Source organism: Loxodonta africana, chromosome 1 (assembly GCF_030014295.1).
Source record: "Loxodonta africana isolate mLoxAfr1 chromosome 1, mLoxAfr1.hap2, whole genome shotgun sequence".
NCBI lineage: Eukaryota > Metazoa > Chordata > Mammalia > Proboscidea > Elephantidae > Loxodonta > Loxodonta africana.
Window position 1 is genome coordinate 151,131,891 of NC_087342.1, and position 121,896 is coordinate 151,253,786.

Genomic DNA, 121,896 nt, shown 5'->3' on the forward strand with positions numbered 1-121,896 from the left:
TCACTCCCAGAGATTCTGAGTCAGGAGGCTGGGGTGTGGCCCAGGAATCTGCACTTAACCAACTCTCCAAGTTATTTTTGCCCATGGAGTTTGAGAGCCCAGGTCTAGATTTTACTTCACCTGGGCCAACTTCCAAGCACCATTTGTATCACCTCCAGCTCCTGCTACCACCCACACAGGCACAGCCTACACTAACAAGGCCCCACCCACACCCCAAGCTCCCACAGGATCTCAGCCATAGGATCCCTCCCTGGAAGCTGCCCTGCTCAGGACTCTGCATACCATGTCCACCTCAGAAATGCTGTCTAGGCTCTCCACCTGCACGTCCACACCCACTGGAATGGCAGGGCCTGCAAAAGAGCAAAGACAGCTGGTTAAGACACATTCTTGCTGGTCACTGGGCTAGGAGAGAGCCCCAAACCCCTTCTTGGGAGAAGCCAGGCCTGGAGCAGGGGTGAAGCAGTGGTTCTGAGTTTTATGAGGGTTTTCTTGCCAGTTTCTAACATTTTGGGTGCCTGAACTTTCTCCATGAAGGGCAGGGACTATGTCTGCCTTATTTGTCGTTTCTGGGCCAACATGAGTGTTTAGTGCATGCTTGTTGGATGAATACATGAGCTGGATTACTACTTTCTACATCCCAGGGCTGTCTCACGGCTGTAGGATAGAGGAAATAATGTTGCTGTTAGCGCTTGAGTATCCGTGGGTGGTACAAATGGTTAACACACTTGGCTGCTAACTAAAAAGTTGGAGAGTCAGTCCACGCAGAGATGTCTCAGAAGAAAGGCCTGGCAATCTAGTTCCAAAAAATCAGCCATTGAATATGCTATCAAGCACAGTTCCACTCTGACACACGTGGGGTTGCCATGAGTTGGAATCAACTTGATGGCAACTGGTGTTAGTGCTTGAGTGGAGACCCTGGTCATTTGTGTTACTGTGACATATAAAAAGGACAGAATGAGGCTTTAGAGCTTCTGGCCTGCGGCTCGGACGCCTGCATGTCCAGGCCTGGATTCATTCAGTGGTTCAACCTATACTACAGAGTACCTAGCCAGAAACCTTCAACTAGCTGGGGGACAACATCTTCTTTGTACAAATTTACATCACAGTTAAGACAATAAGAGATTCTGAAACCTCTTCATGACAGGTCAGGTGAGAAGCATAGTTGATAGCGAACACAGAAACTCGGCACTCAATTTCATCTAGCTCACTGCAAGATTTCCAAAACTGTGTTTACCTGTGGGTTCCTGTTCTGTTTCTTCAGCTGGATTATGGTTACATTGGTATGATCACTTTGTGAGAATTTATGAGCTCTACACTTATAATTTCTGTACTTTTGTGTATATATGTAATGCTTCAGTAAAATGTTTTTTAAATTCATATATACATACATATATGTGTGTGTATATATATACATATATAACATATATAAGTTTTTTTTAATGTACATATAAAGCTTAGAATGGGTAGAACTAAAAATCTGTGTCTGCCAGGCATATTAACAAATGCTATTATTCACTCAGTGACAAAAATATTTCTGGACAGATTCAGGTGGCTTCTAGGCTGGGCTTTCTGGGGAGAAACATTTGTTAGGAAGCCAGCCCAGAAGGACCTGGGTCTTCTGAGGCCCAAGCAGGGAGTGCAGGACCACAAGGACGTTCTGACCCACGCTGGTCTGAGCAGGTAGACCTTACAGTGGCAGGGGCGTCTAGGTCTTGGGGAATGTGGAAAAGGCTTTGGCATGGGGCAGGGCAGGAGGATCAGAGGTCCTGATGTGAAGTAGGAATTAAAAGGCTCAGTCCTCTATCCCAACCCTAGTGGGGGGTCTTCCTCGTGGAGGTGGCCCAGGGCACCTGACTCCTCCTCAACCTCCCCCATAGGCTTGCTAATACCTGAAATTCCACCATTAAAGATTTGATTTTTGGCAGAGCCCAACAAAATGCAAGTATTTTATTTACTACTGGTGGGATTTAGTGAATCTGTTTGGTGTTCCTTAACATGAGAGCAAATAAGTACGATGTTTTGTTTATTTCTTCTCACAGATAAGTCAGGGTGTAAGCTGATGTTTTTATTTTCCTGTGTTCTTCAGCCACTGGCATACACCAGTGGCCCATGAGAAATCTCCACTCTAACATCCATATCCTCTTCTTAGTCCAGGCTCCAGGAGTATTTCAAAGGTGCCAGAAGTAGAATGTTCCATGTGACAAGGGGGCCTCCTCCTCAGGGCTGACAGCCTCTCCTGTGGGGCTTGCAACATGAGGGAGGGTCTGCATGAAGCCTGACTGGGCCCCTAACCCAGACCCCTGCACAGCCCTAAGGGGCTCCCGAAACTACCACCAGGGGATGAGGGGCTAGTTAACCTCCTCGTCCTCCAGGCCCTTCGTTAGTCTGAGACGTTAAAATGGCCAAAGAGTCCCAGCTCTTAACCCCTGGGCAGGGCTGCCTCTCATGGAAGGTGCATTGTTCCATATCCCGCCTCCCGGTTCCCATCTCTCCCTTTCTCCAAAGTGCCAAGTGACATACTACATACAGTAGTTCCAAGAGCAAAAGGGAAGAAACAAATAGAACGATCACTTGCTTTGGACCCACTTCCCAGTGGCCTGGTTTTCAGATAATGTGTACAGTGTTTGAGCAGGTGCTGGTTTGGGCTAAGGACATTTTCCAGAAAATATATCAGTTGGCTTGGTGTTTTGTTACTGTGTTTTTCTGTTCTCAGGGCCTGGCTTATTCTCCACAGCTCCAGATGCCCCTCTAAAGAGAAATTTGTTAAAACCTGCAAGGGTTATATCAGTGTTCCAGAGCTATTGCCCACGTGAGAGGGAAGGTCAAGTTCTCAGGAGACCTGGGCTGTTGGAGGCAAACAATCAGCGTAAGGAGGAGGTGCCAGAGCTGCAGGCAGCAGGAGTCACACTTCAGACTTGAACAGAGACCAGGAGCCCTGCCCTCCTTGGCCTGAGCCACGAAGGAGTTGAGCTTTGTCTTTGACCCATCCCACTGCCCTAAGTGAGGGCAATGATGGTTCAGTGGTGGGATGCTTGCCTTTCACGTCAGAAACCTGAGCTCAATTCTCAGACGATGAACCTCACGCACAGCCACCTCTCCTCTGTCAGTGGAAGCTTGTCTGTTGCTCCAGGGCTGTCCATTATGTATTTCGTTCTGTTGGTGACCCACTCAATGGCAGCTAACAGCTGCCCAAAACTCAGGCTTTCCTGAGTTTGCCATTTTGTAGCCCTTTCCAAGCTGGTTTTGGGAGAAATGCTTCCAAATTCCTGGTCTTTCTCCACTTCCTTCCATGGCCACTTTTATGTTCTGAGTGGGGCTGGGCCCTACTAGGTTTTAGGAAGAAAATACTCTAGTTAAACTAACTAGGTATGTTCATGATTAGGCCCTTTTACACTGCTTTAAAAGAAAGGTCTGGTGAGCCAAATACAAGTCCATGGTGGGATTTCAGGCAGCACAGCCAGCAAGGTGACAAATTCAAAGCAGTGTGAGGGAAATACACGTTTAGGCAGTGGCTCTTCTTGGTTCTAGCCTTTCTGCAATTTTTCCTCATGGTCTTGGAAAGCATACATTAGGGATTTCTTGATTTTTTACATATGTAAAGACATATGTCATTTCTTCTCTACCAACTCTTCAAAAGGTAGAGACATTTTCAGAGAAACTAAAATGGAGAGAATTTTCCAACAGGCAAGCTTGCCTTAAATGGTGTGATTCAAGCAGAAGGAATATGATCCCAGAAAGAAAGCCAGAGAGACAATAACTAATAAGGAATAGCAAAAATGATAATAGATGCATAATTCTAAGGAACATTGACTATGTAAAGCAATATTAATAATGTATTGCAGAGCTTAAAACACACACACACAAAAAACTAAAATAACACAACAAAAATAACACTTCAGTAAAGAAGGTTATAATTGACTGATTGACTCATTCATCGAAACCTGTACTGACGGCATACACTAGACCAAGTGTTGAGTGGGGTGCCATCAGGAGTATGGAGATGAATAAGGCACAGTTCTTTCCCCAGGAGCTTAAGATCTATTAAGGGAGGCAACTAACTGTTTCAAGACACATCATGAAGTGATGTTAGAAGTATTTACAAGATAATGCAGAAACCCAGAGGAAGGCTCGATTAATTACAACCAAAGGCATTGGAGAAATGTTCACCAAAGAGACAGCTTTTGATTAATTCTGGCTGCAGGCGCTGGGAAAATTTCACCAAAGGGACAGCACTTGGGCTGGGTCTTGAAGCATTAATTACTTTTAACAGGTAGGAAAGGGAAGAAGGGAATTTCAGGTTGTATGAACAGAGTAAGTAAATATAATGTAGAAAGGTGAATAATTAACCCACACCTCTCAGATGTGGAAAAAAAAGAAAAAGAAAAAAAGGCAGCTTCTCTGATCTTTCTTACAAGTCCTTGTGCTTCCTAAGTGTGGAAAAATCTAATAACCAATTAACAGTGGCTCAGTCCCTCCTACCTCAGGTGACCTTGTAGCAGAGGGGAGAAGTGGTCCTCGAATCCATGCTGGTTGGTCTCTGCACTGAGCGCTTGGTATGGACAGGCCCTTAGACTGGTGACTGTTGAATTACAGCAGAGCCCATCTGTCTTTTGGCAAATCCATGGTCCTGGCCTTTGGCCTCTAGCAGCAAGATCCCCCACAGTGTGGACTCTGTATCCAGACCCAAAGCCTGTGCTGTTCTGCTGGTCACCTCAGCACTCTGCATCCGCTCACTGAGCCTGCATGAACTTCCAGTCATTGGGAGCTCAGCCTCAGGCTCGTCTGACCAGCCACCTGGCTGCATCACCACTCTGTCCTTACTCTCAATGTGGCGGCACATACATACACACACACACACACACACACACCCTTCCCAAGCCATGCCCAGCCAGTGGACCACCCACATCCACAAAGTTTTTGGACTCCTTCACACCTATCTGCATAATTCTACTGAGGCCCACACCCTGCAAGGGGATTGAGTAGACGTGCATTTGACTTCTTTGCTCTGCCCAACTGTCTTCTCCACCCTACAACTTACCAGGTAGGAGAATGGGCTTTCCATGTCCTCCACCTGTCTGGGGGACATGTCTACCTTAATGTCAGAAGTGGTGTCCTGTCTTCACAACGAAAAACCTCTCTGGACTAAGTTGACACAGCTCTTGACATAGGAGCCCAGGATGATTTGAACAAGGGATTACTAAAAGTGAAAAAAATCTGGATTCATTATTGTGAGAGTTAATGTTATGTGTCAACTTGGCTAGGCTACGATTCTTAGTATTACGTAATCATCCTCCGTTTCATGATCTGATGCAATTATCCTCCATTTTGTGATATAATGTAATCATCCTGATGATGTGATCCGAAGTAATCAGTCAATCATTTGTAAGGGGAGTTTCCTTAGGGGTGTGATCTGCACCCAATATATGTATGGATGTTCTTACAAACCTTGTTTGCTTGCTCTGGATTCTATTTCCAGCTCATCATCATCTGACCTCTGGTTCTTGGGACTTGAGCCAGCAGCCTGTCACCTCATCTGCTAACTTTGGGATTCACTCGTTCCGCAGGCCACGAGCCAGCTGCCTGAGGTCTGACCTACTGATTTCTGGGTTCATCAGCCCCTGCAGCTAAGTGAGTCAGAAGAAGCCTCAGTCAACGCCTGACCCACAGACTTTGGGACTTGCCAGCCTCCACAACAGCATGAGCCATTTCCTTGAGATAAATCTCTCTCTTTTTTCTTTTCTCTCTCTCTCTTTCTCAACATATATGTGTATATACACACTTCACTGGTTTTACCTCTCTAGAGAACTCAACCTAAGCAATTATCAAGCCACAAAAAGACACGGAGGAACATTAAATGTATATTGCTAAGTGAAAGAAGCCTGTCTGAAAATGCAACATGCTGTATGATTCCAAGTATATGGAATTCTGGAAAAGACAGAACTATAGAGACAGTAAAAAATCAGTGGTTGTCAGGGATGCAGAGGGGGGAAGTGTTGAATTGGTGGAGAGCAGGGCATTTTTAGGGCAGTGAAACTATTCTGTATAATACCATATGGTGGATACCTGACAATATGCATTTGTCGACATCCATGTTGTTACTAGGTGCCAACTCATAGCGACCCTATGTACAACAGGATGAAACACTACCCAGTCCTGTGCCATCCTCACAATCGTTGTTACGCTTGAGCCCATTGTTGCAGCCGCTGTGTCAATCCATCTTATTGAGGGTCTTCCTCTTTTTTGCTGACCCTCTACTTTACCAAGCATGATGTCCTTCTCCAGGGACTGATACCTCCTGATAACATGTCCAAAGTGTGTGAGACGTACTCTCGCCATCCTTGCCTTTAAGGAGTATTCTGGTTGTACTTCTCCCAAGACAGACTAATTTGTTCTTTTGGCAGTCATTGTATATTCAATATTCTTTGCCAACAAAGGCATCGGTTCTTCTTTGGTCTTCCTTATTCATCATCCAGCTTTTTCATGCATATGAGGTAATTGAAAACACCGTGGCTTGGGTCAGGCACACCTTAGTCTTCAAGGTGATGTCTTTGCTTTTCAACACTTTAAAGAGGTCTTTTGCAGCAGATTTGCACAATGCAATGTGTCTTTTGATTTCTTGACTGCTGCTTCCGTGGGTGTTGATTGTGGATCCAAGTAAAATGAAATCCTTGACAACTTCAATCTTTTCCCTGTTTATCATGATGTTGCTTATTGGTCCAGTTGTGAGGATTTTTGTTTTATGTTGAGGTGCAATCCATACTGAAGGTTGTGGTCTTTGATGATCTTCATCAGTAAATGTTTCAAGTCCTCTTCAGTTTAAGCAAGCAAGCTTTTGTCATCTGCATATCCAAGGCTGTTAATGAGTCTTCCTCCAATCCTGATGCCTGGTTCTTCCTCATACAGTCCAGCTTCTCAACTTATTTGCTCAGCATACAGACTGAATAGGTATGGTGAAAGGATACAACCCTGACGCACACCTTTCTTGACTTTAAACCATGCACTATCCCCTTGTTCTGTTTGAACAACTGCCTTTTGATCTACGTACAGGTTCCTCATGAGCACAACTAAGCATTCTGGAATTCCCATTCTTTGCAATGTTATCCATAATTTATTATAATCCACACAGTTGAATGCCTTTGCATAGCCAATAAAACATAGGTAAACATCTTTCTGGTATTCTCTGCTTTCAGCAGTGGAACATTGTCAATACCCATAGGACTGTACAATACAAAGAGTAAACCCTAAGGTAAACTTTGGACTTTAGTTAATAATAATGTGTCAATGGAGCCCTGGTGGCACAGTGGTTAAGAGCTCAGCTGCTAGCTGAAAGGTTGACAGTTCAAACCCACCCAGCAGCTCTGAGGGAGAAAGATCTGGAGATCTTTTTCCATAAAGATTACAGCTAAGAAGGCCCTATGGGGCAGTTCTACTCTGTCACATGGGGTCTCTGTGAGTCAGAATTGACTCAACAGCACCCAATAATTCTTTGCCCATTTCTGTACTGGAGCTCATTTCTTCTTGCTCGTTGATTTTCAGGAGACCTTTGCTTGTTAAAACGAGTTCATCTATGAGCACTCTGCCCTTTCCCACTAACTTTATGCTTAACTCTTCTGGGAAACATCACAGATGTTTTTCCTCACTGATAAAGATTAGAAGGGCCTGAGCAGATGCTGGCTGGGTAGAGATTTGGGATGCAGAATGCCCTTTCCCCACCTCTGCTAGATTGTAAAACTGATTTTTGTTTCCACAGACATGCAGTCCCTGCTGCTGGCAGCTGGGCTTCTCACCCTGGCACTGCCCCCTGCTCCCATGTCTGCTTGTGCCCTGAGTGACCAGACTGGGCCTTGCCATCCTGGGCATTGCTGGAGCAGGCAAATTTGCCTCACTGAGGGTTGTGTGGCTTGACTTTGCATTTCCTCCATGTCCTTAGCCTTTCCTGGGGGGCTTCTTACAAAATTTGAGTAAATTTGAAATATTGGTTATGAGAATCTTTTTACCTCATTGGTAGGTCCAATCAAACATTCGAACATTTCAGTTTTAAAATAGCCAGGCCTGATTTTTCTCATGGTGTGCGCTACCTCCCAAACAGGTAGCGAGCTCCACGTGACCTGGAATCTAACCATCCAATTCACGGCTGATATGGAGGAGGCTGGGTTAGATCAGAGGCTGTCATCTGGACTAGCAGCTTCAGGATCACTTGAAACGCAAATGTTCAGGTCCCACCCCAGGCCTACTAAATCAGCAGCTCTGGGGGTGGGGCCGGAGTCTGGGTTCTCACAAGCGCCTTCAGATGATGCTGGTCCACACTGAAGTTTGAGAACCATTGAACTACTGACCTTTAAGGGGACCTTCGGGATGGAGATTTTACAATTTCTCACGTCCTGATGGCCACTTTGCTTTTGCTGTCAAACACACCAACTATCCCATCTCCATTAACTGTCTCCACTTTCTACCAATCAAGCGCCTCCTCCTCACTGCACATGGTGAGTTGAAGAGAATTGGCCTAAGCCTCAGCCTCCTCTACTTCTCTCTGTTGGCTGCCTCTTCTTTTACAAACTCCATTCTGGGGTGGGGGTGGGGGGGGTTCTCTGAAATAGTGCTCTCTTTGCTTGGCTTTGTTCCCTTCTTCTCTCCCTCCCTCCTGAGGTCATTGGGCCCCTTCTATTCCCAGCAGACACTCAGCCCTCACACAACCAATTCTTGCCCTGTAGCCGACAACTCCCATTCCCCCTCCAGAGCCAGATCTCTGATCCAAACTCCAATTGCCTAATTCCTTTCTAATGCCTAAAAGATGTCTCCACTGGCTATCTGCCAGCTTCTTACATTTGACCTCCAAACATAGACTTGTCTGGTTGGGACCCAGACCTGCCCCACTGCCCACCGTGGTGCATGGGGCATGGTAATCTCGCCAGTTACTCTGCTCAGACCAGGTCAAGAAGAACCAAGCTGGGGAAGGAGCAAGATTTCCCCAAGGCCGGCTGCACAAGGGGAGCTGCTGGGACAGCGGGCAGGAAGAGAAGATTAATTTTAGGGAAAGGAGCAAGTAGGAACAGTATGTATGTAGCAAGTTGGGGTTTGCACTCCAGAAAGGAAGGGCCAAGGAGCTGAGGAAGAGTTCAAGGGGTCTCTTTTGAGGGCAGTGGCTTCTGGGGAGAAGCCTGCAGGAGCCCTGGAAGGCCAGCTTCCGCCCTAGTTCCAGCTCTCCAACTCATTTACCCTAAAATGTAACGATGAAACCCTAGCTTCACTCAGCATGGAGCAGAAAGAAAGAAGGAGAAGGCAGAGCCAGTGAGGTCCAAGAAGGACTAGAAAGAAGAGGCCATAAAACCCACTGCCATCGAGTCAATTCTGACTCATAGCGACCCTATAGGACAGAGTAGAGCTGCCCCACAGAATTTCCAAGGAGCGCCTGGTGGACTTGAACTGCCGACCTCTTGGTTAGCAGCCGTAGCACTTAACCACTACGCCACCAGGGTAGTGCGAGCACCAAAGAAATACTCGACTGCCATGATTTGCCTTGAACTGGTTCCATGGGCCTCACCTGTGTCAAATGATAGACTTCGGGGCCTTGGTGGCCAGGATCCCTGTGGCTTGGAAATCCAGGGCGTGAATCCCTTGTAGGGAGGAATATGCAGAGTATATCACCAGGAGAGCCCTGGGGACACAAGGGAGTATCTCGTACTCATAGTCTGGGTACCCCAAACACTGAGAGGTTGTACCTTATATGGGAGTAGTTCTAAAGTAGCATGCAAGATAAAAATCATATGTCAAAAAGACCCTGCAAAATTCCTTAAGAAAGCATCACATTGGAGACAGGGTAGGCGGGAAGTAAGTAGGCAGTGACCCTGAGAAGTGGCATAGCAGGACAAGACTTTACCCAAGAGAGGCCATAAGGGAGCATGTGATGTGTGTCAAAGAGGCACTGGCCATGAGCTGCTCAGGGACAGGCACCATGTCTTTATCATGTTTGTACCCCAGTGCCTTTGCAATGTCTGATGCACTGTCCCCACCGTCATCTGCACTCACACTGACTATGCTGGGTCAGGCTAAGTGCTTCATGTGGGACATCTTATTCCATCCTCACAACAACCCACTGAGGCAGGGTACTGATATTATCCCTATTACAAAGGTGAAAACCTGAAGATTAGAAAGGAGGCTGAAATCTCCAGTAAGAGGTAGGCACAACCACAACCGTAAGTTTATCCCAGGTGGTCCACCTCCAGAGCCCCACTCTTAACCACCACATTGTGCTGCACAGAACGGCATTAATAAATAAAAAGAGCTAACATGTATGGAGCACTTCCTATGTGTCAAGCACCTAAGTACTTTACACATATTACTCATTTGACCTTTGAACAACCCTATGAGCTACGTACTGTTATTATCCCTATTTTAAATATGAGGAAATTGAGAAACATAGAGAGGTTCAACAACTTGCCCAAGGTCACACAGCTAATAAGTGGCTGAAGTTTAGACCCAAGACATATAGCCCCAGTGTGGTGGTTTAAAAACATGTTAGTAAATTCTTTAACACTCCTCCTATAAAGAGGTGGAGTCTGATTCCCCTCCCCCTGAACCTGGGCTGGCTTTTGTGGCTGCTTCGTTGAATAGAATGCAGCAGAAGTGATGATGCAGCAAGACTTTAAGACTTCTACTGGTTTTTCTCAAGCTGCTATGTGGAGAGATCATGTAAAGAGACCAGAGAGAGAAGGCGAGAGAGTGTATGATGCCTGAGGAGCCCAGCTGTTGTGCCCCTGGCATTGAAGTCTTCCCAGCCCAGGCACCTGATAAGAGAACAAAGAATCTTTGAGATGACCCCAAGCAGCCAACATCCGACTGTAACCCAATGAGAGACACCAAGTAAGAGCTGCCCAGCTGAGCCCAGTCAACCCAATTTGTGGGCAAAATAAATGCCTGTTAACTCTTTGAAGCTACTGTTTTGGGGTAGTTTATTGTGCAGTAGCAGATACCAACCAACAAACAACCAGTTGCTGTCAAAGTCAACTTCAACTCATGGCAACCCCATGTGTCAGAGCAGTACTGTGCTCCATAGTGCTTTCAATGGCTGATTTTTCAGAAAGAGATTACCAGGCCTTTCTTTCGAGGCGCCCCTGGGTGGACTCAAACCTGCAACCTTTCAGTTAGCCCACAAGTGCGTTAACTGTTTGCACCACCCAGGGACTCCCTTAGTCACAACACTGTAAATAAACTAGCTAATTAATTAACCAGTAAGTGATTGAAAGAAGGAATCTGTACAACGATTTTAAAGGAGAAAAAGGCCATGTGGTTTGAAGTAGCCAAGAAATGCTTCATGTGAGAAAGGAATTAAGCTGGTTTATGAGCATGGATCGGAGGTGGACAGGCTGCCAGAATGAGGGGAACAGCACAGGAGGAGGATGCTCAGAGCAGGAACAAGTAAGGATGTGCAGGAAGAGACAGAAAGCATTACAGGAGAGAAGAGTCTGTGTCCAGAGGGGAGGAGAGTGAGCTGAGGGGGTAGCTGGGCCAGATTATGGAGGTCTCAGGGTCCAGCTGGGGAAAGGGGGGAGGCTACACCTCATCGTGTAGAATTTGGGAAGCCCCTGAAGTTTCTGAGCGAGGAGTGTCAAGGAGGGGATGTTTTGGGAAGAAAGGTGAACCTGCCTACAAAGGAGGTGGAGAGAGCCAGGAGTAATGTTGGGGGATGAAGGCCGGGGTGTTGGTGTAAGGCAGTGTTTTTCAATCTTTTTATCATTATCACCCCTAAAAGAGAAAAATTAAGTTGAATTTAAATTTCTTAATTTCTATTTAACTCAATTTCTGTCATTATAAGGAAATTAAGTACTAAGAAATTAAATACTAAGAATTTCGTTGACTAGGAGGGCCACAAACCATTGTATATCCAAGATTTTTTTGACCCCCAAGAACCCACTGAGAATGAATGGTGTCGGGGACAAGGGCCTGGACTAGGGCAGAGGTATAGGAAGGAGGGAGCCAATTTGAGTGACAATTTGATGAATGAACTGATATAACTTGATTGATTTGGATGGTCCAGCAAGGAAAAAAAAAAAAAAAAAAAGGAGGAGGGCAAAATCAACAAGTGAAAAGTGTCCAGCCTGAGTCATCTGAGAAACATTTGACTGAAAATCGGCAGGATGACTTGGTGAAGGCATGAAGCACCGGGTTTTGCAAATTATCTCAAGGAAGCACCTGAGCCAATGTTTCCTGCCTCCTTCTCTAAATCCAGCCCCTTGTTGTGTGACTTTAGTGCAGGAAGAGTTCCCCTGTGTTCCGGAAACTGATCTGGGGAAGGCAGTACAGACCTAGCCAGTGTCCAGCCTGCCCCTGGTCACAGGCTCCTGTTAGTCTTCCCCGGTCTTCCTTGACTCATGTGGAGGTGCCATGGGCCCCTCAGAGTCACCCTTCTGGAGCTGGCCTCAGCGTTTGTGCTGAGGAGTCTGGGTTTGCCTGCCAGACCTATTCTCTGCTTTGCTCTGTGCATCAACACTTGCAGGCCCACCCCTAGGCAAGAGTACAACGCCATATCTAAAGTTTATAAATCAGACTAAGTAATTGCAAAATTAAATATACCCCATCGCACTTCTTCAAAAAATATACCTTCACAACAACCCAGAAGTCCAAGTCCAACTTAAGAATTCTCAGACTCCTCAGAGTTCTAGGCTGGAATGAGGCAGCGCAAGGAGAGTGGGACCCCAGTACACAAGCTGCCTTCTTTTTTCCTCACATAGCAGCACCCTGTGCAAAGGAAAGCCTCCTGTGCGTCTAAGCTCCATCCACATCTTCTTCAAACAGCCATCCCTTGGTCACTTCTTGAAACTAAGTGTGTGCACACGGCTGGTGGAGTCCACCCTCAGAGCTCAGACCTGGGCAAGAGGCCTGGGCAGGCCCTCAAAGCAGGCTCAGGGCTGTGTGGGCAGGTGATTCTGAGCTCCAGTATTCAAAGTGTAGCCTAGAAGGGAGGGGGCACCAGGTGGACACATTCCCTTGGCTCCAAGAACCCCTCACCCTGAGGGCAGGTGCGTGGCCAGAGGGGGCCAGAGCAGGGCCTTCCAAAGCCCAGGGTCATAGCAGGGCCCCTCTTGCTTGGGCCTAAAGCTGCCATTGACCACAGGCTCCTTGTCCTCTGTCTTCTGGTTGAGTTCAGGCAATGAGGGTGCCAACAGTTATCAGAAGGCAGGAGGGGAATGAGAGGAATAGGTTTTTCCAGATCACTTGCTGCCAGGCCACCAGCTGCACCCGTTTCCCAGTGGCCTCAGATCATGTTGGGCAGCTCTTTTCTGCAGCTAGAGCCCTTTTCCAGGGCCAGGTAACTGCTCCCCCTCTTACCCTTCAGGCTTAGGCCTAGTGATGGCCCCCAGCCTCAAGGTGCACCACCATAGCTTGTTGGTTTCCTATATCCCTGCCCACACCCCATAAATAGAAAAAGAAAAAAAATTTTTTTTTTTTTTAAACTTCATTAAATTAATTGCCCGTTCAAGTTTGCCATCTGTTTTCTGTTACTATATCTTTTCTCAGGAAACCCTGGTGGTGTAGTGGTTAAGTGCTACAGCTGCTAACCTAAAGGTTGGCAGTTCAAATCCACCAGGTGCTCCTTGGAAACTCTATGGGGCAGTTCTACTCTGTCCTATAGGGTCGCTAAGAGTCGGAATCGACTTGACAGCAACAGGGTTTTTTTTTTTGTGATCTTTTCTTAATTGCTTTTTCCTCTGTGCTCCAACTCAGTCAACAGCCTTACCTCCAACTGGTCACCCAGGCCAGGCACTTAGGAGGTGTCCCAGATTCCACTGGTCCCATTAAAACCAAGACTTTCTCCCTCTTTAGCATCTCTCAGATCCCTCTGCTTCTTTCTGTGGCCTTAGCTTAAATCTTCATCATCTCTTGTCTGGACCATCACTAAAGTGCCCAGTCAGGGTCCGGCATCCCTTCTCGGCCCCTCCCACCACACTCCATACAGGCCCATGGGAATCTTTCTGATGCGCACATGTGATTCTGTCACTCCTCAGCTTAGGCTGTGCTGCTGAGAGCCTAAACTCTTAGCAAAGCCTTCCAAGAGGTGGTGCCTGGCCCTCCCTCCAGCCTCATCTGTCTGTGTGTCCCTGCCCTGCATCCCACCTCTACCACCCTCACCCCACTCAAGATATAATCCAGCCTTATGAGGTGCCTGCATTCCCCTGGCAGGCTTCCTTGCTTTATGCTCTGGCACCTTTGTCCATGAGCATCCTTCTGCCAGGATTGTCTCCCTTCTTTCTCCTTGTGGTCACCCACTGTACAGCTCTCAGCACTCACTGCAAGTGTCCCCTCTCTGGCTTTTTGGATACTCTCTCTGGGTAGAACAACTGCTCATTCCCTGGTTCCCCCCATCATCAGAGTCACCTGCGTTGCTTCTGTGTGATTTGACTGATCACACTGATTCACTTATCTGTTTCCCAGTAGACTGCCAGCTCCTTGAGAACAAAATATCATTTAATGTAAAAATGTAAAGGTAATTTAATGTAAAAGAACTCCACTAGTATGAGCTTCCCACGGAAGGCGGCCCCTCGGTGTCCCTCTTCGCTGGCTCCTCCAGTCAGATTATGGGGCACCTATATTAGCGGCCGCCAGGGGCTAGGCTTAATGCGGTGCCAAATTCAGTAAGTATCAAAAGATTGAGTTGACTAAAATATTACCAAAATAAACGTAATACCTAGTAGCTAACGTAACTTTATATGCCAAAAGCCAAGCCCATTGCTGTCGGGTTGATTCTGATTCAGAGTGACCCTGTAGGACAGAGTGGAACTGCCCCATAGGGTTTCCAAGGAGTGGGTAGTGGATTCAAACTGCTGATGTTTTGGTTAGAAGCTGTAGCTCTTAACCTCTACGCCACCAGGGCTCATAAATTTATATAGATGTTCTCAAACAATGCACCCATGGCACAGTGGCTTAAGTAGGGGACGCAAAAGCCCTCTGTAGAATACGCTCTGGTATCTGAGAAACTACTTACCGTTCTAATCCCTGACGAAAAGTTCACCACTATGCGAGGACGACTCCAGATAACTTACAAAGCTGCATCACTGTGAGGGGCCCTGAAAGTAATTTGGACAGAGGCCGGTATGTCACCGGCTGTGCCAGTCAGGTGGCGGAGGCTACCAGGAAGCTTTACTTGACAAGGGTCTGCGTATGTATTTACTACATTATTTTCCTCAATTTGTTACATGAAATAAAGTAAATAAATAGACCTGACACATGTGTGGTTGCCATGAGCCCAAGAGGACTAGAAAGCAATGGGATTTTTTGGTTTTATTATATCAAAGAGCACTGCCAAGGCCCTCTCGCTGGGGTGTGACAATGTCTCGTCTTGTGCACCAGCTGAGCACACCCACAGCTCCTGGGACTCTACTTCCCAGCAGCTCTCACAACTTGACATCCAGAGGCTGTGACCTATACATGTCTCCCCAGCTAGAAAGGAACTACTAGCACTGTGTCTGCCTTGCTCATCACCAGGTCCCCAGTGCCAAGAACACTTGAAAAACATGGTAGCAGCTCATAAATTACATATTTGTTTTATGAGTGGAAGCATGTTGGTCGGAGAACCGAACCCACTTCGTTGCCACCGTTTTTCCTGACCATTCTGACATACTCCTTGGATGCGTTTCAAAACAATCTATGATGACACTATTCCAGTTGCTGTGGAGATGACTCCAGCCCAGTGTGTCAGAGTAGAACTACTCCATAGGATTTTCGATGGCGGATTTTTGGAAGTAGATCAGCAGGCCTTTATTCTGAGGCACCTCTAGATGGACTTGAACCTCCAACCTTTTGGTTAGCAGCCAGGCACATTAATCATTTGCACCACTCAGGGACTCCCTACTTCTCTCCTTTACCCCCCGTCTATGCAGTTTGAACTAAAAATCAGCACTGCAACACTTGTACAAACGAAGGAGAAACCGCCGGCCTCTGGAGGTTCTTCTAACCAGGGCACGCTCCCAAATCAAGCTGCCGGTTGCTTTGGTATTTTTATTTGAACTGATCCCCGGGATTACCAGGAAGCAGCTAGATTTTTAATCTTTTCTCTTTCTACGCTAAAAAGGTCATTCAAGGAGTATCTAGTCTTTGACAAATTCACCTCCATCGACTACTTAACATAAATTGACAAGAAAGTCCCTCTTAGAGAAATAAAATAGGAAAGAGAAGATGAGAAATAAGAGGACACTTCCCACAGGAATGTAAGCTATCTAAAACGTCTTTGTTCAAATGCTCTGCTCAGTGTGTGGTTGTAACCGGAAGAAGGTGTTAGACAGCTGAGCTCGGGGCTTCCCCCAGGGTTTAAGGCAGATTGGGGCCTGGCACAGGTGTGCCCCTGAGAAAGGTGTGCCTTCTATTATCAGAGTTTCCTAGATGCTGTTTGCCTACCTCCTTCCTCGAAGAGATCCACCTGCCGCCTGGGCAGTGCCCCCTACCCAGAGATGAGGTGCTGGGTGGAATGGGGTCCCTCAGGAGCACCTGTAGGGAAGGACTCTTGGCTCAAAGCCAAACCCCATGCTCTCAAATATTGTTATTTGCCGTCGTCTTGTGGTGACCCCATGTGTGCAGAGTAGAACTGCTTTATTGGATTGTCAAGGCTGCGACCTCTCAGAAGCAGATTGCTAGGCCTGTCTTCTGAGGTGCCTCTGGGTAGGTTCAAACTGGCAACCTTTTGGCTAATAGTTGAATGCTTAACCATTTCCATCCAGGGACACTTTCCCAAAGACTAGAGATTAGTAAAATCATTGACACTGCAAGGGACAGGAAGCCCCCTCCTATAACTGTCTTATCTCCCCTGCTTGTCCAGGAGTCCCAGTACTGCCTTCGGTCTCTTCCAGTAGTGACAAACCTTGTCTTCTATGGCCTGGTAGGGGCATGGAGCCCTGGGACCTCACCATATGCTTCCCTCCCCCTGTTTCACCCAAGTGACATCTGGACATCCAGGAAAGCTGTGCAGGGGATAAATGGGGCCCAGAGGACCAGCTGCCTTGTGGGGGAGGGCAGGCTGGAAGGAGGGAGGAGCAACCCCACCCTGTGCTTTGGTGACTGAAATTTTCACAGCTGGTGTATAGGAGCTTCAGGTCTTATCACACCTACTGGAGGTGGTGCCTTCTTCCCCTGCAGCTTTCCCAAAGTCAAGGCCCCTTCCCCAGGGTCAGAAGCTTACACAGACAGGAATAAGACTGTCCTGACCCTCCACACTCTGGTGGCCCCACTGAGGGCCCTTGTATGTGGCTTGAGGAAGGAGCACCTCCGACTGGGCTGCAGCCCTCCAGTGATTCTGCTCGGAGCTGGGTTTTCCAGGCATTCCTCAGAGCTTGCTCCTGGCTCTCCTGGCTTTCTCCCAGAGCTGCGGAAGGACACCATCATGGGTCTGTCATCTGTTGCCTACTTTTCCCCTTCTGCTTGGCAGGTGTCAGAGCTGAGGAAGTTTAATGGGAAGCTTTGAGGACTTTTAAAATGCAAAGGCCTCTGGAATCAATTAAATTTCTTAATCCCCTGAGAGTCACACAAAAGGAAGGACCGACAGCTGGGTTTTACTGAGGGGACTGGACCAATACGTGCCACGGGCTTTGCATACATTATCTCATTTAATCCTCACAACACCTCCATAGAGATTATTATCCCTGTTTTACAAACAAGCAAATGGAGGCACAGAAGGTCACTCCTGTGTCTCCCGTCCCAGGAGAATATTGGTTTATAAGAGATTACCAAGGGCAGAGAAGAAGGAGAAAGGGAAGCCAGGCTGCCTGGCTCACAGCTGAAATGCTCTGGGCCTCGGTTTCCCCACATGCATTGGGGGGGAACTGGCCCAGGAATCTCTTGCTTCTGCTATTCTCACCCCACTCCCTGCCTGGTCACAGCAGATGACCGACCTGTTTCCAGGCCCTGCTGTGGCATTTCTCCAGCTCCTGGGAGGACAGCCGCCGGCCACATTCCAAATCACTGACCCCCAAGCAGCCACACTCTTTTAGGAACAGGGCTTCAAGGAGGTCTTTTAATGTATTAAATTGCCAGTATTGCTTGAAAAGCAGATAGCCCCTCAAAACATAAAATTCCAGACCTCCCCAGCCTGCTCTTAATTTTTTTTTTTTTTTAGGCAAAGTAAGTTGGCAGCAGCAGGGCAGGTCTCCATTCTGAATGTAAACCGCTTAGTCACTGGTCAGCTTCTCTTTAGTCAACAAGACTCACTCTTTTCTCCTTGGAAAACTGGTAACTCCGGAAACAGAGTTGGGCTTATTTGACTGTAAGTGGGAAGATTGCACTGCGTAGGAAGAGCTGTGCCTGAGAGAACCACACAGCCAGGGCAGCAATCACCCAGCCCTGTGACCAGACCCCCACATGGCGGCCAGGGAGGGCCTGTCCTACCTCCAAAGGCAGGCCTCATGGTGAAATCATGGTCTTCCACTCGGAGAAGCGGCTGAGGTTTTCCTTTTCGCATTTTGGTTACATTGAGGTTCTTCTTATATAAGTGACTGCAAAGATAAGCAAGAAACGTTTTCCTTCGACCCACAAAGGTATTGAGTTTGATGGTTTAGGAAGATTACACTTTGTGGGATCTACCTATTAGGCACCCTTTCTCTACCCTGCTATCCCCTTTTCAGCCAAGTGGAGGGTGAGGGCTGATCACTGAAGGACACCTTTCCCAAGTCCCTCACAGACAGACCTGAGGACCAGGTATTGCCAGAACCTTCCTAAACCAGATGTCCTCCCAGACAGAACAGCACTCTTCCTTGGGCAAGTTCTTAAATGTCTTTCCAAAAGTTATGATTGGACGAAGATGGTTGGGTTGAGTTGTGGAGGACTGTGATTTATTTCTTTTTAAAAATTCCTCTTGTGTTGCTATGATATTGATTGTGTGACAAATAAAATTCTGAAACAAATATAGTTAAAGTTTTAAAATGCTGTTTTTTTTTTTTTTTCCTAGCCAGCCCTCATGTTCCTTACATCATCCAGGTGGCCGCTGTCTGCAGAAGCTACCCTGGCGACGAGGCACAATCCCCAGGAAAACCAGGACAACCCACAGCCATTGGAGCTCAGAGCAGTGCCACACACCCTCCGAGCCCCATCGATGCCAGAGTAGGGGACAGACTTGCTCCAGCCACCCAGCTAGGTGGAGGAAGCCAGAGCTGAGCTCAGGGTTGTGGATCCTGGTACAGTCCCTTTCCCCTAAAGCAGATGACAAAGGAAGAACTCTTTTCTCTCACTTACACTTATTTCCAGATCATTTTCTTCACCAAAACCATATGTAATCCTATTACCCAGAAAGCAGTCAAGCCCAAAATATTCTAATGCAATTTTCTACTGGTAGGGTTATAATTAAACAACAAGAAGAAAGATGACAAGGAAAGGGAAGGAGGAAGGAAGGAAGGGAAAGTTCAGCAGCCACGTTAATGCGTATGCCTTATCGGTTCCTCTTATGATGCTTTTTGTTTTGTGCCTGGAATCTGAGTTGTTTCATATACGTATCTTATTTACACTTCTAAAAGTTAGGTCTGAGTTTAATCTCTGTTATTCGTTGTACACAAGGCCTGTCATACAGCAGGCGTTCAAAAAATGGGAGCAACCTGAAAGGACAAACGGCCAACTTCTAGAAGAAGTCTAAATTGATTTAATTTTAAGCATATTTGGTCAAAGATATCTCTAAACCAGATATTTCTCAGCCCTAACTGCACATTAGCATCATACACGAACTTTTAAAAATTCCGAGGTTCAGGCCATACCCCAGGCCAATCAAACCCAGATCTCTGGGGCTGGGACCCAGGCATCAGTATTGTTTAAAGTTTCCCAGTGGATTTTAATGTGTAGCCAAAGCTGAGACTCACTGCTCCAAATTTAAATTGTTAGGTCTCTCAATACCTTAACAATAACGAACTCCATCTAGCTTTGTGTTTCGTTGGCTAGGCCAGTGATTTTCAAACATGGCTACAGATTGCAATCACCTGGGGAGTTTTAAAACATCCTGATGCTTGGGTCCCACCCCCAGAGATTTGGATTTGATTGGTTTGGAGGGGGATCTCAGAAGTGGGATGTTTTAAAAGCTCCCCAGGTGATTCCAGCGGGCAGCAAAGTTTGAGAACCACTGGACTTAATCATCTGCCTTTGGCAGAGTCCCGAGAGCTACCTGAGTGCTTTTTGGTGCTGATGATTATGGTATAGGAGGTGAGAGGGCTGCTAATTTACACAATAGGGGAAGGGTTGGTTGAACCAGATGCTGTCTCAGGGCCTTTCTGTGATTGTGGCCATTAGACCCAACAACAAGCAGTCTTTGCCATGACAAAATGGCACAACAGCTGTAACTGTTTGCCAGCATTCCTTGCGCTCCTGCTGTGGATAGGCTCTGCACCCAGTGATTTGCACACATCACCTGCTTCAACCTTCACACCATCCCTGTGAGGTAAATGCAGTTCTTAAACCCAGCAGAATAGTGCCTGGCACAGAGTAAGCCCACAAAAATGTTACCTCTACTAATAACTATTATCACCTCAGTGTCTCCTAAAACCAAAAAACAAAACAGTTGTCATGGGGTTGATTCTGACTCATGGCGACTCACATGTGTCAGAGTAGAACTGTGCCCCATAGGGTTTTTGGTGGCTGATTTTTCAGAAATAGACTGCCAGGTCTTTCTTCCAAGACACCTCTGGGTGGACTCAAATCCCCAACCTTTTGGTTGGCAACCGTGTGTGTTATCCATTTGCACCACACAGGGACTCCCCTTCTAAAACCAGTCCACACATAAACCCAAGATTTGAGAAAGCAGTGATGGGAGGGTTTGTGAGTATTCCTGGCCTCATGCCCCAGCCAAGGGCAGGAAAGTTTGGGGGAGAGAGAAAGAAAGGTGAAAGGACAGGAGGGACGCCACACATGACTTCCCCCTTCTTAAAAGTGAAGAATTTTCATGGATTTAAAAGCTCCAAGAGTAGACCTGAAACACCCCTCTCTACAAGCACCGCACAAAACTTCAATTTTGTCTCTCAGGTGGTGTAACCGATTGATTTCTGCTCCAACAGTGCGAAGCTGTGCCAAGAAATGCTTCCTGGAAGGATCCAGGCTTTTGAGGCTCTGCACACCCATCCCAGTGGCACTTCGCCATCTGTCTCTTTCTACCAGTAAACCAGTTGACGTTGAGTTGATTCCAACTTAGGACGATCGCATTGTGTTAGGGTAGAACTGTGCTCCACAGGGTTTTCGATGACTTAGTTTTTGGAAGTGGATCACCAGACCTTTCTTCTGAGGTTCCTCTTGGTGGGCTTGAACCCCCAATCTTTCAGTTAGCAGCCAAGTGTCTTAATCATTTGCACCACCCAGGGACACTGATGTTTTCCTTGGTTCACTGAGGACTAGTGGATCGTTCTAAGTAGAGAATTATAACAGCTTCCATCTCTCCCAGGTGTTGAAGGAAGTCTGGGAAACGAGCCAATCAGAAAAGACTTTTCTGAACATTTGGGTCTGACAGGACATAAGGTCTAATTCCTGGCAGAAGAAAATTACCCTATAAGCAGTCGGTGTTATTATAGCTCCTGTTACATACAGGATGTTGGGGGTTTTCATACATAAATGAAGAGATGTTTGTTTTGGGTATTAGTTGTTCAATTCTGTATACCCTTGTTTTACTCTCAGTGTTCTTGTCACACTTGATTCACTTTCGAGAGAAACGGATATTTTTCCTGTTTAAACTCTGTAAGAGGGAAGTGAGATCCTGTTCTTTGAGAGGTTTTCCTATGAAATCCTTCTTTCATTCTCTACTAGCTCTATCCAGATGGTATGATTAGGTGGGAGGTCTAAAGCTGCACCAACCAATAAACATGTGGCTGTTTAATTACAATTAAATAAAATTAAAATTCAGTTCCTCAGTTACTCTAACCACCTTTATGTGCTCAATAGCCGCCTGTGGCTGGTGGCCATTGTATCTACCACTGTGTTGGACAGAGCAGCTATACAATATTTCTACAATCGCAGAGAGTTCTGTCGTTCTAAAGGCTGGCCTGTCCTCCTTCCCCGCCAAACAGCAGATTCTCCTATAAGCCAGGACTTCCCACCTTCTAGCATGTGGCCAGTTTATCACGGCTCCAGACCTCCCAGCCATTCCCTCACTTCTGGTGAGGGCTCTGGCGTCACCTGCTTCTGTCTTTGCTCCTTTCAGTTCCTCGCATCAACTTTGGGGGCGTCAACAACCGTGTGGATAGCCACCCCATGCTCTGCTCTCACAGTTCCTCAATTTCTGAGTCAAATTCATTTGCTTAACATATTTCTTCTGAGCACCTACTCTGTCCAGATGCTGTTCAAGTCATGGGAATACACCAGTAAAAAGGCAGATGAATTCACCACACTTACAGGCTTATAACCTAGTGGTGGAGATAGATAATACATCAGGGGAAAGATAAATAATATAACCTCAGAAAGTACTAAGTGCCATGAAAAAATAATAAAGCAGAGTAAGAGGTAAGAAGAGAGAGATGGGTTGGGGTGGAAGGCTGTTTAAGTAGGGTGACTGAAGAAGACTCTCAAGACTTGGAAGAGCCGAGGCAGAGAGTGAGCCATGAGAAGATCTGAAGGAAGCATTTTCTGAGAGAGGAAATAACAAGTACAAATGTTCTGGGGTGAGTCTGGTTTGTGTGAGGAGCAGTAAGAAAAACAGTGGGCTGGAGGAGAGCAAGGAGGAGGAAACCAGTGAGAAATGAGGTCAGGGACCAGATCATGAGGCTCTCATGGTCATGACACAAATGGGGAAGCCCACAGGAATTTCTGAACAGGGGAGTTGCAAGGTCTGGTTTATGACTCGAGAGGATCACTTGGCTGCTGTGTAAAGGAGACTGTAGGAGAGCAGAGTAGAAGCCAGAGACCATTTGGAAACTTTTGTTGAGAGAACTCAGTACCTCATATTAGTGGTAAACCAAAAACCCAGTGCCTTCAAGTTGATTCCAACTCATAGCGACCCCACAGAATAGAGTAGAACTGCCCCATAGAGTTTCCAAGGAGCGCCTGGCAGATTTGAACTGCCAACCCTTTTGTTTACAGCTGTAGCACTTAACCACTATGCCACCAGGGTTTCCAGATTAGTGGTAGGGGGAAGTAAAGAGAAGTGGTGAGATTCAAGGCAAGTAGCGCAGATAGGTCTTGCTGATGGGTTTGGAGTGTGATGGATAAAGAGGGGGTGAGGATGCCCCAGGTTTATGACCTGAGCACCTGGGTGAGTGATGGGGACATTTGCTGCCATTGTAAAGACTGAGAGAGTGGCAGGTTGGCAAGGGTGGGAGTGGATCAAATTCTTATGAGCCACACTTATTTTGAGATAGCCGTGAGACTTCCAGTTGGAGAAGCCAGGGCCAGGGATATAACTTTGGAAAGCCTTGGTATATGGACAGATTCAAAGACATGGAATTGTATGAGGCCACCACAGGAGAGAATGTTGATAGGGAAGACAGGAAGGCCTAGGCTGAACCCTGGGACACTCCAACATTTAAAAGTTAGAAAGAAGAGGCAGATACTTTGATGAGTAGAGTCTGGGATCTTAAAAGCTTGCGAGTGGCCATCTAAGATACTCCACTGGTCTCACCCCGTCTGTAGCAAGAGAGAATGAAGAAAAGCAAAGACACAAGGGAAAGATTAGTCCAAAGAACTAATGGACCACGACTACCAAAGCCTCCACCAGACTGAGTGTAGCACAACTGGATGGTGCCCTGCTACCACTGCTGACTGCTCTGACAGGGATCACATTAGAAGGTCCCAGACAGAGCTGGAGAAAAATGTAGAACAAAATTCTAACTCACAATAATAATAAAAAAAAAAAAAACCAAAAAGACCAAACTTATTGGTCTGACAGAGACTGGAGAAATCTTGGACTCCCTTTTAACTCAGTACTGAAGTCACTCCCGAGGTTCATCCTTCAGCCAAAGATTAGACGGGCCCATAAAACAAAATGAGATAAAATGCACACACCAGCCAAGGGGCAAGGACGAGAAGACAGGAAGGGGCAGGAAAGCTGGTAATGGGGAACCCAAGGTCAAGAAGGGAAGAGTGTTGACATGTCATGGGGGTGGCAACCAACGTCACAAAACAATATGTGTATTAGTTGTTTAATGAGAAATTAATGTGCCCTGTAAACCTTCATCTAAAGTAAAATAAAAGGAAGGAGGAGGAGGAGGAGGAGGAGGTAGAGGCAGCAAAGGAGACTGAGAAAGAGCAGCCAGGAAGGTAGGAGGAAAATCGGGACAAGGTGGTGTCTTTCAAGCACCTGGAGAAAGTGTTTCAAAGAGGGTATGAGTTGTCAAATACTGCGGAAAGCTCAAGAGAGATGAGGATGCCCCTTGCCCACTGGACCCTCATCTCCATGGCTGCCTTGTCATGCCCCAAACCACTCATATGAAATTGTAATTCAGTGCACCAAGTTTTATCCCTACCTTAGACTTTTCTTCTTCACTCCACTGCACTGGCTTCTTGATGTCATGAGCTCTCCTTTTGGTTGCCTCCATCCTTTTCTCCAAGACTATCAGCATCCTCTTGCCTTCATTTCCTTCACTCTCCAGCCCAGACCTCATTTGCTTCATTTCAGCACCTCTTGCTGGAAACTCAAGCTCCTGCTCTCCTTGCCTTTTCCCTTGTCTATCAACACAGTCACCTACCTTCTTCCTTCCTTTACTGCAGACAACTTGAACCCAGGTCATCCAGAGCTAAACCCAGGAATCTCAGCACTTCTCAGCTCCTTGAGCTTCTCAACCTCATGGACTTTGCACTCCACTTTAGCCACCCCTCCCATGGCCAAAAGGAGCCCTGGTGTCGCAAACAGTTAAGCACTCGGCTGCTAATCAAAAGGTTGCCTGTTCGAGTCCAAACAGCAGCTTCACTGGAGAAAGACCTGCAATTTGTTTCTATAAAGATTAAAACAAAACAAAAAAACTTGGCATTGAGTTGATACTGACTCATAGTGACCCTATGGGACAGAGTAGAACTGCCCCATAGGGTTTCCAAGGAGAGGCTGGTGAATTCAAACTACCAAAATTTTGGTTAGCAGCTGAGTTCTTAACCACTGTGCAACCAGGAATCCCTGTAAAGATTACAGCCAAGAAAACCCTATGGGACACTCATACTCTGTCACATGGGGTTGCTTTGAGTTGAAATAGATTCAGTAGCACCTGACCAAAACCCATGGCCGTACCTAGGATTTGTCATCGTCCAAACTTCTCTATCTCTGAAATATTAAAATCTCATTCTATTAGTGGTTACCACAGGCAGGAAGGAAAGGAGAGGAAAGTGGGTTTTTTTTCATAGTATGTGTTTAATATATCCTAAAGGTGGTGGAATAATTTGGAAACAGATAGGGAGAATGGTTGCACAATTGGAAGAATGTAATCAATGTCACTGAAGTGTATCTGTAGAATTTTACGAAATGTTGTATGTTTTGTTGTATGTACATTGCTATAGAAAAAATATCTCATCTTCTGATGGCCTCCTATTTGGCAGCCACCTCACCCGGTCTATCTCATGACATCTAGCTTCCAAAGAAGTCTGCCCTCTAGTCCTTTAACCCTTCTATTACTACCCTCCTCATTGCCCCCACCCCATTTTTGCTTCCTTCTGCTTTGAATCCATAGCGATTGCCAACGTCCTCAACTTCCTTGCATCGGTGACCTTCTGCTTCCTCTGCCCAAAGACGGAAAATTCTGCCTTCTGCCTCCGAGTATGCACCCAAATACCTGTTCTAAGTTCAATGAGCATAGAAGCACACATGGTCATGGCTGGAGTGCTTCCAAGGATATTCCTGGGCTCACTGTCTTCTTCTCCAAACTGCCTCCAGAAATCAAGTGGAATCAGGCCTGGTTCTTTCAGCATCAATTGTGTGAGGGGCCAAGTTCAGAAGCCCCAGTAAAAATGCCCCAGGAACACTGATGAAGAACTCAGCCCAAGGGCTTAACAGATCATAGCTATTAAATTGTGAGTCCAGCCAACTCACTGCCTCTCTGGCTGCAGAGAGCAAATCTCTCCTCGTCAGCACAGTTTCCACATCCACTTAGAGTGATTAAAGGAATGGAAGTCCCAGAATGCCAGCACCTCAGCAAGAGAGGGGAGATTTAAATCCTGGTGCTATCAATGAGGGCCGAGATTTTTTTAAAGAGACCAGTTACAGGATAACTCAAGTCACTAATATCCCAAGGCTTGGGCTAACTGCATGAGCTGGGTGCCCTCAGGGCATCCTCACAGCAGATAGTGGGACCGTGCTTAAATGACTGCCTCAGTCCTCTGACCTCAGACGCCAGAGGCAGTATCTGGAGCCCCAGCCCTAGGTTGGGCAGTCGACCTCCACAGGACTTCAAACTCAGCTCTTGGGAGGTTGAGAGAAGGAGAAAAATGTGTCCATTAAGGCTTTGAGAAGCAGGGTTCATGTCACAGTGTTGTGGCTTATTTAGAAGCAATAACAATCGTATTAAACATACTGTTATGTAACTAAACATACTGTTAATTATGGTGCTCCCTCTCTACATCAGGCCCTCAACTTGTACTTTAGACTTAACACACCCAGTCCTCGCATTAACCCAGTTTCACCACCCTTCTTTTCAGTTGGAGAAACTGAGGTTCAGAAAGATCAGGAAGCATGGCCACTCAGCCATGTGAGTGGCAGAATCAGGGCCAAAATTTGGTTTCCCTGACTTAGGGTCTCTTTTCCTTCCCTGGTCCTCTCTGGGGAGAAATGAGGGTCACTGGGTTTCTTGGGTTCAGCAAAAATGTGGGCCATAATGCACATAATAAAATCTATTAAGAAAATATTCTGCTCCCACTTTGAAGGGTGGCGTCTGGGGTCTTAAACTCTAGCAAGCAGCCATCTAAGATACATCAATTGGTCTCAACCTACCTGGATCAAAGGAGAATGAAGAACACCAAGGACACAAAGTAAGTACAAGGCCAAAAGACAGAAAGGGACACATGATCCAGAGACTACATCATCCTGAGACCAGAAGAACTAGATGGTGCCTGGCTACAACCGATGACTGCCCTGACAGGGAACACAACAGAGAACCCCTGAGGGAGCAGGAGAGCAGTGGGATGTAGACCCCAAATTCTCGTAAAAAGACCAGACTTAATGGTCTGGCTGAGACTAGAAGGACCCCAGTGGTCATGGCCCCCAGACCTCCTGTTGACCAAGGACAGGAAGCATTCCCAAAGCCAACACTTCAGACATGGATTGGACTGGACAGTGAGTTGGAGAGGGATGCTGGTGAGGAGTGAGCTTCTTGGATCAGGTGGACACTTGAGACTATGTTGGCATCTCCTGCCCAGAGGGGAGATGAGAGGGTAGAGGGAGTTAGAAGCTGGCAAAATCGACACGAAAAGAGAGAGTGGAGGGAGAGAGCAGACTGTCTCATTAGGGGGGAGAGTGATTGGGAGTACGTAGCAAGGTGTATATAAGTTTTTGTGTGAGAGACTGACTTGATTTGTAAACTTTCACTTAAGGCACAATAAAAATTAAAAAAAAAAAAAAAAAAAAAAACACGGGCCATAATGCAAACTAAGAAAAGGATGACCAAGGGCAGGAGGCACCAAGGAGAAAGCAAGTGGGAAAAGGAAAAATTAAGGGGACATCAGGCTCCAGGATTGGGAGGGGGCAGATGGTGTTATTCAGGGCAAAGCCCAGAATATGATGCCCTGGAGTTTGGTTTGCTTTTCAGATCACAAGTGGGAAGGGCCTCTTAGCAGAAAAGCAATCACGTGGTCAGGACCCTGCCAGACAGCAGGGCAGGGAGGAGTTGGAATAAAGCTGGGAGGCTAAGAGGCAAGAAGAGCAAAACAAAGCAAAAAACAACCACAAAGAGAAAACAAGCTCACTCAGCAGCAATTGTACACCAAGTATCAAAAATTGATAGCCATATTTTAAGAAGCTGCTGGGCAAAATAATTGTTTTGTGTGGGTGCCTTGGTCAGGGTGAGGATGGAAGACTTGCAGGAGATTAGAAGAAGTCCTAACAGTGTGTGTGAGTGCGAGTGTGTGTATACGTGCACTGTGTGTGCGTGTGAGTATGCATGTGGACTGTGCATGAGTGTGCCCATATGATTATACGTGTGGGTGTGAATGTGTGTAAATATATGTAGCTGTGAGCGTGTGACTGTGTGTATAACCCATGTGTGATGAGTGTGTGACTGTGTGTGAATGTGTGACCATGTGTGTTATGCATATATATGAGAGTGATCATGTGCGTTGTGTGTGAGCGATTGTGTGAGACCATGTGTGGGGTGACTGGAGGGTGTGTGTGTGTGTGTGTGTGTGACCATGTATGTGTTTTTGTGTGTGAAACACAAAAATCCTAAAGAGATAAAGATCTCTAGGGCTATAGTCAACAAGGGCCAGGCCATTTTATTCCTGTTATTTATTAGTACAGCTTGCATGTCAACAATGAAAGTGATTTTGAAAAAATAAACTGCCAGATGCTTGGCTGAAATTTTTCACTGAGAGATTGTCTGATTACACGCATGCCCTAGTGGATGCAGAAAGGGCCAGAGCCATGTTCCCTGATGTGATATTTCCCCTATCCTTTCTCTCAGCTTCAGTTCAGTTTCTTTGGATACATATGTTGATCTTTTCATTCACCTCATGGAATGAATTTTGAAGCCCTGGTGGCACAGTGGTTAAAAGCTACAGCTGCTAACCAAAAGGTCGGCAGTTCGAATCTACCAGCCACTCCTTGAAAACCCTATGGGGGTTCTGTCTTATAAGGTCTTGTAGGGTCACTATGAGTTGGAATCTGCTCAAAGGCAATGGGTTTTTTTGGTGGTGGGAGGGCAATGAATTTCAAGGAATTCTCCTCACTCCTAAGAGTTTCAACCTGTCCACAAGCTCATGCCAGTATCTGAGAATGAGAATGTGGGGTCTCCTGAGGAGAGGTGACAGAGCCGTGTGACAGCCAAGGCCGCCGGGTGGGTCCCTGAGGATCCCCGAGGGCTCATGCTGAATGCCAGCCAGTTCTCAGGGGAACAGTTTTAGACAATACTCTTTCTCCAGTCTGAGTAAATTGAGAACCTATGGTCTAGTTCTGCTGAACCACTAGCAAGCTGTGTGAACTGCCCATGTCTCTGAGCCTCCATTTCCACAGCTGTAAAATGAGCTGATGTGAACAGCATTTCCCAACATGTGCTCCATGAAATATGAGTCCCACAATGTATCCCCCAAAAAGTGTGCATTTTTTGGATTTTCTTTTAGAGAAGGAAACATCGCATAATTTATCTCCCTCTTCAAGATTCAGAAAGTCATTTGTAAAGAAATCTGTTTAAACTGGCCTAAACTGGTGTCCTAAGCTTTTTTGATCCTCGAACCGTCTTTTCACCTAACAGCTATCAACATCTCACAGAATTAGAACTCGGAGGAATTGCTGGATCAGGTGACCTCTAAATTCCCTTCCAGTTCAATGACCTGTGATTCCCGCAACATAACTAGGAGGAACTTCCAGAGCAATACCTCTTTCCCATCATTCTGGAGGGTTCTATCTGTTTGCTTGCTGACTGAGAAGCAGTAGACCCTACAGAATATTGACATCTCTCAGAACTGCAGCTTCCAAAGCAGGGGCAAGCACTTGGGGTGCTCGAGATGGCCCCTGAGGTATGAGAAGTAGAAATTTTAACTTTTGTTTATATTTAGTTTTTATCTAAAAATAAGGAAGCAATCAGCTTTTATTTCATATACATCTTTATAATATGCCTATAATTTGTCAATAAATACGCTTCTATTGGAGGTATAGTTTCAAAAAGTTTTCCCTGGTAGTGGTGCATGATTAAAAATAGTTGGAGACCACTGACCTAGAAAATGTGGCTGAAGAAAATATTAGTTTATATTCGAAACCACTAGTTCACTCAATGCTTAGTAGAATGGAAAACAGGTATGTAGCATCTCACACATGGCATTTATATTGTAGCTGTTCGTTCTTTCTTATCTTCATGTATTTACAGTTCTTATGTCTACATCAGGCCTGGAGTATCATGCTTGGTACTTCAGTTTAAAACAAATTTATTAAGAGACGTACATTTGTACGGTAATGATGTTGAAGGCAAATTCAGGGCCTAACCAATATTTCTCGGAAATGTTCCCATTACAACATGAAATAGCATTTCCTGTTGTCTATACACATATTTCTGATAATCTAGCAAACTATAAACACCTTTTCTAAGATTCAAAACAATAAAATGAAACCTAATACCAGTCTAAGATTGTTCCCAATCAAATATTTAAGGAAGGTTACTCTGGTTACAATTTTTCCTAATAGTTCAGGCTAAAATCCTATATAAAGTTCCCTAAAAAATGCTTGGGTATAATCGCTTTATTACAGATGTAATATGGCCATCTATGGTTGCTAGGGAGTCCCTGGGTAGGACAAACGGTTAAGCGCTTGACTACCAACTGAAAGGCTAGCGGCTCAAACATACCCAGAGGTGCCTTGGAAGATAGGCCTGGCAATCTCCTTCTAAAAGGTCAGAGCCTTGAAAATCCTATGGAGTACAATTCTACTCTGACACACATGGGGTCACCATGAGTTGGAATCAACTTGACAGCAACCAACAACAACAACGACATGGTCCCTGCAGAATATAATCTTGAGAAACAAAGCAGCATAATTGGGAAAATACAGAGCATTTTTTAGCCACCAAGTCTTCCATGAGTAGATTTCTTTCATCTGCCTTAAAGCAAAATGCTTTGGCTGAACACAGGCATCAGAATGAAAGGTTCAACCTAGCCTAGCTTTGCTGTCTCGCTACTTTGGCACAATGAAGTATTTGTGCCCAGTAAGAGGCTGTTTTCACTGAGGTAGAGGCCCCCTCTATCCCCAGAGGGAAAACGGATTCCCGTAAGGATGCTGTAACCCCTGGCCCTCCAGGGAGCTGTCTCACTGTGCAGCACTGTGAGAAGTGCCCCCGCCCCCCGACCCCAACTGATGACTTTACCTTGGCCTGGGCATTTCCAGCTGCCCTGTCCATCTCCTCCTCCTGGGCTTTCTGCTTTCCACAAGAACCACCAAGCAAAACAAGAATAAAATGAGTCTTGTAAAATAAGGCATTTTGTGGATGTCTGTGATGCAACACGCTGCTTTCCAGTAGTAACCTGCGGAGGGGCAAATCCCCCCTGGCTTAACCATTGATTCTTCCTGCTGCCCTGCGACGGCACTTCTCAGAGAGACCGCGAGGGCTTGGTGAGCAGGACTGATTGTCCCAATTTAATATCTGGTACTGACGCTTTCCACATAAACACCACCACCCCCACTACCACCCACATCCATGACACATCCACCAAGACTTATCCCTCCCTGCTGCTTAGCGATTGGCCATTAGTCAAGAAGTTTGTTTTCCTGCTAAACTCTGAGTCCTAGAACAGCTTTGGTTAAAACTATTATATTCAAAAAAAAAATTTAAATCTCTTGAACATGGCAGCTTGTTGGTGAGGTCATTAATCCTTCTCTGGCTGCATAAAACCAGTCTGTCATATCCAGCAGGGAGTCAGCTAGGATTCTGAGTGGATTTGCAAGGAAGACTTGGTGGACATGAAGATGAGTGCATGAATGTGCCCAGGAAACGTTGCACCAATGACCTGTTTTCCCAGGGCGACGTTATTTCTTGATCTAAAAGACTATGCTTTGCCTATGGCCCAGGATGTTCGCTTTTCCCTGGATATACAGAAATTGTGTGTGTGTGTGTGTGTGTCTGTGTGAAAACACATCAAAGATAAAACTAATATTTTGATTTGAAGGAAAGCATAAACCAAAGGAGAATTCATGATTATGTAAATTCTTCTTCCTACCATGAGTATTAGACTAACTTTGGTCTTTACCCCAAAATGTATACAGTCTAAATCAGGCTTGACTCCTATCCTGGGATATAAAATTATGCACATTAGAATTACAAAGATACATGTGGTTATATTCAACTTGCTGAACAGAATAAAACGTATTTGAAAGCTAAGTATTGCTTGCCTACTGAGTCCTGGAAGTAGGAGGTAGTAAACTTCTCTCCGGAAGTTTAGCGTGAGGTAAACACAAGGAGATAGGGATGGGGTCAAGAGGAGGGATGCCAGAAGTGAGACAGAATTGGGGTTGTATTATGTAGGAAAGAGAGCATCAAAGAGCCTCTTTTGATTTTCTTAAGCTTTTTTAAAGAAATTCCTAATTGGGATCAGTTGGAAGGATGAACACACAGGGAAGTTATAATAACAAAGAGGGCGAGGTCACATTCTAAGGCAAGGGAAGAGGGAAGAAGAGGAGAGAAAAGGAGAGAAGACAGAGGAGTGAGGGACCCACATTCAAGTTATTTCTGAAGTGGAGTATATTTGGTGAATGAATAGAATAGGAGGTAAGAGAGAGAATGATACCAATATTCTAGTTCGGAGATTTGGTGATGGCACTGATATCCATTAGAAGTAAACAAGTTTGGTGGGGAGAAATGATACATTTTGAACTTGTGGAGGTTGAGGTGCCATGATACCTCCAGACGCCCAACAGGCAGCTGAAGTATAAGCCTGGAGCTCAGAAGAAAGATCTGGAATGCAGAAACAGATTGGAACCATCAGTGCATGGGTGGTAGTTTAACCTCAGCAAAGGATGAGATCCTCCAGGGAAAAAGAAAGAGGTCCAAGTCCAAGCATAGAATACTGGAGAATCTACACTCTTAAAGGATGAATGGGGCAGCCAGAACAAAAGCATAGAAAACTAGAAAAGAGATTGACTATGAAAAGCAAAAGAAGAGAATCTCATGGAGGAGGAGGTAGTTAACAGTTAACAGACCTCTGTGAAGAGGTCAAGTAAGGTAAAGGGAGAAAATAGGTTTGTGAATCTGTACACCAGGTCACCATTCCTGACTTTAGTAAGTGTACTTTCAGCTTTAAGATGTTGCAGGAAACCTGATTATAATGGGTTGAAAAGGAACTGGAGAGTAGGAATAATTCAGTATGGAGACTAACTCGTGTTTCCCAAATCAGGCCACTCATCGGAATTATCCCAAAAAGTTCCACTCCCCTCAAAAATTTAGTAGGGAGGGGCGGGACCTATTAAAGTTATTTTCCATAGATTTTGTTCAAAAGATCTCTTTTCCTTTCTTTCATTTGAAACAGATCTATAATGGACTGGCTGGAATCCTAGAACTGTGTTTGGATATTGCTGGGTTTTCAAGAAATATTTAATACTATGAAGAACTGTAACAAATTTGAAAACCTAGAAGAAATCGACAAATTTCTGGAAACACTCTACCTACACTAACACGAACTGAGGTAGAAAATGTGAACAGACCCATAACAAAAAAAATTGAAAAGTTCATTAAAAAAAAAAAAATTCCCAACAAAAAAAAACCCTGGCCGGACTTCTAAGTTAATTGGCATAATAAACTCTATTATGATAACATTCTGCATCCCACTTAGAAGTGTGGCATCTGGGGTCTTAAATGCTAACAAGCGGCCACCTAAGACGCATCAATTGGTCTCAACCCATCTGGATCAAAGGAGAATGAAGAACACCAAGGTCACATGATAACTATGAGCCCGAGACAGAAAGGGCCACATGAACTAAAGACTCACATCATCCTGAGACCAGAAGAACTAGATGGTGCCCAGCCACAACTGATGACTGCCGTGACAGGGAGCACAACAGAGAACTCCTGAGGGAGCAGAACAGTGGGATGCAGACCCCAAATTCTCATAAAAAGACCAGACTTAATGGTCTGAGACTGGAAGAACCCTGGCGGTCATGGTCCCCAAACCTTCTGTTGGCCCAGGACAGGAACCATTCCCGAAGACTACTCATCAGACATGGAAGGGACTGGACAACGGGCTGGAGAGAGATGCTGATGAAGAGTGAGCTACTTGTATCAGGTGGACACTTGAGACTGTACTGGCATCTCCTGTCTGGAGGGGAGATGGGAGAGCAGAGAGGGTTAGAAACTGGCAAAATTGTCACGAAAGGAGAGACTGGAAGAAGGGAGCGGGCTGATTCATTAGGGGGAGAGTAAATGGGAGTGTGTAGTAAGGTGTATATAAGCTTACATGTGACAGATTGACTTGATTTGTAAACTTTCACTTTAAGCACAATAAAATTAAAAAAAAAAAAAAAAACCCTGGCCTACAATGCAAGAGCAACACTGATATCACCTTTTGGCTATTTTAAATAATGCTACAATAAACATTCACCTACAAGTATTTGTTTGAGTCCATTTTCAACTTTTTGGGTATACACATAGGGGTGGAATTGCTGGGTCATATGGAGCCCTGGTGGAGCAGGGGTTAAAAGCTTGGCTGCTAATCAAAAGGTAAGCAGTTTGAATCCTCCAGCTGCTCATTGGAAACCCTGTGGACAGTTCTCCTCTGTCCTATAGATTCACTATGAGTCAGAATCAACTCGATGGCAATGGGTTTGGTTTGGGTTTTTTTTTTTAAATGGTAATTCTATGTTTAATTTTCTGAGGAACCACCAAACTGTTTTCCACTGTGGCTGCACCATTTTACATCCCCACTAGCAATCCACAAGGGCTCCAATTTCTCCACATTCTCTCCAGCACTTGTTTTTTTAATCAGTAGTCATCCTAGTAGGTGTGAAGTGGTGTCTTGTCATGGTTTGGATTTCCATTTCCCTGATGCCTAATGTGGAGCATCTTTTCATGTGCCTATTGGCCATTTGTGTATCTTCTTTGGAGGAATGTCTATTCACATCTTTTGCCACTTTTTAATTAGGTTACCTTTTTATTATCGAGTTGTTAAGAGCTCTTTATACATTCTATATTTAAGTCCCTTATCAGATACGATTTGCAAACATTTTCTCCTAATCTGTGCTGTCTCTTTACTTACTTGACATTAAGCACAAGCTTTTTATTTTGATGAAATACAACTTATCTGTTTTTCCTCCCCCTTTGGATGCTTGTGCTTATGGTATTGTATCTAAGAAACCACTGCCTAACCCCAAATCACAAAGATTTACTATAAATTCTTCTAAGAAACTCTTCCTCTTCTAAGAGTTTTCTAGCTTAAGCAATTACTTTTAGGTCTTTGGTTGATCCATTTTAACTTTTGTATATGGCATGAGGCAGTGGATGGTATAACTTTAATATGCTCTCATTTCTCACAGGACTAGGGGAACAGCCCCAGCAGCTCAAACTCAGAGGAGCATTTGCTGAGGTCAGATTAGGCCAGAAAGCTAGTAGGGGTGGAGGGGCAGGCTCTGATCACCAAGAGCCTTGTGTCCTATTTTAAGAGCAAGTAGAGATGGGATCAGATGTATCAGAGAGGACTCTGGGTGCAATGTGAGGAATGGGCAAAACTGAAGACCTGTTAGGTTGTTGCATTAGTTCAGATTAAATAATGGCTAATTAGGATAATGGCAGTAAGCATGAAGACAGCATGAGAGAGAGGTGTTCAGGGAGATAGAACACACTGGAGATAAGATTGAATAACAAAGAATACAACCTTTGGTCAAAAACGAGGTATGAATAAAATCACTGGTTTTATTGAGCTGCTCAAACTAGCTCTGAAGGCAACTTAAAGAGGTGTCCAAATAGGTTTTAAGAATGCCCAGCCTCACACAAAAGTTTTAATAGTACATATGTTAATGTACGCATTGTTCTCTTTGTTAAAAGTCAAGTTCACTAAATGCTTTCGCCCTCTATATATACTTACTTGCAAGTAATAAAACAATATATGTTTGTCAGTACTTCAGCCCAGGTTTCTGCCCAAATAAATCCAAATGTGTGAGGTCTGCATGGTTACTGATTCTGGTCTACAAAAATCAGAGGTCTCAAGATGTCAAAAAGTTTATTCATAGCCAAAAATAATAAAAACATTTCCTACTCTTTTGAAACAGGAAATTTTATATTTCCATAGCTGAAAACGATAAACAATTTTTAAGGTTTAAAAAATTAGCTGAGAATATTGATGAAATTCATTTATTTCAGTAGAATAAAACAAGCAGCATGAAAATGTAAAGTGCTACATAAAAGGCCCACATTATATAAAATTTGAAAGGTTCACTGGCTTAAACAGTTACAGGTAAGACATTTATATATATATATATTTCAAGCATGCTATTTTAACTACCTTGATACGTAGTTATGTGCTATGTAGGCCAAAAAAAAAAAAAAAACCCCCAAAACAAACAAACAAACAAAAAAGCCATGAGCTGCCTAAGTCTGAGGATTGGGGGTACAGGGGAATCCCCTAAGCTTTCACCCACCAGATCAGACATCCAGTTTTGGCCTTAGGATAGCACAAAAGGGTTAAAATGGGGCTTTAAAAATAATAGTTTTCTGAGAAGTCCCTTCCCATGAGATTTGAGTAAGAATGGCCTCAAAGATTAATTTTGCTCATTAACTCCATAACGGCAGGTCAGACTGAGAACTTAAGGATTTTAAGGGAGCATATATAAGGTGAAAGTGGAGCAAAATATGCCACTTTCAGGTATGTGTATGTGATTCAGGTGCTAAAAAAAAATCCCAACACAAACAAGAAGGTGGCCTGAAGGTTCGAGCATAGAGAGACAAATCATTAGAGAAGGGTCTGCACAATCTTGGCTTAATGAATTTTAAAGTATAGATACACCCCACAGCAACATGCAACTTAAGATCACACAATTCAGAAGCTGGCTCATGTCTGACTGAGAGGACATGGGGCCTCACCCTGAAGCAGAAAGACTGTTCCTAGCACACAATCTCAGCACAGACTGCGGGTATGGGAATTTCCTTCTTTTTATATGTAACACTGGAAACCCTGGTGGCATAGTGGTTGAGTGCTACAGCTGCTAACCAAAGGGTCGGCAGTTTGAATCCACCAGGCACTCCTTGGAAACTCTATGGGGCAGTTCTACTCTGTCCTATAGGGTCACAAGGAGTTGGAATCGACTCAACGGCACTGGGTTTTTGTATATGTAACACTACCTGTCTTCCTAGCTCGGTCAGTGACCTCTTGATAAATCACAGAACCAATATTTCTATTATCTTGTGTTCTAAACCAAGACTTCAGGGTATATTTTCCCATGGCAATAAAGTCATAAAACAGTAACCTACTGTTTTCCTGGCATATGAGGTCTTCATAAAGTCCTTAGGTTTTTAAAACTTCATCAACATCAGCAGTAGAAATAACAGAAACAATCTGTAAACGCCTTCAAAATGCTAATTTATTAAAGTCTGACAACTATGTATTATATAATGGTACATAATATGTTATTATAGATGTGGACATAAAGGAAAACTGGCTACCAGATGAAAACAGAAATTGTGTCTGATGGCTAATATAAATTCTCATATTGGGAATAGTAATTAAATTTGACTTTAAAATAATTTTATAAATTGTTTCTACCTTGCCCATAATTTCAATTAGTTAAAACTACACAAGGACTTTACAAATACTCTCCTCCAAACGATTCAAGCTACAATACAGGCTAATTTATATGGACTGGTCCAGAATCTAGACACCATTTGCAACATTGTTTGAGTCATAGAAAAAAAATAACTTACCAATACACTTTTAGAACACAACCCGTTTGAAAGCTGAGGACTGCCTATATTTAAAAAATAAATCTTCATTAACAATACCCTCAAAAGTGCCCTCAATGCCACTACTAAACACGCTGAAGGGAATGTTTTTCTGTGATATAGTCTCACCAGGTATTATGATAAAAAATCATCTGCTAGGCTCTGTGGAACCAGGTAGCAGTAAGTTACATATTGATTTTGCACCAAAAATTATTTCTTGGGCTCCGATTAGATGGGCAAGTCTAAGGTTTTTCTAACATCTATCACTGTATTTGGGCCCTGAGCTTTTATATTAAAATGGTACTTGAAATATTTGAACATTATGCATATTCCTGAAACAACTAAAATTTATAGGGATCACAAAACTGGGCATATAATACATCTCGAAAGACATATAATTCAAAACAGAGAAAATGTTCAAATCACTTAACTTCTCAAAGACAACTAAGAGATTTCCTGGCTTGAATTCTTTCTTCCTTAAGAGAAAGATCTATGAATCATAATTTTCTTTCTTTTTAAATTCTGTGTGCACGTGAGGGGCAGGTGATAACAGTATATCAAAGTGGTTACAAAGCATTATTCTCTCTTCAAGTAACATCCAATAACAAAGATGTGATCTCATTTCCTCAAAATTTTTGACTGAGATAAAGTGACTTTCACTGAAGAATGTTTAGGACACAAACATGAAGTCACAGAATGGGCAATCCTAGTATGCCTCCTATGAATGACATTTTAAGGAAGCTATTTGAGGAGTTTTACTTCCCCTTTTCAACTTTTCTATCACTATATCATTCTACATAAGTAGAAACAAAGAACTCAATAAAACGGTATTGAGTAACTAGTAATACTCACTGGAACTTAAAACACCATCTTTTATCCAAAGATTTCAAAGGGCTATACAGAAAAGCATAAAAAATATACACAAAAAGCTGAGGCATGAGAAATGACGGTAAGCTATTTCCCTGTAAAGCAGGTCAAATAGTGAGACAAGGGACTTTTAACTTCTAGTCCCTTAAAGTAGGCAGGACACACTGCTGGACACAGTCTGAATGTCCACTATACTTCTACAGAATTAATAAGGATCAAAAGAGGAAGGAAGGGTAAATACAAAATAATCTTTTTGTAAACAATTCTTAGATTATACCCAATGCAGAATGTTTAATGAAGCACTCAAGTCACAGCTTTTAAGACACAAAACAATGTTATAACTCAAAGTCAAATATGTACTCATTGGCCAGATATATTCGTCGGAATATAAGAGCTGCCAATGCCAAAGTCAGGATGACAATCAGTACAGCTGATCCCCCATGATCAGTATGGTTGTCTCTTGGCTGCTGGCCCTGGGTTATATCTGGCGAAGTTGATGTCCTTCTTTGACGCTGCTCCTGGGCCCGACGCTGTCGCGGACTCATGGAGGTACTCTTAGCTATAGGCTGGGTGGGCTGCTGGAGGGATGCTGCCGAGGGGTTCTGTATTCCATACTAGAAAATTTTAAGAAATTTTGTTTGAAATTGTCAAAGAAAATTTGTATACATACTTGTTCAAGAACATACAGAGTCAAAAAAAAAAAAAGAATACACAGAATCTCAGAGCACTAAATATGGCTAAGGGAACAACTACCAAGAATTATCTGAGTGCTGAGACTAATAACTCACCCTCCTGGATAAGCCAACAACACAACTTATTCTGAGTACTCACCAGGTGGAGGAGGAATTTACCAACAATACAGAAGAGGGCAGGGTTGACCCACATTTTCTAGAGATGGGTTTCTACTATCTCCTGGGCTGCAACCTCAGCAGTATCTGCTGAGCATCTGGGGACCTCCCTTCTTTCAGAAGACCCAAAGAGGGAGACAATTTGATTTCCATCTTCTGCTTGAAAATTTGCCATTCTGAATGGTAAAAAAGGCAACTCTCAAGAGTGTGCCTTTCATGAATCAGGCTTTTTTCAGTATTATCTCACTCCATCAACATGTTTCCACCAACAGTCACAGAACATAGGAAATAATTTCAAACTGTACATTTTTCACAGCAAAATTGTTGTAAAAATTAAGTGTGGTTTTCAAACCAGGCTTAACTTTTTCCACAATTCGTATTAACTAAATTGAACACAAGTCCAGAAGTATCCTGTGCTGGATACTCTATTTTGTAAAGAGTTCCCTGTTTATGTGCTGAAAACACTTTGGAGGTAGTTGTGAACAACTCAACGTGTATCCTCTACTTTGGCACACTGCCGTTCCCCACAGAGCACTGAATGGCAGGTCCCTCTGTCTCCGTTCAATGACTGATCAGCCAAAGAATTGCCACGATGTAATACGAAGTGATTCAAAATCTTAACATGATTGATAGACAAATGCATATTCAAAGAAGCTCTACAAATATAAATTCCATTTTATTTATACAGATACCTTAACTCTATCTCTAGCAACCCATAGCCTTTAATTCTTTTATTGAAAGCAACTTTATCTACTTATTATGTATTACTGCTAATACACCTTCTTTCAAATAAAAAATAAGAATACATGCTTTATTCAGAATAACAACAAATTAAGTATAAAACATTTAAAATACTTTCCATCAGAGACATTTCAAAATTTAGAAGAAAAAATAATCAAATAATACAATTCGAATACATTTTTTTTAAAGGTAAGAGGATGGGGTTTGCACTGTCAACAGCTACAAACATTATGGAAAAGGTTGCTGATCTAAGTTACCTGCAGAAGAAATTCCATTCTAAATCTGACATTCATCTCAAGATTAACAGGCTTACATAATCTGAAATTCTTAAACCTATCTCTTTGGAAGCACTCAAATGTAGTAACACAGACCCGTAACATGTTGCTGTAAAAAAAATTAGCATAGCGCTAATGGGGGGGCGGTTGGCTAACAAACTTAGAACAAGTGCATTATTTGTGTAAAAATATGGTACTAACTTTGAGTTAAAAATAATAGTGTTGATACTGAATTAAAGTTGGATGACCTTGGACTTCCATACTCCAGGACACCCACATAACACTGGAGCAATCTGCTCACTGAAGAGAGCAGATACTCACAGCTGCAGCATTTTATCAGATGTCATACAGTGACTTAACATTCATTGAATTAAACTGAGTTATAGGTGCTAATATTCCATCATTCCATTTGAAAATGATGCTCACTCAAGAAGATACAAGTGTTTGACAGAGCAAAAAGTACTTGAGGTTTAAAGGGAAACTGATTCTTAAGGAAACTAGCACAAGCGATTGACTCAACTTAAAGCATTTATTTTATACTTGTCATTTTTTCCCATGAGTTTAAGAAAAGAACATTATTCTGTCCATAAACCTGGTCAAAACAGGGAGCCTTATCATTGCTAGCCTCACTTTGCCACTTAGGTGATGTGTAACCTTAAGGAAATTACTTAACCTCTCTAAGACTCAGCTCCCTCATCTGTAAAACGAGGGTAATATCCAATTCAGTTGTTGTGAGGATTAAATGGGATAATGATATAAAGTACTCTGGACATATAACTGCTTATTAAATTGTAGTTATTATTAGCATTGTTACTATTGGTATATCCTTTTGGAGGAACCTAGGTTTAGGTTTAAAACAAAGTCATAACTTTCCTTAGAAGGACAGCTTTTCGAACCTTTACTAGTAAGATTAATGAATTTAGAAAAGCAATCCCTTAAAACACTGATTTCAGATGATATTTCAGTATGCGTACTTAATGAAGTATTTGCATAAATATAGTGCTTAATTAGGTTCCTGTGTTTCAAATGCCTTACAGTTGATATATCACTTGCTAAAACCTAATGCTTTGATATTATAAAATTCTAAAATTTTTCCAACTTAAAAGAATCAGTCAATAAGTTAAGTCCCTAGTAGTACATATCAATTTTCTTTAATAACCTAGAATAACCAGCATCTGTGAGGGAGTTTTGTTTTTCTTTTTAATACAAAATGGAATGACTCATTCAGAACCTCAATCCCTGGGAAGAGGAGAAAAATCTGATAGACTAGAAGAACATAAAGCTACCATCAGTATTTTTCCCATTTTTACACAGCTAAAAAATCTGCATCAAAAAGCAACAGATGGCCTCATGTTATCTGTATTTAGACTTTTGACAATCTCTTGCCCCCTCAAGGCTAAAAAAAAATAAAAACTGTAGCTTAGCTGGGATTTGATGTATAACATCTCAGTGAATTTACATTACACTTACAGCCACCCCTAGCCAAAATCAGGTTTCAATTACTTTCATAACAGTCAAATTACATAATCACACTCTGATGTTATTTATATGTAAATGTAGTTAAAAATTTAACTTGCAATTGTACACAGTTTATTGCTTATCAGTGTTTTAACCAAAACTGGTCAATTAATGAATGACCTATACTCTATGAGAAAGAATTCTAAGTTTTATGTACTTTAAAATCAAAATAAACAAGAGTACTATAATAATGACTTTTTTATTGTATATGCTAATTTACTTGAAATTCTTAATTTCATTACTTGTATTCTTAGTATTTTTTAAAAGTGCCAATCCAAAGATTCTTTCATTCAATCAACAAATACGTATTGACCACCTGTTATGTACTATGCCAAGCAGTGAGGACAGAGTGGAAAGGTAGAAAGAGAGCCCTGATCCTCAAGAAATTTACATTCTGGGAAGCAAGATTGGCAATAAATAATAAATTACAACTGGCATAAGTATACGGAATATGTAACAGAGGGACGTGACATAGTGAGATGGAAAATACATTAAAGACATTTAAATTCATCACGAATATTAGGAGAATGCCCTAAAAAGTGAGAAAGAGATTACCACCCTTCTTCCTAATAGGATGGCTCTATTTTTTTAAAACCATTTATAAAATAAAAAACAATTGGAATGCTAAAGATGGAAAATCAATAAAGTTATACTGACTTCCAATTTAATCCATTATATTCCTCTACAGTTCACAGAATTACATTTGGATCATGTGAAAACAATTTAAACTCATCAGCATATACTTTTATACTTCTTTCTTATACCTGTCTCCTCCATCCTCCTAGTACTTCCTTCACAGCACCCGCTCTCCTGCCCTTCTCCAGCATACTTTTCACCGTCCAGCTCACTGAGCAGGAGAGAGCTACTCAAGATTCTATTTGGGTCCCACTATGGACATTCGAACCCACCAGCGGCTCTATGGGAGAAAGATCTGGCAGGCTGGTTCCATAAAGATAACAGCCTTGGAAACCCTGTGGGGCAGTTCCACTCTGTCCTATAGGTTACTATTAGTTGTAGCCGACTCAACGGCAATGGGTATTCCTGAGTAAGGTGTAAATCTGTACTTGCCCAGCTTCTATTTCTATTTTCCTGACCCTTTGTAATCCTCTATAAACTGAAGGGAAAAAAAAAAAAAAAAATGCAGCTACTCAATCAAGTGATTTATCACCAAAAAGACCCCAAAACACAGATTACTTTTCGTACATAGCAAGTCATACTTTTACTCAAATTTTAATAATTTAGCATCAATTCAGTCTCAATTTTTTAAATCTGTCTCTCTGATGACCTAGGCCCACCAATTTTTTAACAGGTAAGGGTACAACTAAAAACACCCATAGTATTCGTTCCTTTGTTCGTATAATAATTATTGGGTACTTATTATGTGTAAGGCAGCACAGAATATTCCATGCTGATCGCAATATTCTACATTTATGCCATCCAATATGGTAGCCACTAGCCACAGGTGGCTAAGGAGTACTTGGAATGTAGCTAGTGTGACTGAGGAACTGAATTTTTCATTTAATTTAGACTAATATAAATTTAGATAGCCACATGTGGCTAGCGCTTACTCTATTAGACAAAGCAGATGTGAAAGCTTTGCAGCTTCCGGTAGGCCTTAAGTCACTGTGCCTTAATGCAGCTTAACAAACCTGCCAAAGATAGTGTCTATTTAGAAAGTGAGTAATGTGCATTATCTAGCACTATATTGAAATTAACTTTTCAAAGAGTCAGAGAATTCTGGAGGGCAATGGGACTTCAAGATTATTCACTCCAGCCCCATATAACAGGAAAAAAAAAACCTGAGGCCCAGAAAGAATAAATAACTTACTCAAGAAAACACAATTCATTAGAGGGACCAGGTGGGCTAGAATCCATTATTAGGAAAACCAAAATTTTCAAATATTTGATTTAGGGATCTTCTCCTATGCCAAATAATGACAATAATATAGATACACACACACATATAAAAGACAAGAGCCATACCGATGTACTGGGCGTAGCACCCTGGAATGTTGTAGGTATATCGTCTTGTAAATCATTTAATGAAAAAGAATGGTTTAAGTCTGACTCAGTAATAGCTTTTCCAGATGAATTGACTTCTGCCTATAAAAAATACACACCCAAGAGCAGTGTTATAAGAAGAAAAGTACAGAAAAACCCACAGTCTTAAATTTCTTAAATTAAATTTCTTCTCTTAGATTTATTTTAATTGCTAGTTTAGTATCTATTACCCACTAGTTAAGCACGGAACATGTGTATATCCCACACTGTGACAGGTATTATAGGAAGGGGAACAGAAAATCCCTGTTCTCAAAGAGTTGTTCCTTGGTGAGGGTGAAAACCAACACCCACAGTTCACAATCCACAATTCCAAAACCCAAAAATTACAACTAAAAATTATTTTGTAATTTTTCAGGCAAAGCCTGACATAAACTGATGTGAGGCTATTAATAGTCTTTATCCCACATTAGTGTAAATAGTCCCAGGTCTGCTGAGAAAGTATCAGTGTGTTTGATTATGGGGTGCAGTTACTGTCATAGCAGTCAAATGACATAATCCCACTGCAGGTGTTAATAGATGGCATCCAAACCAAAGCAAACCTGTTGTCGTTGAGGCAATTCTCACTCATAGTGACCCTACAGGACAGGATAGAACTGCCCCACAGGGTTTCCAAGGCTGTGAATCTTTCTGGAAGCAGACAGCCACATCTTTCTCCCATGCAGCAGCTGGTGGGTTCAAAACCACTGACTTTCAGTTAGCAGCCAAGTGCTTAACCACTATGTTACCAGGGCTCCATAGATGGTATCTGTACCATATTTTGTAAAATCTAAAAATATGATATACAAAAAAATCTGGCCCCAAGATTTTCAGATAAGTGATTTAAGTACGAAAGGAATTTTCAGAAGGAAGAAAGTCACCAACACCTACTAAGCATCTCTTCTTCTGGGCACTATGATAAACCAGAAGGAAGAGCTTCTCCCAAGAACTGGACCCTGAAGGATACTGTGTTCCAGAGTCCAAGCTTTGAATCACTGTGCTATAAAACCTTTGTGAATGCACATTATTACTTTTTAATAATAAAAATTATTTTTAAAAACCTAATTACAATAGAGCTATGTAACTTTCTTTTATACCCAGAATTCCGCAGTAAACAAAAGGGCCACATAATTAGCATTTGCTTATGTATTTATAGTACCTTGAAACTGATTTGTCTAGCCAGTTCCTTGGCTTCTTGATCAGCCTGGCTCGAATCACTTCCAGATTTTAAAGGCAAAAGGACATCCTTCATGGCGGAGCCGCATCCCTCACAACAGAAATCTTGTGATCTGGTAGAAGTCATTTTTTTATGAGTATATATCAAAGAGTTGAACGGTAATTCCCTCTTATAAAGACACTGAATAAATTTAAGTTGGACAATTCCACATCACATATACCCACATGCTCTAAGTTTGAAAATTAGGGCAATCATTACAGTTCTGAGATAAATACATTACCCATAAAACCAAACATTACCGTGGAGTCAATTCCTACTCATAGCAACCCTACAGGACAAAGCAGAACTGCCCCATAGGGTTTCCAAGGAGTGGACGGTGGCTTTAAACTGTTGACCTTTTGGTTAGCAGCTGAGCTCTTAACCACTGCACCACCAGGGCTCCATATGTTAGGTTGGTGTAAAAAAAAAATCTAGGGCTTAGATTCCATTTTCTTTCCTAATATATCATCCATTTGTGCCATTTCTGTTATAGCAGCACTAGATAGCTAAGACAAGAAATACATAAACCAGTGAAGAAGCCAGCTAAAAACAGAATTTACTTAAGAATTAAAACAACAAAGCTTTTAAAACACAGAAGTAAGGCTTTGGGACCTAGTTTTCAACAACAGATTTTTAGATATGACACCAAAAGCATGAGCAACAAAAGACAAAACAGATAAATGAGCCTCCATCAAAATTAAAAATTTTTCTGCATCAAGGGACTTTACCTACAATGTGAAGAGACAACCTACAGGAAGAGAGAAAATATTTGGGAACGATGTATCTGATAAGGGTTTAACATCTAGAATATATAAGGAACCCCTACAACTCAACAAAAAGACAACCCAAGTGAAAAAATGGGCAAAGGACTTGAATAGACATTTCACCAAAGAAGGTATACAAATGGCCAATAATCACTAGATTCTCAACATCACTAGTTATTAGGGAAATGAAAATCAAAAGCATAATGAGATACTACTCCCACACTGACTAGGATGGCTACTATCAGAAAATAACAAGTATTGGCAAGGATGTAGAGAAACTGGAGCCATCATCCATTGCTGGTAGGACTGCAAAATGGTGCCGCTTCTGTGAAAAACAGTATGGTGGTTCCTCAAAAAGTTAAACACAGAATTACCTTATGACGCAGCAATTCTACTCGTAGACTTGAAAGCAAGAACTAAAACATCTGCGTACACCAATATTCAGTGCAGCATTATTCACAATAGCCAAAACGTAGAAACAATACAAGCATCGATCAACAGATGAATGGATAAATAAAACGTGGTATATACATACCATGGAATATTATTCACCCATAAAAGGGAAATAAAGTTCTGATACACTCTATGACATGGATGAACCTTGAAAACATTATGCTGAGGGAAATAAGCCACACACAAAAGGACAAACATTGTATGATCCCGCTTATATGAAGTATCTAGAATAAGCAAACATACAGAGAGACCAAAGTTTATTAGTGGTTACCAGAGGCAGGTGAAAGGGGGAAATGGGGAGGTATTGCTTAATGGGTACTGAGTTTCTGTTTGGGGTAATGAAAAAACTTTGAAACGGATAGGGGTGATGGTTGCACTACATGGGGAATATAATTAATGTCACAGAGCTGTACATGTAAAAATGGTTGAAATGGCAAATGTTTTGTTATACATATTTCATCACAAAAAAATTTTTTAAAGCAGAATTTATAGATATTTTCAGGGGAAAAAACCCACAAGCCCTATTAATGTAAATAGCTACTTATTAGCAGTACAACTTGGAGGACAGAGAATCTGCAGAAAATCTGAAGACTCTGAATCTATCACTGGCTATATTAAGTGGACTAAAAAAAAACTAGACTATTTCCTAAGATTTGTTTTTCCATGTTTTAATTTTCCTCTTTGTATTATATATGGCCAAAACTGCCCTAAAGCAGGAGGAAATGGAACGTTTTGTTTTGATTTTTTACACCTCCATGAGCAACTGCCTCCTTTGCCATGAGACAGAAGAATTGGATGGTGCCCAGCTACCATTACTGAACACCTTGATCAAAGATTCTATAGACGAATACTGATCAAAAAGGGAAAAAATGCAGAACAGAACTTCAAATTCTCATAGAATCCAGACTTTCTAGAGCCACAGAGGCTGGATGAACCACCAAAACTACTGTCCTAAGGTAATTTTTAAACCTTAAACTAAAAATATTCCCTGAAGTCTTCTTTAAACTAAACAACAGTTTAGCTTAATTAGTTAAGAATGTCTGCTTTGGGCATTGTGCTCTTTTAAAGAACTATCTATATGGGATCAAATTGGCAACAGTAACTCAAAAGATTAGATAGCAAACTTAGGAGGCAGTAAGACTATGTTAATGAGGGAGGAACAATTCAGAAAAGGAGGATGAGAATGGCTGTACGACTTGAAGAATGTAATTAATCAATGTCACCGAATTCTACATGTAGAAACTGCTGAAATGTATGTGTAGAAATTGTTGAATTGGTGTATGCTTTGAATAAAAAAAAAAAAAAAACTTCCCTAAAGCTATGATATTCTATGAGTAAAAGTAAATATTTATAAATATAGAAACATATATTGTTACATTGCTAAACTTTTTTTTTCTATGCATCATAGATTTTTACCTTTTTTTTAAATTGTAGTTTAGATGAAGGTTTACAGAGCAAACTAGGTTCTCATTAAACAATTAATACACATATTGTTCTGTGACATTGGTTGCCAACTCCATGACATGTCAACACTCTCCCCTTCTCAACCTTGGGTTCCCCATTGCCAGCTTTCCTGTCCCCTCCTGACTTCTCGTCCTTGCCCCTGAGCTGGTTTGCCCATTTACTCTCGGTTTGTTTTATGGGCCTGTCTAATCTTTGGCTGAAGGGTGAACCTCAGGAGTGACTCCAGTACTGAGTTAAAAGGGTATCCAGGTGCCATGCTCTTGGGGTTTCTTCAGTGTCTGTCAGATCAGTAAGCCTGGTCTTTTTGCTTTTTTGTGAGGTAGAATTTTGTTCTACATTTATCTCCAGCTCTGTCCAGGACCCACTATTATGATCCCTGTCAGTACATTGCTGAACTTTTTAAATTGCTTTTTATCATACTTCTAGTTCAATGTAATTCAAAATCCTTAGGTAGGTCTTAAGAGTATAAAAACCCACCCAGGGCCTTCAAGTCAATTCCAACTCATAGCCACCCTATAGGACAGAGTAGAACTGCCCCACTGAGTTTCCAAGGAGTGTCTGGTGGATTCGAACTGCTGATCCTTTGGTTAGCAGCTGTAGCACTTAACCACTAAGCCACCAGGGTTTTATAAAATAGCATCGAATAAAATATATGTAAAAGCAGTATTAATTTACTATTTATTGATGAATATTTGTTTCACCAAAAGCAGCACTATCTATATCTCCTTGAAAATCACTTGTATCCAAAATTATTTGCCTCAAAATGAGTTCACTTTTAACTGAGAAGTCTGATGAATGTAAAGGCGAGTGTAACTTTTAACGCATGCACAAGGATAGTATGCTATCATGGCTGAATGCAAAATCATTGTTTAAAAAAGCCTCTATCATAGGCTAAGAACTAGACTATACACACTGAGAAGTCCAACAAGAAATCAAGTTTTTTTTTCACTATAAATTAAATCAACTGGGTAAAAGAATCAAGAGAGAAAGCCACCTTAGGAAATTAAAAAAAAAAAAATGCTATGTATTCAGAGTAAGTATTGTAGTCCATGCACAGTAGCTGTGAGATGAATTCTCAGAATTTGGGAATACGGTTTAAAAAGAAAAGTTGTTGAGGAGACTAGGGAGTCTACCAGATCTTCCAGACACTAAAGTCTGCTTAATTTAACAAACGTATGGAGGGCCTACCCTGGGCTGTGCTAGGATAAGACATACAATAATTTAATAAACATAATATGTCTGAAGGGTGGAAAGCAGCAGAGCACCCAGATAAGGAAAATAATCAAAATTAAGAATTGTATCTCAGCACTCCCAAGCAATAGACACTTTGAATCTAATGACTGCTGCTGTTCCTGTTGTTAGGTGCTGCTGAGTCGCACAACAGAATGAAACACTGCCTGGTCCAGCACCATCCTCACAATCACTGCTATGGTTGTGCGCACTCTTGGAGCCACTGTGTCAATTCATCTCGTTGAGGGTCTTCCTCTATTTCGTATGAGTTGGAATCCACTCGACGGCAACGGTTTTGTTTTTTTTCTGTTTTTGGGTTTTATACTTCACTAAGTGTGATGTGGAAACCCTGGTGGCGTACTGGTTAAGTGCTACAGCTGCTAACCAAAGGGTCGACAGTTCGAATCCATCAGGCGCTCCTTGGAAACTCTATGGGGCAGTTCTACTCTGTCCTATGGGGTCGCTATGAGTCAGAAACGACTCGACAGCACTGGGTTTTTTGGGTTTAAGTGTGATGTCCTTCTCCAGGGACTGGTCCCTCCTGATAATCTAAAGTCTAATCTGGGTTATACAGATAGAAATGCACCTGGACAAAATAGAGAAGGAAATACCTTTGGGCAATCACTAGTTGATTAAGAAAATATAACTTTTTTTGCTTTGCTCTAGATCATTTACTGGGCACCTGACATGAGTTTGATACTGTAGATAATAAGATGGACAAAGTGGATTCCTTCTCTACCCTCAAGGAGTTTTCAATCTTGTGGAAATCTACATATAAATAACTCCTCTGATTCTTTTCCATCTGTAAAACTGCCTGAGTGAAAAAAAATAACCAATGTTGTTTTCCTGGAGGATATATCACCCACTATAGGTTGATATTATCAACTACTTTTAAAAACTAGATAATACAAAATCAGTTCTCTGGTTACTCCAGGAGAAGCTGGTACAACTGAATTTCTGGAATAGCAAAGGTAGGACCAGATCCTATAGCCAAGGTAACTCACAAAGAGACACAGCCTATTTCCGAATAGTCACCGTCCAGAATAGTATTTGGACCTAAATCAAGAATGAATGTAACACTTACTTTTTGGCAAGTGCTCTTCTTTCCTCAGGAGTGTAATCTAGAGACCCTATGGCTCCTTCTCCTTTTGTTGGCATAAAGCCAATGATGGCTAATAATGCTGTTCTTACTGAAATAAAAAGTAAACATCAATGTAAGTCGCTTTGTAAAAGGAACTGGGTTTACTCTGGAAAGGAAAAAAAAAGGCTTTCAACAGAAAGGGTATATAGGTAGGGGGGCTGTCTTAAAATGGTCACAAAATCTAGACATGGAAAAGCATTTTTATTACTTATTCGACAGTATAAAATTACTTATCCAGGCCAACTTTAATCTCAAGAAGACATTATACTCCTAACTATGAATTGACTAAAGTTGCATAAAATTCATATTCTGTATAAATTAATACTCACTACTCCATGAAGGCTGCCAAGTTTCAGGGTGATGTCCTGAGATGCTCAAACAGATTTTCTTGCCCACTTCAAATCGTCCATTAGCCTTAGGAATAAATAATACACTTAAAAAATTATGTATTTGTGTTTATTATACTTTCTATAATAATTTTAAAATAATGTAACCTTCAAGGGAGCCCCTCTTCTGGACATTTCACAAATGCTGAATGAATAATTAGAATGTTTTTAGAAGTTGTTGCAGTACCTTTCTGAAACTGAGCTGTACAACTGAAATTTAAATGATACATAAAGATTTACTGAAGTTCTAACTCTGCCTGCTACAGTGCTAGGCTCTGTAAAGGATCTAAAAGAGAACACATAAGGCAAGAAGGTAACGTAAAATCTAGCATGAAATCTAAGGATTCAGTACCACCTAACTAGTTGTTGGTGGGGAAGGGCATGGAGAAAAAGGTTCGGAGCTTAGAGACAGGAGTGATTTTAAGAGAGATAATGCTATTTAATAAGATACGAATACAGGAAAGGAAGGTCAGAGATAATTATTTCAGTTTTGAGCATGGATATTGACAACCAGCAGGCAGGTAGAAAAGCAGGTAGGTTGACATCAGATCAACCTGCTGGTCATCATCAATATCAAGACATGGAGCCTTAGTGGCGCAGTGGTTAAGAGATTAGCTACTAACCAAAAAGCTGGTAATTCGAATCCACCAGCTGCTCCTTGGAAACCCTACAGAACAGTTCAACTCTGTCCTATAAGGTCACTATAGGGTTACTGTGAGTCAGAATCAACTCGACGACAATGGGTTTGGTTTTTGGTAGCTGTGTTCACAGAGGTGATTCATTGAAGCCATTTCATAAGAATAAGAGACAGCAGCTAAACTCCGAACTTGTAAAATATTCACACTTACATGAAGGGTGAGAAAAAAGAGGCATGAAGTTAGAATATAAGCTCCACATGAGCAGACTTTTTACTTATTCTCTGCCACACCAACAGGGCCTGGTACATGACATGAGTCTAATAACTACTTGTTGAATGAAGATTGGAGAAGACTTTTCAAAAGAGAAGAAGAGAACAAGAGTACCATATTGAAAATCAGGAAGGCAGGACTGGCTTTCAGCCAGTGTGCCAAATACAGCCATACCATTGGCCAACTTTTAAAATATTTCTGTACTTGTTGGTAAACAACTGCTGCCCCAACTTTTCCCCAAGTTTCTCCATGTACCAACCCCTCTCCGCATGATCTAACGACTAAAAGCAGTAACTCCTGACACAGTAGGGTGCCTCCAGGACCCTGCTTCATGCCTTAATGCCAATATTAACAATTCTCGGTATCACCTAATATTTGCTAAGCAGCTTTATATGCAGGGGACTTTATACTGTGATTATATTAATCACATATAACATCCCTTTTGATAGATGAGAAAACTGAATTTCAGAGAGATTACATAACCTGCCCATGATATAGTAGAAAGAGTAATGCTCAGAACTCAGGTCTACTGGCTCTAACACCAGTACTCTTTCCACTACACCAAATATAGGTAAATGAGGCATAATTTGGTATTTATTGATGAATACTTTTTGTTTAACCATTTGCTACCTCTGTGTGTCAAATACTTAACTTAGATGGAAGAGGACGAAGACTGAGAAGAGGCATGGGATTTCTCACACTGGCCTCTGAGATTGGTGTAGTGAGCGTGTTTCAATCAAGTGCTATGTGTGGAAGCCAGGCCACCACAGGCTGAACTAGAGGACGGATACCTTGGAGGTTATGAAGCAGAAAAACAGGACAACAGCTTGAGGTGGTAACTGAGATACGAAGGTTTCTGTGTTTTGTTTTTGCTTTTTTAAGATTAAAGAGTTAAACACACTTATAAATGAAAAGAAATGAGGTAGTAAAGCTTAAAAAAAGAAATTTACTGATGCAACAAGGTCCCAGAAAAAACTGGATCGATAATTTTCCTTCACATAAAGGATAAGACATACAAAAACAGAGAACAATTCTGAGATATAAATAGCAATACTAATAGCTAACATTTGTTGAGGAGTCTATATCAGGCCCTGTTCTGAGAGCTACATATAAGACAATGACTCACTTAATCCCACATCAGTTCAATGAGCTAAGTGCTATTACTATCCTTATTTCAAAGATGAGGAAACTAAGAAAAAGAGAAGGTAAGGAAGTGAGACGTTGAGGGAGATACGTGACTACAGGCACAACAATGTTGCTGCGTGCCACTGAGTCAATTTCGACTCACAGCAATCCCATGTGACAGAGCAGAACTGCCCCAGAGGGTTTTCTAGGTTTAATATTTACAGAAGCAGATTGCCAGGTCTTCCTCCCGAGGAGCCACTGGGTGGGTTCAAACTGCCAACATTTCGGTTAGCAGCCGAACACGTAACTGTTGTACCACCAAGTCTCCTACGATAACATTAGCTACCTTTTACTGATTACTTACCATATGCCAGAGACTGTGCCCAGCATTTTGATACATTAATTCATTGAATCCTAACAACCACACTATGACATGAAAGCATTTGCTAGTATCATTAACACTTCTCAGATGCATAGGCTTCCTAGGAATTATTCTGGGAAAAAAAAATTGTAGTTTCAGGGCCTGGACTCCAAAAGCAAAATTATAAGAATGTTCTACTTTGTTTCTTAATGAAAATGAGTATAATTATACTTTGCAAGTTAAACTGCAAGCATTCCAAAAAGCAAATAATTCTTACCGTTAGTAGAATAATGCTTGGTGGCTTCATGGGATACTCTGGTGGCAGTACTATTCGTCCATGATAAACACCACCGTCAAAATCAGAATCTGGGGGCCCTCTGACAGTGAAATGCCATTCAAAAAGGTTATCCTGAGTAAAAACAATAACCAGTAAGGATTCATTAATATTAATGTTTGATCACTTGTACAATATGAATATTAGAAATATTACTAGGTCAGAAAAATTAAATGTTTTATACCATTGCTAGAAGAGTTTCTAACGCATAAAATCTGTTTCAAGAACAAAAGTTGGTTTGCTATATAATCTAGCTTTAATGTCCCATAACAGCTAAAATCCTTTTAAAACAGAGATACATTAAAAACTTCTAAGTGCTGTTATGGATTGATAAATAAGATTATAGATTTAATTATATAGTAAATTAATCCTTGGAAGAATACCAGTTAGTGATAACTGTAACATAGCCAAATTATTATGATAAATTTGCATTACTTTAACAAATCTTTTAAAACTATCCCTTACAGACATCTGAGAGCTGATTTACACATAATAATATCTATGCTACTAATATCATCTTACAGTTACCAAGTACCTTACAGTTTGCAAAATACTTGCACATACATTACTACATTCTATTCTCACTATTACCATGAAAACTACACTGAGTAGATTTAAATACCCTCATTTTACAGATGAGAAGGCTGAAAAGGGAAGAAGATGTTTGTGCAAAAAGCCCAGGCTGGCTGCAGAGTCCCCTCTAGAGGCTGGGCCTTCCAAACTGTAAAGAGTCTGTTTTTTTTCCACTTTCCCTCCCTCATACTCAAGATTTAATGCCAATCTATCATCTGAGACCCATTTTACAGAGATCAGAAAACGGCTTCATTCATTCTGAAAGGTTAATGAAATACATGGAATAAAATATATCAATAAATCATATTAAGTACATCAATAATGAGTCAAGATAATAAAAAGGCAATTTTAAAGAGTGTGTCATCAATGTTAAAGTATTAAAATTTATCAAAGAATATGGAGATAGAAACTAACCTCTAAAGGCTGTGCATGGTAGTGATCTGTTGGATCTTTCAATTCTGCCGCTTCTTTCATTAAACGTTTAACAGCTGAAATCAAATTCATAAGATGGAAACACTTAAAATATACTTTTCCAAGTAAGTGATTAGCATGGATTTACAAGCCTAATAAAAAAGTTCCCACTTCAACAAAAAATGCATAGAGGACTAGTTCAACCCAGCGTATGGCAAAGGTTTAATGACAAGATAAAAGCAATAAAGGAGGGAGTAAGGAAACACTCACCAGGGATTAGAAGAATGACATATTTTGAAAAGTTACATACGGAGCCCAGGTGGCGTAGTGGTTAAGAGCTCAGGCTGCTAACCCAAAGGTCAGCAGTTCGAGTCCACCAGCTGCTCCTTGGAAACCCTATGGGGCAGTTCTACTTACTCTGTCCTGTAGGGTCACTATGAGTTGGAATCAACTTGAAACCAACAGGTTTGGTTTTTGGTTTATACAGTGAAACCTATGAAAGCCAGAATTTGACAGGACTGCCTTGTTTTCTTGGATCTCACAAGGTTTCCACCTTTGACAGGGTGCAGTCTTACTCCTTTTCTATTGCTCCTTTTAGTGGAAAATATTTGAGTTTTCATTCTCTGACAGGTTTCCACTTTCCACAGGTTCTGGCTTTTGCAGGTTTTACTGTATATACTTCCCATGTGGCAGCACTTATCTAAATGCTTTACAAATAAAGACTTATTTAATCCTCAAAGCAAACCTGTGAGATAGGTACTACTTTTATTCCCACTTTCCAGGTGAGGAAACTGAAACATGGAGGTTATGTAACTTATCCAAGGTCACAGAGCTAGCTAATGACATGCCTGGATTCTAACACACTTTCCTGATAATATTCAACTCTAGCTGACACAACTCAACCTTATTATAATTCGGTGCCTATATCTAAGCAGCTGAGAATTACTGAAGGGAAGAAAAAAAAAATCACAGAAGCTGGCATATCAATGCCCTTATGAAGTCATTATTAACAACCTCTACTGGGACACAATGCCACCCAATGTTCCTACATTTCTCCAGTAAGCCCACCAGCCCACTCTCTCCACCTAACGCCCTAAAACTATTTCAACTTACTTCTCAGAGCCCTGTGGTACAGTGGTTAAGAGCTTGGCTGCTAATGAAAAGGTCAGCACTTTGAATTCACCAGCCACTCCTTGGAAACCCTATGTGGGCACTTCTACTCTGTCCAGTAGGGTCGCTATGAGTTGAAATTGGTTTGATGGCAATGGGTTCAATTTTTTTGGTACTCACTTCTCATCTCTCCTCTCTTCCCCTCTTTCAGTTAATGGCACCGCCTTTCATTTCCATAATAAATCATTGTTCCCAGTAGTGCACTCAAGTATCTATTACAATCTACAAGCCTATCTATACTTGCACCCTCTCTCCTCCCCTATTGGTTCTCAAAGGCCAATCCTTTGATAAGTGCTCTGGATACCAGATCCTCTCAACTCAAGCATTAGGGACTCTGCTACAATAGTGTCGGGATACTGGAGTGGAATAGCAAAGCCAGGGAAAAGTCAGGTAGCCCAAGGCTCCTGAGACTCTGCTTGAAAACTACGATGTAGTTCGACAATGGCTGTAAGAGAGGTATCCACTGGATGTTGAGAGGACCACCTAGGCACCCAACCTGAGAGGGTGTCAGGTACTGACATTTGGAAAAAAGGCAGTCAGTAGGAATTACCTAGGTGGTTATGTGAGCAGGCAGAGGGAACAAGAAAAGTAAAATGTGTGGAGGCACAGGTTGGAATGTTATAGGGAAAGAAGTTAATTGAGAAGCACCTCACACACATATACAACCAGAAGAGTTCTGTTTTTATCTGGGCTTTTGCATAAAATTTCATCTTAATCAAGGATTCTCAGGCTTAAAAAAAAAAAAGGTTCCTAGGCTGCTATCCTATTTCCTAATTATTAATATTTTTTTCTATCTCTTATTCTGAAATGTCTTTTGCAGCAGATTTGCCCAATGCAATGCATCGCTTGATTTCTTGACTGCTGCTTCCATAGGTGTTGATTGTGGATCCAAATAAAATGAAATCCTTGACAATGTCAATCTTTTCTCCATTTATCTGCTGCTAAAGACCTTTTTAAAGTGTTAAAAAGCAAAGCACCTGACCCAAGCCAGTGTTTTCAATTGCCTCATACACGTGCAAAAACTGGACAATGAAAAAGACCAAAGAATTGATGCCTTTGAATTATGGTGTTGGCAAAGAATACCGAATATACCACGAACTGCTAGAAGAACAAACAAATCTGTCTTGGAGGAAGTACAGCCAGAATACTCCTTATAGGCAAGGATGGCAAGACTTCATCTCCCACACTTTGGACATATTATTAGGAGGGACCAGTCCCTGGAGAAGGACATCATGCTTGGTAAAGTGGGCGGTCAGTGAAAAATAGGAAGACCCTCAAAGAGATGGATTGACACAGTGGCTGCAACAATGGGTTCAAGCATAGCAAGATCATGAGGACGGTGCAGGATCAGGCAGTGCTTTGTTCTGTTGTATACAGGGCCACTATGAATCAAAACTGACTCCAAGGCACCTAACAACAACAATTCTGAAACTAAGTAAGCCCCTCTAGGCAAAGACATTGTTTACTTGATCATCAAATATTTACTAAGCTCCTATTATGTGCTAGGTGATACAGCTACAACTGTAAACAAAACACAGTTACAGTCTAGAGGGTGGGCAGTTAACACAAAACAGCATGATAAATGCTCTATTAGAAACATGTACATACTGAGACACCATCTCCCCAAGTACTAGACACTAGGCTTTGTTCAATTCTGGGTTTCACTCAATTCTTTGAACACACTCAACCTTCTCTCTAGTCCAGGCCTTCATATATACTGTTTCCTTAGCCTGGAAGGCTGTCCTGTCCCCATCCCCAACACCTCATCATCTAGATTGGTTCCTGTTGCCGTTGTTGTTGACTGCCATCAAGTCACCCTTAACTCAACAGAACAAAGCGCTGCCTGATCCTGTACAATCCCTGTGATTGGCTCCAGATCGGACTGCTGTGATCCATAGGGTTTTTACTGGTTGAAGCCTTTCTTTGTAGTCCATCGTAGTCTGGACGCTCTGCTCAGCATCAAAACAACATGGGAGCGAGCCCTCACTGACAGGTGATGGCTGCACATGAGGTACACTGGCCAGGAATCAAACCAAGATCTCCCTTGTGAAAGGTGAGAATTCAACCACTGAATCACTACGCCTCCTGCTGGCTCCTACCAAACCTTTAGCTTCCCTTGTCCACCCTCAAGAGGAATGACCAGAGATTCCTATCAGGACAGATAATAAAAATCCCTGAGGAATATTGGGAAGAGGGTGGAGATCAGGAATTTGCCCTCTAAACGCACCCATATTATTCTAGTGGTCGGTCAGTTTTAGAAACCACTGATCTAGAAACTAGGTTAAATCCCTGTCTTAGTTATCTAGTGCTGCTTTAACAGAAATACCACAAGTGAATGGCTTTACAAACATTAGAGATTTATTCTCTCACAGTCTAGGAGGCTAGAAGTCTGAATTCAGGGTGCCAGCTCCAGGGTAAGGTTTTCCCTCTCTGTCAATTCTGGGGGAAGGTCCTTGTCATCAGTCTTCTCCTGGTCTAGGAGCTTCTGAGTAAGGATCTTAAAGGGCATGCTCTGCTCCTTTCTTGGTGGGATGAGGTCCCTCTTCTCTCTGCTTGCTTCTGTCTTTTATATCTCAAAAGAGATTTACTCAAGATACAACCTAATCCTGTAGATTGTGTCCTGCCTCATTGAGACAGATAGGGCTAATTATGTGTGGCTGAACAAAAGAGCTTTTAAAAGATTATCATCTAGAAGTTCGGTAAATAAGAACCACACCCTATCGTGAGACAGAGAGGGTTAACTGTGCTGATGGAACAAAAGAGCTTTTAAAAAGACTACCATCTAGAAGCTGGGTAAACAGGAATCCACCCTGTCAACATGAGATAGGATTGGGGCAGCTATCTCCTTCTGAGTGTCTTTCTAGTCCCTTCCTCCTTTGCAGGCTCCCTATGTGCAGAGGAACAGAGTGTGACTGCTGTTTGACCTTCCTTAGCCCTCTGAAGATGGCAAAGGTGGCGATGTAGCGCCGATGGTCAAGTGTGCTTGCGCTATATCCCATAATAAGTGGCACCAAGGGCTGCCAAGAGGACTCCATCTTGAATGTCAGCCAGTTCCATCTTGAATGTCAGCCGGTTCCATCTTAGATTCCAGATGTGCATGCAACCTAATTAACATACACTGCCATTCTGAGAAGTACCCGCTCCTTGAAAGAAGCCCACTAAATATTCATTACTCTGTTGTCTCCACTGAACCCATAAAAGCCCTAGCCTTGCTTCCCTTCTCGAGTCAGTCTTTTGGAGAGGCTTAGATCCCCCTGACTCCTTTTGCTTGACTCAAGCAAAATAAAGCTTGCTGAAGATAAAGTTTGTCTTTCATGTATTCTTACTTTTTGTGTATTCTTACTAGGGAAAAGACAAGGACCTTTTGTGTCAGATTGGCAATTGCTAACATCATTACCATAACTGCCTCTAACCCTGCCTCATTAACTTCCTAGAGGTTAGGATTTACAACACATAGGATAATCACAACAGATCACAAAACAGAGGACAACCACACAGTACTGGGAATCAAGGCCTAGACAAGTTGACACACATTTTTGGGGGGGACACAATTCAATCCATAACAATCCCTTTGCTAAATGTCCTCATAACACACCATACTTCATCTTTTATAAAATTTGCTTCACTTTAATTACTTGTTTAACATCTGTCCTTTCCACCAAAAAACAGTACCGTGTATTATCTACTTCACTGCACACAAAAAGCACTTAATATTTGTTGAATTGGATTTTACTATCCTCCCCCAACAAATCTCTTCCCAAGGATCTGATTAAAGGCAATGGTTTTCAAGCTTATTTGACAAAAAGACAAAAACCTTTGTTCAAAGAAAAGCTTAAAGCGAACCCCAATGTAAAACAGATAAACAGGGCTGTTTAGTTGAAGAGGCCAGTATGGAAAGGCTGCAGGCGATTTACTCCCCTTCCATCTACTTTATTCCTAAAGTGGCCCAAGGAATACAGATTGAAAACCCAAAGCCACATACAAATATTATTTAATATTATTAGGAATGCTTAGGAATACATTAAACCATAGACACTGTTAAATAGTTTGGCTGCTGTCAGCAATCAAAGACGCCAAGGAAACTGTTCTTCCATCACTCCTCATCAGCTGGCTGAATACAATCATGATTAAGCTGAGGGGTCAGATTTTATGTCATTTCATACCCTCAACACATTTTCTCTGCCTCTTCCCCACCCAGTTCATTTCCACAGAGCAGAAGAAAATAAACACCCAATAGTTGTACCTGGGAATTAAGAGAAATGTATTAAAGAGTGAGAATTTGCTATAAGAATGTACCAACCCTACAGAGGGATAATCATTGGCTCAACAGCTAAAATGCTAACTTTATGAGTTCATAGGCCACATAGGTACACACCATGTAAGAGCTAAAGCCACATGGACAAGCAGAATGTGAGATATGACTAGTGTTTTCACAATCTGTTTTTTCTGAAATAAGATATATTATGAATCCTTTACTGAAAAAGAACATGGACTTTGATTTAAGAAATAATACCAGAGTCATTATTCTCTGTCCTTGAGCATAGAAAATGTGATCCAGCTGGAACTGGGCTCACAAGGAGACAGCAACCGGGCCCTGAGGTATAAAATATCTTTCAGGTAACTTCTGCATAAGACAGAACACAAAAGAATTTCCACTCTTATCTTTTTCTATTAACATTTAGTGAATAGAAAATTTGCTGGACCAATGAAGACCCTCCTGACTGTTGTTACTGAAATCTGTAAACACAGTTTCTAGCCAATCCATGAAAGGGTGAAGCTTTCAATGATTTTGTCCATTTCGTAGCGTTAATATATACTGATGACTCTAATATTTCATTGGACTAGGGCAGACATGCCTGTGGCAGCATGATTGTCTGTTTTCCCATTCTTGCCTATTCTGTAATATTCTCTGGACTTGGGCAGACATGACTGGCAGCATGCTTGCCAGGAATATCAGGATGAGATACAAGTTTGGGGGGCTGGAGAAGAAACTGATAAGTTTGGTTTTATACTTTATAGAGATCTTTTTTGACCTGGTAGAAGATGTTGGGTCACCAGTAAGCTCTATGTATCTATAGCTTAGGAGAAGGGTCTGAGTTGGCCATTAAAACTTGAGAATCATTAGCATGAAGGTGTGGTTGACTCCAAGGGCAAGAATGGATCACTCCTAGGTTTCTGGTGAGGTGGTGCATACCAATCTCTTACACTCCTATCACCTACTGCACGCCAATAGTCCCCTTTTGCGGAAAACTGCCAAAGAAGGTTCTTTATACATAGGTCTCCTTACTTATGAGACCCTACAATCTTTGGCCATATGCTAGCACACTGGCCTTTCATCAGTTATCTGTATTGTTTTAACTTAATTTTCCCATCCATACCTCTTAAGACCACATCAGATGGAGAGGAAAAGGTTATATCTGTTACCTTGTACTGTGTTTTTAATCACCCCTTTTTCACATAGGCATTACTCTAAAATATCATAGCACGGAGGACCACAAAGGAAGGAAGCGTTTTTACCATGCCTCCTAGCATTTTCAAGAAGGCCCATACCTCATCCAATTCACCTTCTCTATGAACTCCAAATGTGCCACACGATAACAACAAAAATTATTTTAATTATTTTCTTTTTTACAACAGCAACACTACCTTTGAGGAAATGAAACCAAAAGGAGGAAACAATGTATTACACAGTAAGAAGCAAGTCAACCAAAGCTTAGCCAGCTAAGGACAGGTCATATACTTTGGAGATGTACAAAATTCCAGACAATTTAAAAAGCTTATCATCATAATCTCGAGTATGATAACCTATCAAAACTAAGCAATGCCTTCTGACAATTTCTTCAGAACCTACCAGTTATTCATTCCAAACCACAAACCACTCACATTTTCATTACTCTCTAGACATTCCACTAAGGACCTCTACTGTCCTAAGAAGCTTAGGGTACCATGTGACCAAGGAGTTGCCAAAGATTTTTACCCAAATAGTTTTATTCAAATCTACCACAGTCTAAATAATTCAGTCCTTCTACATCTAACCTTAAAATTATGCTTTCCCTCTTTCTCTTTGCTCTCTGTCCTCTTAAGCAATGTGAACAAACTGAAATTTAATTGTATAAATTTATTTCTTGGCAAACCCAAAGCCTTCACCAGAATTTTAAGAGTCTAGGACCCCGAAAAGGTTATGACCAGTTCTACACACTGGGTCACCGAAGGATATTTCCTAAGCTGGATAGCACTCAGGCTAAGAAAGCTTTGCTCAGTCAATAAGCCTCAGGCTTTTCTGGAGTCTTTGTATATTCAGAAGGATCAAAAATAATAGTAATAATAAGAGTCCAACGTCAACTCTTTCCATAAGGATGCTAGTCTTGCTAATTCCTACCGGAGAGCAGTTTTTTTCTCTGAAAGGAAAAAATGAGAAGTAACAAGAGTTGGACACACCATCACTAATATCCTAGGATTTACCTTTCAGAGCTAGCTAAACTGTGGCATTCCCCCCTCCTCACAACTTTATCAAGGTACAGACAGACTCAAAGAAAAAACCAAACCAAACCCAGTGCCATCGAGTCGATTCCAACTCATAGCGACCCTATAGGACAGAGCAGAATCGCCCCACAGGGTTTCCGAGCAGCGCCTGGCGGATTCGAACTGCCGACCCTTTGGTTAGCAGCCGTAGCACTTAACCACTGCACCACCAGGGTTTCCGATAGACTCAATGCCACCTCTGAAACACAGTGATTCATTCCAAATCTGCCTTAATCTGGGAATGCTGGTTACTTTTCCTGCATCTTTATATGCATCAGGAAAGAATTTGAGGCTCGGATTGTTTGTGCTGCTTCTGTAAATGAAACAGGAGCATTAAACATAGGAACAAAAAACTAGACTGAATACAAATAGATCATCAGTTTGGCAAAATCATGATTAGCTCTGAAGTGCGTGGTTGAACTAGCTTTCTAGCTCTTCAGTTAACTAGCTTACTGCATAACATCTCCTCTATATCTGTAATTCTATCCGCCCCAAAGGCTGCAAACAGGATATTTAAACAACCAAATCCTCAAGTGTCGGTAAGTCAAATAGCTAATAAAATCCGGTGTTCAGGGTGCACGTAAGAGAGGGAGCTGTTAACTATTACTCACGAACACCACCTCTACACCTGTTCTTGGGGATGACTTTATGATACAGCGCTACCAGACGAAGATGAGAAAAAGGAGAGTCCCGGTGGTACGAGGCGGTGGCCAGTCCCCGGGCTTGACAGCCGGTGCCTCCCCGCCCTGCGGCCTGCACCTCCCTGGCAGGCGGCGGCCTCGCGTAGAGCGCGAAGCCGGGAGCGGAGCTGCGAGTGACGGCGGACACGAGGGGACCGCGGCCCTGGTTCTCGGAGTCCAGGATCACTCCACCCTCCCCGGTCCACCCTGCCCAAGCTGCCCGCAGCCTCCTGCCCTGCTCACCCGGACTCTTCAGGTTGTAGCGGGTCTCCATGGCGGGTTGATGGCCCGGCTCCGGCCTCACGGCCAGCCACCGTCTCCTCTCCGCGCCGCCGCTGCCCTACTCTCAGCGCGGCTCGGGCCAATGGGCCGGACCCAGGCAGCTTCCGCAGGTGCCGCCCAGCCTTGTCCCGGACTGCGGGCCGGAGGGGCGCTGAGGGCGCGGGAGAGGCGCGAGCTTCGCGATGGCACCGCCTTCTCCGCGGCTACCCCGCCTCCCTGAAAACCGGGCAGGCGCCGGCGCCGGCCGGGGCGTGGCTGAACCAGGCGCCGGGGCTGGAGGTCGGCCTTCTTGTCTGACCGCGGGCCCAACCACGCCGCTGCCGACCGGCCTGCGCCTCCCGCTCTTGCCGGGGTTTTGTGAAGTGGCCCTGACGTGGCAGTCGCTTCGTGGCGATCAGACGGTCAGCGCGGACGCCCCCACTCGCGGCTCGGGGATCTGCAAGAGCAGACAGCGCCGTCGCGGTCCTCTCGCCCTGGCCCCCCAGAGGGCCACCTTTCTGCCGGGCCCAGCCAGGATCCCCAGGCGCTCCCGGGTTTTCCCGAGGAGCGGCGTGGCCAGAAGCAGCCCCGGCCCTACCCGCTGCCGCCTGGGTCCCGGACCCCAGGGCCTTAAGAGTTCGGAGGAGCTCTGGACTCGGTCTGCAAAGCTGCTCCGCAGCCGGGCTGCGGGCGAGCTGGACTGCGGTGCCTGTGAAGTGCTTTATTTTTAGATCCATTCGCTGTTTGGGGCAACAAGTAACCAATGATAAGGAAATTGAGTACTGTGTCAATTTTATAACAAAATACTGTTTCATATAATGTGATTCGGTCCGAGTTACTGTTTTAGGTATTGTGAGGGATTAAAAAATAAAATAAAATCTGTCAAAAACGAAACTAAAGGAATTACATTGAATTTGGGGAAAGCATACAAATATGAAAGCCTAAACAAACATCAAAGGACACACTTCATTTCTCTTCATCTGAGAGAGAGGACTATCTGGGTTCAGGTTTTAAAGGAGGAGGAAGGACCAGGAAAAGAGGGATAAAAAAAAAGTCTTAGTTTGATTTGGTTTCAAAACCATTGAGCCATTATTAAAATTAGGAATCTAAACCAATAGTGAATGGTGTGCTTGGTATCTCAACTGCACTAGCAGCCCTTTGTAAAGAGAGTGAAATTGGGGAAAAGAAGTAAAGGATATCTAAAATAAATTAAGTGGTATCTTTTAAATAATTCCATGTTGCTTTCTGAAAAGTAAAGTGATAATCTGATTGACCAAGATGTGCAAACAAACCCAAATCCGGATGTGCTGCTTCAACTATGGGTCACTTGTTAGTCCTGGGAGTGTGGTTAGTTGGTCCATTCCAAGATATACCTTGCTCTGGGCCTCTCCACCCCATCTTAAAGATAGTACAATTTATAAACAGTATGAAGCTTTCGTTAAAAAGATGCTTAACACCTTAGCTTTGTTGTTGTTAGGTGCCCTCGAGCTAGTTTCGATTCATAACGACCTTGTGTACAACAGAAGAAAACACTGGCCAGTCCTGAGCCATCCTCACAATTGTTTCTGTGTCTGAGCGTATTGTTGTAGCTAGTGTGGATTCATCTCATTGAGGGTCTTCCTCTTTTTTACTGACCCTCTACTTTAGAAAGTATAATGTCCTCCAGGGACTGATCCCTCCTGATAACATGTCCAAAGTACACGAGATGGGAACCTAGGACAGAAATGGGGAGACTGCTGACACATGGAAAATTAATTTGCTCTGTAAACCTTCACCAAATGTACAATAAAAAAATAAATACATGATACGAAGTCTCTCCATCCTTACTTCTAAGGGGCATTTGGGCTTTTATATCTTCCAAGACAGATTTGTTCCTCCTTCTGGCAGTCCATGGTATGTCCAGTGTTTGCCAGTAGCATAATTCAAAGGCATCAATGGTTCTTTGTTCCTTCTTTATTCTTCTTAATTCCTTATTCATTGCCCAGATTTCACGTGTATATGAGGCGATTGAAAATACCACGGCTTGGGTCAGGCGGACCTTAGTACTCAAAGTGACCTCTTTGCTTTTGAATACTTTATAGGGGTCTTTTGCAGATTTGCCCAATATAATATTTCTTGACTGTTGCTTTTCCAATGCAGTATTTCTTGACACCTGCTTCCATGGGCATTGATTGTGGATCCAAGTAACATGAAATCCTTGACAACTTCAATCTTTTCTGCGTTTATCATGATATTGCTTACTGGTCCAGTTGTAAGGATTTTTGTTTTCTTTATGTTGAGCTGTAATCCATACTGAATTGAAGGCTGTAGTCTTTGATCTTCATCAGTAAGTGCTTCAAGTCTACTTCGCTTTCAACAAGCAAGGCTGTGTCATCTGCATATCAGAGGTTGTTAATGAGTCTTCCTCCAATCCTGATGCCTGTTCTTCATATAGTCCAGCTTCTAGGATTATTTGCTCAGCATACAGATTGAATACCTATGGTGAAAGGATGCAACCCTGAGGCACACCCTTCCTGATTTTAAACCACACAGTATCCCATTGTTTTGTTCAAACAACTGCCTCTTGATCTAGGTACCCAAAACCAAACCTGTTGCCGTCAAGTCAACTCCAACTCAGTGATCCTATGGGGTTTCCAAGGCTATAAATCTTTACAGAAGCAGACTGCGACATCTTTCTCCTGGCATACATAATACAAGCAATGTTATTAAACTGATTTTACCCTTAATTTCTTCTTTTCAAAATCTGACCCTCTTATCAAAATATTTTTTTATATTTATTCATTCATTCTGTGTTGAATTTTCAGACTGTCAAGTGACAACCTCTTGTGCTATGTTCCTGCAAAACCCCCGGCTTATTTCTCCTGGGTTCAAAATTGGCCTTAAAATAGACAGGACTGTGAAGAGGGTATTATCCCTATTTGACAGCTGATAAACTGAGGGCTCTGGAAGCACTAGAGGCCCTTCTGTTAATCAGTCTCCAAGCCCATCGATCATCCCAGGACACAACTGTCCTCTGCGGCTGTCCTTTACTTCCTCTCAGGAGGTACCTGGATGTTTTGCTTTGCTTTTTAGAAGCCAACACCACCTATTCTGCTCCTTGGGGTTTTTCTCCCCGTAAGACGCTGGTAGCAATTACTGCCTGTCCTTCCTTGATTAAAAACATCAAAAAAAAAAAAAAAAAATTCTGATAACTTAGTTTTTATAGACACACGTAAAAATTTTATTACTATTTTGCTAGAAAGGCAGAGGCCTCTAGCAAGCCAATTTAAGTGTTTCTAGGAAGAGATGTTTATGGAGAAAAAGAACGGTTAGATAGAGTAATTCTATTTAAAGGTCACTAGATTCTTGAACATTACCCATCTGTCAGTTTGTGGTACTGTGGTGGCTTGCGTGTTGCTATGATACTGGAAGGTATGCCTCCAGTATTTCACATACCAGCAGGGTCACCCAGGGTGGACTGCTTTCAGCTGAGCTTCCAGACTAAGACAGACTAGGAAAAAAGAACTTCCAATCTACTTCTGAAAATTAGCCAGTGAAAACCCTGTGGATTACAGCAGGATACTGTCCAATATAGTGCTGGAAGATGACCCCAAATAGACCAACAATCATGAAGATGGCACAGGACCAAGCAATATTCTGTTCTGTCATACGTAAGGTTGCCGTGAGTGGGAGCCAACCTGATGGCAACTAACAACAGATCCTTGACTAACAGCTGGGTGGCAAGGGAACTAGTTTTCTGAGAACATTTAAGTTTCTCCAAAAATTGCTATTATTGTAAATATTTATTTCTCCCTAGAAGGAGCCTATAAAATATATCAGGCAAAAGGCTCTATTCCAGATCAAGTTTGGGATAACTTTGCCTTTATATTTGGTGGTCCTAAAGAAAACCACTTGTCATTTTAAGAGATTTTCCTTAAAGCAGACTCAGGAAATTACAAAAATGACAAAAGATGAAGTTTTAAATGTTTGAGAATCTTAAAAATGTCTTGGAACCACAATCTTTGACCTGTATCTCCTCTTTTCCTTAGATAGTAACCAGAAGACCTTTGAAGAGCAGGTCCCTTCCCCACCACCACTTGTATCCTGGAGCAAGGCAAGGACAGGCTTTGTATTAGACACTTAATATACATCAACTCATTTATTCTTCCCAACAGCCCCAGGAAGGGCACAGATTATCTATACCCATTTTACAGACAAAGACAATTGAGGTCTCAGAGAAATCAAGATATTTGCCTAAATTCTCACAGTTTTTTCGACTGCATACATTACAAATTCTTATTTTTCTAGCATATTTCTTAAGTGTATTAATGAAAGGAAATTTTTGTAGATTTCATTTATTTCTTGAATACAAAGATTCTTTAAGTTTCAAGAACACTTAGCTAGAAAGTGGAGGAATCCTGATGTAAGACCAGGTCTTTTGACTGAAATCCAAGTTGTTTTTGCTGCACCAAGAAAAGAATCAAGTGGCCTTACATCACGCAAGGTAATTTTTCTACCACTTGAAGAGGGATATGCTTCTTAGAACCTGAATGCTATTCCTGGTCCAAACACTTGAAGAGATTTATTCTTCAGCATTTAAAACTTCCCTCATGGGTTTGGTTTTTGTTTTTTAAAATGATTTTTTTCTTGATCATAAAGGCAAAATGTGATTGTTGTTCAATATTTGGAATATAAATAAAATGCAAATCTCCCATAATCTTACTGCTCAGAATATGATTAACGCTTTTTGTGTATTTACCTTGTATTTACTTATAAAGCATAGGTATTTTAACAGAGTTGACATACCATTGTATATGTTTTTGTGCTAAAAACATCTGCCACTAGCTAACTGTTTTGCAAGTAGCAGTGCTATTATCACTTAGGCTGATAGTATGAATTGGCTAATTTTACATCAAAGTCTTCCTAGAGTAAAATTAAAAAAGAAAAACACCTCGGGAAGCCATATGTGAACTTTATTGTAAACATTTTATTAATTACTTTTAATATTTGATAATACTTTATTTTCCAGAAAAAAAACAAACTCACCTGCCATAGTTTTTCCTATTGTTTGTCCCTCAGAATCTCCCCTTTGAGATAGTTAATAAGAAACATGGGGCTAATCTTCCTATGTGGAAAAAGCCAGTATTAATGTAATAGAGATGCTGGTTACATCGCTACCAGGAGCTAATGTTTAAACTCTGGTTCCCTAAACACAAATGTCAGACAGGAAGGAGCAACCCACCTTACTGCATTGCAGGTCTAATAGTTTTGCTTCCGCCTGCCATCTGGTGGCCAGCCGAGAAATCCAGCCAAGAAAATGCCTCTTCGGGTTTTTCTTCTTCCTGTCTACTGGTATGTTCAAGATGACTGTCTTACCTGCTCATTCTGTTTTAATCCTAAAAATCACTTCTCCAATACTATATTCCAGAAGAAAATATTATTTCAGCAATATTTTTAACATCTTGAGAACAATCAAACAATCCTACACTGCTTCCCATTAAAATCCAATTTACATACTACTATGAAAACATTCTGCATCCCACTTTGAAATGTGGCGTCTGGGGTCTTAAATGCTAACAAGCGGCCATCTAAGAAGCATCAATTGGTCTCAACCCACCTGGATCAAAGGAGAATGAAGAACACCAAGGTCACACGATAACTATGAGCCCAAGAGACAGAAAGGGCCACATGAACCAGAGACTTACATCATCCTGAGACCAGAAGAACTAGATGGTGCCCGGCCACAACCGATGACTGCCCTGACAGGGAGCACAACAGAGAATCCCTGAGGGAGCAGGAGATCAGTGGGATGCGGACCCCAAATTCTCATAAAAAGACCAGACTTAATGGTCTGACTGAGACTAGAGGAATCCCGGTGGTCATGGTCCCCAAACCTTCTGTTGGCCCAGGACAGGAACCATTCCCGAAGGCTACTCATCAGACATGGAAGGGACTGGACAATGGGTTGGAGAAAGATGCTGATTAAGAGTGAGCTACTTGTATCAGGTGGGCACTTGAGATTGTGTTGGCATCTCCTGTCTGGAGGGGAGATGGGAGGGTAGAGAGGGTTAGAAACTGGCAAAATTGTCACGAAAGGAGAGACTGGAAGGGCTGACTCATTAGGGGGAGAGTAAGTGGGAGTATGGAGTAAGGTGTGTATAAGCTTATATGTGACAGACTGACTTGGTTTGTAAACGTTCACTTAAAGCTCAATAAAAATTATTTTAAAAAATCCAATTTACAGTGATAAGCAATCTTGAATGATAAGCAAGTCATTCAAGTGTATATATGGGAAACCCATTGGAATCCTTAGACTTCTAGTTTAGTAGGTTCCTGCTACCTGATGACTTGTACTGCATCATTCATTCTCTTTGAAAAATATTTTTTTATGAATCATCAAGAAGCCATTTTCTAAGTACAGTAGTAAAAGGTTGTTTGCAACAGTATTAAAATGATTTTTACTGTAGTTTTCCTAAGTTTTTGCTTGCCGATTGAATTTGCTGCCATAGTTTTGAATAGTCTGACATCTCCTCAAAAATTACAGCTCATGGTTCTCAGGATGAGGAACAACAAGAAAATCCTGCTTAGTTTGTGCTTTTGCTTCATTTGCATGGATTGCATTTCTTTTTTTTCCCTATGATTTAAAGGTGTTTTTTAAAATTAGTAATTAAAATCATGCCACTCATCTTCCTTAGTCTTCTTAAGATGAATTTAGGAGTTTCACAAAAGTTATTTCATTTTCTAAATTTAGCCGTGAAAGAAACACCTGCAACTTAGAAAAGCTGTTATTCACGGGTTAAAAGACAGGTTTACTTCACGATGTGTCAGCAGACAGCTGTCTCCCTCCCTCCTCCTGAGTCCTCTCCTAAAGGTTCTTTCCCGCACAGCCCCTCTGCCTATGCCTTCTTCCTGTGTCCTCATGTCCTGTCACCCCCAGGTTTCATTCTCTGGGCCCCCTTGGGCCACCTATTCATAAATTAAACGTGCTCATCTACAGACTAGCCTGAATAGCTGAGAATTCTGCTCCCCACTTTGAGAGCAGGTTTAGTTTCAATTCCTTGGGAAAATGCAAAATGACAAAAAAAAAAAAAAAAAAATACTATGAATTCAGTAAAACTTTTGAACAAATTTGTATTTTATTCATCATTATAGCATCCACAAACTTTCAAAAAAATAATAGTTCATAGATATGTGAAACATTCTTCAGTCTACAGACAATGCTCAGTGCACATATGAATTACGGAACTTCTGATAGTGAGTCTGCAGCCAGGGGGCATTTCAGTATCGTCAATGTCTTTAAAACAATCATAAACCCTATGCGGCTCCCCACTAAAATCCAACTTACAATCAGAGGCAAACTTTGAAGGATAACCAAGTCATTAACTTCTGAAAGCAGTCCTACACTTTCCTATAAGTTATTCTTTTAGCACAAAATAAACAAAAGATGGAGATATGCCACAGTTAACTTGCCTTCTAGCATCTCGTGAGAAAACAGCTGGGCCCGTTTGACTTCTCTAGGGAGTTGAAGTTGGGGTTAGGGGCAGAAGTTCTTGCATGGAGATATCTATTATATATGTCAGAATAGAAGGCAAATTTTTTCCAAAAACATTATTCCTCAGAAAAGAGAGGTGCCTTAAATTTTCGTCTTTACAAAGTCCTTTTGAACAAAACACTCTTCAGGAAAACATGTCTTTGAAAGGCCTCAAGCAATGGCAGTTTTCTATCTTACAAAGGTCATCTGACAAAATGGCAGGGTGGGGGGAGGCAAAGACTTATTATTCCTGGGAATATGCTGAAGAACAACTATTAGAGCTCATTATTAGTAGTCTTTTAAAATATCATTTAAAAGAGAAATACAAGTAGTAGTTATCTGTGGAGATTGTGAATACGCAGGGGGAAAAAAACTGCCCTAATGTTTAACAGGAAACCTGGTGGCGTGGTGGTTAAGAGCTGAAGCTGCTAACCAAAGGGTCGGCAGTTCAAATCCGCCAGGCGCTCCTTGGAAACCCTATGGGGCAGTTCTACTCTGTTCTATAGGGTCGCTATGAGTCGGAATTGACTGTCGACAGCACTGGGTTAATGTTTAACAAACGAAGCCTTGGTGGTTTAGCAGTAAATTCTTGCCTTCCACGGAAGACAGCCTTTTCAATTCCCCAGGCAGTGCACCTCATTCACAGCCACCACCCTTATGTTGGTGAAAGCTGGAGTGTTGCTGTGATGCAGAACAGGTTTCAGCGGAGCTTCCAGACTAAAACTGATTAGAAGAAAGGCTTGAGGACCTACTTCTGCAAATCAGCCAATGAAAACTTTATGAATCACAACAGTCCTATCCACAAACGATCACAGGGATGGTTTAGGCAGCGTGAGCTGGAGGTCAACTCCAGGGCTGCTAACAACAAAGTTTAACAAATTGTTCTTGAGACTCCAGTCAAAGCTCCACTGACAGCCTTCTGCTTGGTTTAAAGCATGTTAAATAACTAGGAGTGAACTGTTAGATGACTCAAAATGTTGTTCCGGGATGACAGAGAGTCTGCTATGTTTACAGTGATGATAAAGCCCTGCACATGAAGAGTCTGAATAAAACTGAGGGGGGGGGTAGCAATTTTTCTAAGTTAATACCATTTTCTGTGATATTAAATGAGTCTCTTAATTAATAAAGAAATGGCTTAAATAGATTAATTTACACCCATAGAAGTTTACACTTAGAGATTAAATAATGGAGGTTTAAAAATCTACATCGTCAAGTTAGAAAAAGAAACTAATGCTTGTGTCAGAAGCTAATACATACACATACATGTGGAAGGGTGGGGGGAGTTAAGAAAGCTCCCCCAGGCAAACCCAATCCTGATCCTCTCCCTAGCAACCCCACCTCCTTTAACCACTGCAGATCGATGTTTACCAAACTGTAAGAGCTGCCTACTGTACTTACTTAGATACCCAGACCTCTCTACAGACATTCTGATTCAAGAAAACCAGGGTAGGGATGCGAATCTGCGTTTTTAGTACAAGCCTCAGATGATTCTTTAAGACTAGGTCACTTAGGAGTATACTGGCCTAAAGCATTAACTGAAACTGTGTTATGTGAATTGGGCACCTTTGTGTATCATAAATCTTAGTTCCTTTCCCACCGAGAATCTCCCCAGTCAGCCTCTTCCCTGCTGCCCTGCTTTCCAGGAAGGGGAAGTGAAGGCCTGAATTACCAAGGCCACCTTTTAAGAGGTCTGGAAGAAATCTGGATTTAGTTGAGGAAGGCAGAGCACTTACAGGAGTTAGTTTTCCCCCAGGTCTACAGAGAGAGAGAGAGTTGAGCATTAGCCTTAGGGACTTGGGCAGTCATGGAAAAAAAATTAAAAAAGCAGGAGGCAAACAGAAGTGGCGTAGGAATGGAGTATCTCCACAAAGGTAGCGAGGGTTAGCATATAAATGGCTGAGGATTAAATTGCTCCCCTCTAGTTTTTTTTTTTTTTTAGTTAGCCATTCAGAAGGGCCTTAGTTTTTTGACTCCTGGCATTGGGAACCCTGGTGGTGTACTGGTTAAGAGCTACTGCTGCTACACAAAATGTCAGCAGTTCGAGTCTACCAGGCGCTCCTTAGAAACTCTATGGTACAGTTCTACTCTGTTCTATAGGGTCACTATGAGTCGGAAACAACTCAATGGCAATGGGTTTAGTTTGGTTTTTGGTTTGGCATTGGGGAATGGGAATGATTCCCTCCTTCCAGCAGTTTTATTTGAAAAGACTGAGGAAGCAGGGTGTTCAAGGCCCCCTGCAGCTGCAGTTAGGACCCTGCTCTATACTGAGTATAGCTGTTTGATTCCAGGGAAGAGCCTCGTCCAGTTGGTTCCTTGGGGGTGTCAAAATAGCAAAAAAGGCAAACTCAAGGATGGTTGATATTGGATAAGACCAATGTCACCTGAATTAACAAAGGACCTCAAAAGAGTCAGATGTGTGTACGCATGAGTCGCTAAACTCTACATAAAGTCAGTTATCATACAGAAGTCAAGGATAGAGTTAATAGTAAAAGATGATCCTCTCAGATGGCAAACCCTCCTGTCCTCACCCCTAAAACAATCCAGTCTCCAAAACCATGCGAGGGATGGCAGTGAAAAGTAAAACTGCTCCATTAAACAGCAAAAAGCCCCGATTAAATGAGAGAAAAATTCAAGAACTTATTCAGAATTTCCCTTATGTTTGTGAAAACCTTAAATATTAACAGAGAGAAGTAAAATATTTTAGGCTGGGAAGAAAATCCTTCTCAGGTATCTCTGATATGGCTGGTGGTTCACGCTAGCAGTTCTTTCCAAACTGTAGGTTGTGACCCATCAGTGGATTGTGAGATCTTTTAAAAAATGGAAATGAAATAGAAAATACTAGAATGCATTGGCTGTAGAAAGGATATTATTTTATGAGACTTCTTTTTCAGTAGTATTTGTGAGTGTGATAGTTTGCAATGTGAATGTATTTCTTATTGTGGCTCACAACAATAAAAACTTTAAAATGGATTTCATCACAGGCTTTAACGGGAACATGGCAACTCCTACAGGTGTCCCAAGGCAATGTTAAACATACCATTCAAACACTGCTTTGGGTATAAGAGCTCACATGGATGGTTTGCCTTTTAAGGGGGTTTATTTCTTCAGGTTTGACTACTAAGGACCAGATTTCATCTCAGCTTTAACTGATAAATCATTTATTGAAACTAAAAACAGTCTACAAAGCAAGACTATTGGGACTAGTCTTAAAAACTTTTATTTTAGATTTTTTTTTTTTAATCTTAAAATTGAATTTCTGGGGGGAAGAATAACAGGATAGAATTTTGAAGTATCTTTAAAATTATGATACCAAAAATCCAAACCCATTGCTGTCCAGTCAATTCCAACTCTTAGTGACCCTACAGGACAGGGTAGAACTGCTCCACAGGGTTTCCAGGGCTGTAAACTTTACAGGAGCAGACTGCCATATCTTCCTCCTCTGGAGCAGCTGGTGGGTTCGAACCACCGACCTTTAGGTTAGCAGCCAAGCGCTTAACCACTGCTCCACCAAGGCTCCTTCATAGGGACCACTAAAGCCTGTATTTATTTTCACTTTAGCATGACTGTCACAGAAAACTGTAAACATACTGATGGGACAACCGAAATAAGATCACTGCCCGAACTTCGCTTGAATTTCTGACAAAAGTAGATCTTCTTGACGGCCTGTTAGGCCAAATTTTGGATATTTAAAAATATCATCCTGCCTTTCAAAATTCTAAATGATCTGAAAAACTCTTAGGCCTACGTTCTACTGTTAGGTCCTTCTCATATCATCTACTGTTTCTCACGCTAACATATAAAAAGAACATAAATATCCACCTTAGGCAACACTCATAGTTCCCTGCTACAAACAGATTAAAAAGAGGAGAAATAGTAAAATAAACTCTTTATTAAATCTAATTCTGGAAATGATATTGAGTTCATATATGTATTAAGTTAGAAAAGCATGAACATTAAAATAACACTTAAAACTTTATGCTTTTAAGATAATTCATCTCTTTTCTCAGTTATAAGGAAAGGCACTACTTCAATAAACATTTCTACTTTCACAGCCTAGTTACAGTTTAAATTAATAATATTAAATATAGCATATGGTCTGCTATTAGTTGAACAAAACAACTTCTCAGGTGCTGTTATTGCTATCCATGGTCTCTGCTGGAGTCTGGTAAGTCCTAACCAACTGCAGTTGTAAAAATGGACACCTACAACGGATTATCTAAAGTAGTTCATTTTCTATTATTTTTTAGATATTAAAATCCTTCCATCTCCAGTATCTGCCAGTATTTAGCCATTTTACTAAAATAAGCATAGTGTCTGGCATATAGTAAGCACCCTAAGTACATTTGTTGAATGAAAGAAAATTATAATTTCCCTCTGAAAATGAATGACAAAGAAAGGGATTAAAACACATGGTTCCTTTTATTATTTGCCATACATTGTATGGGCTTGTGTGTCCAGCTTTGATGAGGAAAGATGATGCAAAGCTAGAGAGGTAGGTGAGGACCAGGGAGCCAGGTCCTTTATTAATTAAAGAGTGTGGACTGATGTCTAAGAATGATGGAGAGCTACTACTGGAGGGTGTTAACGGTGAGAGGGTCAGAATTGTGGTAGTTTACAAGGGTCCCTCCGGGTGGGTCTTGTGTGGGTGGGTCTTGTGTGGGTGGGTCTTGTGTGGGACGGATGTGTGGATGAATGGATGGGGCGGAGGGGCAGTGGTCAAGAGGCTATTGTGATGCAAATGAGAGGAGACAGTGGTCTAACCCAGGATAGTGGCAGAGAAGATGGAAAGAAGTGAACAGATTTAACAGACGTTTGTAAGACTAACTCAAAAAAAAAACATTCCCGTAGAGTCAATTCCAACTCATAGCGACCCTATAGGACAGAAAAGAACTGCCCCATAGAGTTTCCAAGGCTGTAATCTTTACAGAAGCAGATTGCCACATCTTTCTCCCATGGAACAGCTGGCGGGTTTGAACCGACAACCTCTCAGTTAGCAGCTGAGTGCTTAACCACTGTGCGACCAGACTCTTCTTTGTAAGACTAAAAAAAAAACCAAACCCTAAGACTAAGCTGTAAGAAATGGGTGATTGCAGGAGGTGAGCAAGAGGAAAGAGTCAAGAATGAGGTCCAAGTTTCTGGCAGGGGCACCTGGAAGGACAGTCATGCCATCATAGAAGCAGCAACAGATTTAGCGAGAAGGAAGCCAAGTGCAATTCTGAACACGTTAGATTTGAGGATCTTCCTGTAGAACATTCCAGCAAAAGTAAATTTAAATATAGGTCTGAAGCTCTGGAAAGGATTAAGACTAAAGCGCTTTTTTGAATCTTAATCCAGATTAATGTTTTGTTTTCCATAAATTATTGTTACACAAATTAAAAACTCAAGGAAAAAGGATGAAAGCAGTTAAGATGATTTTCTCATCGCCTGATATACTATCACCTCTTTAAATACCAAATGGCTGTAAAAGGTATTTAAATTTTTCCTCTGATATTTAAACACTCTCTGTGGCTATTATTGCTTGGTATTAGAGTTATACTTAATGGATTAGGAAGAAAAAAAGCGTAATCTTTGTTGACTTTCTTCTCTGTGTGAAATACATTTAGAAGACTGCTCCTGTTGGTTCTACAAACATGCAAGGGAGTACACATAAAAATAGGTATTTATTTTTAAATATCCAGCACACAAGCCTTACTAAGCCCACGTAGCAGTAAATCCTAAACTCTAAGTCTTGTCACATTTGCAAAAGGAAGGCATTTATGAAGACATTTGGTGAGGCCTCTGAAACGAATGTGGTTGAGAATGTGCATGCTGGAGTCAGGCTCTTTGCCTTGCCTCTTACAGCTGTATGATCTTGGTCAAGTCATGTCATCTCTTTGGCCTCAGTTACCTCATCTGTAAAATAAGCATAATAGTACCTACCTCTCGGGTTTATGAGGATTAGCTATGTCACAGCACTTAGGAGCAGTGCCTGGCATATTGTATGCACTCAATCAGTATTATCTATACTTATTTAAAGATTCTGTTAAAGACAACTCAATATCACTACTGATTAAATATCTTGGAATAATTATTTCAGATCAGGTTTTCCAATCAGAAACAGAATTTCATATTTAAGATATAACATCTGATGCTAGCTAGCCCTCTCTGAGGACTCTTACCCAACCAAAACCAAACCCACTGCCATCAAGTCGATCCCAACACATAGTGACCCTGTAGGACACAGCAGAACTGCCCTACTGTAAATCTTTAGGGACACACACTGCTACGTCTTTTTCCTGTGGAGCGACTTTCGGTTAGCAGTCAACTACTTAGCCACTGTGCCACCAAGGCTCCTTTGAAAACTCTTAGAGGTCCTATATTTATATAAAGTCATTATAGAATAGAATCTCACTAAGCAAAGGAAAGAATGATAGGCGGACTGTTAGGAAAAAAATTTCCAGATGGCTAGGGATTATGATCACAGCAGAAAGAATCAATACCTGAAGTTAACTGAAATAACAGTTAATTATTTTATAGTCCTAAAAGGCATGTCTCCATCAAAAATATGGAGAGATAAAAGGATTTTAAAGTAATAAAAAGTGGAAATTCAATTCAAATAGTGATCTATCCTCATTTTCATGAAATGAGAGCTGGTTAATCTGGGCAAACAAATTTTACCGGATGGCCCCAACAGGTCCAATGAAGCAGTGGTATACGTGCCTGGTAAATAACCTCACAAACATGAAAAGCCATATTTCCTTTTCACTGAAGAGACCATTCTGCTCCCAGGAAGCTTAACGTGACTATGTGTAAAATAAAATGGAAACCTTACCAAACCATGAACGTGTGATACATGCTTTTAAACTGACGTTTAACAATTTTTAAAGCAATGGTTTAAAAACGCTTACAAATGATGTACTGCTTAAAGTAAAACAAAATACTATATTGATCACAAATTATATCCAGTCCATACACGCTGAACACATACTGTACTTTAATAATCAAGACAGTTCAGCTGTTTTTCTATAGTATGTTTCAGAGTTAGCATATAACCTGTGTGTAACACTATTGCTATGATTTTAATCATTTTATACTTAAGAGCCCAAAATATGTTTGCAAAATAACATTTTCTGTGTATGTCAACCAGTGTTTTTTTTTTTCAGAAACACTCCACCCAGGTCATACATAGTAATCCGTATTGGTGAAAACAACCAGAGATGACAAACAGAATCTCACCTCTACACAGAAGTTCCAATTGGCTCAAAAGGCAAAGGGCTGCCCCGCTCTACAAAGGTGCAGGTCAAGTTCTTGACCTTTGAAAGTGAATTCCAGTGTAGTCACTATAGCCGTGTATTTGAGCTTTGTACTTACAGTATTAGATTTGAGACATAACTGAAGCCACACACTGCAGTAAGCTAACTCCCATATCAAAAATTAAATGCAAAAGGACTTGAAGAGATTTTGTAATCCCAGTAGCACAGACTGGAAAAACTGAATACTGTACTTAGATGTAACTCTTACATCTCCCTTCAATTAAGTGGTCATGGCCACACTTTACAGATTTGAGACAGTAATTTATATTAATGTGATTAATCAACAAGTGTACTTACTACCATGAACTTGGGCCCAAAGCCATAGGATTATTTTCGCCTTTCCCCCAAAGAATCATTTGCTCTTGAAGTAATAGGCTTTTAAGGCACATTTTAACAAAAATCCATCATATACCCAGCTTAAAAATGGAAGCTCCACCTGGTTACAATAATACATATACCTAAGTAATGTGTGGTTTATCAGATAGGCAAGTGTCTCTATCTTGAGGTTAAATTCACATTAGAAAACTGATTCTTTACTCGCTTTTCTTATTCAAAGAGAAATATTCTGTAAAAAATATTAGAGAATTAGATTTATAAGAATAACCCATACGTGTCAGGCCTGTGGGCAAGGGTCCAACAGGGTATAGCTCTGGAAGTGAGGGAAAGAGCTTCCCTGGAGCCCTGGGTTCCTATGTACCCAGGTTCCTCAGTAGGAATCATGAGGAAGGGAGTTAGGGTGCCTTACTGATTTTTAGAAATCTCCTCCCAAAAACGCACAGACCCTTGAGAGGCTCAAACCTTAAACCCCAATCGGTTACCATCTCAAACTTCAGTTACCAGCTTGGAAGGAATAGGACTTGAAGAGAGGGAAGAGAGAAGATGGAAAGAAGCCACAGATGTGAGAGTTTCAGGGCAAGTTGCTTTAGGGACTTCACACCCTTTGCTAGGACCAGCTTTGATGACCCAGGAGGCTCTGCTTAAAAAGAAAAACTTTCCAGTGCCCCACAAGCATGCCTTAGGGCACTGACCTTTGGGATGAATAGAGAATTATCTACTTGGAATGGTTTGAGGCTGGGAAGGATTTAAGAGTCTTTTAATTTCCTGCTAGTCTAAAGTAAATATAAATGAAAGAATTTCATAGAAACAAATACACAGCTAATTGTAATGCCTCCTCTGGCCATCCTTTCCCCGCGGATGATTAGGAATTTTCAGAACGGCTCTTCAGCCTTACGGAGTGAGCTGGTGGCCAGCTGAGTTCTAGTCCAATCATAAGGTAGGAATGGGCGACGTCCACAAGGCACACTATTGCAGACGACAAAGAGACTCAGAGGTGACAAATGTGCCCAGCAGGATTCCATTCCGTAGTGGAGATCTGAGACCAGCTCTGCTCACTGTGGTCAAGAAGCAGTAACAAATGGGCCCTAAACATTTTAAATGTATAACAAGAGGCCCCTTTCACAAGGGCTGGAAATACAAATATGTATATACACACTATGTATATATATAAATATATATATTTTAGTCTACACTTGCCAATCACCTACATTCATGAAACTTTTTGACCTCTGATGTTACTTCAGTTCCAGGTGGCAGGTAAAGAAAAGCCTCCAGAACCCCTGCATTTTAGCGACTGGCTTATTTCTCTCCAGTGGTTGGCACCATGTTGGAAATCTGGTCCCAGAGGTTCTAAAGAACAGTAGTACAGCACAAAGAACTAACCTCTTTGTATAAAGTGACTATAGAGATGTGTGTTGAGGTAAAGAGCTTCGTAAAAATCGAGTAGGGGAGCACTGCCACGGCTATAGAAATTTCTATATAAGTTTGGTGCTAATATTATTCTACAAAACTCGTGTTTACACCCATTACAAACAGAGGACAGTTCTTATTGCTACTGGAGCCTGCTGCCCCAATCTGTTCCAGCTCCACTGAAAAATGAGTTTTCTCAATAATTGGTAGCAAATATTCCCAAATTTATAAAAAAAAGTCATTGCCAATGCATCACTTTTTGATTAATTTTTGATTGCCATATGTATATGGACTCCAGTATGCATGTCCTTTACACCAAGTACAGAAAAAAGCTTAGAAAAGTAGTTTTATCAAAGTTCAGTTCAATGAGAAAAAAACATGAAAAAGTGCAAAATAGATACAGTTCCTGGCAGTTCTCATATGTGATTTTTCTTACTACCGACCAGAAAAGTTTACATTTGTGTAATAAAATTACAGTGGATTTCACTTCATTGTTAATATACAAGTTTTTGCTTCAAAGTGCTTACAGGTACTTTATTTAAAAAAGAGATCAAGTAGGTTGCAGGAATTTTTTTTTTTTAAACAACAAATCTATGTCACGTGTCCCAGTCTCTTTTGTCCCCTTCTTTTAGTGCAACCCGGTACAGCGGCCTCACCAAAAAGATCTGATTTCAAAAGATGTTCCTGGAACCTCACCTACAGCAGCACTCGAGGAGTCCCATTCGGGGTGGCTCCTTTTTTCTTCTGCAGCCGATTCTGAGCCTTTCGAGATTTCACCACTTTCATTCTCACCTCAAAGACTTCATGGATGGCCTTCCGGAAGCAGTGAAAATTATAGTCAATAAGCCCTGGAGAAGAGAACAAAAATATCCACAAACGTCAAGTAGAAATAATTTCCATTTCTGAATTTTTCCATCACCCTTAACAGAAGCTCAGTGTCCCTAAGCAGTGACTCTCTTTTTACCTCTCCCTCCAGCCCCTGATGACCACTAATAAACTTTGGTCTCTGTATATTTGCTTATTTATATATTTCATCTAGGTGGGATGGTACAATATTTAAAAATGGGTACTGGTGATGATTGTACAATATAATGAACATAATGTCACTGAATTGTACATGTAAGAGATGTTGACATGGCACATGTTTTTGTTATATATGTATATAAATCCATTGGCGTTGAGTTGATTTCAACTCCCAGGACCCTACAAAAAAAAAAAAAAACTCCGATCTTTTCATGTCTGACATGGCCAGGACAAGCCAGTAGGGGGCGGTAAAGGTGCAGTCGTAACACAAGGCCCACAGATCTCCAGAAAGTATGGAGCTGGACTTCAGGAATTGTAGTCTTACCTTCCAGAATTAAGGATTCCTTAAAACTGAGAGGAGCCCTGGTTGTTAAGAGCTATGGCTGCTAACAAAAAGCTCAGCAGTTGGAATCCACCAGCTACTCCTTGGAAACCCTTTGGGGCAGTTCTACTCTGTCCTATAGGGTCGCTATGAGTCCAAATCGACTCGGCGGCAACGGGTTTTTTTTTGGGGGGGGAGGGGTTTACAATTAAGATATATTTTTAATTAAAAAAACTTTTTCCCTAGAAAAGGTGTTATTAAGTTGACTCCGAATGAAGGTAGACCCTGAGTTACAGTGTGGCTGAGATCTCAAAGTCACACTATCAATCAAATATTTCAAGCCACGGTCTTAAGCTCTGAGGAAAGCAAAGGTGAATAAAAAAAAGAGTCAGCTCCGATCTCAGGAATTAAAAGTACTAATGACAGTCGCAGCTTCTCAATTTTAAATGGAGAAATAGCAGAGGAGAAATCTTTATGTGTCCGCAGAAATAATTTAGTGGTACAAAAACAGAGTAAAAGGTCATCCAAGGTCTTGAGGAAGTACATTACAACACAATGCACTTTCCTCCTTACCGTTAACCGGTCTAAGAGTTGAGAGCAAACGTTGTATTTACACCACTTAGGATAAGGTGGTTGGTTCTATTTACCATCTTTAAACTTTTTAAAATAACCAAGCTATTTTCCCACAGCCTGACAATTATTTCCATCCAGTCAGGTGATGCTTTCAGAGCCCCAACCAAAGATAGAATTGGGAATCCAGCCAAGGAAGTGAAATTCTTCAAATCAGTCATACAACTGCAAATACACTGGGGTAGGGGGTTGGGGGAGGAAGAGACACCATCTCAGCTTCCAGGAGCAGGAAAACCTAGGAGGGTGGGGGGTGGAGCCTCTGTGCTTCTGAAGTGACAGTGAGCCACAAGAGCAGTACTTTAGGAGGCTATTTCCTCAAGAAAAGCCTAATGAGTCAATAAAGATGAAAAATAACAAAAATAAACAAGGAGCAAAGAAATAATTTTATTTAGTAAGAATGTGGCCATCATATGTGACAACAACCTCAAAATCCTCTGCTTACATATGCAATAAACTGGCCTAGGAAGAAAAAGATATGCTGGCTTAGCTAAAGGAAGTTGGCTCAATGAGAAGGGTGCAATTAAATACTAGCTTGGGAAAATTTCAGAGATAAATCTGAACTTACTCATCTTTGCACATCTGAAAATATAGCAGTAATCTTGCCGCATTTGAAGTCTTAAGGGTAAAAAAAGTAAAAGTTCACAGCTTAGGTTTTCAAAGGAAGTTAGCATTCATAAAAAGTGTTTTCTATTTGCACCCTTCTGTTAAAGGCAGTGGAAAATGCAAAGACAGAGACATGAGCAAAATAAACACTATCTTCACCACCACTCACAGTGAATGCAGTCCCACATCCTTCTCTGGAGCTATACGTTAAAAACACCCTGGGAACTTCAAAAAAAAAAAAAAAATCAGCAAAGCCAAGGCCTTCTCCCAGAAATTCTAATTGCTTAGAGCAAGGCCCAGCTATCCGTGCTTTTTAACCCGCCTCCCTCCCAAGGTGCCTGTAATATGCCGTCAAGACCAAGAACCCCACATCTGCATTCCATCGTCTCCTTTCTGCCAAAGCAGCCACGGACAGCATCAATGAAACTCAGGATGAGAGCAGGACGAGAAACAGCTAATTAACAAACCTTGATTATCACTACCAACAGGACTCAACAACACTTGCGATTAAAGCAACAACAACAAAATCAAACTACTCTTGCATTTACAAACATTAGGTTCTTTTTAAAGACAACTACATTATAGCTGCCAACGCGCCTCATGCTCAGCCAGCAGCCCTCTGTCAGTGAGGTTTGCTTGTTGCTATAATGCTGAACAGGTTTTAGTTGAGCTTCCAGACTAAGCTGGACTAGGAAGAAAGGCCTGGTGATTGACTTCTGAAAACCAGCCAATAAGAACATTATGGATCACAATGGTTTGATTCACAACTGATCATGCAGATGGAGCAGGACCGGCAGTGTTTCATTTCATCATGCAGGGGGTTGCCATTAGTCAGGCATAAATTTGATAGCAGCTAACAACAACAACACATGAGAGTTTCATCTCAGTCTGCCAGGGGACTTCCCAGTTTTAGCACTGGACGTCCCCCATCCCAGGAACTCCCCAGTAATGGTCACCCTAAATAGCACAAGTTTAAAATGATGCCCACTTACTTACATTTCTTAGTTACAATACTAAATATATATTAAATACAATATTAAATATAATACCTAGGTTTCTAGCTACCTTACTAAATACTACAAAATCTGCCTATCCCCAAAGATGACCCACACCACCACCCACCCACCCATTGCCATCCAGTCGATTCTGACTCATAGTGACACTATAGGACAAAGTAGAACTGTCCCATAGGGTTTCCAAGGAGTAGCTGGTGGATTCAAACTGCCAACCTTTTGGTTAGGAGATGAACATCTAACTACTGCGCTGTGGAATCTACCAAAGATCCCAAGGACAAATTCCTGCTTACATTTAATTGTATAATCACTGATGCATGATAAAATTAGTAGACAAAAGTTTGTGGAGAAGCAGGATTTTCATAGTTTCAAAAATATTTATTAACTACAAAGGGAAAGATAAAAACTTTTCAGCAGAAAAGCCCTGCAGACATTATGTTAACTAAGTGGTCATGGTTAACATCACCAGCAATGCCATGTCAACATCATGAAACTCCCTGATACGATGCACTGAGAAGGGGTTTCCATGGGGTTTCCAAGGCTGAAATCTTTACAGAAGCAGATTGTCACATCTTTTTCCTGCTCATGGGTTCAATCCATTGACCTTTCAGTTAGCAGCTGAGTCTTTAAACACTGTGCCACCAGGGCTCCTACTGTGTAGACAGTAGGTAGAAAATAAGGGTATCTCGACACAAAGGCCACAGGTTTGGTTTTTTTGGGTTTTATGAGGTTAATTGCTTGTTTTAAAATCAAACTATATTTGGCCCTAAAATTATGTGAAGTCATTAAGTATACTCATTTTTACTTTTTCGGAATCATGATGCTATATATCCCTGTGTTTTTTCAGGACTTATGAGTATATGAAAGCGGAACAGTAGGTACATACCGTCTAAGTTTAATGCTGTATGAGTTCTGTCGTCCTCTCTTTTGGTGGGGAGAACAAATGGTCACAAGAGTTACCAAACGCCTTCTTATGGGCCAAGAGGGAGAACTCCACCCTCAGGGTAGGTTCAGGGAGTCCTCTCCTTATAAAGAGACTTTATTGCTAAGAGTCGGAATCCACTCAACAGCACACAACAATATTCACCCACATAAAATCTAAGGCCCCTGGGAGAACCACTTAGTTCTACTTCCGCCACATCACAGCTGCACCACTAGAGGGCAGGCTGGTTCACTTAGACCAGAAGTCAGCGGCCCCCTCAGGCTGCCCGTCTGCTAAGGAGGCCTATGACAAAAGTCTGGAAGCTGCAAGGACCATACTGTGTTGTCCATCCACATTCAACAAGCAATAAAAACAGTATTATGCTAAACTGAAATGTTTCTTTTAAATCACAAACAAAAAATTACCTTTTCTTTCAAAGCTCTCCTCTCTGACAAAGCAAACAAGAGCCAGGAACTTTGTCACTTCTTTTAAATAAAGAACTGTTGTATTATTCAGTTTAATAATGGCTGTTGATTCCTTGTCATAGGGGGTTCCAGCTCCATCTTCTTTGAGGCTGAATGGGGACAGAAACCAAAATGTATTTGACTACTGAGAAAGGACATATTATAACCCAGTGATAGAGACCATCTTTCACACACAGAATGATAATCGTAATGGTAAGTAGTTACAGTGACTTTCAGCAAAAGATCTCAGAAACACAATCACAAGAACGTAAACAGTGTATGAAAGTCACTTTCCTAATAGCACAATGAGTGGCTATTTCCACAGCTGAGCAACTGTCCAGGCACCTGAGGAACACAGGTGAGGAACAGAAGTTAACTCTTCTCCCCTCTGTGGTCCACAGGACTTCTTGTTTGCTCCTAATAAACAGCCTGTCAGAAGCATGGTCTGATGAAAAAGAGGTGCTGAAGAACTGTTCCAAATAAAGGGAGCTTATTAAGAGACACAAAAGGAGCCCTGGTGGGGCAATGTTAAGTACTTAGCTGCTAACCTAGGGGTCAGTGGTTCAAGCCCACCATCAGCTCTGCAGGAGAAAAAACTTGGTGATCTGCTCCCATAAAGATTAATCACAGCCTGCGAAACCCTATGGGACAGTTCTACTCCGTCATATAGGGTTGCTATGAGTTGGAATCGACTCAATGGTGCACACGCACACACACACAGAGACATGAAAGCCAAAATCCTGGAATGGACAGGGATCTGCCCGAAATGCAAGCCAGACTTAGAAGATGCTAATGTCAGAAGGATCCTGGCTGAAAGCAGAGTACACCAGAAAGATGTTTACCTGTGTTCTATTGACTATGCTAAGGCATTCGACTGTGTGGATCATAACAAATTATGGATAATATTACAGAGAATGGGAATTCTGGAACTCTTAATTGTGCTCATGAGGAATCTGTACATGGATCAAGAGGTAGTCGTTAGAACAGAACGAGGAGATACTGCATGGTTTAAAGTCAGGAAAGCTGTGTGTCTAGGTTGTACCCTTTCACTGTACCTGTTCACTCTGTATGCTGAGCAAATAATACGAGAAGCTGGACTATATGAAGAACGAGGCATCAGGATTGGAGGAAGGCTAACAACCTACGTTATACAAATGACACAACTCCGCTTGCTGAAAGTGAAAAGGACTTGAACCACTTACTGATGAAGATCAAAGGCTACAGCCTTCACTATGAATTACACCTCAACAAAAAGAAAACAAAAATCCTCACAACTGGATCAATAAGCAATATCATGATAAATGGAGAAAATACTGAAGTTGTTAAGTATTTCATTTTACTTAGATCCATTATCAACACCTATGGAAGCAGCAGTCAAGAAATCAAACGACGTACTGCATTGGGCAAATCTAACGCAAAAGACCTCTTTGAAGTGTTCAGAAGCAAAGACGTCACATACTTTGGACATATTATTGGGAGAGACCAGTCCCTGGAGGAGGACATCACGCTTGGTAAAGTAGATGGTAGCAAAAAAGAGGAAGACCCTCAACAAGGAAGACTGATGCAGTGGTTCCAACAATGACCTCAAACATAGCAGCAATTATGAGGTTGGTGCAGAAACGGGCAATATTTCGTTCTGTAGTAAACAGGGTTGCTAGGAGTCGGAACTGACTCGACAGCACCTAACAACACCAACAAGTTTATGAAAAATTAACTACAAATTTGACTAAACAGGAATTGATGCCAAACCTTACCAACGCAGTATAATAATTCAGCTGGTGCCAAACCTTATCACCTTCACATAATAAGAGTTGTTGCTGCTGTTGTCAGTTGCTGTCAAGTTGATTCTGACTCATGACGACCCCAGTGTTAAGCAGTACAACAGCACTCCACAGGGTTTTAAAGCTGTGATCTTTCAGAAGCAGACTGCCAGGTCTGTCTTCCAAGGCGGCTCTGTGCAGGTTAGAATCATCAACCTTTTGGCTACCGGTTGAGCGCTTGATCATTTGTGCCACCCAGGGACTCCATAATAAGCACTTACTACATGACAGGCACCACCTTAGTCCTTACTGTGCATTGTTAGGCGTAAGAATCCTCTAAGTTAGGTACTGAGGAAACTGAGGCCGAAGGAGATAATATAAGTTCATGATCGGGGTAGAGCCAGGATCTTTTGATGAGCAGCCCAGTGTAAAATACTTTCAAAAGTAGATGTCTACGTTTCCTTTAAAATACTCTACAATACAAGCATTTCATTAAGTCTGTCTTGCCACCCTTCCCCCCGCCCCCATTATGGAAGGTGACAGTCTACAAAGTGATGAAAACAGATGACAACGGAACCTATTTTAAAGTGTGTGTGTACAGCTGACCAGCTCCAGCAGAACCTTGCCTGACATTCCCGAGCAGACCCGAGGCACCAGGTCACCTCTTCTTGGGACTGCTTGTCTCCACTGAGTAGCTGGGCAAGGGCAGCAACATGGGCAATTACAAGGCCACCTGCTTCCTGGCTGCCCAGTGAGAGTCCCAGGCTCTACACACATTCGTGACCCGCCCCCTCCTGGTTAACTGAGCTGGCTCATTGTCACTGCAGCAAAGCATCCGATGAAACCCAGAGCCACACCCCACTTGTGACCCAGACTGGTTCTGACTGAGCCCAGTACGTTCTCAGGCACACTACACTCTACCACAGGAAAATAATTTGACAGCAGAGCCCAGCTTCCTCCTCCTTCCAGCCCCTCTGGGCTCCCCATGTTTGTTTTAGCTGGGTAAGAGTAACTCTGATTAGCATCATTTACATGAACAACTTACCACTTATGTCTAATTACCATATGGCACAACAATGATTATGCATATCGTTAAATATGTGCCAGATTAATTGTGTTGCTCACTGTATTTGATTACAACAGCAATCTTGGGTGTAATCAGGGTACATTCAGCTTCCATGACGATCTCAAGGTCATCTAGTTACTGTTTAAAAATAATAGAATACTACCGGGCAGTATTCTTGGGAAATAAAGTCTACTTCTAAAGCCAGATGTTAATAACAATAATGGTAGCTACATTTATCCAAGGTCTACAACATTATGAGCCTGATGATATTTCAACCTCACTATAATCCTATGAGCTAAGTATCACTTTCCTATTTCGTACATGAAGGGACTTAAATGACTTGCCTATGGTCACAGCCAGAACTGGGATTCACACTCAGATCTGTTGGTCTTTCCTCTTGGCCAAGTAAATGGAGGGAGGGCACGAAGGAAATGGGCACATGGGCCTCATAGCTGAGAATGACTTTCACACGCTTGTACGACACTCTGGATTAGTAAGGTCACACCACATATACCAAATATTCACTTGGGAAGGTTACAAAAGTATGTTGTGCGTATGCACACACAACCACACAGGAATTCATTTCTTCCTCTATTACCTACATTTATTTTGAGCGCCTGGGCTGGACTTCATGTGAATCTGTCTGCCCTGCCCTCAGCAAGAAAAGCAGGAGCTAAGAGTTAACAGAGAGAATCTGAACTGAGTGGGCAAAAGGTTTTCACACAGTGAAACAGAGAAATGGCGAGACGGAAACTCTCAGCAGCAGCTGAGAAAAGAGGGAGGGTGTCAAGCTGTGTACAGCAGTTCCTAGCCAGTGAGTAAAGAGGAAGGTGAGCAAAGGGAACAAGAGCTCTGGTGGACTTTTTAAGGGGACATTTACAAAACCTTTACCTCATCCATGATTTGATGACAATGTAAGGTCCAATACAAATAGACAGCACCATCTTGACGTCCGAGTAAGATAGACAAACACAAACTAGTTCATACCCATTCACTCTGCACCACAGCTGTAGAATTGTGTCTATGACTGGTAACAATCAAATTTCTCTACTCCTTGTTTATTTTGTATTATTTTAAATGTACATAAAGTTCTGTTTTCTAGGAAAGTAATGAGACCATAACAATAAATAATAATAAACAGGTAATGTTGTTTGCTTGGTTTTATAATTCTCTCTGCTGCCCATAATAGAAGACAACCAAAAGTATATATTAAAAACAAAACCCAGCAGCTAATTCCTGTAACAAAGAGGATAATAATTAACTGTTGCTAATATATTTATTTACAGTTCAAAGATCCTATTGGTCTCTCCCAAATGTATGACACTATATGTTGGCAGATTTTTCAGTAGCGGGGCCAGGAATCAGCTTGACCTGAGTTCAAGTTCTAGTTTCATCCCTTATTGACAGTGTGAGCTGAAATTAGAAACTTAACTACTCTGAGCCTCAGTTCCTCCATCTGTAAAATGGGAATAGTAATTCCTACCTCGTGGAATAGTTGAGAATTAAATAATATAATGCATGCAATGAGATTATTAGCACAATGCCAGGCATTTGTTGAATAATTATTGTTGCTGCACATCAAATGGTATTGCTATTTATAGATCTTGGTCATTTAAAACAAAGGTATTAAAAGCTCATACGTGAATGCAACACTGTCTTAAAGGTAATGAAAGAGAAGTATGGGTTGACTGTGTGACCTTTAAGAATGTTTTACTTACCCATAAATACAAGAGATGTCGATAACCACGTCTATCATATCACAGCACAGCTCATAGGTTTGCATATCCACCGGGGTACTATCAGTTGCGATATAAATTTTACTGACCACATCAAATAGAAATGCCTTTTCAATCCCAGAATTCTGAAACAAAAAGAAGATGCTGCCTTACAGTAACAGCTGATTTCAAACATCATAGTTAGATAAAATTATATGCCATCCTCAATGTAAAATTGCATCACTAAAAATTTAAGTTGTGGCACTTCATTACATCTTAAACTTCATAGTCATAAACTTCTTAACAATGGAACTGCATCAGAAACGAAAAGTAGAAGTTAATTACTGTAAATCATTAACTTTAAGTAAACAAATTGGGCAGTGTTTCTCAACTCCTAGAGGTGTACCTGTAGTACAGAAAAAGCCAAGTAACAAAACTAACCAACATAGTATTATACACCAAAAAAAGTGCATTTTATCAACTGTAAATTAAAAAAAAAAATTTTTAAAATCTAAACAAACAAAAAGCCCACTGCCATCGAGTCGATTCCGACTCATAGCAGCTCTAGGGGAGAGAGTAGAACTGCCCCATACATTTTCCAAGGAGCTGCTGGCAGATTTGAACTAACGACCTTCTGGTTAGCAGCTAAACTCTAAAAAAAACAAACTAACCCCAAACTGTGCAGTGACAGGGCCAATGTGAGTCCAATTAATAGGTCTCCTAAAGTGACCCTGCTCACCTGCAACTCTGCAGAGTCTGCCTGGAGCTGGTGGTTTGTAGGACTCATTCAGCACATTCTTCATATGGTGTTTGTTAAACAAATAAAAATATATTTAACAATATATGACCTATTGCCAAAATCAAGTTTTATGCCGCCTATCTTAGAGCTCTATCAATACTGAATGATCACCTACAGCTTGAATAAATACTCCAACTCTACCAGTGAAACACAGGAGTGAAAATTTAAGGGACGCAAAACAGTATCTATGAGCGCCTCTATGCTCACTGCACTGAGGGCTGCCAGAGGCACAGGTCAGGCTGGTGGGCAGGCAGGAGTGGGGATCACCTCTGAGGAAGCGGCACGGCGGGGTGGCCTAGCACACTCTGCAGGGTAAAAGTACAGTGAGAAAAGTCACTGCCTCTCAAGATATTTGCAAAATTGAAGTTTGCCAATTAAAAAAAAAAAAAAATCAAAGGGTAATCTTCAAAAGTAACACTCAAGTGACCTTGAATTGCAATAAGCATGAGCAGAAGTAAGTAGATTTTTTTTACTCTTGCAACGTCATTCTCAAATTCTGCAAAACATAGGCATATTATGTACTTACTGAGATAAAGATGTTTAGCAAATTCTCCAGGGTTGGGAGTTGTGGGATCAGTTTCTGGACTACTTTGCTAAAAGCTTCAAATATCGAATGATCATAGATGCTTGTCAGATAAAAGCTGAAAGAGGAAACAATATTTCATCACGTTTTCCTTTTGACTGAGGACTAGATTGCTTAGGCTATGTTGTAACACCAGTAACCTGTCTTCAGTATCTACAGTTCTAACACGCACTTTCTATTCCTTCAAATTAAAAATGACCTCTGTAAAAAAATGAGCAAGCCACCCTACTCCACCTTCAAAAATCAAGAACTATGGCTCTTCTTGCCTGCTGACTGGCTGGATTAGAAGGCTTACAAATGCAGCAGTACGTGCCCATACCATCTTCCTCAGATTCTGCAAGACAATCATTTTTACACACTCCTGCCAGGTTGTCCAAGGAGCCTTGGTGGTGCAACAGTTAAGCACTCAGCTGTGAACTGAAAGGCCAGCAGTTCAAACTGGTGGGAGAAGAAAGGCCTGGCGATTTGCTGCTGTGAGATTATAGCCTAGAAAACCCTATGTGGCGGTTCTGCTCTGTCATATGGGATCACGATGAGTTGAAAATCGACTCGGTAGCATACAACCACAGACAACATTAGCGTGTCCAGTTAGTAGCTATCATATTAGGGATACTGAAACATCTCATTTTTTCATTCTCTGATGTGCAAAATGAATGATGCATGTACCACCACACTAAAAATGACTGCAAAGTGGTTTTCCTCTGTGGACATCTCTGTTTGAATTATTTTCAGAATACTCCTCTACTTATGATTATACCTGCTGCTGTCCAGTAGATTCCAACTCATGAAGACCCCATGTGTCACAGAGTAGAACTGTTCATAGGGTTTTCTTGGCTATAATCTTTATAGAAACAGATCACCAGGCCTTTCTTCCAAGCCACTCTGGGTGGGTTTGAACTGCCAACATTTCAGTTCCTAGTTAAGCACAAACTGCACCACCCAGGGAGCCATTTTTGATTATAGATACTATCATATTTATGAAGAACTGAAAACTTCAACATCTATTAATTTATTGGATTATGTCCAGGGTTTTATGTTATGTGCTTCATACTTGAGGGGGGAGAATCTTAGCTTTGACCATATGCTTAAACAAAAACACTACTTTTACCAACGATTAGAATAAGCACATTCAAAGCTTGCTTTTCCCAAATCCTATCCCAATGTCTACAGCACAAAATAGGGTGAACGGGTAAATGACTGCACATGCCAAGCCAGTCATGGTGACTTTGGACCCCAAACCTGCTTTTTTCCATCTAATACTGAGACCTCAGCACGGTTTCTGTTCTCACCTGAGGTGAATTTTTTCTAATCCAGCATCTGCAAGGTCATCATTTGCCCTCTGGTGAATATCTCTTTGGGTTTCAATTTTGTGGTCATCTGACAAGCCATCCACTTTATGAATAAACACCTCAAAGTTGATGTCGGTGTTGACTTTGTAGGCCCTGGTCACCGTGAGGTGGAGCCTGGCCAAGGCTTCCATGTAATCGTCCTAGGAACAAAGACGCACCCTGTTAGTGCAGGCGCCAGAAAAAGTGGCTTGGCTTCCTGAAGCCTTCTAAACTGCCTTCCATATATACACCCTTATCTCTGGAAACTACATGAGTACAACCCCAAAAATATTTTGCAAAGGCCAAAATAATTCTATGGTTTCACAGAATTCAAATCTGAAAACTTAGGTTTTCTTAAAGACTAGTGAAAGGCAGCTGTAGAAGGGAATGTAAAATGATTCAGCCAGTGCAGAAAAGTTAGATTACTTTATGACCCAGCAATTCAACTCCTATATATACACCTAGAAGAAGAAAAGCTAGGTACTCAAACAAATATGTGTATATGCATGGACATAGCAGCACTACTCACAATAGCCAAAAGGCAGAAATCCCCCAAATGTCCATTAACTAATGAATGGATAAACAAAATGTGGCACATACATACAATGGAATATTACTAGCCATAAAAAGAATGAAGTACTGATACATGTTATAATATGGCTAGACCTCAAAAATATTTTAAGTGAAGGAAGCCAGCCACCTAAAAACATTGTAAGACTCCATTTATATGTAAGATCCAGAATAAGCCATTCATAGACACAGAATGCAGATTGGTGATTGCCAGGGGTTGAAGGGAGGGGAGATGGCGAGAAACTGCTTAATGGGTGAAGGGTTTTATTGTGGGGTGATGAAAATGTTTTGGATGTGAATGCACTAAATACCACTGAATTGTTCCTTTTAAATTGGCTAATTTTAAGTTATGTGAATTTCACCTCAATAATTTTTAAAAAATAAAAAGTTACGTAGCTGTAGGCAGTTGTGATTTAGGTTGATGACACTCATAACGACCAGAGTTACAGGTGTCTACATAGCTTGTCAAAAATTAGGGATTGTTGGTCATTGGGATTCATGAAGAAAAACTGGCCCCACAACACCTAGGACCTCCCTGGGATCATTCTTCCCAGCTTTCCAAGACTCTTGGTAAACTGAGATCAACAACAAGAGATAGAGACACGATATGGGTCACTGGGCAGAGGGGGAAGGAACCACTAGGAAAAAAGTTGAGAATCAGTGGTCTAGAGTAGAGGTCAGTAAACCTTGGCCCATGGGCCAAATTTGGTCCACTGCCCATTTTTTGTAGATAAAGTTTTATTGGAACACAGTCATACTCATTTGATTATGTATTGTCTATGGCTGCTCTCATGCTACAACAGCAGAGCTGAGTAGTTTTCCTCTGTGGAAACTCCTCAGAGATAGTAGTTTGCAAAGCCTAAAATATTTACCATCTGGTCCTTTACAGAAAAATGTTGTCAACCCTTGGTCCAAAGTAATTTTCCTAAATTACACAATACACAAAGTAATTGCCCTTTACAGAAAAATGTTGTCAACCCCTGGTCCAAAGTAACTGCCCTAAATTACACAATACACCATTCCAACTCCTACATATGACATGGGGTCGCTATGAATTGGCATCAATTTGGTGGCAACCAACAACATACAACACTCAACACCTACATAATAATAAAAGGGACATCTGTGTATCCATCTCTCAGTCTAAGAAATAAAACAGTAGACGCTGAAACCCAGTGTTTCCCCCCATTCTCCCAGCCCACCTTATTCCTCTACCTGCCCTCCACAGGCAACCACCGTGCTAAGTTTAGTATTTACTCCCACTCATCTCTTCATACATTTGATACATACATACATACCCCTAAACAACATACAGAATTCACTGAGATCATTTTAAAATTTATAGAAGAATCAAGCTGCCCCAAATCAATTTTATAATTTGCCTTTTTCTCTCAACTTTATGTCAGTGAGATTCACCTATAATGAACTACCTAACTCCAGTGCATAATTCCTTTTAACTGCTCTACCAATTATGTATTAGTATAAACAATGATAATGTGGACAGTCTCATGCACATGTTTGTGCCTGTTTGTGAGTTTTCCGGGGCTTGCACTGAGGGCAAGTTCACTCTGGTTTGAACCCCTGCTGATAATTTGCATTTCCAACAAGTTCCCAGATGATGCTAATGCTGCTGGTTAGGGACCAGTTCTGAGAACCACTAGTAAGTACAGCAGTGGTTCTAAAAATTTATTATACATGAGAGTCCTTGGGGATTGCCATAGTCATCTAGTGCTGCTGTAACAGAAGTACCACAAGTGGATGGTTTCAACAAACAGAAGTTTATTCTCTCACAGTCCAGTAGGCTAGAAGTCTGAATTCAGAGCACTGGCTCCAGGGGAAGGCTTTCCCTCTCTGTGGGATCTGAAGGAAAGTCTTTGTCATCCATCTTCCCTTGGTCAGGGAGCATCTCAGCACAGGAACCTCAGGTCCAAAGGATGCGCTCTGCTCCTAAACCTGTTTTCTTGGTGTTATGAGGTCTCCATGTCTCTCTGCTTGCTTCTCTTTTATATCTCAAAAGAGATTGGCTTAAGACACTATCTAATCTTATAGATCACATCAATATAACTGCCGCTAATCCACTTTATTATATCATAGTAATAGGATTTACAACTTACAGGAAAATCACATAAAATGGTGGACAATCGTACAATACCGAGAATCATGGCCCAGCTAAGTTGACAGATATTTTGGGAGGACACAATTCAATCCATGACAGGGATCTTGTTAAAATGTAGATTCTGATTCAGGATATCTGGGGTGGAAATGCAAATCCTCCCCAGGGGTTGAAACCAGAACGAGGCCTGGCTGGGTCATAGGTATGCACACCTTCAACTTGAATATACAGTGTTATAGAGTGCCCCATGCTCCAGACACCCTCACCAATATATGGTGTTACCAGGTCTCTTAATTTTTTACTAGTTTGAAGGGTGTGGACAGGTTCTATTTTTATAGCCAAAAATAAAAGAGATTTATAAGACAGAACTTAAAGGACTTTTCATCACCCATTATGACTGTTGTTGTTAGGTGCTATCGAGTTGAGTTTTGACTCATGGTAACGCTATGTGATAGAGAAGAACGGCCCCAAAGGGCTTTCTAGGCTGTAATCTTTACAAAAAGGAGCCCTGGTGACAGTGATTAAAGTACTTGGCTGCTAACCAAAAGGCTGGTGACTCGAACCCACCAGCCGCTTCACAAGAAAAAGATGTGGCAGTCTGCTTCCTTAAAGATTTGCAGCCTTGGAAACCCTATGGGATGGTTCTATTCTGCCCTATATGGTCGCTATGAGTCAGAATCGACTCAAGGGCAGTGGGTTTGGTTTTAGCTTAATCTTTACGGAAGAAGCCCTGGTGACACCCAGCAGCTCTGTAGGAGGAAGACCTGGCAATCTGCTCCCACAAAGGTTACAGCCTAGGAAACCCTATGGAGCAGTTCTACTCTGCTATGTAGGGCTACTGAGTTGGAATTGACTTGATAGCACTCAACAGCAACAACAATCTTTACGGAAGCAGGTCACCAAGTCTTTCTCCTGTGGAGCCGCTGGCTGGGTTGGAACTGCCAACCTTTCAGTTACCAGCAGAGTGCTTAACCGTTGCACCACCAGGGCTCCTATTACGACTCTAAACCTGAACAAATACAGAAAGCCAATATAACAGGGGATTTTTTTTTTTTTGCATTCTTTCCCAAACTAAATAAATAAAAACTTATGCCTAGTCTCTAGACAAATCAAAACATTAAAGATAGTAATAGAAAAACATGAAGACAGGAAAAATAGCAAATGGAGTCTTCTCACCCTTCACACTCTGTCAAGAGTTGTTTACAATGAAAGGCAAATACTAGACATAGAGGCCAGCAGATTAAGTGTTTTAGAAGTAAAAATTCTAGATTAATGATTTGCAGCACTTTTTTAACACCTTAAAATATCTCAAAAACTAATGTTGCTACTGTATGCTTCCACACATATGAAATCCTAGAAAAGGCAAACAACAGTGACAGGAAGCCGATCAGTGGTTGCCTAGGAATGGGGGTTAAGGGGGCTGTCTCAGAAACACCACCAGCAGACTGTCTAGAGTAGTGGAAACATTCTACGCCCTGATTGTGGGGATGGTTACATGATGCATGTCGTGGATTGAATTACTTCCCCCCAAAATATGTGTCAACTTGGTTACACCACAATTCCCAGTATTGTGTGGTTGTCCTCCATTTTGTGATTTTCCTACATGTTATAAATCATAATTTCTGCCTGTGGTTAAAGAGGGTTAGGGTGGGATGTAACACCTTGCTCAGGTCACGACCCTAATCCAATGTAAAGGGAGTTTTCCTGGGGTGTGACCTGCACCATCTTTGATCTTACAAGAGATTAAAGGGAAGGAAGCAGAGAGTTGGGGACTTCATACCACCAAGAAAGAAACATCAGGAGCAGCGTGTATCCTTTGGACCCAAGGTTCCTGCTTGGAGAGGCTCCCAGTCCAGGGGAAGACTGATGAGAAGGAACTTCCCCCAGAGCCAACAGAGAGAGGGCCTTCCTCTAGAGCTGACACCCTTAGTTTGGACTGTGGCCTACTGGACCGTGAGAGAATAGATTTTTCTCTGTTGGAGCCATCCACCTGTCGTATTTCGGTTATGGCAGCACTAGATGACTAAGTGCATAAATGTCAAAACTCATTCAACTGTGCATGTAAATGGGTACATTTTACTGTATGTAAATTCTACTTAAACAAACAATTATTATTGCTTACATCTTAAACTGAAGAAGCGAGTTAAGGGGGCATGCCTGTGAGTGAAACAAACCAATGTGAAGACAGCATCGCCATCTCCAACAATCAGGAACTACTTCTCTGACCTCCCTGGCCAAGCATATAAAATCACCCCCACGGTCTGATTACCAATTGTCACAGATTGAATTTGTCCCAAAAATATGTGTATCAATTTGGTTAAGCCATGATTCCCAGTATTGTATGATTGTCCACCATCCTGTCATCTGATGTGATTTCCCTGTGTTGTAAATCCTATCACTATGATGTTAATGAGATGGGATTAGGGGCAGTTATGTTAATGAGGCAGGACTCAATCTACAAGATCAGATTGTGTCTCAAGCCAAACTCTTGAGATATAAAAGACAGAAGGGAACAGAGAGACAGGGGGACCTCATACCACCAAGAATGCAAAGCTAAGAGCAGAGTGCATCCTTTGGACCCGGGGTTCCTGCGTGGAGAATCTCCTTGATCGGGCAAGAATGATGACAAGGACCTTTGCCCAGAGTCAACAGAGAGAGAAAGCCTTCCCCTGAAGCTGGCACCCTTAATTTGGATTCTAGCCTACTAGACTGTGAGAGAATAAACTTCTGTGGTTAAAGCCAACCATTTGTGAAATTTTGTTACAGCAGCACCAGATGACTAAAACACCAACTACCTGATGAAGAGGTACATAGCTATAAGCACTCAAAAATGACATTAAAAGGAAGAGAGAAAAAAGGAATACTTGGTTTATTAGAGTAGAGGGACTGGAAATGATGTTTCCCATTTTGAAATGTCTGTATTTGTTATTATCTTCCAGGACAAATAAAAACAGAGGGGAAAATACTGCCTAGTGTTTACTTCAATATTAGATCTAGGAATTACTGGAAGGTCATAATCACTGACACGGGCCAAATTCTCTTTTGGATCCAAAGGCATATGTGGAAGGGCTTCAGGGGGCAGGGGTGGCCCTGGAGACTCTGTGGGGCATCAGGTCCCATGTTTCACTCAGGGAAAGTCACTCTGGATGTGCTTTCATTTTCTTCGCTTTCACAACCTTCTGTGAGGACATACTTTCTCCCTGGCGATATATTTATCTGGCAATCCTGTGATTATGAAGAATTCACAAGCAGAAAATAAAAATACGAGGTGTCAGACCAACAGAGCACTGCTTAGAAATAAAGCAAATGCCACTAAAGAGCTGCCTAGACGCTTCCCTACAGTTTGAATTTTTTTGGTGCTTGTAATCACATCACATAGATTCCTGCAAAAGAGATTTTTAAGTCTATTTCCGATAGAAAAATTTATTAGATAAGTTCTGAAACTGCTTATTGAGTTATTTGTTATTTTTGGTAAACGACAGACCTCAACAATGTATTTCCCACACTTTTTTTTTTTTTTTTCTAAGAATGCAGGTTCAAAAGAGGAAATTTCTCAGACCTTTCTATGCCCTGTAGCTTAATAAAGAAAACATATTTACCAACCCAAATTGAATGTCTGCTTTTCATGTTTAGGTGAAATTAAAACCAAATTACAGCTGCAATTTTAAAACAGGCAAGTATGCCTTATTTTAGCCACATTAGAGCCATATTACAAACACATGAGATAGATCTGCACTGGAAATTTGAATTCCATAAACATAAACTGCTACGCAAGCATAACATGGTATTTAGGTGAGTACTTACTAAGCCACTGTCTTGAAATGATGAATAATCTGTTTGGAATCTACTTACCCATGGGTAGGGCTGCTACTACCTAGTGCAACAACTATAGAAACGGGCAGCGTGTCTTGGGGAGAAAGATGGAACTTGGGAGAGACAGATGAGTGGCACAACCCGGAGCTCCCCTGCGAAACCACACACACTCCTGCTGCTCCCCTCGGGCTCCAAGCTCCCTAATTTATGGGCTGCCAGACGTGAAGCAGGAAGACTGGGGTATTGCCAAGGGCACAGATGGGCCAGAAAACAGGTCAGTACAAGTGGGACGGTCAGGAAAGCAGCTACCGACAGCAGACTATGGACCTGAGGCAGGTCCCTGCAAACACGCGCAACACACTCATTTCTGGATGGGCCACGATAGGAGAGTTAACTGCTTGTTGTAGAGCACCAGCAGAAGACCACATAGATCAGTCTCCTCAACACCCACCAAAGAAGAAAGAATCTCTTCTAACCATATGGTCATGCTTCCACAGCACACAGGATGTATATATACATCCATTCGTTTAGAACTGAAAGGCTTGGGAGAAAGTTTCATAATTGTATTAAACAGACCCCTAGCCCCCTGAATAATGTACTATCCACTCAGGCATGCGCAGTCGTCTCAGAGAATGGTTTTCCAAGTGTGGGTTCAGAACCATTACCACTAAAAGTCTCCATCACCCCTTCATCTGTAACACCACTGGTGTTCATGGAAGAGCTGTGAGTGCAGCTGAGGCAATGCCTGCCAGCAGGTGGCCAATCGGTCTCCTTGTAGGTCCACAGTTTCCAGGAAATGCCGTAACCTTCAGAGTGAATTTGGTGCATACCTGTTTGACCTGTTGTTCCCTTTTATTCCTCGTAGCTGGGCATGCCTTCAGGCTGGGGCATGCATGACAGACTTTCTAAGAGTACATAAGCACAGACAGGTTTAAGAGCACCAATATCCCAATTCTGCTACACGTAAACCAGTTGCCATCAAGCCGATTCTGACTCATGGCAGCCCTGTGTGTGTCATACTAGAACTGTGCTCCAGAGGGTTTTCAATGCCTGATTTTTCAGAAGGAGATCTCCAGGCCTTTCTTCCAAAGTACCTCTGGGTGGACTCAAAACTTCAACCTTGTGGTTGGCAGCCAAGTGAGTTAACCTTTGCACCACTCAAACTCCCTGCTACATGTGTGCTTTCATGATCAGTAGAGACCTACCACCTGTGGTCCTGCAGTTTCCCTTCTCCACCCTCTCTTCACACTTTACTAGACAAAGGCACACTCCTTAGCCTACTTGAATCTTACTCCAGTAGACACTGGCCTCTGGGTATAAAAAACCCCCTGTGTCCAAGAGACAATTCAGAATGCTGGACTGAGTACTGATAAAGTCAATCACTCTAATGACTGGGTAATAGGCTCTGCAAGACAAACCAACTTCCCCCGTAGGGTTTCTCCAAGGAGCAGCTAGTGGATTCGAACTGCTGGTTAGCAACTGAGCTCTCAACCACGTGCCACCAGGGTTAGACAAGGGTTTCCTAATTCTTTGCTTTCAACAAAGTTGGATGAGGGCCTAATCGGGACATCTGTTTTATAAAATATTTAAAAATAATTTTTCATGACAGGAAAACTGAAAAATTCGGAAATATAACTTGGAGGGAGTTTAAATAATTGAGCAAATACTATAAACAAAACTCATGGACATTCACCTGTTTATTTAGGTGAACAAAATTTCTCAGTGCTTACGTCTATACGAAAACAAAAATAGAACTGATGCCAAATCCTGTCTTATTCAAGCATGGACAAAATATCCATCTTACTAAGAGATATGTTTCCAATCAAATTTTACTTTTTATATTCAATAATCATCTATAAAACTGCAAAATACAGTTATGCTATCTTGTGTTCCAGTAATACTTTTAATAATTTGATTTAGAAGAAAAATGTTCACACTTAGAACTATTTGATCATAGGAAAAATAATAAACCTTTTAACGTGTAAATTTACATACATTTTTATTGCAGAGACCAATTACCGTTGCTGTCGAATCAATTTTGACTCATAGTGACTCTATAGGACAGAGTAGAACTGTCCCATAGAGTTTCCAAAGCTGTAATCTTTATGCAAGCAGACTGCCACATCTTTCTCCCAATGAGCGAGCGGCCGGTGGGTTTGAACTACCAACCTTTCAGTTAGCAGCCAAGCACTTAACCACTGTACCGCCAGGGCTCCTCCTGTTACAGAGAAGCTGTGATGTTTTATAGATGCTTTCCAGGTTATCAAAGGGGGGATGACATATATTTGCCGTCACGGCTAGCGTGATGCCCTCTATCCTGAGAGGTTTCCTATGTCTATGATTGGCTGAGATACAAATAGCTCCCTATGAGTTAGTTATGGAGTTCCGGTGGTACAGTGATTAAGAGCTTGGCTGCTAACCAAAAAGGTCAGCAGTTCGAATAAACCAGTTGCTCTTTGGAAACTCTATGGGGCAGTTCTACTCTGTCCTATGGGGTCACTATGAGTCAGAATCAACTCGATGGCAACAGGTTTGCTTTTGGCTTGGTAAGTGCCAGCTAAGGAGCCCTGGTTGTAATGGTTAAGGGCTCAGATGCTAACTGAAATGTTAATGGTTCAAACTCACCCAGAAGCTCCGCAGGAGGAAAGACCTGGTGATGAGCTTCCATAAAGATTATAGTCTAGGAAACCCTGTGGGGAAGTTCTACTCTGTTACATAAGGTCTCTATGAGTCGGAATCGACTTGACACGTACAACAAGGATCAGCTATTGTTCAGGGCTGAATGAAGCCTTTTCTCCTTACCAAAATCTGACAGTCCTGGCTGAGAAACACTTGTTTGGCAGAAAGGCCTGTTCTAGATTTAAAAAACAAAACCTTGACAAATTAACTTGCTTTAACACACAGAGCTGCCTGTATGAGTGGCTGCAGGTACCCCTGAGCCTCTGAGCTTTACCTGGGAGTCAATGACAAATATCAGTGCTCCTGTTCCCCTGAAGATCATCTCGTAATCAAATGTAGGGTCAAAGAAGTCAATCTGCCCTGGAAAGTCCCAGATCTGAAAATTAACAAAGGAGCTGTTGGAAACATCTTCCCGGCATATCTTGTTAGTGCTCTCCAAGAACAGGGTTTCGTTGGGAGACATTTTGTGAAAGACAACTTTCTGAATAGACGACTTGCCACTTCTCCTCAGGCCCATGAGCAGGATTCTCGGCTTCACTTCAGTGCTGAAGGGATCGCTGAAGTCCAGAACTGGAGAAACCACAAAACAAGAATGAGGGTGAGACACTTTCACAGCGGTTAATTAGAGAAGTTTCACTTCCACCTCAAATGTGATTTATGATTCACAGTTGATGCTATTCTTCCAAATACAGAGTGTTAACTAAATCACCACCCTACTCATTTAAGGACAGTTTTTGGTAAGTGCAAAACACTGAAAAATGCTGTTTCACTACTGCTCATACCATCCCAGAGGGCAAGAAAAACTGTGTAATTCCACATCACAAGCCGGAATCTGGCATGTAAGGAGCAGAGATTCCCTGGAGCAGATTGTTGGTGGAAGAGGCTCCAGGTTTTACTTTTCTGGAGCAACGACCTTCTCTGCCTAGATCATTAGTCTCTAGGTACTTACGAAAGGGAACTTTGTTTATTTGAGTTATGCTCTCAGTTACCATGGCCTAGCCAGTGCTCACACAAGCCACAAATGCCTGAAAAGGGGCATGTACTAGAGGCCTCAGCCTCACTCTGTGACAGAGGGCAGATGAAGATTTCGTGAGAAGCTGACCTCTCCCAGGTCCACACTGGCTCTAGGCCGATGCTGTCCCTATGTTGCTATTTATACTTAAATGAATAAAAATTGAAATTCAGTTCCTCAGTCACAGTAGCCACATTGCAAGCGCTCAATAGCCCCATGTGTCTAGTGGCTGCCGTACTAGACAGCCCAGATACAGAACGCTGCCATCAATCACAGACACTTATGTAAGTCAGTGCTGCTCTAGACCCCGGTAACAGACATTTAATCCAAAAATCCTTTGTCAAGGATCCTATAGGATTAGGCATAACTGAATTAAAAGTAGGAATTAGTATAAGAGCTCAAATCACTGTAAGCCTCTCTTTTCCTTATTCTCAAAACATACAGATTAGTTTTACAATGTTCTTTAGTACTAGGCAACCACTTAATCCCTGAGCAGGTTTCCTACTTAAGTGCGGAAATATTAGGGCTCTGAAGTCAGCAAGAGCCAGCGTTTGAGTTGTGAGACCTTGGACAAGATACTTAGCTTCTGAGACTCAGTTTCAACATCTGTAAAATGGAGTTGATAATAATAAATATTTCACAGGGTCAATTTGATAATTAAACGAGATCAAGTATCTAAATAATTATTAAAAATAAGACCCATTGAGCGGCACAAAAATCAGAGACTACATCAGCCTGAGACCAGAAGAAATGGATGGTGCCCGGCTACCACAGATGACTGCCCTGACAGGGAACACAACAGAGAATCCCTGATGGAGCAGGAGAACAGTAGAATGCAGACCTCAGATTCTCACACAAAGATCAGACTTAGTGGTCTGACTGAGACTGGTAGGACCCCGGAGGTCATGGTCCCTGGACCCTCTGTTAGCCCAAGACTGGAACCATTCCCAAAGCCAACTCTTCAAACAGGGATTGGGCTGGACTATAAGACAGAAAATGGTACTGATAAGGAGTCAGCTTCTTGGCTCAAGTAGACACATGAGACTATGTGGGCAGCTCCTGTCTGGAGGCGAGGTGAGAAGGCAGTGGGGGACAGGAGCTGTTTGAATAGTCACACAGAATAGAGGGTGGAAAGGAGGAGTGTGATGTCTCATCAGGGGTGAGCAGCTAGGAGTACATAGCAAGGTGCGTATAAGTTTTTGTATGAGGGACTGAGTTGATTTGTAAACTTTCACTTAAAGCACAATAAAAAAAAAAAAAAAGAGCCATTCAACAAATGGTGCTGGGACAACTGGATAGTCACACTCAAAAGAATGAAGTTGCACTCCTACTTCACACTTAAAAAAGTGGGGGGAGGCGGGGGGATAAATGGACTTCACCAAGGAAGTGAAAATAAAGCCCACAAACAGGAAATAAATTTGCAAGTAACATATCTGATAATGGTCTAGTATTCGGAATATATAAAGAACTTTTATAACTCAATAATAAAAAGACAACCCAATTTAAAAATGGGAAAAAGGCTCCAATAGATATTGCTCCAGAGAACATATACAAATGATCAATAAACTCATGAAAAGATGTTCAACATCATTCGTCTTAGGGAAAACCACAATGAAATATACCACTTCACTCCCGCTAAGATGGCTATAATAAAAAAGACAGACAACCACCATTACTGAGAATATGAAAAAACTAGAACATTTATAAATTGCTGGTGGAAATGTAAAATAGTACAGCCACTTTGGAAAACAATTTAGCAGTTTCCCAAAATGTTAAACATAGAGTTACCATATATCCCAGCAATTCCATGCCTAGGTAAACGCCTAAGGGAATTGAAACCATACGTCTACGTAAAAACTTGTACATGGATGTTCACAGCAGCATTATGCATAATAGTCAAAAAGTGGAAACAACCCAACTGTCCATCAACTGAAGAATGAATAAACAAAATGTGGTATATCCATAAAATATTATATATAGTCATAAAAAGGAATGAGGCAACGATCTATGCTACAACATGGACGAATCACGAAAACATGATTCTAAGTGAAAGAAGCCAGGTACAAAAGGCCACATATTGTATGATTCCATTTATATAAAATGTCCAGAATAGGCAAGTCCATAGAGACAGAGAATAGATTAGTGATTGCCTTGGGATGGGGGTACCGGGGGATAAGGAGTGATAAAAATTATCTGAAATTGTGATGATAATGGTGATGACTTCACAAATTCATGAATATACTAAAAACCACTGAAATTGTACACTTTTAAAAAGTGAATATTATGGTATGTAAAACATATCTTAAAAAAAAAAAGATTGGTGACTGGCCAAAAAAAAAAAAAAAGACCCAATATGAAATTTGGAGAAATATCAAGAAAAGAAACCAACTTATTAAGAAAAACAGCAAAATACAGGTAAATATAGAGGCATATATATATCTTTTCCCAAACTTATTTTTTGTTTCCTTCTGAACTATACCTCATTATGCCTTTCTAAGTCCTTGGTCCCAGTTTAGGCCTAATCTAATACAGACTGGAAAATAATTCTTTATTTTCCTGTTCTACTATCAATTTTTTTCAAAATTCTACAATTGTCTAAAACATGTTAGTAATTGACAATATCTTAGTAAATTTCATTTGATGTGTGAATTTGGGATAGGTGTAGGTAAGCACAAAAATTTTAAGTAAAACAATGATTGAAAAAAAAAATAAGCAGCTATAGATATGCACAGATACTATTTCACTATAAGTAACACCTTACTCCCACTGTACCCACACACACTTTTCCAGTTCAACCTAACCCAATTCATTAAATTGCTGGTAATATACTATATAAGCAGTAACATGGGAGTAAGTCACCCCACAAGGTCACTAGCTTTTCCCCTTCTTCATCAGTGATTATATATGCTACCCACTCACAGTATTGCCATTACAAGTCAATTTTAGCAAAAGCGGAACATGAATTAAAAAAAAAAAAAACAGAACTTCCAGTTTCAAAATATCAGACTAGTAACATATTACAGTCTTTCCCTCCCATACTGAATCCCTAAAAATAATAGAAAAGGTGAACAATAAACAAACAGATACTGAGCTTGAAACAAACAGGTGAAGTACGAGTTGACAAACAACTGAGAAATCCCTAGAAAACAGATCAGATTGAAGAGGGAAGTGACAAACTTGACCATGAATTGTACAGTTCTGCTACAGAAAGTAAGAACTGGTGGAAGCCCACAGCATGAAGACAACCAACAGGTCGTTATTTGGAGAACTGAAGTGAGGAGAGCCAAGCAGGCAAACCCTGTGCACGACTGCCCCACATGCCCACCACCACTCCCTCCACACACACACACCAGAATATATGCCTCCATCGGGAAGCAACGTCCAGGGACGGTAGCTCCTCAGGGGCTAGAAATGCCCAGAAGGAACAGAAGACACCCACACTATTGCCCTCAAAGTACTCTCACCTTCCCTAACTCTAAGACATGTGGAATGCAACAGGTGGAAACGGCACTGGCTGCCTTCCATTACCTGCCAGACATTTGAGGAAATGCAAGATTATGATAGAGAAACTACAAACAACAAGTGAAGAACTTATTCAAGAAATTGAGTTCATGAAGGGATTGCACAAATTTCAAATTAAGTATAATCTAAATACTCAAAGGGAAAATATGGCATTCGCGAAACAAAGAACAGAAGCAGTCATGGAAATAAAAGGTCATCTATAGATCTTGGAAATAGAAAAATAATTTCTTAATTTAAAAAAGCTATATGGATTGAAAAGCAGAATAAGTACAGATGAAGAAGAAAATAGTGAACTGGAAAACCAAATTCTCTCAGGATGTAGTACAATGTAATAAAGCAATGGAAAATCTGAAATAACAGTTAATGAGATATTGTGGATAAGATTCAGAAGTTCCATTATCCAGCCAAAGAACTTCCAAAAGGACAGAATACGGAAAATGGGAGGCAGATAATATTTAAAGAAATAGGTAAGCACTTCCCGAACTAAGAAAAGATAAAATTCAAATTGACCCATGAAGTAAAGAGGAGAAATTTACACAACAACATCAAGCCCACACCGAGACAAATCATAGTGAAACTTCAAGACATCAAAGAATAATATAATCCTTAAAACTACCAAAAGGGGGAAAACGATTAACTACAAAGGAATCAGAAAGACATAAGACTTATCATCAGCAACATGGGACACAAGAAGGGAATGGAATCATATCTTCAAAGGACTGAAGGAAAACAGCTTTAAACTCAGATTTGCATATCCGTCACATTATTTTTCAAATGTGGGGGTGAGATAAAAAGACCTTCTGACACTCAGACTCAGAAAGTTTACTGCCCACTTAATCTGTTTGAAAGAATTACTCAAAGTTGTACTCTGGAAGAAGAAAAATACACCCAAAATGTAGTGTAATGCAATAAGCAATGGAAAACAAAAAAATGCTAGTGAAACCCATTAAGTTTAAGAATTGATTCTAATTTTTAATAAAAATTGGGGATTTTAATTCTAAACAATGTCAGCATGGGAGGTAGGTAGGGGAGAAGTAAGTAAAAGTTAAGTAAAAGAATGCTAAGTAAGGTTCTTCTTAAAAAAAACTTGAGTATGAGGGTTTTTTTTTTTTTTAATTTAAGAAAACCACCTCAAACCAATAGAGAACATGAATATACAAAAATGCATTAAAAATGAGTCCAGAAGGACACAGAGCAAACAGATAATAATTGCCTGGATCAGGGAAGGATTCTGAAAGATAATTAAAGGGGATTTTAGTTTTAATTTTAAAAAGGAAAATATGCACACATAAATACCAAAAAACTAAACCCAGTGCCATCGAGTCGATTCCGACTCATAGCGACCCTATAGGACAGAGTAGAACTGCCCCATAAAGTTTCCAAGGAGCGCCTGGTGGATCTGAACTGCCAACCCTTTGGTTAGCAGCTGTAGCACTTAGCCACTACACCACCAGGGTTTCCATGCACACATAAATATATATGGTTAAAATTAGTTTTGAAACAGAGAGAAATTTTTTAAAAATACGTAAGAAATCATGAAGGACACGAAGTGGGATCATCAAGAGACAACTGACACACTATTTTATGTTTTAATTTACAAAGCTTTTGAAGTACATTTAAAGAGGTACAATCCATTTAAATTTATCAAGTTTTAAAATTAATGTCCAAAGATGTACAATCTTACAGAAAATCTTTGATATTCATATGCCAAACACAAGTTTCAAAATATCAAATACTCTTTAAATTGTCATTTTAACCCCATATTTTCCCCTTAAATGGTTGTCATAAACAAGGTTTTTGTTTCATCCATACGATAAATATATTGGATGATGTGCCCAAAATAGTTGCTTGGTAAATGTTGGCTAGACAAAAAGATATATAAAATATAGTTCCTACCTTGGAAAACTTAAAATCTAGTCTAGACAATGTGCTATTGGCATAAAGATAGACAAATAAGTCTATGGTACAGAATAGGGAGTCCAGAAATGGACCCACATATATATGAACAATTAATTTTGTACAAAAATGCAAAGCCAATTCCACGAAGAAAGGGTGGTTTTTTCATCGAAAGGCTCTGAAAAAACTGAACAGCCATACGAAAAAAAAAAAGAATTTCAATCCCAACCTCATACCATACTCAAAATAGGTCACAGGACTAACTATAAAACCTGAAACTGAAAATCCTAGGAGAAAATATTTGTCACCTTGGATTACACAAAGGTTTCTTAGATACAACACCCAAAAAAGAAAAAAAAAGTTAGACTTCATTAAAATAAAATTTCTGCTTTCCAAATGATACTGTTAAAATAATAAAAAGATAAGCCACAGACTGAAAGAAAATGTTTGCAAATAATGTCTGATAAAGGAGTTATACCCAAAACATGTAAAGAACTCTCAAAACCCATTAATAAAAATATAAACAACCTTTTTTAAAAAATGGACAGAAGATTTGAATAGACAAGTCACCAAAGAAGATTTATGGATGATAAATTATGCACATGAAAAGATGCTAAATACATCATTAGTCATTAGGGAAATGCAAATTAAAACCACAAGGAGATCCCAGTGTACACCTACTGTTGTTGTTAGTTGCTCTGGAGTTTATTCAGACTCATGGTGACCCCATGTGTGCAAAGCAGAACTGCTTCATAGGGTTTTCAAGGCTTTGTTACCTTTCAGAAGCAGACCCCTAGACCTGTCTTCTGAGGTACCTCCAGGTAGGTTTGAACCACCAACCTTCTTTCTGGTTAGTAGTCTAGTGCTTAACCATTTCCACCCCCTGGGGACTCCACACGCCTACTAAAAATAAAAATAAATCCCGATCCGTTGCCCTCCAGTCAATTCTGATTCATAGTGACCCTACTGGACAGAGTGGAACTGCCCCATAATGTTTCCAAAGAGCGGCTTGCAGTCAAGCTCTTAAACACTGTGCCACCAGGGCTCCACACGCCTACTAGTATACCTAAAATTAAAAGACAGACAGTAACAAGCGGTGAGGTTGTGGAAGTACTTGAACTCATACAACACTAGTGGAAATACAAAATTTTCAACTTTGGAAAACAGTCCCATGATTTCTTAGAAGTTAAATATATACCTACCATACTATCCAGCCATTCCACATTTAGGTATTTACCCAAGAGAACTGAAAGCATATGCCCATACAAAGACTCGTACGCAAAGGTTCACAACTGCCTTTATTTTTAATATAAAAAACTGGAAACAGCCCAAATGTCCATTAACAAGTGAATGTATATGCAGATTTGGGGGCATCTCAGCAGAAAAAAGAAATAAATTATTGATACATATGACATGGGTGAATCTCAAAATAACTATGCTGAGTAAAAGAAGCCAGTCTAAAAAGTACACACGCTACGATCTCATTCACAGAAGATTCTAAAAAATGTACACTAATCTATAGTGACATCAGATCGGTGGTTATTTTGGGACTGGAAGGGATGGGAAGGGACTACTGGGGGTACAAGGAAGCTAGTACAAATAAAGCTGTCGTGAGCCTTTGTGTGTATGTCTTTGTATGGACATATTGGTTGTGGTGACGGTGTCATGCCAAAATTTTCAAAAGATGTGCAATTTATTTTATGTCAATTATATCTCAATAAGATCCATGCTAAACAGGGGAGAAATGCTTGTGGGCTGGGGTAGGAGGAACCCAGTGGATTACATGAATATAGACTTGAAGTAGGGCAGGATTTGGATGGGGTAAGAGAAGGAGAGGGCAGGAGGTCCTCCAGGAGCTGTTCTTAGTTGCCGTGGAGTTGGCCCCGGCTCATTGCAACACCATGCACGACACAATAAAACTCTGCCCAGTCCTGCACCATCTCTGTGATCGGTTGCAGATACAGACTGTTGTGATCCATAACATTTTCAATGACTGATTTTTGGAAGCAGACCGCTAGGCCTTTGTTCCTAAGTCCATCTTAGTCCAGAAGCTCCACTGAAATCTGTTCAGCATCATAAAAACATGCAAGCCTCCCCAGACAAGCTGTGGCTGCACGTGAGGTGCATTGGCCAGGAACTGAAGTTGGGTCCCTCGACATGAAAGGCGAGAATTCTACCAAGCAAGCAAAGGCATAATGCCTTGCATGGAACAGTAAAGTATGCATTCAATGAAAACACATGGTAACCATGTATGAAAGTGCCTACCACGTGCCAAGCTCTGTGCTAGGTACTCTACATACTTCATTCCTTTCATAATCCTTCAAGAATAGATATCATTATCCCTATTTCACAGGTAAAAAAAAAACTTAGGAACTAAAGGTTGGCCCATCCAAAGTCTAAGCACGCTCTTTCTGACACGCAACCCTGCCTCCAATGAACAAAAGTAAAGCCCCATATTAAATCATGTACAAGCACAAAAATATTTAAGTGTTTACAAATGTCTTTCATACTGCTAGATGCTGGAGTAGATTTTAACTTATCTTCAGCAGAGTCTACAAGTCTCTGCCTGGTGTGATCACCCACCCTGGTGCACTGCAGAGGTCTGGGTCACCTGGGAGGCGATGAAGACCACTGTGAAAAGTGGAGTATGTATATGTGTTTACATACACAGAGTGTGGCAGGGTAGCGAAATGGGCATATAGCTGTGCTGGCTGTCAGCTGAAAGTATTTCCTTTTCCCTGACAAATTCACACATGGGCCAGATGAACAACAGCACCATCACCTCTGCTGAGACCCCTTAAACTGAAGCAGATGCATTTTATTGCATTTAGCTGGGATGTACTGGAAACACTGTGTACAGGGACTCCGCTGGACATTTCTACAAACTTTACCCATCCGGTGAGGGAGGTACAAATCTGTTTTACACCTGAGCAATCTGGAGGAAGGAACCAGTCCAAGGTCATATGGCTGGTGTGTGGAGAAGTCCTCACTCAGGGCCCCAGCCACCAATCAGCTGTCTCCTTGGCACATTAAATGCTAAATGTTATCTAATTTGCATATCTCATGAATTAAAATACACATGGACCTTTCCCTTGAGGTGTTCCACAAATCAGGGCTTCTAACTGGATCTGTCTGGTTCACTGAGAATATGCAATTCTAACAAGTTCCCAGCTGGGAATCTGCATTTCCACCCCAGATATACAGAATCAGAATCTACATTTTAAAAAGATTCCCAGGTGATTCTTCCCATAAATTCCTGGGAACTTGTTAGAAATGCACATTCTCAGCAGGGATTCGAACTGGAGTAACCGGTTGAAGCCCTGCTACAAACAGCTTCATGCCAGCTGAGGCTCTTCAAATATTCTACATCCGACGTTATTACCAAACTGTAAGTCAGAGCAAATTACCAAAAAAACCAAACCCACTGCCATCGAGTAGATTCCGACTCATAGTTACCCTATAGGACAGCGTAGAACTGCCCCATAGAGATTCCAAGGAGCGCCTGGTGGATTTGAACTGCCGACCTCTTGGTTAGCAGCCGTAGCACTTAACCACTACACCACCAGGGTTTCCCAGAGCAAATTAGTGGTTATAAAATCAATCTAGTGGACGTTAAACAGCAACAGTATTAACAACAACAACAAAAGAAATAGAAGAGACGGGAAAACATCAAAGTACACCCTGCATAAATAAGAGTAAACATTGCTTGGTAGAACTCTTTTAGGTTTACATCTATGCATGTGGGCGCTGGGCCACCAGGTATAACGTGTTTATGTTAGACCACAGTCAAAAAGTTTTGTAAACCACTGCCGTAAATCCGGAGAGGTTTCATACATTAAAAAGGAACAAAAATCCCCCCTCCAACCCTCTCCCCACCTGTCTTAGTTATCTAGTGCTGCTAAACAGAAATACACACTTGTAGCTTTAACAAACAAATTTATTTTCTCACAGTTTAAAACAAAAAACTAAACCTGTTGCCGTCAAGTCGATTCCTACTCATAGCGACCCTGGAGTACAGAGTAGAACTGCCCCATAGAGTTTCCAAGGAGCGCCTGGTAAATTCGAACTGCCAACCTTTTGGTTAAGAGCCGTAGCACTTAACCACTACGCCACCAGGGTTTCGGAGGCTAGAAATCCAGAGTGCCGGCCTCTAGGGGAGGGTTTTCTCTCTCTGTCGGCTCTGGAAGAAGGTCTTCGACTTCAGCCTTCTGGTTTTCTGGAGATCTCTAAATGTATCTTGGCATCTATCTTACCCCATCTCTCTCTTTCTGCTTAATCCTGCCTCATTAACATAACAAAGACAACTCATTCCCAAATGGGATTATAACCACAGGCATAGAGGCTAGGATTTACAACACATATTTTGGTGGGACATAATTCAGTCCATACCACAACCCTTCCCTCAAGCCCCATAGAGTGCAAATCTGAGTTTCTCAAAGGGTCTTACTCCACTCAGGGAATGGTAGCTGCGGGAAACTTGTATCAGGAAAAGGAACACTTAACCTCCTGGACTTCCGGGGAAGGCTGGACTCGCTCCATCATTTCCCTTAGCATTATCCACTCTCTCAGGCTTAGTAAGAGCAATCTGAGAAATGTGAAAGCGTGAAAGACAATGACGGATGATAGAAGAAAATCTGTGTAAAGCAGAAACCTGTCAGAGAAGGAAAACGTGAACATTTTCCACTAAAACGAGTGGAAAACTTGTGAGACGTGAAAAACAAGGCAGTCTCCTTGAGTTCCAGCTCACACAGGTTTCACTCTGGTTCCTTTGAAAGGGACAATAAAAGAGCTAGTATTTTTTTTTAAGTATGAAATCAGAAACTAACTACAGGAGGACCTTGAGGAGAGATGTAGCCAGACAGGGCTCTTTAAAAGTGCTGAGGGGAGTTTGGAGGAAGTGGCTAGAGTGAGGTGAAATTGGCAAGAGGGCAGTTTGTTCTCATTTCATAAAGGTTCCCCAAATGCCTGCCAAATGTTAGGCAGGGCTGAGCCAGGGGCTGCAGACACAAAGAAAAAAGATTCATCCCCTAGCAACTGAGAGGAAAATAGGCAAGAAAAACTGAGGATCACAATGCCCTGCTATCGTGCTAAGGGCTCACAGAGAGGGCTCCCAGGAGAAATAATATCTGAGTCTTCAAAAGGAAGAGGCATGAAAGAGATGAATGAGAGGAAAGGTGGTTCCAGGAAGAGTCTGGAGCTTAGGGCATACATTTTTAAGGCAGAAGAGGCTATGCACTGTCCAGGGGCTTCCCACAGCAATTAGAATAAAATACAAACTTCTTCCTCCTCCAAGGGCCCTACATGGGCTGTACACCCCTCTACACACACACACACACACAAGGGTCCTACATGGGCTGTACACCCCTCTACACACACACACACACACACACACACACACAAGGGCCCTACATGGGCTGTACACCCCTCTACACACACACACAAGGGCCCTACATGGGCTGTACACCCCTCTACACACACACACACACACACACACACACACACACACACACACACAAGGGCCCTACATGGGCTGTATACCCCTCATACACACACACACCCGCCTGAATGCCTGGTTCATCTTTCCCACTTGTTCCCTATCCTCCAGCCACATTGTCCTTCCTGCTCCTCAGATAACAACTCTCGCCTCAGGGTTTTCACGGTGCTCCTTCCTCTGCCTGAAAGGCGATTTCTTCCCAGGCTTTCCCTATCTCCTTCTCCTCACTCAGCCAAGCTCCAATTTCACCTGGTCAGCTTGACTACCAGTGAAAAGGAGCCCTGCTGGGGCAATGGTTAAGCACTTGGCTGCAAACTGAAAGGTCGGTGGTTCAAATCCACTCAGCCATTCTACAGAGGAAAAGACCTGGCAGTCTGCTTCTGTTAAGGTTAAAGACTCCAAACCAAACCCATTGCCACTGAGTCGATTCCTACTCATGGCTACCCTATAGGACAGAATAGAGCTGCCCCATAGAGTTTCCAAGGAGCGCCTGGTGGATCTGAATTGCCAACCTTTCAGTTAGCAGCCGTAGCTCTTAACCACTACATCACCAGGGTTTCCTCCATAAAGATTACAGGCTAGGGAACCCTATGGGGCAGTTCTACTCTGTCCTATAGGGTCGATATGAGTCAGAATTGAGTCGATGGCACACAACAACAACTAGCTCAAAGGCTGGCAGTTTGAACCCACCTAAAGGTGCCTAGGAAGACAGGCCTGGCGATCTACTTCCAAAAGGTCACAGCCTTGAAAACCCTATGGAGCAGTTCTACTCTGCAGACACAGAATCACCATGAGTCAGAAGGAACGCGGCAGCAACCAAAAACTGCTCTAAGTCAGGTCCCACCACGTCCTATGCCATAACCCGATACCTTTTCAATGGGGCTTACCACCATACACCGGAGTCCCTGGGGGGCACAAATGGTTAAGCAGTAGACTACTAACTGAAAGGCTGGCAGTTCAAACTCACCCAGAGGTGCTTTGGAAGAAGGGCCTGGTAATCTGCTTCCGAAGAACTGCCTTGAAAACCCTGCGGAGCAGTGCTACTCTTGACACACACAGGGTTGTCCGCCATGAGTCAGAATTGACCCAATGACAGCTGATTTGGTTTGGTTTTGGATCACTATCCACAATTACCTTACTTTTTGTATGTTTGTTTTCTGATGTTTACTTGTTTGTCTCTCTCACATACACGCATGTAAGATACAATGTAGTACGTGGCATAAATTCAATAAATATATTTTAATAAATTATTTTATAGAGCAATAACAGGTTACCTCATGATTTAGATGCTGAGAGGGTAGGATTTTACTCTGAAAGCAAGGAGGAAATCACTAAGAAGACAAACGTGAGATTTACATTTCAGGAAATTTACTCCAGAATAGGCTCCCTACAGGGGATCAGTATGGGGGGCAGTTAGAAAGTTTTATGAGACCAGAAATGAGAAATGACAGAACTAAGGCACAGGCAGTGGAAACAGGCAAAAGGAATGGATCTGTGAAATGTTCAAGGAGAATCGATAACACTTGGTGACTCATGGGACGAGAGAGAAGTCCTGAGTTCCCGACTTGGCAGAACAAGCGAACAAGAGCCCCTTTCACCAAAATGCTAAGGAGGAAGAGGCTGAACAGGTATTTACACTTGAGGAGTCTGCAGTGCCTGTGTGTGTGTGTGTGTGTGTGTAGCTTGAGTGGGGAAGGGGCGTAGAGCCTCAGAAGAGTGGTAAGAACATGAGGATGCAGACAGGTTTGCTGCAGTGGGAATGGAGGTTGCTAAGGCAGGTCATGCCCCTTTCCTGATCTTGTTGGCTGAGGATGAGGCACCTGAGGGGTTTTAGCCTTGGCCACAGTGAAACTGCTTGAAGCCAACACACTCCAACCTCCTATCACTCAGCAACTACCATCTACTTTGAGGCCTGCAGCGTCATCTCTAATCCTCAAGTAAAACGAAAAAACAAACCAGCTGCCGTTGAGTTGATTCCAACTTTAGGGTGACCTCCTGTGTGCCAGAGGAGAGCTGTGCTGTACAGCGTTTTCAACGGCTGAGGTTTTGTAAGTAAATCGCCAGGCCTTCCTTCCAAGGTGCCTCTGGGTGGACTTGAACCACCAACCTTTCAGTTAGAAGCTGAGCTCTAACTGTTTGCACCACCCAGGACTCCAATCCTCAAGTAGATATATTTATCCTTTACAGATGTCAACACCGAGGCTTCAACGCCTAACACAACGTACACTCAATAAACATTTGTTGGTTGAGATGAATAAACGAAAGTGACTGAGCAGATTTGAAGCTAAATTACCCAAACTTTAAAAAGAAACCATGTCCGACCTTGGCCCAGACTTACACTTGGAACTGCATATGAAGAGGGCCAGCTGTATGCCTAGGTAAAGTTATCTACTGTGGTCAGTGACACCACATTTATCTATCTTCTCCTTGGTCCATTCAGTACCAGAAACTCCCAAATACCCCAGCTTTGTAACTGGACTCCTGAAGACCCCAGGGAAACTCAAACCACCCAGAGAACAGCATTATGGGAAAAGGTCATTTAATGGGGCCATTATCAGCCTTTAACCTGCATGCTAATTACTTACTTCCCAATTTATCCCTTAAGTGTCAGAGCCCTGTCACAAGCCAACAGGTCTTGTAAACAAAGGAGAGAAAGAAGGACGAGTACCTTAAGCACAGTCCTGCCTGGGGGGCATACCTGCCTGATCTTCAAGGCCAAAGTGAACCTCCTTACACAGCTCTAACAGGGTTGGCCCAGCATTGCTGAGCTCAAGTAGTCTCTCAGGGAGAATGAGACACCATCATATGAAATGCACTTTGTAAATGCCGGTGTGTTATACAATTGTGGGCTGTTGTAATTAAGAAAGATTCTCCAAGAGGTGACACATTTGAACAAGCCCCAAATGCGTAAAACAAAACAAAGATTTAATGAAGAATGAGGATAACGTGGTGGCAAAGCGACATCAAGTGGAATGGCTGAAAAAATGCTGGGTTAGTGCCAGATTGGGGTTCAAGTCCCAACTCAACCATATACTAGCTGTGTCACCCTGGACATGTCCCCTAACCCAGGGGTCTTAATTTTCTCATCTGTAAGTCTCTGTCAAAGTACATACACACAGAACACATACACACTTTTTCCCCGCAACCCAAGTGTAGACAATGAGAGGGTCTTTTGTGGAACGTGACTATACTCAGAGGCTCACTCAGTCTCAGGAAAGTTAGAATCTCTTTGTTATTAGTATTCCGTGGAGTCAACAAAGGCTTAAGGTTTAAGGAAGGGAGCTCTGGTTTGTTTCTATTTGCAACAGTATCTGTGGCTCCTTTACATTTCTGGAGTAGTGGGTTGATCAATCCAACTATTTTTACATTCAAGACCCAGTTCAATAAGAAATTCCAACTCAAGTGGGAATGAAACATATGAATAATACCAAAAACAAAAAACCAAACCCATCCCCCTCCAGTAGATTCCAACTCATAGTGGCCCTATAGCGCAGAGTAGAACTGCCCCATAGGGCTTCCAAGGAGCAGGTGGTAGATTCGAACTGCCAACCCTTTTGGCTAGCAGCCAAACAATTAACTGCTGCACCACTAGTACTACTACTAAAAGAATATGTAAAAATCATGAAGATTCACTGTTCATTTGATTACCTACCTAGTGAGGAAAATCAAATGCAGACAGAATATATATTTTCAAAGGCATAAAGATCTTTGAAAGTGATTTTTATTTATGTGTGAAGACCAAATCTTTCTCTATCTCTATGAAATCCTCTCAAATCACTGGTAAGTAACTAAAAACATGATTCCTTATTTTTTAAGATATGTATGCAATATTTTCTTAAGATATGTGTGCAATAACATTTCTCATGTGTTCTGGTTGACCAATGCTACATACAACAACTGCAAGAAACAAAAGGTGTTCTTGTGAAGTTTTTAGCAACAGCTTTTAGAGCAAATGAAGGTTGGTTATATGTACTCAGTGGAGCAATGGTTAGGTGCTCAGCTGCTAACCGAAAGGTCCATAGTTCAAATCTACCAGCAGCTCCAAGGGAGAAAAGACCTGGTAATCAGCTCCCATAAAGATTTCAGCCTAGGAAACCCTATGGGGCAGTTCTAGTCTGTCACATAGAGTCACTATGAATCGGAATCGACTAGTCAGCACCCAGCAACATTTTACAGATCTGGGAAACTGAACTGAAGTCCTCCCCAGAGGTCTTTGAGAAAGTAAACCAGAACCCTGGACACATTAGAACAGAAGTGAGAAAGGTGTTTGTCTGGAGTGTCAGAGCAGAACCAGGGAAAGCTGCTGTCACAAGAAAAGTTTTAAGACTTTGACAGAGAGGGAGAATAAAAAAGGTTAAAAAAGTAAATAAAACGTAAGGGATAAGAAAAATGAGCAAGAGGTGCCTGTGTTAGGCAGTGAAAGCCACCATCAACACTTGCGGTGGGGTGGTGGTGTTGGTGGTGGGGTTTGAATAAAGCAGGGGCTGAACTCTGGGGCCAACACGGTTACTAAGGGACTGACCAATAATGATCTTTCAAATTTAGAACCACGTCCCTCATCCATTTCTGCCTCTTATTGCCATTAGACCAGCCTGTCTGTTTGGATATTAAAACATAAGAGATTTCTGATTAGAGAATCAAGATTTTGATACTCTGAGTCACTCAAACATGTTTACAATGCACCCAATATAAAAATATCCTCTCTCAATAAATTTGAACAAGCTCTGTGTTTATGGTGTGACCTTGGGCAAATCATTTCTTACCTATTTATTCTATACGTCCACTTATTCCAACTCTTCTGTATCTCTGTACTACCAGGGCCAGAAGGAAACCCAAGAGGTTAGCTGTGGCCAGGACTGTAGTGAACCCAACTTTTTTGGGATAAGACTGAATCACAACGGAAGGGGTTTACATTTCCACACATCATGCACTTGACCCCTCTCCTAGGCCTTGCTCATCGTGTGGCCTTAGAAAATCCTCTGGCATCTCCCAGCCACCGTTCAACATCAAGAGGACAATTACCTCTACTTACTCTCAAAAGATAATGAGAAGATGAATTCATTATTGATTATGAAATTATTTTAAGGGGAAAAAAGCCGAGGCGAACGATGAATAGATGTGAATTGCTGGATTCGCCCCATCTACGTGATCAGGGGAGTGTCACCGGCTGCCCTCCTGGATCTGCCTCTGGTAACCACCTGAAAGGTCACTTCCTCGCAATCTAACTGGGTGTGCACGATGCTATGGAAACAAGGACCTCACTTAACTGGACTTCGAGTGAGCAGCTACCTTAGCCAAGTTTCCTCTGAAAACTGGGAGGTACTTCGGGGGGAAAAAATTTCACTTTCTGATTAAATATGATCTTTTAATTGCTTTCCTTGCTGTTACAGCTTTTAAGGTACAGTAATTTACTAAAGTTTTAAAGTCTATGTGTCTTAAAAAAAATCATTATCTTTGGTACAATTGCTTTTAATGGCTTATTTATTGCTCTCTAGATCTGGAGTTTTATCTGGAGCATGGTGGTTGAAGGTGAGACTTACGTTATCTCTGATTAACTACCATGGGGGTGGGAGAAGGAGTTGGTGCGAAAATCTGTCCTTAACAGTACTAAAGAGCCTGAGAACACTCCTGCTATTTCTGAATAAATTTGGAGAAGCCAGAGGAGTGTAATTTAAGTCTTGCCGTAGCTGCACTACATTTTCAAACTAAGCATAATGTGGTAAAACTTGCAAAGCACTCTGTTTAAAAATAAAATCTGAGTCCCTTATAAAACTAAGGAAAACAACAATCGCATTATTCACCTTCAATCCACATTTTTTTGTGTAGCTCCTGGCAACTTGCTTTGCAACTTACCTGGCAATGCCAGTGTCAGTCCTGCATCCCACCTGCCAGGGTAGATTCCTGAACCTCATGGAAAAAGCCCCAGGTCTTCACTAAGCACAGGCACTAAACCACATAGCTTAGGTAGGAGAAATACTTTGCTTATGGTTCAAGGTGAACGCATATCCTTCTTTTCTCAAAATAAATAAGTCCATTTTTTTCATATTCCAATTTCAAAGTTTGCAAGTGTGAATTTTACCAAAAATAAAAGAGGATTAGAAAACGACATGTGCCCAGGAGCCCATTAGAAATTAAGAGGATCCTCTGGTAGCACCTTGAACGTCCCAGGAACCTGCCCTCTGCAAGCAACAGAAATGGAAGTCACAACCCCCAATCACCTGATCCCAGCTCCCCAGGACCATGTCAGTCAGCATGACAGTCACCAGAGACAGTCCTTGCTGGACCCACTGATTAAGGAGCCTATCTGCTAGTCTAGAAAGCAAATGTTCTGATAGAAATTCTCCATCAAGGCCTAAACTCCAAAATCAAAACCATGAAAATCTGCAAAGAACAGCAGCCAAGAGATAACGGAGAAAGCCTCCTGAGAAACAGACCACCTATGCACATCAGGCCCAGGTGGAGAAGTGGCCAAGTTTAAGTAATGTTTACCAGAGCAAGGACTAATTTGTCGCTCTTCCTTCCACATCCCACTGCTGTTGAGTCGATTCTGACTCATAGCGACCGTATAGGGCAGAGTAGAACTGCCCCATAGAGTTTCCAAGGAGCACCTGGCAGATTCAAACTACTGACCAAAATATACTCAATTCTTTTATAGCAAGATTCCAGGTTGATCCCAAGAAGTCACGCAGAAGTAATCAAAGGCATTAGTAACTGACGGGTTTGCCTTTAGGTTAGTAGCAGAGTGGGGCCTCCAAGATGGGACTCTGGGGAAGCCCTTTGTTCAGGAAATCCACTCCCATTCCCCAGGCAGGGCTTTACACTTCAATTTCAAGTCCCCCAAACCAATTTTTTTAAGTGCCCCCTTAAGGAACTGCAGAACAAACAAACAGGTCTGGTACTTCTCTTGGAGCCCCTTCAGCCTCCGTGACAATACCAAATTACAGGGCTTTTCCTCCCAGATGTGGTCTCTTTTCTCTCTCTCTCTCTTTTTTAAAGATTATCACCCATTCACCCATTGTGTTATCTACCATTTCAAATACTTTGCAAATACATTGCATTCTGAATCTCTCTCCCGTCTCCTAAGAATCTGGGAGGAGCTAACGAATGCAATTTGAATAATAATGAAGCACCTGAACAATTTAATTATGAAAGGTAGCCCTAGAGACTCTATAAAGGGGTTGAAAGGCTTTATCTACAAAAATGTGGCCTGTGTGCTCAACTGTGGGACCAATTACAGAGAGTGCAGAAGACAGGGGTGCACAGGTGCAACACCAGTTTAAGCAAATGGATTATTAGCACAAACCCTCCCTAGAGACAGGACACTACGAAAAAGGATGACTTAGAAAGCTTCTCTCATCTATTAGGCACAAGGTTTAGTTAACTCTCTCCCCTTTCTGATTGATACAACTTAGAGCCTACCATAGGTAAAATAATAAAAACTGTCCTGGGGAAAAAGTCTTTGTGTAAGTAATTTAAAATAAATTCAATGAATTCTCCATAAACGTTCTCAAAAACCAACAGTCACAAGGATACTTCTATCCCTCACACAATTTCTTCAATGTGAAATATTTAAAAAGTTAGCACACAGCTTCACCTGAGAAGTTATGTTTAAGAGCAACATTCTATTGACCTTTTCGATTGACCATACAATAAAGGGCCTTTTTCTTGATTCTGAGGAAAGTAAAAAGGAATAAATTTTTTCTGGAATCCTAAAAAGCTCTAAGACCATAAGAGAAAAATGCAAGAAGACCCCACGGGCTGAACGACTGCTAAATCTCGCTTGTAGAACAAGAAACGAGAGTTTGCTTCTCAGTGGCAGTGTTCCCCCGCCCCGCGCTCACTCCCGGGCAGGCACTGGCATGCTCAGGTGGTGACACCGAAGGCAGATAAGGTGTCCTAACAACCATATCTGCCCTGATCCCGGGAAACCCGCGGTCACTCAGTGACTCCGGGATCACCTGTGTGCACCTCCCTCCGCCGCCCCTCAGGTTCCCCCGCGTCTCAGACTGGGCGGCCCTAGGACCCCTCCCGGGGCGACTCGGGACAAGACTGACACCCACAGCTGCTAAAGACCCTGCCAGTCACGCTGCCGCTGGCTGCCTTTTTTAGCCACAACATCTGACCCCGGCTTCAACGGCAGCATTCAGGGAGTGGTCCGAAAGCGCCCTGAGCAGCCCCAACCCCCAAACCCTAAGGAAAGCTCCGGGAGAGGAGTGGGGGAGGCACCGGCCCTACAAGGGGCCAGAGAGCGGACGTTCCTCCTGCCCAGACGCCCCCTCCCTTCCTTCCTCCCCCTCTCCACCCACCCCGATCCCCCTTCCGTCGCCTGAATCCGGGCTCCCCCATTTTGTAGCTCGCGGTTGCTCCTCTGGCACCCCTCCCCGCAACTCCGCTCCACTGGAGCCCCTCCAAGTCCGCGGCCCGCGAGCCTGGCCCGACCGGGGGCGGGAAGAGGCCGAGGGAACGGAAGGGGAGCGGGCTGAGGACGCGCGGGCCGGGGGGTCTCGCGCTCACCTCCCTCCTCCGCCCCGCTGTCCGGGTCTGCGTCCGAGGAGTCGGGCCCGTCCCCGTAGTCCGCTAGCCCCACCAGTTCATCCTCCTCTTCGTCGTCGTCCTCGTCTTCCGGCTGCGGCTTCCCCAGCACCTGGCTCATCGCGCCCACCCGCCGGCCGTCCCGGGGGCTGCGGGGGTCCCGGCTCGGCGCGAAGCCTTCTTGCCTGCCGCCCGCAACCTATCTCTGAATTTGGGTTTTGTCTGAAGCTTGGCGGGGGGCGCGCGTCCCCCACGGCGGGCGGCGCCCAGGTCTGGGTCTGGCGGTTCCCAGCGCGCCCGGAGCCCCCTCCCCCGCCCAGCCCGCCGGCGGAGGAGTCAGCCGGAGCGCGGCAGTTCCTCCCCGAGGAGGGAGAGAGACTGCGTGACCCGAGTCACCTGACACACACTGTCACACACTCACACACACACACACCCCGCACGGGCGCGCGCGCGCTCGGCCGAGCGCAGGCACCGCTCGGCGGGGCGCTCGGCCGAGGCCGTACACACTCTCACTGGGAGAGCAGGGCGGCACGGGCCCCCCAGACACCCAGACTTGCACACACAGACTTAAGCCCGGTACTGGGTACCCTGGACGAAGCGCAGCCTCCCACCGCGACTGCGCGTCAGGGGCCCCCACGCGCCGATCCTGCACATGGTCCCCTGCTCAGGATGGTGGGGAGGGGGGCCGGGGGTGAAGCGCTGCACGCCCTGAGAGTCAATCCCCCAAACACA

At 42.1% G+C, this 121,896-nt stretch overlaps 2 protein-coding genes across 3 annotated transcripts; both read right to left on the bottom strand.

Annotated features, from left to right (window-relative positions):
* Positions 1–37,094: 37,094 nt before the first annotated feature.
* On the bottom strand, positions 37,095–62,907 carry UBE2J1 (ubiquitin conjugating enzyme E2 J1). The gene is made up of 8 exons (XM_003404350.3): positions 62,740–62,907; positions 54,128–54,201; positions 53,084–53,215; positions 50,356–50,440; positions 49,970–50,075; positions 44,918–45,047; positions 43,705–43,824; positions 37,095–38,953 (listed from the first exon to the last, which is right to left on the bottom strand). The coding sequence occupies exons 1-8, from the start codon at positions 62,768–62,770 to the stop codon at positions 38,675–38,677; spliced, it is 957 nt and encodes a 318-aa protein (XP_003404398.1). The 5' UTR covers positions 62,771–62,907; the 3' UTR covers positions 37,095–38,674.
* Positions 62,908–72,182: 9,275 nt separating this feature from the next.
* RRAGD (Ras related GTP binding D) lies at positions 72,183–121,474 on the bottom strand. 2 transcript variants are annotated; one of them, XM_064288959.1, is made up of 9 exons: positions 121,147–121,474; positions 100,983–101,278; positions 98,860–98,934; positions 91,495–91,694; positions 90,149–90,263; positions 88,827–88,969; positions 84,244–84,392; positions 80,002–80,153; positions 72,183–78,950 (listed from the first exon to the last, which is right to left on the bottom strand). In XM_064288959.1, exons 1-8 carry the CDS (start codon positions 121,283–121,285, stop codon positions 80,002–80,004), a joined length of 1,269 nt encoding a protein of 422 aa, XP_064145029.1. In that variant the 5' UTR covers positions 121,286–121,474; the 3' UTR covers positions 72,183–78,950. The 2 variants fall into 2 exon arrangements, with proteins under 2 accessions (XP_064145029.1, XP_064145030.1); XM_064288960.1 differs by lacking the exon at positions 98,860–98,934 and having other exon boundaries at positions 72,183–80,153; positions 121,147–121,467.
* Positions 121,475–121,896: the final 422 nt, after the last annotated feature.

Coding starts and splice junctions, on each gene's coding strand:
- UBE2J1 (XM_003404350.3), bottom strand. CDS start 62,770: ATGGAGACCCGCTACAACCTGAAGAGTCCGG. Junction 50,076..50,355: donor TTGGCAGCCTTCATGGAGTA/GTGAGTATTAAT, acceptor TTTTTATTTCAG/TAAGAACAGCATTATTAGCC. Junction 45,048..49,969: donor AGAAGAGCACTTGCCAAAAA/GTAAGTGTTACA, acceptor GACTTCTACCAG/ATCACAAGATTTCTGTTGTG.
- RRAGD (XM_064288959.1), bottom strand. CDS start 121,285: ATGAGCCAGGTGCTGGGGAAGCCGCAGCCGGAAGACGAGGACGACGAC. Junction 101,279..121,146: donor CAGCGGGGCGGAGGAGGGAG/GTGAGCGCGAGA, acceptor TGGTTTCTCCAG/TTCTGGACTTCAGCGATCCC. Junction 80,154..84,243: donor GGAGAGCTTTGAAAGAAAAG/GTAATTTTTTGT, acceptor TCTCTTCTCCAG/GGCTTATTGACTATAATTTT.